The sequence below is a fragment of the Neovison vison genome, chromosome 3 (genome assembly GCF_020171115.1).
Source record: "Neovison vison isolate M4711 chromosome 3, ASM_NN_V1, whole genome shotgun sequence".
In the NCBI taxonomy this organism is placed as follows: domain Eukaryota; kingdom Metazoa; phylum Chordata; class Mammalia; order Carnivora; family Mustelidae; genus Neogale; species Neogale vison.
Genome location: NC_058093.1, coordinates 44460437 through 44584316, shown reverse-complemented (window position 1 = coordinate 44584316; position 123880 = coordinate 44460437). Strand labels below are relative to the sequence as shown.

Sequence of the window (123880 nt, the reverse complement as noted above, 5' to 3'; positions counted from 1 at the left end):
GACCTCGGAGGGGTCAGAGGCTTGGGGAGGCCTAGGGACCGGGGCAGCACAGGAGGGTGGGCCCGGCAGGTGATCCTGGACCACCGCTCCAGGGCAGTGGCTCGTTGGTGGAGCTGGGACCTCTGTTGGGGCGCTCAAAGGCTCGTGGGAATGGAGTTGCAGAGAAGGGTTTGCCGGGAGGAGTGAAGGCAAGGATGTGTCTAGGATGAGCATCTCTGACTTGGAGTCAGGCAGTTGCAGATGGATGGGGTCAGAGAAAGGCTCTGAGGTCAGGTGCCAGGGCCATTCAGATCTACTGGAAGCTGCCAGCCGGTGACCTTGGCCAGCCTTCTGAGTTTCATAGCACCTGCAAAACCACCGTGTTGATGTATGCATTTTCCTTCTTCACTTGCTGTCCTCTGTGACTTGTGACTTACCACTTCTGTGTCTCCAGCTGTGGAAAAAGGAATGAATTTACCTAAGCTTTACCTTTTACACTCTAAAAGTAGATTTTAAAATAAATTGGAGAATCAGATAAGGTTTATAAAGCCATTGCCTTCTTGGCCATGGTAATGATGCAAGTAACTGTTAGCTGTCAGCACTGAATTAGAAAAGAGGAAAGGAGACTGTCCAAAAGTTACTGGTCTGTTTCAGTGTTTGGGGTGTGGAGAGATCTCTAATGGGGTGGAGGAAGAACGGGAGGGAGGGGGCTATCCTGGAGTCACTTGTATCCCTCCTCCCCCTCCCCCCCGAACCCCACAGAAAGGTACAGTGAACGTTTTGGTGTATTTCTAAGGAGTGACTGTGATTAGGTTGGTTTGGGTTCTTAGGAAGTAACTTGGAAGCTGGGTGGAACAGGGAACAGAAAGGCGACCCTGCAGTTGCAGGGAAAGTTGATGAGGTTTTATGGATGGGGAGAGCCGGTGAGAGGAGGACACAGGAGGAAGGAGAGGGGAGCGGATTCAGGTGCTCAGCACACTTGAGCGGACTTCAGTGCAGTGGGTGGACTAGGCGGGTGTTAGGGCTGTGACCGTGTTCATCACCGTATTCCCAGAGCTTGCACACACCTGACGCATTGTAGGCACTGAGGAAACGTCTGTTGATTGAATCTCCTGTGCCATATTACACCACTTAGGACCCCATACCCCTTGGCTGACATAACCCCTGCTGGAGGAAACCATCTCTCGCCCTGCCTTGCTGGAGGTGGCTCACCACTCCCCTAGCCCATAATGCACTGTGGTGAATGTATCTTTGTTGAGGTTGGTTCTCTTTCCCATTATTTCACTCATTCATTTCCCCACACCTGTTACCTGGCAGGTGCTGTGCTGGAGGCTGGGGCTTTATTATAAAGGACACAGGTATGGCTGCTGCTGTCCCAGGTCTTACCTGAGATACCTAGAACTCCTCATCTCAGGCCCCATTAAAGCCTCCTACATCTCCTTTCTAGAGGAAGCCTTCCCAGCTCCCAAGGCTGCCCCTCCTTCCCTCAATGTTCTTCATCAGAACTTTTAGCTGCTCTTCATTCCAGCACCTAAATTCTTCTGTAGCAGTTTGTTCACACGAGAAGGGCAGGGACAGACTACGTCTCACTCATCCTTCTGTCCTCAGTGGGGATTGGATATGTTGCTGTTTCATCATAATGGGACCTGCAGCCGAACTTGGGGAACTGAGTTCACTTCCTGACCTTCATACTCATCGTCCCCATTGGCTTTCGTCCAGAGACAGAGTACTCCCTCCCTAGGACTGGCCAGAGGTGTTTCTAAACAGTCCTAGTCCCTAGGCAGTGTTCTTAGACAACAGGGTAAATTTCATCCTGCACATCTCCTCCTCATTCCCCCACCCCTGAGAAAGAGCCAACTCCCGGGAATTGTCAGAACAGATGTTGCTGATCCTCATGAGGTCCTATGACCTCATGACCTCCCAGACCATAGGGCAGGTGCTTTTTCCTCCTCTCTGGCCATGTGCTCTCAGACCGGCTGGTTGTCCCTTTAGGGTCCGTGTTTACCTTTAAGTGGAAATGCTAATGCCTGCTTTGTCGGGCAATAGGGGGTTGGGGGGCAATCCATGTAGAGAGGTATTTCAGGCAGTCAATGAATGGTCCCTCCAGATCTTGGCCCCAAAGACCTGGGTCTGGAATGAATGGTGGGTAGCAGCTCCTGCTGGGTGGGGTGGGGCAGGGAGGCAGAGACATTAGGCTGCTTTGTGGTCTCCCCTGTTCTCAGAGCACCTTGGATGGAGGTAGAAAACTATGAAATCTTGGGAGCACCTGGGTGGCTTAGTCAGTTAAGGGTCTGCCTTTGGCTCAAGTCATGATCCCAGAGTCCTGGACTCGAGCCCCACATTGGGCTCCCTGAGCAGCTAAAGCCCGCTTCTCCTCTCCTTCCTGCTTATGTTCTCTGTCTCTGTCTCTGTCATATCTGTCTCTCTCTCTCTCAAATAAATCGATACAATCTTTAAAAAAAAAAATAAAAGGAAAGCAAGCTATGAGATCTTTTCCAATCAGGTTGAGCCCCAGGTGCCTCAAGAAGCTGAAACTTTCTTAGCCTGGACGCTTGGTCTCTCCTGCATGGAGAGGAACCTACTTCTACCTAGAAGAATTCTCCATAGTTGGGCCACTATGGCCATGAAACCCCTCCCATGCAGCCCTTTTCCTGTGTTCCTACTTCAGGTGCTTATGCTACCCATGAGGGGTTATTTCAGAGCAGGAGAGAGAGAACAGGCATCACAGGCCCCATGTCCAGGCCGAGAGAATCAGTATGTTCGTCTCTAAGCCCCGTGCTGAGGTCTTTCACGAAGAAACAGATGCCACCTTCAGGACGGGTCTGTGACAAAGTGGTGGTAGCCAGGACAACCTTGGTGAGTGACACCCCACAGTGGAACCCACATGGAATTTCCATCCTGGGCACAGTGTTCCCTTTGTTTGGGACCTCATTAGGCAAGCCTGCGGGCTGGCTGGAGGGAGGAATTAATGAGCACTTCCGGGGGCGTCATCCCACCTGCAGGACCTCTGTGGGAGGTCACATGGACTGAGGGGTGACTCACTCAGGTCCATTGAGTAAGACTTGCTTGTGGTTCTGCCCCAAATTTCTTTGACTTGTCTTCTAGCCTTACTCTTCCAATGAACGTGGGATGGCCATGACTTCACTTGGAAGACAGCTAGGGAATGGCTGGGGAGAATCACAGCACCTCACAGAGATGACTTGAGAGACAGTGGACAACATGGAGCTGAAGTCATGCTCCAGACAGGCTGGCTGAGGTCAGAATCTGCGCATCCTCTGCTTGGCAGGTGACCGGCTTGTCTCCAGGGGCCAGCTGACCTTTGTCTGTTTCCTCACTTAGCAGCTCATACACAGCATAGCCGAGGTAGACCAGTAGTTCCATATTCCCTTCCAACCCAATTTTGCCATTTCCAGTTACTTTTTCATGTCTCTTGGGGTTGAAACTTTACAATCATCTTGGACTCCTACTTCTCCCCTAAGTTCAGATTTTTCTTTCTTTCATCTCTCCCCCTTCTCTCCCCTTTCAGCATCTCTGCGGATGCCTGATGGTCTGTACTTGGCTCACTCGTCACACCTGTGGATTCACCTTGCCATGAATCAGCTCCTGGACTTGGGGTCTCAGGGGTGGCGTGCACAAGACAATTCATTGAGGTACAGGAAGAGTAGTATACTAAAACTTTTATAAACATGTAGTTTATTTTTTTAAAAGATTTTATTTATTTGTTTGACAGAGAGATCACAAGTAGGCAGAGAGGCAGGCAGAGAGAGGGAGAAACAGGCTACCCGCCCAGCAGAGAACCCAATGTGGGGTTTGATCCCAGGACCCTGGGATCATGACCTGAGCCGAAGGCAGAGGCTTAACCCACTGAGCCACCCAGGCGCCCCTATAAACATGAATTTTAAAATCAAAATAAAAATGCTATATGACAAAGAGTAGTTTGATATTATGGCCCCATAATTTAACATGAGCCCCTACATATTAATATTGGATATGTTTACCTCACTTGAAGTGGCCTCCTGTCATGTCACAATGATACACAAGGTATTCCGTGCTGGTAGGGGCCTTCTCTCTCATGAGATCATTTTCAGAGTATTTTAATGTATTTGAATTAGCAAGGTTAAATGGATTTATGGATTACACAACCTAGTTTTAACTAACTTTCAAAGCGTAAACCAATAACTTCAAAGGATTTAAAAGATTCTTTAAAAAGTAATTCCCCACTGGGCGTGGTGAAAAAAATAATGAATAATGTTTTTTTGAAAATAAATAAATTGAAAAAAAAAAGTAATTCCCCCAAATCACAAATAGGAAAACAAGATACAGGTTTTTTAGGCCAAGTAGAAGATGTTCATTGACCTCAGTATAAGATTATTAGATATGATGAGAACAGTTAGTAACCATCAGAAACTGTGAAACTTGAATTTAGATTTCCTATCATTAATGATTAGCTTCATTTTAAGTGCCTATTGTTCCTTGATTTATTAACCAATGGTGATATATTATGAAGATAATAATTTTAAAAAATATTTTATTGATTCATATGAGAGATAGAGACACAGAGAGAGCACATAGAGGGAAAGGGAGAAGCAGTTCTCCCGCTGAGCTGGGAGCCCGATGTGGGGCTGGATCCTAGGACCCTGGGATCATGACCCGAGCCAAAGGTAGACACTTAACCAACTGAGCCACCCAGGTACCCAGAAGATAATTTATACATAAATAAATACATAAATATTTAGGGGGATATTTAAAAATATTTAGTGATTGAGTTCATGGTAGTAAAAAACAAACAAACAGTAAGTCTTAAATCTGGGAGGATTGTGAACTCCTTTGAGAATCTGATGAAAGCTGGATTCCTCTCCCCCTTCCCTACAAAAAGGCATGTGAACAGGAAATTTGTATTCAAATTCAAATTTAAAGGAGGATACTTTGAAGTTGTCCTGAGCCATTTGACTCCCATTCTATTGTCCCTGTTCAAGCCTTTCTACTGCTAGGCAGAATCATATTCTCAAATATCCTTTTGTTGTCTTGTACATTCTAGGTTCTGGAACAGCACCCTTGGGGCTGTGGTGGCAGGTCTGGAGGGTCCCAGTGGGTGTGACATGTGTCACTGGTAAAGTAGGACTAGCGATATTTGAAATGCTGGAGTTCGTGAAATTGTTTGCTCTAAATAATATTACCGTAGTAATATCCCTACTGAGTGCTCCCCAGCAGCAGGAATTTTGCACAAATGAGGCATTTTGGTAGGAGGACATCACACCTGGATAATTATGTGTCGTGTGTGTCTCTGGGGAGAAAGCTGAGGGTGGCTGTCCTTCTGCACACAGGGTCAGTGCCTTAGCCAGCTCCTTCAGGCAGCTCTGCCAGTTGAGAATTTCTGAGACTTGGGACCACGGTTGCCTTTTCATACCCCAGAGAGCCTTATTCAGGGTCATGGACCCACAGGTGCTCAGAAAATGTTTGTGGCTTGATGGTAGGTATAAAGAGCCATTTCATAAGATGCTGTTGGAAAGAGGATGTGAAGACCCAGTTCCCTTCAACTTGTGGAGGAGAAATGCTGCAAATACTTATTGACAAGCAATGGAATAAATTTTCTCCTAACATGGGATTTATTAACTATACTTTAGGCGGTTTTAAGAACAGCTGTCAGAGGACGTTTAGATTCTAGCAATGGAGACAAAGCTTATATCAAACTAACCTTCCTGCCAACAACAATTACAAACCTCAAACAAAATATTAAAAAAGAGCCATTCACAGGCACTGGAGAGTCATCAAAACAGCCAGAGACTAGAGAGGCTTATAGCCATAACCTGTAAAAGTGACAATACTCCCTCAGAGGACATTCTCAGGCTCAGCTGGGAATAGAACTGAAGACAATTGGACTGAGGAGCTAGGTGTTAGGGATTGAGGCTAAAGTACAGCTGGGAATTTAGGGAGAAAGTCCCAGAGAAGGGGGCTGGCTTGAGGACTGAGCCTCAGGATCTGTGTAGTAACTTATTCAAAATGCATAGCTGAGTCCTGAAGTAGGTGTGAGGTGAGACTCCAAGGCACCCAGAAGAAAGTGACAGCTGGTTTGAGCAGATATTCCAGAAGCTGCCTAGTACTGGGGAGATGAAATTGGAACTCAAGTCATACCAAGTTAGAGGGAAGCAGCAAACACCTTGAGCCTTTCCTTGAAACTCCAGAAGGACTATGCCTTAACGGTAAGACCACATTCAAGGACAAAGGGATAGGACAGGCAGGACTGACTCTTAGTAAATCTGGTGGCATGAAATCAAGGTAACTGCCTGACAGAAGCAAAGTCTGCACTCTTCAAAAGAAGATAACAGAATCCAGAGTTGCTGGCAGATCCTGCCCACTGTGCCCAGCAGAAATAAAGAATTCTTAGCAAGAAAATGTGACTCGGGAGGAAAACTAACTCACCAGGAGAGACTCAGAGGTGACCCAGATGATGAAATTAACAGATGAGTAATATAAAATAACAGAAAGATGGGTACAATGGATAAAGTAGAGGGAATTTCAAGATGTATTTGGGGACTGTAAAAATGAACCAAATAGAAATTATAGAACTGGGAAATATATTTGCAATGAAAAAGTCACTGAATAGTATGAATAGATTGGATAATGTTGAAGAAAGGATACTGAACTGGAGGAATGGTCAGTAAAATTACCAAAACTGAGGGACAAAAAGAAAAAACACTAAAAAAACTCCCTCCAACAACCAGGTGCCAGAGATTCAGACCACCGCAGTAGTCAACTGACTTTTGACAAAAACACCAAAATATTTTAATGGAGAGAGGAAAGTCTTTTTTAGTAAGTGGGTCTGGAACAACTGGCTATCCCTAGTCAAAATACAGCTTGACTCTCACTGCACAATGAACACAATAATGAATCATAGATTTTGGCCTTAACCCTAAAAGCTAAAACTATAAAATTTCTAGGAGAAAAATGGAGGAGAGGATCTTTGAGACCTTGGGGTTAGGCAGACATTTCTTAGATAAGGTACACTAATCATCAAGTACAAAACTGAAATTGGATTTCATCAAAATTAAACATTTGTGCTTATTTAAAGATTTGGTTATGAAAATGAAAAACAAGCCACAGTCTGGGAGAAAATATCCACAATGTATAGATGTAACAAAACACTTTTATCCAGAATATATAGAGACTTCCTACAAATTAATAAGAAAAATATAGATAAGTCCTTCAAATAATGGGCAAGAATTGTGGAAGGCAGCATGGATAGTTCTCAAAAAATTAAAAATAGAACCACCCTATGATCGAGGAGTCATTCTACTTGGTATTTACCCAAAAAATACAAAGACGCTAATTCAAAGGGATACATGCACCCCTATGTTTGTTGTAGCGTTATTACAAGAGCCAAACTCTGGAAGGAGCCCAAGTGTCCATTGATAAAAGAATGGATAAAGAAGATGTGGTGTATACATACAATGGAACATTATTCTGCTGTTAAAAAGAATGATATCTTGTCATTTGCAACAACATGGATGGATCTAGAGAGTATAAGGCTAAATGAAATAAGTGAGTCAGAGAAAAACAAATACTGTATGATCTCACTCAAAGTGGAATTCAAGAAACAAAACAAATGAGCAAAAGAAAAAAAAAGAAGAGAGACAAACCAAGAAATAGACTCTTACCTTTAGAGAACACACTGACGGTTACCAGAGGGGAGGTGGGTGGAGGGATGGATGAAAGAGGAGATGGGGATTAAAGAGTACACTTACCATGATGAAAAAAATGAAAATGAAATGATTAAGCAAATAAATAATAGGCAAGAGATCTGTAGGCTTTGCACAGACACCTCATATAAGGACAGACACAAACGCTCTAAGGCCAACTGGAGAGGTGCTCAGTATCCTTATCATCAAGGCTATGCAAACTAAGATGGAGTTGCACGCCACTTCACACCTGCTGGAATGTCTGTCGTGGAAAAGTCTGGTGAGAGCAAGTATGGCTGAGGACGTGGAGCCCATGGGACTTTCTGACATTGTGAGTGGGAGAGTTGGAATGCTGTTCTTAGAAGCATAACCCACCGTGTGATCCGGGCATACAACTCCTCGGTGTTTACCCAAGGGAAGTAAAAAACATGTCCACAAGAAGATGTGTATGAGAATATTTCCAGGACTCAAACACTGAAAACCAACCCAGCGCCTAACAACACGGGAATGGAGAAGCTCATTATGGGGGCAGAGGTGCTAGCCCACAGCAGCAGAAACTGACAAAGCTTATAGACAGCAACGTGCATGAATCTTTGGGTGGAAGAAACCAGACACAGAGCACTGAGTGATTTCATTTCTATGAAATTCTAACCCAGGCAGCACTACACTATGGTGATAAAAGGCAGAGTAGTGATTGCTTTCTGGGGGTGGGGAGTGTGGGGAGGGGTGTGAGATGACTCCAGCACGGCATGGGGGACCTTGGGGGTGATGGCGCTCTTTTGGACCTGCAGTGAGGTGACTGCTGCATAGGGTGATCAGGTTCACCTGGGAATAGGGCTTCCTGAGATGTCCGACAGGGACAGTTCCAGGAAAGCTGAAACCAGCTGGTGGCCCCACATGACCTGCATGTAGGCATTTGTCAGAAGAGTTTTGCATGTGGAATTGCACCTACACTTGACATTCATGCATTGTATTACATGTAAATTATACTTCATGCAAAAGAGTGTTTTAGGGGCGCCTGGGTGACTCCGTTGGTTAAGCCTCCCACTCTTGGTTCCAGCTCAGGTCAGGATCTTGGGATCCTGGGGTTGAACTCCCGAGAGCTTGGCATGTTCAGCTCGGAGTCTGCTTCTCTGTCTCTCTCTCCCTCTTCCTCTGCCCCTCCCTAACTCTCTCTCTAAAATAAAGATATGAATCTTAAAAAAAAAAAAAAGTGTTTTAAAAGGGCAAACAACAAAAATGCTGAAAACAGAAGCTGAAAGCAAAAGAAAGCATTTGCCTTTCAGGCATCAAATCAAAGTCAGTTTTACTCTAATGACTTTGAAGGGACCAAAGCTTAAGGGGGTGCCCAACAAGTTACCTGGACACCTCACTTCCTCCAGGACGTGGAGATGTTGGATAAACAAAGGGACAGGGGCGCCTGGGTGGCTCAGTGGGTTAAAGCCACTGCCTTCGGCTCGGGTCATGATCCCAGGGTTCTGGGATTGAGCCCCGCATCGGGCTCTCTGCTCAGCAGGGAGCCTGCCTCCTCCTCTCTCTCTGCCTGCCTCTCTGCCTACTTGTGATGTCTGCCTGTCAAATAAATAAAATCTTTAAAAAAAAAAAAAAACCAAAGGGACAATTGGTGTTTAGTGTGTTTGATATCCATCTTTTGGGAGACTTCAGCAGGTTGGGGTAGTTCCATCTACTTCCTTCCTCCCTACCATTTATTGTGGGGTCTCAGATACCCACGGCACAAAATTTTCCTGCAGAAGGACCCCTGGTAACATCAGGACCCCAAGATAAGCAGGTGATTTCCCCACCATGCAGGTTGTCTTGTTCTGCTTGCTGTGAATGGAATCTGGAAACCCACCCCTACCCCTGCCCCCGGGACAATTAATCCTTGGAAGCTTTTCCAGACTCAGGCAGAGCCGGGGTATTCTGCCCTGTGTTCGGATTCGCTGTCGTTTTCAGCTTGGTACTTGCCTGGGTGACATTAGGTGCAGGCTGGTCCCTGTGTGATCTGGTGGTTTGCACACATGCCCACAAATCTGGGGACGCATTCTGAGGGGGGAGTTACCATGACCTTCCCCTGCTTACATGTAGCAGTTAGCTGATGCAGCCTTTCCCGAAGCAAAACACCATCCTTATCAATTACTCTCCCCCAATCCTCCAAAGCGGAAATTGAGCACAGATGTGTTAGGTCTTTTTCATTATTATGGGAAGATGATTGCCATATTTTTGGCAGTGGCTTTTAAAAGCACTCCATGTCCTCAATTTGCCAATTTTGAAACCGTCAAACATTTCACCAAGTTTTTGTTATGCGGAATAATGCTCTGAGGACTGTCTCCGGAAAAAAAAAAATCAGTGGAAATTTCTGCACTTGAAGATAGCACTGACCAATTGAAAACATTCTGGAGGGGCCCACGCTCTGCCTGGTTTCCCTCTCAGCTGTAACAGTGCTCAGGGCTCGGGGCCAAGGTACAGCCTCCTTGCCAGCACCCAATCTATTTTAGGAACATAATAGAAAAATAGTTTGCCACTTACTCATTTGCATCCTGTGCTCAAGGTGAATTCTTTATATCCACCTCCCCAGACAAAGAACAGTTTACAACATTTTGTTACAAGTAGTTTAAAAAATTCAGCTTTGTTTCAAGCAGAACAAAGATTATATGGTTTTCTTCCCCAGAAACATTTTTCTTACTCATGGTAAAATGTAATCAAAATGTAAAATAGGATCCTTGGAATGATCAAGAGAATCCCCCCCACCCTCACCCTGCAGAGTGCCTGGTGGAGTCCTCCACCTGTACACAGGCATCAGAGCACATACCGAATGCAGGGAGCGCGCAGGAGAGAAGAAGGAGACAGAGACCCACTTCCTGTCTTCAGTGGGTCTCAAGGCTGCAAAAGGAGCCAAAGCATGAGTCAAGTACAGAAGCGCCCTTCTCCAATGGTGCTTCTCCCTGGCAAATCAGGAGGGAGCACCTGGTTCATGCATGGATATGATTTTTTTCCCACAGGACAAGACTGTAGTGGAGGAAAGCATGGGCAGGGAAGCTGGGCACAGCACCCTTGCTGTTCCATGGGCCTCGCGGCCATGATTTCACTGTCCTAAGTACAAAATGTTAGACCGCGAAAGGTAGCAGGTTATGTCACCCCAAAATGTACTTCTTTGATGTGAGGGTTATTCTGAGCTGATTATTTTAAGAAACAGTAGACAGAGGAGAAGTTCAGAGCACAGAGTAGCAGTCGCCCTTTTGCAAGAGAGATTTGCATGTACAGAGGCAGCTCTTGGGGGTGGGGGTGTCTCCCTCTCTACCAGGAAGAGAAGCTAACTTTAAACCACCAGAAACTCTGATCTGTGGAGAAGGTGCCATTCAAATTCGCACTTTATACTTGCCTACTGTGCTTTTCCTGCCGACCTCCCCATAACTGGAAGTCCACACTGTCTTCTGTCTTTGGCTGAAGACTGGCATTTCAGCTGGTGCCTTGGGCCACCTGGAGAGTTACTAATTGTGTGTGTGTGTGTGTGTGTGTATCTCCCATGTATGCATGGGGTGCACATATTAATAAACTTCTGTTTGTTTTTCTCTTTGTTACTCTGTATTATATTACAGGGCTCTCAGCCAAGAACTCAGAAGGGTAGATGGAAAATTATTTTTTCTCCCCCATAACCATCTCTGTGTCCTCTCTGGGAACATCAGTCCTGTCATTCTGAGAAAGGGACTCTGGATCCTTGATCAGCACCAGACATTAGCTATTGACCAAAGCCACCAGCTGCCCTAATAGGGCAGAGATGAGACACCGCTCCCAAAAGGAAGGAGGGCCTCTGGCCTTGGGGAGGAGAGTGGGGGTGGGAAGGGCAGGGACTGGGCAGAGTGACGGTCCAGGGCTGATTCCAGGAAGGAGGGCCACCCTCCAGAACAAGCCCAGAGAAGGGGACACTTCTAAGAGTTGCCTGAGAGAGGAGAGCAAAGAAGAAACAGTCCAGGCCACATATCTGCAGGTGAGCTTGTGTGCACCTCTCTTTGTGTCTGTGCAGACGTGTGTGCATGTGTGTGCAAGCAGAGTACATCATTAACTTTCTTTTTTTTTTTTTAAAGATTTTATTTATTTGTCAGAGAGAGGGAGAGCGAGCGAGCACAGGCAGACAGAGAGGCAGGCAGAGGCAGAGGGAGAAGCAGGCTCCCTGCCGAGCAAGGAGCCCGATGTGGGACTCGATCCCAGGACGCTGGGATTATGACCTGAGCCGAAGGCAGCTGCTTAACCAACTGAGCCACCCAGGCATCCCCATCATTAACTTTCTGCTTCCCAGTCTTTCTGCTTCTGCTTTTGTCCTTCTGGGTGGTTGAGAAAAGCATTGTGGAGGAAACCACCAATGTGCAAGGTACTTGAATTATTTCAGTTCCTAAAGGAAATATGTCATTCATTCCTTCACTCAGATGGCCATTGAACTCTGCTGGCTTTCTTTAGGGGGCAAGTCTAACTTCTTGTTTTTCTCATTTACCCACCACGCACTTGTTCACTCACCAATTCAGTAAATATTTACTGACAGTCCTCCAGGAACAAGGCAGGTGGGTAACCTCCTTTGGTGGAGTCCAACTGGACGCAAAGCCTTCTCCTGCATACTTGAAGACCCTCTTTCTCACTGTTATTTATTTATTTTTTTCCTTTCTGAGAGAGATAGAGAGACAGAGATCGAGAGCACAAATGCGTAAGGGAGGGGGGAAGGGTGGGGAAGAGGAAGAGAATCTTGAGCAGGTCTCATGACCCTAAGATCATGACCTGAGCCGGAATCAGGAGTCAGATGGTTCGCCAATGGTGCGGCCTAGGCACCCCACCTGCCTTCTCACTATTGATGGTAGCCCATCTGTGGTTACTGGGGCTTTTAGAGTTGCTGGTCCCGGTATAAAGAGCCTCTGCTGTGGAATCTTGGCCCAGTGTCTGCTTCCAGTTCTGCCCCCTGGGAAGCTGTTTTCTGGGGAGGATAATCATCTACCCAAGGCTCCTTCTACTTAGGACAAGAAACCTTCAGAGCAAACCTAGAGAGGAGGAAAGAGACACGGAAGCAGATCAGGTACCTGCCTTCCCTCACCTGCTTCCAAACTGGCATTTCTTCCAGGGCATCTCCTGCACTTCTAGGTGGGGATATGGGCACGGGCATGTTCAGTGATTTGGGTTGTCCTTATGCTCTCAGGCGCTCATTCTATACTGTTATGGCCGCATTTATTGTATTGCTGGTGTGAATAATTTAACTTACAGCACTCTTTAATTTTTTGAAGTTTTCTTTGGCCTTCTCAGGACACAATAGGCTTCCAGGGACATTTCTCTGTGGCACCACAGCCCTCTGGCACAGTTCTGGGGGCATGAGAAGGTTTTTGATAAATACTTCATGAGGGATAAGTTTTGAGATCTCTTATGCAAGAGGAATATGTTGGTCAGGCTGCTCTTGGGTGTTCGGTCTAGTTCTGGGAGTAACTTGAGGTGGAGCATTGACGAAGTGCCAGAAGGAACTTCCCTCTGAGGGAGGGGAATTTGGTGATCTGAAGAAGCTGAGCAGAGTGGACCATTGAGGCTGTGGAGGTGGAGTAACAGGCATGGGTGCAGGTCACTAATGCAACATGAGGTTGGACTTTCTCAGTGTTAGGTCCTAAGGGGCACACAGAGCCTCCGGGCAGAACGCACTGTCCAAGAGAGGCCGAACGAGGGGCCAGCATCAGGATGGTGGTATCCCCCCACCTATTTCCTTACCACTAGTTCCAGGCATGATAATAGGCAGTTCATGGAGAATGCAGTTAGGATGCAGTAACGTCGGAAATGCTGGTTTAAATCAGGTCGAACAGGCTGCACCTGTTCTTAGCATAGGCTCTTCTAAGTGCAGATGTGCATTGACTCTCTTGACTCTCCAAGAAGGGATTGCAAGGAATGGTCATTCTAAACAACTGGCCACAGGGCCCTTGTCTTCGAATCATATCTCACAGCTCTAGAATGCAGAGAGCCCACTTGTGGGGGTAACAGAGTCTGGGTCTTTTGGACCAGACGTGGATCAAGGGCTCTTCTGGTTGCCAGACTGCGGCAGAGTGATTCAGCCACCAAGCTGGGTGCCCTGCTTGGAGCTTTCTGGGGCTGTCTTCTTCGGGCTGCTCTCACAGAATGCCATGGACGGAGTGGCTTACAAAAAACAGACCTTTATTTCTCACTGTTCTGGAGGCTACCAAGTCCAAGATCAAGGCACTAGCAGATTTGGTGCCCAATGGAGGCCCAGTTCCCGGATCAGGGACTTGCTGTGTCCTCACGTGGTGGAAGGGAGGAGAGATCTCTCTGGGGTTCCTTTTATAAGGGCTCTAATCCTATTCATGATGACTCCGCCTTCATAGCCTACGCCCCTCTCAAAGGCCGCCCCTCCTAGTACCATAAGGTATTATACCATAAGGTGTGGTGAGGGGATAGATTTAGGTTTCAGCAGGTGGATTTTGTAAGGATACATCAATGGTTTCAGCACTGTCTTTCCTCTCTGGAATCAGAATGCATTTTGGGTACATTTGCCCTGATAAATTGAAATAATATAAAACCAGCCTGGTTGTCACGTTTTAGAGTTTGTAGGCTGCGCACAGCACGAGTAATCATTATGATCATTGTTAAAGTAATAGCCATTACTGTGAGGGTTGTCTGCCCTGCTCCAAGGAACCCCCTTTTTGCTCAGATGTTTATTCATGTTCATCGACTGCACAGTCGATGGGCCATGGGTATGTGAATCTGGGGTGGGGACAGAGTGACTGACAGCCAGGCAGGGCTGACTCCTCGTCTATCCCAGAGCTGAGGGCTGCTGTGAGCACGGAGAGGTAGAGAGGCGGGTTCCAGGCTCACTGTCCTGGGCTTCAAAGAGCAGCCGCAGGAGATGGCTAATAAAATCCCTTCTATTCCTGGTAGCTTGAGTTAATTTAGTAACTTGCCTCCGAAAGGATGTTTTCAAAATATACTGGAGATTGCCAGGGAGCATCGGTCCCCTGCCCCTCCCTGGCTTCCGGTGGTTTGCTGCAATCTTTGGCATTCTCTGGCTTGTAGAAACATCTCCTCCATCTTGGCCTAACTTCCCCTTCTTGTAAGGACACATGTCACCCTGGATTAGGTCCCACTGTGATGACCTCACTTCAACCTGATGACCACTGTTTGCCTCTATGTCCAAATGAAGCCTTGGGCCGAGGTACTGGACATTAGGACTTCAACATATGAATTCTGGGGAAACACATCCAACTCATAAGACCCTGGCTTCCATAAATATTCATGAGAAGGTCAGCCGATGTGCTTTCCGGTAGGTCTGTCTCTGTGAAAAGCGAGCTGGGCGTTTGCTTAGGCCCAGACCATTGGGGGTTCCTGAACCAAGAGAAGTCTTTGGACTCTAGGCACTTGTACTAGGTTGAAGAGGCTCCCCCCACATTCACATCCAAGGAACACTGGGAATGGCCGGCAACCACTGGAAGCTAGGAGATAGGTGTGAAACAGATTCTTTCTCAGAGCTTCCAGAAGGAACCAACCCTGTGGACACCTTGATTTCCAGGCCTCCAGGACTATGGGATGACGCATTCCTGTTGCTTGAAGTCTCCCAGTGTGTGGTCATGAATTACATCAGGCCCAGGAAACTAGTGCAGAACATAACCCAACCAGGGCCCTCGGTGAGGTGAACCTCCTGACGGAACATCAGACCAAGCCCAGGCCCTTCTGAGCTTGGCCCCATGAGTGGCTACAAGGACAGTGTGGCTCAGACGCTGTGAGATGCCCCCAGCCCTCCTGGGCCCCAGCCAACAGAAGCTGTGCATGAAGTTCACCCAACAGAGACAATGGTTGTAACATGAGCACACACTCACTATGTCACTTGTTAGTTCCAAGTGACTGACTAGGACGATCATATTCTCTTGTTAAGCACTTGCCGCAAGAACAGAGACCAAGAAGGAACAAAAGGACAGCAGTGGGACTCTAAGAGGTGGCAGATTAGCATTTGGTCCCTAAGAACCGCAGCACGTCCTGAATCCCTTCAGCGCAGGCCCCAGAAGATCTATTGCGTGGCCAGAATCTCACTGAAGTCCCTGTCACTCCTTACAGCTGAAGAGCCAACAATGCAGTGGTCTTGTCCCTTTTGGCTGGGCAGGGACTGGGGACCCTGCAGCCTGGGAAAGAGGGAACAGAGCTGATAATGTGGAGCTTTAGGGTGATGGCAGGAAGCAGTATGAGTCAGGAGCCCCCACTTGGAGACTAGCTTCCCAACCAACAGCTGGTGCAGGGCTCCTCCCCATGCTTTGCAATAGGATGGGTTTTGGGGGAGCACTGGAGGGAATGGGCTCTGACCTCTCACCCTGGCAGCTGGAGTCTCCACTCCCTGTAGAGACCAGCATAGGGCCCCCTAGCCTCTGCCTTATCCTCCCACATTGCAGAGAAGAAACTATGATGGGCTGGCTAGCGAGCACAGAGGGAAGTTCAAGGCGTGGCCTTGGGATCAGACAGACTTGGGTTTGGAGCCCACTCTCTGCTTTGCAGGTTGTGGGACCTGGGCCAGGTCTCTGACTTCTCTGAGCCTCAGTTCCTGAATAAAGGCAGGCCTAGGCCACAGGAGGTTGTGAGCAGTCAAGGATGGAGTAGGTAAAAGCCCCAGCACAGAGCCTGGAATGGCATGGGGCGGACCATGGCCCTGGAAGGAAGGGACCTACTCTGGTTGCAATCTGTGTTGATTCGACTTTCCTTTGAGGACTTCCCCGTTGTGCTCAGGGCAGGGGCCCTAGAACTGATAAGTCTGAAAATTCAGAGAATTCAGTTCAGGCTGCCAGACTGGCTAAAAAATAAGGTGCAGCATCTTAGTTTACTTTGAGAGTTGTTGTCATGAATGGGTGTTGGAGTTTGTAGATGCTGCTTCTGTATCTATGGACATGATCACGTGATTTTTCTTTTTCAGCCTTGTAATGGAGTGTATTACGTTAACTGATTTTTGAATGTTGAATTAGCGTTCTGTACCTGGGCTAAATCTCCCTTGGTCGTGGTTGAATGATTCTTTTTACACATTGTTGGATTTGATTTGTTAATATTTGTTGAGGATTTCTGCATCTGTTCATGAGAGATATTAATCTCTAGTGTTCTTATAATGTCTTTGCTTTTGGTATTAGGGTCATGCTGGTCTCGTAGAATGAGTTCAGAAGTATTCCCTCTACTTCTGTCCTTAGAATGAGATTGTAGAGAATTGGTATGATTTCTTCTTTAAATGTTTGGTAGAATTCACTGGTGAACCCATCTGGACCTGCTGCTTTCTGTTTTGAAAGATTGTTAATTATTGATTCAATTTCTTTGATAGGTATAGCCTATTCAGATGATTTCTTCTTGTGTGAGTTTCAGCAAATTGTCTTTCCAGGAATGGGTCCATCTCATTTAGATCATTACTTCTGTGGTTGTAGAGCTGTGCATAGTATTCCTTCCTTAGCCTTTTATTGTCCATGGGCCTATAGTGATGTCCCCTCCTTTGTTTCCAATATTAATAGTTTGTTTCCTCCCTCTTTTTTCTTAGCCTGGCTAGTGGCTTATGAGTTTCAATAAACTCATAGAAAATCTCAAAGAACCAGCTTTTTGTTTCTTTGATTTTCTCTATTGATTTCCTATTTTCCATTCCATTGATATCTCTTTCAGTTCTTAGTGTATCTTTTCTTCTGTTTACTTTGGATTTAATTTGTTCTTTTTTTTTATCTAGTTGCCTCAGATGGAAGCTTAGATTATTGATTTTAGATCTTTCTCCTTTTCAAATTGTGTGCATGTACAGCTATCTATTTCTCTTTAAGCACTATTTTCCTGCATCTGACAAATTTTGATTGAGTTGTATTTTCATTTTCACGTAGTTCAAGACATTTTTAATTTTCCCTCCAGATTTCTTCTTTGCCTCATGTGTTATTTGGAATTGTATTATTTAATATCCATGTATTTGGGGATTTTCCAGTTACTGTTACTGACTTCCAGGTTAATTTTGTTGCACTGAGAGCAGACACTGTATGATTTTTATTCTTTACATTGGTGAAGGTATGTTCTATGGCTCTGAATGTGGTCTATTTTGGTGGATGTTCCACATGAGCTTGAGAAGAACGTGTATCCTGCTATTTCTGGGTGGAGGGATAGAATCTTAAGGAGAAGAGAACCATAGAAGAGAGAGCCCCCCAGAAATTCACGTTCATTGTCCTCAAATCCTTAGCTGACCTCTCAACAGTGCACACACAGGTAAGACTTCGAGAAGCCCGTAGGGTGTGAAGAGATGTTAGAACCTCATCTTCTACCCACTGTAGGAAAGACAGAGTTTGGAGTTAAAGTTCTGCCAAGTAGAGGAACTTGGTAGATGCCTCAGATCTCAAAAGGGCCTCAGTTTAGGAGCAAAGACTATGTGCCAGTACTAAGACTGACCCTAGGATTAATGGCAAAACAAAATACGTCCCACCCTACGACGGTGTAAAACAAGTTTCCACAGGTTCATGATGATCCACCAGTAATTTAACCATCTGCTAGAAAGAGGTCAACACTCTCCAAAGGAAAGGAATCCAGAATCTCTGCAATCTGTTATTCACTATATTTAATATGTATCAGTAGTTCCCAGACAAGTGGAAAAACAGGAAAATGTGACCCAGGGTCAAGTAAAAACAAAACAAAACAAAAATCAATAGAAACAGACCCACAAACTAACCAGATGTTGGAATTAATAGACGGGGCACCTGGCTGGTTCTGTCGGCAGAGCTTGTGACTCTCAGGACCAGGGTTGTGAGTTCAAGCCCCAGGTTGGGCATGGGGCCTCCTTAAAAAAATAAAAATAAACAAATAAATAAAATACTCTGACAAGGGGGTGCCTGGGTGGCTTAGTGGGTTAAAGCCTCTGCCTTTGGCTCAGGTCATGATCTCGGGGTCCTGGGATCGATCCCCACATCGGGCTCTCTGCTCAGCGGGAAACCTGCTTCCCCCTCTCTCTCTGCCTGTCTCTCTGCCTACTTGTGGTCTCTGTCTGTCAAATAAATAAATAAAATCTTTAAAAAAATACTCTGACAAATATGGCCAAGAATCTGTATGGAAAGAAAGATCATAGAAGAGGCAAAGACACATGATTTCAGAAGAGATTTAGAAAAAAGGTACCCAGTAGAAACTGGAGAACTGGAAAATAAGATATAATATGCTTAAGAAACCACTAAAGGAGAGAGAAAGGACTACTACACACACTTGTGTAATACTTACACAAGTACAAACATTTGTACAAATACAAATACTACAAATACTTGATGACCTCCAAAGGAAGAACAAAAGACCAAAGAAGAGAGGGAACAAATAGGAAATGAACAGCAAGATGGTGGACTGAACAGAACCAAATCCTTAATTACATTAAAGGGGAATGGACCAGACCCTCTAAATCAGAAGGCAGTCAACCCTGTATGCTGTTGCAAAGACATGCATGGGAAGCATGAACACGCAGACAGGCCTTCTCACTTTGCACTTGTGTGTCTGTCCCCCCTTTACCTCCTCGCTCATCACCCGCACACCCAAGTCAGCAAACGAGGCCTGGAACCAGGTGGCTGGGAGAGAAAGTCCTGAGCAAAGCAGGGATTGGGGAGCAGGGAGAGAAGGCGAAGTCAGAACTCCTTTGGAAGGCATGTGTCGGGAAGGATGAGGGCTGTTTTCATCCTCATGAGTTTGTCCCACCGTGGGCTGCGCTCAGAACACTTATTTATAAGTGGTGAACTTGAAAGCTGAAACTCGTTATCCCACTGAGACGAGAAATGGGGTGTAGGTTCTTAAGTCAGACTCCAACAGCCTGGGCTTGACAGGTAGATTGTTCTATGTTTTGTCAAGCATGCTAATGCAATGGCAGGTGGTGATGCGTGAAACTGGGTTACAGGAAGTGTGAAGGTCATGACGCTCAGTCTCTGGGAGCTTCTTAAGTGTTTTCATGTATCCAGTCTTCCGGTGTCTCCCATCAACTAATGTTTGATAATTTAATCACTTTTTATCTGATTACTTTCTAAAAGTCTATCCTTAGTAATATTATAGCTGACGTCCTCTTGGATTTTCTAAGTATAAAATTATCCATAATTAATGACATTCATCCTTCTTTCTTATCTTAATTTCTTTCTTTCTCTCTTTTGTTCTTTGTGTATTTTGGGGTTTTTGTTGTTGTTGTTCTTTGGTTTTGCTGTCATAATGTGTATACAGGGATATACAATATCATGGAAAATAATAATAAAAGGAAAATTTAGACAGGAAATCGTTGTTTGGCCGCCGGTTTTTAATTAGAATATTCCTGCTGCCTTTCCATTAAGTGTAATGTTAGTTTTGACTTTAAAAATAGGTCTTCCTGTCTTCAGAAATCCTTCCTTCTAACTCAGGAATTCTTCATGCTGGGTTCGCGGATGATGACGCAGTCTGATCCCGCAGTATCCTGAAATCGTGCGCACAGAATTTTCTCTACACACTTACACGTGAATATTCGTTTGGCCCTTACTCTCCTGGTGACTATTATGTGCCAGGCTTTGTTCCTGGCCTGGAGGTTACAACAGCGATCAGGACAGTTACCAAATCCAGCCTTTAGGCATTTATAGCCTGGTGGAGGAGACAGCGATAGGCAATAAGGAAAATATAAAGTATGTGAGCTGTCGTGTCACGGACAAAAATACTGGGAGGCTGAAGGGTAGGGAGCTCCTGGGTCAGTGGGTCAGAGAAGGTTTCCTGCAGAGGGTGATGGGTGAGGGGGCCCTGTTATGGGCCAAACCGTGGACCCCTGAATGATGTGTCCATGTCTCAACCCAGCATACACGTGACCATGACGTCATTTGGTGGAAGATGTAATTGAGTTAAGTAATGATCTGAAGATGAGCTCATCCTGGACTAACCAACCAGGGGGCCTGAAATCCAAGGCAAGTGTCTTTGTGAGAAGAGGAGGCTCGCAGAGGAAGCCATGTGAGGACGAGGCAGAGGCTGGCCTGAGGCAGCCACAGCCAAGGGGACCCCCAATGCTGCCAGCAACCACCTCAAGCCAGGAGGAAGGCCAGGCACAGAGTATCCCTCAGAGGCTCCTCAGGGAAGACCCTCTGCCAACACCTTCATTGCAGATTTCTAGCTTCCAGAACTATTTCAAGCCACCCGCTGTCCCCAGTTTATGGTCATTTCTTACAATGGAAGAAAATACAGCCTTGAGGTGGTTAAGAGGGTGGGTGAGCCATGTGTGCATGTACAAGGAGACATTTACAGGGAATCAGGGTGGTTGTGGCCAGTGGAGAGTAGCAGAACGAGGTCAGGGGTCACAGATGAGGGACGCTGGCAGGGGACAGATGACCAAGGCCTTCCGGGCCACAGTAAGGACCAGAGCTGCTGGTCTGGGTGAGATGGGGAATTTTGAACTGAGCAAATGAAATGCAAGGATAGAGATGCCATTAACCAAGATGGGAAAGGCTGCAGATAGAGTAAGTTTGGGGAACAAACCAGGACGTGAAGTTTGGACTCAGTAAGCTGAGAAGCCCAGTGGGCATCTGAGGGACGATGCCGGGGAGGCAGTCTAGTGCAGGACTCTGGACTTGCCAGGGGTGGGCTAAGAGGGAGACCCCATCGGGGAACCATTGGCATACATGCAGCATTCTACATGCCCTGCAGATGGGGAGGGGTGCAGGAGATGGAGGGGGGACGGTGACCCCTAGGGTGTGCAGGTCCTGGACAGGAGGAGGAACCAGCCAAGGGGACCGAGGAGGATCCGTGGCCGCAAGGTGGGTCCAAAAAGCCACTAGAAGAAAGTGCTTGCAATGGGGGGCTGGCGTTGACAGGGGTGAGGGCAGAGGGCTGATGGCCTGGGCAGCCTGGAGGCCACAGGATCATCGAGAACTTTCCAGGGCCAGGAGGTGGCCACGCCCACTTGGAGCAGGGTCAGGAGAGATGGGGAAGAGGGAATGTGGACCCAGGCAGAGGCAGCTCTAAGGGGGACACAGTGCAGGGGAGAGTCTGTCTACGTGCTGATGGGATCACTCTACAGGAAGGAAGACTGGCTAAGGCAGGGATGAGGGTGAGGAATGGGGGAGGTAGGGGGGGGAGCAGACCCAGGCCTTTGTTAAGAAGGTTAGCTCTCTGTGCCCGGGGCCAGGGGATGGCGACTACCTCCCACCAAACCTCTGAGGCAGGGGAAGCGGGGTGGGGGGCTGGCTCATGGCCAGGTCTGCTTAGCTCCTCCTCTCTCTTTTCCACTGACTGTGGGACTTGTCCACTTGCTGTTCTTCTCTGGGCCAGCTCTCCCTTTCTGGGCTTATTTCCTCAATTGTGAAGTGGGATAAAACCATCAGGCCCGCCCCTAATATTTGCAGGGACTGGGGCAGGCATACAAAACGTAGTCCATATACCACCCATCTGAGTATTTAAAAGTTACAAATGAAGCCAAGCACACACGTTGCTGAATTAAATACATCCCACCCTCCTCCTTTGACCGGTATACCTTCAAAAGAATCCAGAAGTCGAGGTTTGCTCTTAGAACCCGAGGGCTCCCAGGAGCGCTTGCCAGGACATGATGGCCCAGCCCCACTGGCCTCCTTTGCTCCCGACCTGCGTCTGTCTCTCACAGAGAGGGGTTGATGTGCTCCCCCCCATACTCCCCACCACTGGTCTCTTGGGCACGAGGAGACTGCGTGCTCACCCTGGTGGCCGCCTGTGCTGGAGTAGAGTGGACCCAGCACAGAGGCCCATGTGGGCCCTGTAGGAGGGTGGGGGGGTTACTTGGGTGAGGAATTCTTCATCTCTGGATTTGGGACTGTGCCTTACAAGTAGGGGGCCCTATGACCTTCTTACCCCCAAGAATGGGCACGGTGAGGGAAGGGCCCGTGGAACGGCCTTCTGGGTGTGGCTCCCAGGGTGGGTTTGCCATGAGGGTGACCATGAGATCAGAACCCCAAGTCAAGGGTCAGCACAATGCCTGGCACATAGTAGGTGCTCAGTAAAAGGTGCTACTTTATTTTTGTTATGTTTCCAGTCGTTAGGAACTGGGCAAGTTGTCTGGAACGGAGCCCCTCCCTCCTCAGCCCTCTGGGTGCCCACCGCAGACTCTGGGCGCTCGGACAGCGTCCCCTGTGGCCTCACTCCTCTCACTGTGCTCAGCTGCTTCCCTTCAGAAAGCTCTCCTTCTGCGGGTCATTAGGGAAGTTTCTGGTCCGTCTTCAGTGTGTCAGATGTTTCCTCCCCAAAGGAATCTGCCTTGCCCCTTGCCCTCCCACCTGGTCAGGTGAGCTGATCTCCTCTGCCTGCTCCCACGGACTGTGAGGCCTGGTCCGAAGCTGAGGTGGTCGCCTCTCCCTGCACAGTCCCCTGTGCTGGCCTGTGGGTCCTGGACGCCTCGGGGCCGGACTTTGCTTCGTCTGCTCTGCCCAGCCTGTCAGGCAGCCAAGCGCCGGCCTGATTGCTGAGCTGAGGAATTTAACTGGTGTTCAGAAATCCCTGCTGGAATTTTCCGTTGAGATAAGCAGGGGTGAAGGTTTTGAGGCAAGGCAGGTGACCCTCTCTGCTTATCTCAAAGGCCCTAGGAGATAAGAACATTCTGGAAGATCTGTCCTGCAGCCATCCATCACACTGAGTCTGATCCTTAACTCCAGCTCTGTAAGGAAGCCCGAGGAGGACAGGGAAGCACCCCTTCCGCCACAGATCCCCAGACAGGGCATGTCTCCTGGGATGGGGCCGTATGACCCATCCTGGCCACACCGGTGGCCTCTGTGACAGGAGCTGGGGGGCCGTGGGGTCCAGACAGGTCACTGGCAGTGTCCACTACGTGCCTTGATGACTGTGTCGAAAATCTCAGAAATGTTTCTGTGGCAGTGGCTCAGGTGTTGGCCATGTGATGTCAGGGAGGCAAATGGGTGGAAAGTTACGGAAGGTGGGTGCGCATGGGAAGGAGCCACAGGCGGTGGGGGTAGGGAGGGGGCTCAGGGAGCAGAAGAGCCCCCGGCCCTGGAGATGTGGAGTAGAGACCGAATAACCTGTTGGCTGGGGTGCTGCTGAGATTCTTCTGACGCGTGTGGGGTGCTCAGACCAGAGAATCCCCAGAGGGCTTCTGGCTTCAAAACTGCAGGATTTAGGCTTTCTTTCCACAGGGGGAGTCTATGCCCGTGACTGTGCGTGCTCCTATACGTGGGCTGCTGAAGGGCCAGAGCCAAGTGGCATCTCTGTTGCTGCCAAGACAGGGAAGTGAGTAAAACGCCAAGAGTGAAAGCTAGAAAGTTGGTGCAGCTCTTTCAAGAGGATGTAAGTGGTGGTCACTTAAGTGACTTGCTCGTGTCCTATTTTTGCCTAGTTTCCACGACAAGCAGTGGCGATTAGGATTATGGGGCAGAATGCGCTCTAAGTGTCGAGCCTCCCTTCTGGGAGTTTCTTGGTGCTGGAGTCTGACTGTGTCCACGGGGGAATGCATCTTCAGACTGACTGATTGATTTAAAAATTTTGTTTATTTCTTTGAGAGCGAGAAAGAGCATGAGCAAGGGGGGAGGGGCAGAGGGAAAGGGAGAAGCAGGCTCCCCGTTGAGCAGGGACCCTGATGCCAGAACCCTCCCTCCTGATGGGGAGCCCAATCTCAGGTCCCAGGATCATGACCTGAGCTGAAGGCAGATGCTTCACCGGCTGTGCCACCCAGGCGCCCTGTGTCTTTAGATTTAAACGTGAGTGCATAGGTTTCTCTCTCTTGGTGGATGTCTCTTTGTGGTGAGGTTGTCTTACAGAGACGAACGAGCAGGTGTGGAGTGTAGTGACTGCGGAGCTCCCATGGGAGGGAAAGACCCAGTCAGGTGAAGCATGTGCAGGCTAACACTGAGACCAGAGAAGGGATGAGCCTCCAGACCTCATGAGGAACTGGGTCCTAGCCTCTCATGGTGCCCCTGGGCCTTGTAAGTTGGGAAAGGGTCAGGTTGTTTGGGGTTGGCCTGAAACCAAGGACCAGTGGGTGGGTCCCCACCACCCAACAGCAGTGTGCTGATGGGGAGCTTTCCCTCTGGGTCAGCAGGGCAGGGTGTGGGCTTTAGCTCACACTAGGGTAAGCAGGATTCTAGTGTGTCTCTCAAGATGGCTGGCCCATGGTGTCCACACCCACTGGGATCCCCTCTCCCTGAGGGTGCCCAAGGCTGTACATACAATGGACATCACTCCTGAGTTATGTTGTTGTAATATGGCAAAGGTGAAGTGGGGTTTGCAGATGTAATTAAGTCCCCTTAGTGGTTGACTTTGAGTTAATGAAAAGGGAGAGGTGCCTGGTGGGCCTCACATAATCAGGCAAGCCCTTTAAAAGAGGGTCTGAAAGTCAGACAGACCCTCTTGCTGGCTTTGAAGAGCAGGCTGGCCCGTGTGGGAGGGTCAGTGAGCGGCCATGTGACAAGGACCAGGAGGTGGGCTGTGAGAACTGCAAGTGACCCCGGGAGACAGCCATGGGACCTCACTCCTACAACAGCAGGGAGCTGAACTGTGCAAACGACCAGCTCAGAAAGGACCTTGGCCTTCCAAGGGCCTGGCCGCAGCCTGTGAGACCCTTGACAGAGGACCCAGGAAGCTGTGCCCCCGCTCCTGGCCCACGGAGCCAGGAGAAGAAACGGAGAGACAGCAAACATGCTCATGACCCTCTGTTCCACACCCAGATGAAGACTGGGCCTGTGCCTCCGGGTGGGACCCTCGGTAACACAATCTCGGTGCAGCTGGAGAGTCACATGGGAGCTGAACGGTCTCCAGAAATCTCTCCTCTGGACGAGGCCTGGCTCATCAGACAAATCCATTGTCTGACCGCAGGCGCAAATCTCCCGCTTTGGGTCAGATGCTGGTTATTAACTATCTCGTCTCTGCCTTTCTGCCGTGAAACTGGCATCTCCCCCTCCTTCTGGGCCCCCTTCCCCCAACCTGCAGGAAGGTGGCCACTTCACAGGAATTCAGAATTGGACTCTCCATCTATGGCTTATAGGCCGAGAAACACATCATCACCCAGACCTTTGGTTGCGGGTCTCAGATCGGGGGCTAAGGAGGGCATTCATGAGGGGGTAGCATTCCTGAGCATCCCAAGTGGCAGGGCCCAGCCAAGCTTGCTGATGGCCCTCAGGGAGGTGGCCACACCCTGGAGGGAATGTACGGAGGGGGAAGCCCCCCGCGCCGACCCCCCGAGGTGGTATGGGCACAGCAGAGAGGAGCTGGTCCTGAAGGGGTGATGGGAGGGCACCCCAGCAGGAAGCCAGCCCAGGGCCCCTCCCTGCACATGCCCCATGCAATGCCCCAGTGAGGGACAGGGAGGGAGGAAACCCTGGAGGTCAGTGGGACCAGAGCCACCCTCCGTCTGTCCTACGGCCCGATCTTCCCATCCCTGGGAGGAGTATTCAGGTTGAAGGGTGACAAACCTAGGAGGGGGCGTTAGAGAAGCACAGCGCCTCCCCCGCTGTGGCGTCTAGCCAGGATGCAGGTATCCGAGCCCAGGACCGGCTGCCCTGCTTGCCTCTGGCCTTGGGTGCCGGGACCCACAAGAGCCGTCTCCTAGCTCTGTGGGGGCAGGAATAACTTTATTTGACCAAAATACATCCTTTCCTTCCAGGCTTGGAGGGCAGCAAGGATCCCCACTGCTCCCAGGAAGGAGCCAAGGGGAGACCCTCAGCTTTGAAGTGAGAGACGGATATCAAAGCTGAGACACTTCCTGGAGGTGGGTGACCCCCCCCCCCACACCCCAGATTGGAGTCTGGCTTCTTGCAGGCTCCCAGGTGCTTTCGCAGGTCGGCTTCACCATCCAGCCTCCCACCCTGCCCTGTCCCAGGTGACGCATGACGGTGGTGGACTTTGTCCTGGGAGCCTCTGGGGACAAGAGGAGGAGACCTGACCTGGGGGCAGGGGCGGGGCTGCCTCTTACCTGTTTTCTGTTGGAGCAGAACCTCAGTCTGTCCCCACCCGGGCCACCATCCTTGCCTGCCTGCCTGTGGGCGGGGCAGGGGAAGCAAACCTTGCTGGGGGCCAGAGGAGGGAGAAAGGGGAGACAGGTGGGGGTCCTGCAGGACCCGGTGATGACAGGCTGCCAGGCTTCCTGGAGGTGATCAGGCCTCAGGAACACGTGAGTTGTTGTTTTAACTTCTGTCTGCTTGCACAGTGTGTGTGTGTGTGTGTGTGTGTGTGTGCATGTCTGTGTGTGTGTCTGTGTGTGAGTGTCTGTGTATGAGTGTCTGTGTGTATCTGTGGGGTCCGTGTGTATCTGTGTGTGTGTCTGTGTGCATGTGGGTGTGAGGGTGTCTGTACTTTTGCCCTTGTGGGCCTAAACAAAACGGCCAAGGGTGGGGTGAGGAATTTGTTTTCCGGAGGACCGGAAGTGCCCCTGTTTGGATCCCCTGTGGCTGGCTAGGTCGGGTTCCCGGAAGGAGACTCCTGTTTATACGGTGGCTTTGGGAAAAGTCCAGCTCCAGGCCCTGACTGTAAACCGCTGGTGGGGGCAAGGAGCCAGCCCTTCAAGGGACCTGTCTTGGAGGGATCAGGGCACCCAGTTAGTGCAGATCGGCCCGGGCATAACCAGCTTCTCAGTAATCTCCCTGTTCTTTACAGGAGGGAGGACACCAGTGACATCCTGGACGGAAGGCTCAGCAGAGCAGAGCCTCCCCGAAATGCCCTGAAATGCCCTCCCCTACCCCAAGAAAGGACCAGCTCAGATTTGCAATCCTTTCTTTTTCCCTTTGGTAGAAAAGAGATGAGCTGGTAAGAAATGTTAAAAAGGCCCTAATCAGGGTACTCCAGAGGGCGTTTCTTACTCCTAATCATGAATATTGCATTCCTGAAAACATCTTTGTATTTAGAAAGACTTCAAATAACCTCATCTCGATTAAATTCTAGAGGCTAGGTCAGAAGTCACATTTTCAATTTTCTTTCTGACCAGAGGGCCCCAGCCTGTGATTATCAGAAGCTTACAACATGTCATCACAGAAAAAGTTGTACTCAAAAGTGCTTTCTGCAGTCTTATTTATTACCAAGAAGATAATTATGACCAAGGAAAAAAATCCTGTAGTGGGGAAACGGGTTAGCAAAGTGGAAGAGCTGCAGGAATGTTTTGTGGTCAGTGAGCATATCATGCTGAATGCATGTGGAACGTACACAGCAATGTGGAAAGCTGCTTTTACGTATGTTATTTTTTTAAAGGGAGGATACATCATTTTATGTTAAAGCTCTGGGTTTTGGTTTGCTTGTTTTAAGATTCATAGCCTGAAAACTAAGAAGAAAATGGGCAAAAATGCTTTTCCTGGTTATATTAAGGGGGTGGGATCTGGGGTTATTTTTTCACATTGACAATGATGCATTTATATTTATTGTAAAATACTATTTTTAAACAAAGAGATGTTTCATTGCCAAAGGAATAAGATGCTGGAATGTGATATTGTAGGAATGGATCATTCGTTCATAGCCCACCTGTTTTGATTAACTCGCACATGTCTTATGCTAAAGATTTTCTAGACTTAAGAGCTATATTAATCCGAGTGTATAAATAGCAAGGAACCCTTGAAGGGGTATCTTTAACTTCTTGAGAATGTATCACTGTAGGTGTGTTAGAACTTTCTCTGTGCAAATTATGGTCTGAATCAACGGGATGCCTGCTTCCAAGCAGCAGCCATTAAGTACTTCTGGTTAGAAACAAGGGAATAGCTTGGGGTAACGCTGAAAAGTCAGGACATTCCATTCTTAAAAGGATTTTTTTTTCCAGCTTGGTTGAGCTGTTATTGACATCCAACATTGTGTAAGTTCAAGGTGTGCTCCATGTTGATTTGATCCATTTGTATACTGAAATGTGATGGTCGCCATGCTGTTAGTGACCCCCTCCGTCCTATCTCATAGTTACCACGTCTTTCTGGCCCTGAGAACATTTAAAACCTACTCTCTTAGGGACTTTCAAGGATACAATAGAGTATCATTAGCTATAATCTCCATGTTGTCCATTAGAAGCCCAGAACTTGTTAATCTTGTAACGAAGTTGGTACCCTTTGATTAGCATCTTTCCATTCCCCTTCCCCAGTCTTTGGTAACCAGCATTCAACTCTGTTCCTCTGAGTTTGGGGCGAGGGGAAAAGAAGCACTTTATAAATTAGGGTTTGCTACTGAGCTGACTTGCCCTCTCAGCTGTGAGCCCAGGCTGGCAGCTCCCCTGGGCGGGCTCATCGAACCACTGTTCTTGATGTGGGAAACGCAAAGCAGGTATTCTCAATGCCTGTTGGAGATGCTTCTTCTGCTCAGCCTTTTGGCAGATAGCCCAGTTCACTGCAAGGCCAGCTCCCTGGGGTTGGACCAGCCATGCAAACTGCAGGGGTGGAAACAGTATGTCTGTCCAGTTATGGCTTTTTTGCGGTGCCATTCCTGTGTGTGCATGGAATATTTATTGAGCACCTACTATAAGGTCCATGATTATGGTCCTTGCTCTCCTGGGAGGTTACAACCCAGAGCATGTGAGAGTATTAATAAAATAATGATATAAAGTGAATCTTATTAGAGGTTACAGTCCTGCAAGAGAGATAAGTCATTAAAAAATAATTTTATGAGTTAAGACAGAGTTCAAAACCAGGGTTATTTCAATCAGGAAGAGGTACAGGGACTGACTTCGGGGCATGTGATAGCAACTGCTGCTGCTGGGGACTGGATGTGATCGGGATGGCTGCTGTGGTGGGACAGGTTTGCATCTGTGGGACAGAGATCTGAACAAATCTAGCAGATTTCCTGGAAGCTGGCAGTTCCCCAAGTGACCCCAGGATCCGCTTCAAAAAAACAGAGATAGAAAACTTAAAATACTTTATCTTTCCAATTCTTCTCCGAAACATCACGCATTGACACTATAAGCATCATACTTAATGGTGAGACCTGTGAATCCCACATAAGATGGGCTTCCACATGCCTTCCCAAAACTCCCCTCCACTGTGTCGAGCACCCTGTCCTCAAGGAGCAGAAATGGCTCTGAATCCTTCTCTCAGACCCTGTCACTCCCCAGTCACTTGTGCTGGGGACAGTCTTGTCAGTAGTTAGGACTCAGGGCTGCTTTTCCCATCCCCATCCCTTCCCCACTCCCAAGCTCGCCTCTACCCCTCCTGTCCCTGCAGGCAGACCAGACAGGGACAGCTGCGGGGTGGGGGTGGGGGACATGGTGTGCTTCTTGCTGCTGTTGCTTTTGTCTCCGTTCCTCTTGGAAGTTCTTTCCCTTCCTCCATTCCTGTCACCCTAGGGGGCCTCCCTCCTGCCCACAGAGTGAGGAGGAGGAGAGGTTATTCCCAGGACTGCCCACCCCCTTATCCCCTTGTGGGTTTCAGTGTTTTTTAGGGGACGTTTTTCTTCCTAGAAGCGGCCCAGATCATAAAGGGAGACAAGGTGGGGACATTAGAACATCACTGGTCCTACTGAAATAGTGGATCTGGCAATGGTCTTCAAGGACCCCGAGCTTCACCCCCAGAGTGCTTGGCCATTATTGGCCCTCTGAAGAAATGCAAAGCATGCTCATGAAGCATTCTTGCCAAACAATGGCCTGGTTCTGATCAGATTGCTGTTCGATCTGCCAGGCTAGAACAAATACGGGGTTCACAGGACAAGAACAGAGGATCCAATCAGCCAGAGGAAGACTGTGAAGCTGATTTTTTGAACAAATTAATTACAAAGAAACAAAAGAATATGTGTGTGTATATATATATTGAGATTTGCAGATGGAACAACAGGGTGCCTGGGGTTTGCTTCACACCAGTCTTGGTGGGAGGGGGTCTGGGGATGGGCGGGAACCAAGGTTTTGGAAGTGGAGGAGAGTGAGTGAGGCCCACTAGGATGGTCTCCCTTCCACGGTGGAGGGTGCCTGAAATTTTCTGTAATGAATAGATATGCAGGGTTTAGTCAAATTTATTTTGATCTCAGAGCTGGTTTTCTCTATGGCGTATCCCTCACAGGTGCTGAGGCTTTGGATACAGCGGGAAAGACCAAAATGTTTTGAGGTCCTTGAAACACTGACCTTTTCTTTAGGTAGATCCTAGATCCTTTCAAAGCACCATCTCCAACCCATGAGCCTCAATGGAGAGAGCGCATTGCCTCTCGGGCGATTTTAGTACTTTTTGGAATAAGTAATCGATTTTTTTAAAAGTGAGAAGTAATGGGAACGAGGACGACAAGGCAGCGTGATGGCCGGCACGCAAGGACTGTTTTCCAGTGTATGTAGTGCTTGAACGCAGTGGGTCCTGTTGGACACCTTCAGACACTTCCCGAGCATTGCTCGCAACAAACCTGTCATGCAGGGTCTGCTCGCCCCGCTCTGCAGTGAGGGAACAGGGTGCTGAGTGGCGCAGGGTCACCAACCTAGGCTGCTGCCTCGGACCCTGAGCTCCCCGCTGCTCAAGGCTGTCTGCCGTCCCCCAGGGAAGTGGCACCGCAGGGGCGAACTCACTAAGATGTTTTGGCGGCAGACATGCAACCTCCTGCATCTGCTCTCTCTTGGCAGGACATGGCACAGGCGGGACGGGTCCCCTCTCCTGGGGCTGGCCTGGACCAGTCTTGCGTGTTCAAGCTGGTCCTCCTGGGAAGTGGCTCTGTGGGCAAGTCCAGCTTGGCTCTCCGGTACGTGAAGAATGACTTCAAGAGCATCCTGCCCACCGTGGGATGTAAGTGACATGGGACATCATGCCCTTGGTCAGTCTGCTAGAGGGGACGGCAGGGCCGTGGCCCAGGGGTGGGGCATTCCCACACTCTCCCGGGGCCTCGGGTGGCACCCAGCACAGCAGGGAGGGGATGAGGCCCCCCCTTGGTCAGACACATGTGCCATCCAGAGAGCAGTCTGGTGTCAGCTTAGTGTGAGGCTGCAGGGGGCAGGGGTTCAGGGTCAGGGCCTTGGGCCTTTAGGGCATGGTGTGAGGTGTTGTTCCTGGTGGACGGGGAGCCCAAGGGAAGGCCCCCTAGGCTCGGCCACTCAGCCGCCCAGATAGGCCGACCTCGCACCCTGCCCAGGGTCCCTCCTGCCAATGCTGTTTCCCTGGGTAGTGTCCTGAAGAGTAGCTCCCTTTCTGCCTGGTCTCAGTTTATCACCTGGTCTGGATTGGGGGATGGGGCGGCATGGAGGGAAGACCCACTCCCTACTTCTTAAAGAAGTAACAGGCCATAGCTCTTGGGGAAAAAAGGGCCTTTGGAGCATCTGCTGGGTCATTGACTTCTGTCACACGCTGTTCTGGGGCTGGAAATCCTGTTTTTCACCTAAAATAGAAACTCAACACGTACTTCATGCCAGCCCTCCTGGGAGGTGGCTAGCATGGCCAAGGAGAGATCCCCCACTCAGAACCAGAGCTTTGGCCTCAGACTTGGACTCTGCCATGGACAAGCCTTTTGCTTGGCACTTAGTCGAGTCCACTTACTCATTCATTCATTCATTCCCTCCCTCCCTCACTCACTCATGCAGTGAGTACCTGCTGGGCGTGGCCTCTGTCCCAGGCCTGCACTAGGTGTGGAGGGCTCTAAAAGATGCCAAACAGGGGCATTGGACAGGGACACACAATGCTAACTTTGACGTGTGCATTAGCTACTCATTAGTCTTCTCAGGACAGTGACTGCCAAGAGTGCCAGAGGGACATGGGGGCCGAGAGACCTGCCAGGTCCAGGCCCCCAGCACTCATGGTGAGCCGGGTAGAGAAGGGGTGAGGGGCTGGCTCCAGGAGGGGGGAATCTCCGGAAGAGCTCATAAAGATGGTTGTTTAGCCTGGCTGAGGGGCCCCGGGGCAACCTTCTCGATCAGCAGGAAAAGGGACACCAGTCAGCCACAATACTGGACTGAACTTAAAAGAACACAGCAAAGTGCTAAATCTGGCCTGGGGGGTGGGGAGCTTCTGTAGAGAGCAGAGACTGGAGAAGGAGGCCTGGCCCAGCAAGAATCCGGTCGTGCCCATCATTTGCGTATCCTGCGGGGATAATTATGATGGTAGCACCTTGAAGCCCAAAGTATTTACTGAAGGCCCTTTGCCAAAACAGTTTGGGCCTCTGCTCTACCAGTATGGGAGAGTGGACCAGTCCCCTAGGAGGCAGTGGGCTGCCACCGTGCTCCCGTGGGAGAGGAGAGGCAGGGACGGTGGTGTGGACGTTCGCTGTGAGCCAGAGACTTGGCTCCATGGGACTAGCACCTGCTGGGTTCAAGGGGGTGGGCTGCAGTGAGGACCCTCCCTGGGGGGCAGGAGGGGGCTCCTAAGCACAGAACCAGCTACGCCAAGGCCAGTGCAGTCACTCTGAATTAATGGGAAGTTTACTGACTTTCCCAAGCCTGGCACACAGTGCTTCCCAGCCCACAGCAGGTACAGGAACGGTGGGCGAGGGCCTGTCCCTGCCCACAGAAACTTGCATAGGTTCCTTCAGCAGGTCTGGGGACATGCTGGCATCCTCCTCGCACCCTTCAGAGGTTCTGTTGGGCTCAGGCGGGTGGGCAGAGCCTGGGCTCAGGTCAGAGTAGGGGTTTGCTTGGGGGGCAGGCCTAGGGGTGCTCTCTCCCCTTGTGGTCCTCTGCCTGGGCCCTGGACCAGCCTCATCCTCATGGGCAGCTTTGGCTGTCCTCCCTGCTTTCAGGCTCGGGACCCTGCCTCTGCCTTGGGGCGGGTGCTTTGGGTCTTTGTTTCCTTCCCACTGTCCCTGGAGTGTGTACGTGTGCACACCATCAGACACCAGAAACCACAGAACAGGCGCCCATGGAGCCGCGAGCCTCTAGCTGGGTCTGGCAATTGTTTATTCAAGCAGCTGCCGACCATGGGACTATAACTTCCTGACCCTTAAATCTCAGAGTTGACTTCACGTGCTTTATGACACCACAAGGTTGCTTGTGGTTGCTGTCACAGTGGCTACATTGTTATAAAAATAAATAAAGAAGGGCAGTTAATGATTTTATTTGTTATTATACTATGATGTTTATCTGTATATTATAGTCTACAGGATTTATTAGTTATTATGCCATTATAATTAGTACATCATTGTATGTTATCATAAAGGTTGATCTTCCCACTTCAAATGAGATGATGGAATACGATCCCTCCTTTCAGTTAAGTCTGTGTAGTCTGTGTTGTACAAAAGCCCTCCCAAGGCAGATGCTTCCATTGTCTGTCTGTCCCCCGGCTGGACGGGGTCTTCCGGGTCTTGCCCTGAGACAGCTGGAACGCTCGTGCCCCCAAAGCAGAAGGAGAGTAGGAATCTCAAGGGAGCACAGCCCCCTGGGGGTCAGCCTACAGAAGGGAGACCCGAAAAGCCCCACAGCACCCCCACCCCACCGTGTCCCACTGCGGGAGAGCGCCTAGCGGGGGAGGCGGGGCAGCTCCAAGGGGGGATGCTATGGGGGGGGGACTGGGGGCTTGAACCACAGGGAGCTCCCGAAGACCCCACTGGGCTCCCCACAGAGCCCTCTTCCTGGAGTCCCAACTGGTCACAGCCCCGGAATTCTCCCTGCTTCCTGGTGCTAGCCCTGCTGTCTTAGTGACATCTTTTGGAGCAATGGTGACATCTAGTGCTGGTATGCGTATTTACTGGTGGGTCGCAGTGGCCTGTGTGGGAGGGAAAGACAGCCCTCATTCAGCCTTGTCACCATCCTGGCTCTTGTCAGCTAAGCATTTCAGGTTCCCTTCAACCCCGACCCTGTTGATACTCTGTCCAAGGAAGGCAGATGTGGCCGAGAGGCTTCGATGAGCAGAATCAACTATTTGTTGACGTTAAAACCAGACAGAGCACCTCGTTCCTCAGGTCAACGTTTATGGAGATACTTTATAATCTGGGGCAATGCAGTAAAGTGGGGGAAGGGCAATCTGTCATTCTTACACCCTTCGCTGCGCAGATGGGCGGCGCTGCGCAGCTCACCTGCCTCTAGGAGCCGCACCCCTTCCCCCCATTCCCCCAGAGGATGGAAGTGGGGTTGTTGCTGGCGTGCCAGTGCTGAAGTCTGTGGTGGGACCAGAGGAGGCAGGAGACCCCGTCTGTGTTGTGATGGGACCACGATGTGTAAGTGCACCAGGCGGCCCTGCTCAGTCTGCCCGAGGCCCCGTGAAAATGTGCCCATGTGTCACCTCCAGCTACGTATTCTGGAAACAGAAAAATTCCTGGTTCTTGGCCTGATCCCACCCCACCCCCCACCTTGAGGCCAATATCATTTATTCTTCCTGGCTTTAGCTGTGATGATGTAGAATATGTGGTCAGTGGGATTCTGAACAAGAGAAATAATTAATGTGGGCTCTTTCCCTGATTGGAGCCAAGGGCTCCATGGGGCTGGGGAGGAAGTTTGCCCTGGAGAGGAGTCCAGGGCCCCTGGAGAGTCCTCAAGTCTCTCTCTGGGGAAGTTAAGGTTCTCCTCTCTGTAAACACCCCATCACTCATGCCTCATCTTCGCTGGGACTGAAAGCCCTCCCTGCAAGTTTGTTGGGGTGCACGTGGATTGGAGCTTGACCAGCAGCCATGATTTACAAAGCAGAGAAGGAGCATATGGGAAGCTAGGGTTGCTGAGTTGGGGAGGCTGACCCGAAGGTGTTTCCTGTGGGGAACATACCAGTGGCGGGTTTTAGGGAACAACCAAAATCAAGTTCAGGAATGTGATTGGACATGATAGAAGGATGTGGACAGAAGGCCACCGTCCCACCCTGTGAGTCAGGGAGAGCCCAGGGCAGGCAAAGGAAGGGGAGCTCCAGGCACAGACCGTGCTCTCCTCTCTTTTCTTGTGGTTTGACACCCACTGTGGGAAGGGGGCACCGTCGGCTCATGGTGAAGAAGAGGGCACTGAGATTTAGAAGGGTGGCAGAGTCAGAGAGGGAGAGAGAGAGGGAGGAGGGAGGGAGGAAGAGGGAGAGCGAGATCAAGGGTTCTGTGTCTCTTCCTATAAAGGCACTGATCCCACGGGGGGGGGGCAGCCTCCTGACCTCATCTAACTCTGATTACACCCCAGAGGCCTCACCTCCTAAGACCATCACTTTGGGGGATAGGATAGGACATGACCTCTAGGAGGTTTTATCTGACCTCAGGTTTGTGGGTGTGCAGCGAAAGGCAGATGAACAGGCGGACACCTGGGTGGGTGGGTTCTGTTAGGAGCACCCCCCGCCCCCCGAGCTGGAGTCTTATGCCAAAGAATCATGATCTCAGCCCAGACTCATCCCTTAGCTTCGGTTCCTAGCAGGGTGAATTGTCCCCCTACAGCTCTGTCTGCATCCTGCCTCAGTGGCCCAGCCCAGGCTCTAAAGACCGTGTCTTCTAACCCACCCCGGGCCTTCTGTTTCAGGTGCATTCTTCACAAAGGTGGTGGACTTGGGCACCAAGTCTCTCAAGTTTGAGATCTGGGACACAGCTGGCCAGGAGAAGTACCACAGCATCTGCCACCTGTACTTTCGGGGTGCCAACGCTGCGCTTCTGGTGTATGACATCACCAGGAAGGTGAGCCTTGCCTCGGACACGTTCCCAGCTTCCTTTGCAAGACGTCTGCCTTCTGTTCTCCCAGGCGCAGGGATACTCTCTTCTGAAGGCTTCCTGTGACCAGCCCATGCTTGTGCTTTATGGTAAAACCACCACAGCCAGTGGGCAGCACATCTGTGAAAGTCTGTCACTTCCTCCAGGAAGTTCTTGCTGATAACCCATGCTCCTGCTACTGCTTGTGCCCCTCCATGGTCCTCTCAGAACACCCTGCTAGAGCACCCCCATCTTCACTCCTGATGCCTTGGGGGTCTACAGCACTGGTGAGGGGTGTGTCGCAGAAAGAGCACACGGCTCCTGGCTGTACATCCGCAGGGTGTTGTCTGGGTCGATGCTGAGTACGAGTCAGCAGGTACTTAGAGCTGGAGGAGGGAAGGCAGGGATCTGTGGGAGCTGATGGGGTGGGCATCTGACTCAGCCTGGGGTAGGAGGTGCTTAGCATGTTGGGGTTGGGGTGGGGCGGGGCAGGGAGGTGGCTGAGGGCAGGTGAGCAGGAAGAGAGCAGAGTCTGTGGGTGGGGTGGGCTGGGGGCAAGCACGATGCCATGGGCTGCAGCATGGGAGGCTGCCCACCTGAGTAGCTCAGCGGTGGGGCGAGGGGCTATGTGTGGGGAGCTGTTGTATGGCCAATGGGATCATATGCCTTTTAACAGGACGGCCGCCCGCCTCTGCCTGCTTTTTGCTGGGATAGCTGGTGAAACCACCCACAGGGTTTGTTCTGATGTGTTTTCCCCTTTGTCAGGATTCCTTCTGCAAGGCTCAGCAGTGGCTGAAGGACCTAGAGAGGGAGTCCCCCCCAGGGGAGGTGGTGGTGATGCTGGTTGGGAACAAGACGGACCTCGGCGAGCAGCGGGAGGTGACACTCCAGGTAACCCTGACTGTGTCGTTTTGTTCCCCGAGGGGCGAAGAGAGTGACCCCAAAACACACCCGCACCTGTCACTCCGTCACCTGCCCACTCACACGCACACGCACACGCACACGCATACACGTCATACATGCTTGAATGCACATGCACAAACACATATGCTTCCCGCTTGACTTTCCCTTTGGGACAAAGATTTCTGGGCTCTCCTGGAGATGTTAGGTCTAGAAATGGCTCTTCCCCAGGTGTGGGGAGGCCAGCCAGGCGGCGAGCTGGTGGAAGGTCGGCCCTGCGTCCTGTCCCCGGGAGTGGGGACACTCCATGCTGCCAGCCTGCAGGGACCAGCTGGCTTAGCCAGGGTTGTGAGGAACCCACACCCTTCCTGCCCTGCCCTCCCGTGTTCACTTCGGTGGGTTTTCAGATCTTTTTCTTTGTGCTTGATAAATTGAGTAAGTCCAAATTTGCTTGCTAGCAACTGAGGGAGGAGAAAGCCAGAGCTTTGTAAAGCGATCCAAGGTGGAATAGAAGCCTCGGGGATGCCGGTAGAGCGCTGTGAGACGGCGGGCGGTGAGCGAGGGGTGTGTGCGCGGGTCCGTGCCTGCAGGGTGTGTGTGCAGACCATGCGTATGCGTGCATAGGAAGGTGTGTAGGTGTGTGTGTGAAGGAAGGGTCTGGGAGGGTACTTGCAGGCGGGATGAGTAGAGTATGGCTGGCAGAGGGAAGGGCAGGGTGCTGGCTGTAGGGGGTCGGCTGATGCCGCCAGGAGGGGAAGGCCATGATGAGAAGGCACGTGGGCTCAGAAGCAGAGATCCCAGCATGTGGCATTAGGGAGGCGGCAGTATTTGGGGGCAACAAGGAGTCCTCAGAGGATTTTGAGAAGCTAGGGGCCGGGGCATGATGGGTGATTTGGAAAGAGTATTTGGGGGTAAGGTCAGGTCGAGTTAGTTGGGGAGACCAGGACCTGGGTGTGGAGATTGCTGGGAGGCAGGCAGCCCAGCTCTGGGGGAGCGAGGGGCCTCAGGCAGCAGCACCCCTGTCCTGGGCTGAGCCTGTTCTGCCTGTGCAGGAAGTCCTCTTGGCTTAGAGCTCACACTAACAGATACCCTGAGGCCAGGGCTATAGACCTCACCCACCAGCCAGGACCCTGGACCACCCCCTGACCTTTTCTTTATTTTGAGCTCCCGCTAAGCACAGCTGGGCCTTGAGTCTACACCTGGAGGTCCAGGTGCCAGGGACACGGGCATCCAGCCATGGGGGTGACGTTGGGTGCTTTGGCCAAGGCAGGGACAAGGGGAGCATAGATTTCAGGTGAATTTTTTGGCTCTCATTTTCAAATAATTTCAGAATTACAGAAAGCATTGCAAAAGTACTACAAAAAGGTCCTGTCTGTCCCGACTCCCCCAAGCCCCCACTCCCAGTCTTCCCGAATGCTAAGGTTTCGCATAAGCATTGAATCCAATCAGAAAGTGGACATTCCTACAATAGTACGAAGTATTCATCTTTCTCGGATCTCAACAGTTGCGCACTAGCACACTTAGGCATCACTCCCTGCAGTGCTACCCTGGGGGGAAAGCCAGGAGGGACCCCCAGAATCAGGGCCCAGATGCACTCCACCCCCCCCCCCAGAGAGCTCTGCCTGCTTCCCTTCCATATTTCTTGCCTTCTCAATTGTTTTTTCCCCCATGTCAGAGCCCCCAGGTGCCAGAGTGGAGATGTGAGGGCAGGGAGCCACCAGGGGAATCTGGTGCTGGGGCTCTGCTGGGTGTGGGGCCCTCATGGCGGGGCGAGTACCTCCCCGCCTCCCCACCACCCTCCTCCTATCTCCCCAGCCCTGGGCCCCTCCAGGAACACCATGACCCAGAACGGAGGAACTGGTTCTTGGTTCTTTGAAGGCAGTCCAGTATTCCTAGGAAAGTGTGTTTTGTAAACACTGTGGGTATTTTGTTGCTTTTTCCGGCAGGAAGGGAAAGAGTTTGCGGAGAGCAAGAGTCTGCTGTTCATGGAGGCCTCAGCCAAACTAAACCACCAGGTGACCGAGGTCTTCAACGCTGTAGGTGAGTGGTGGAGCCCCCAGGAGAGCCAGGGTGGGGTTGGGGCTCAGCTCTGGCTTTGCTCCTTGATTCTCCTTTCTGGTATCCCAGGACCCAGCAGAGTGTCTCCAGGGGCCCGAACTTGGTGGCTCTGGGTAAATGTCAGGGAGGGTGGGACCTGGGACAGCCTGGTGGGCTTTCTCCCAGACCACTCTCCTCTGCCCTTCGCAGCCTGGGAGCTCCTGCAGAGAGAAGAGAAGAAGGAGGGACGGCAGCAGCGTGGAGATGCAGGGCTGGCTCTGAATGGGGCATCTGCCGGGCAGGCCAGATGCTGCCCCCACTAGCAACAGCCATGTTAGGGTGGGGGGCCTGGGGAGGATGCCCCCCCAGGCCAGGAGGCTCAGCAGGGGGAGCCACTGCCTCCACCAAGGATCTGAGTCGCCATCAAACAGGCTTGTTCCCTGAGTCCCAGAGGTTCTGGAAGCTGGCATCGGCCAGTGTTCCCACTTCCCAGAGCCGGTGGGAATCGTTCAGGAGAAGATCCGGGGCTAGGGGGCTTCTAGGGCCGATACAGAGAATGTTCACCTTTTAGCATTTGTGGACCCTGCTCCTGGGCTCCCAGGGAAGCTGTGCTTTAATACTTTCGAAGGTCAGAGTGACTCGGCAAAACCTTTCCAAAGCTTGGGCTGCATTTCTGCCCCGAGCACACACTGTGCATTGGCCTCACAGGAAAAAAAAAAAAAAAAAACCCATAAGGAACATTCCAAACATAAAGATAAGGGAAAGGAAACACCTCCCTGGTTCCTGGAAGATTAAAGTCCTATAACCTGGCACACACTAAAACCAAGATAAAAATCTGTAACTTTCTGGAATGTCCTTTGTCACGATGACATTGATACCCCCTGACATTGATACCCGATGCCCAGGCCAGGTGCGCTCACCCTGGCCCGGATGGCTGTCCCCTCCGCAGTCTCACTGTCCATCTGGGGCTGGGCCCGCTTGGTTCTGGGAGTTGGGGGAGGAGGGGACAGGCCCACATGGAGGTGACAGTGCTGAGAAGATCATGGGGCTGTGTCCACTTCCTACATCTCAGGGCGGTGGCCCCAGGAGGGATGGCATCTAATGGGACAGTTGGGGCAGGGTTGGGGGTGAGGGACCAGCCCCTCCACCCTCTCTTCTCCTGGCTCTGAGTTCAGCCAGTGATGCTTGTGCCCAGGGAACCTGAGGACACAGATTTCTAGCCCTGGTGTGAGCGGAACTGCCCATATGTCTGCAGACATCCAGCAGCTTTCTCTGAGCTGGTGTCACCGAGTTTGCGAGGCTGGGGTTTGTGATGGTGCGTGTTCTAGGAGGGCTTGTTCCGAGTGAATAAGGAGGTGGGCCCAGGCCCAGACTGTGGCTCAGGGCCACAGGACATTTCTCCAGGGCTGACACATCATGCGTTCACCCCATTACTGCCTGTCTCCAGGGGGAGGACCAGATGGTCTTTTGGGGAGGTTAGCCCTATTGTCAAGTTGAGGGTATTTCAGAGGGTGCGCTGTTTTGTGAGGTGGAGAGGCGGTGTTGGTTTTCATCCTTGCCCCAAAGTCTGAAATTGTAAACACGAAGACACTGCAGTCCACCTGAAAAGGCTGCTTTTGCTGTATCGCCGGGAGGATCAACAGCAGGGCAGAGGTAAAGCATCCTTTTACGCTTACTCTGAACTCTTGGCAACCATGAGGGGCATGCCAGTGTTTCTAGGGGCTCCTCTGCACTGGTTCTCTGCTTGCGTCCACCCTGCCACAGGCCTATCATCCCAGCCGAGGGCCTGGACCTTTGGTTGGGGCCCAGCGGGCAGGGAGCTCTGAACTGATCAGGACACACCCCGCATTGGCTAGAACCTGTCCAGCTGGGGTTGTCTTAGCATGGCTGTATCCCTCCAAAGGTCAGGGCTCCCGACAAGGCTCCCTCCTAGGTCCCTCCCTCAGCCTGCAGGCCTGGGACCCCCTGCATTCCAACCTCAAGATCATGGTATGTCTTCCCAGACAAATGCAGCTTTCCCAAGGCGTCTCCGGTCATGCTTGAGAAAAGCTAAAGGATAAATACAGAAATAAAAGCGTCTGAGAGGGCTTGTTACCCAGATTTCCACTCACGCTATTTTGTTCCTTAAATAATTTCATCGATGACAGTTTCTGACAGTAGTTAAGCTGCACTCTGTTTCATATTATTCCCATGTAGGTGCAGTACGTGGGGGTGAGTCCCCGGGGTGCCAGGCTTCTCTAGTGCTCCCCTCACCTCCTGGCTGCAGCAGGCCCAGGACCCCCGGTGCCCACCTGGTGGGTCCCACCTTGGAGGTGGCAGGAGGCTGAAGTCACTCCTGGTCACTAGGTGGCGCTCCAGCATCACTCAGTACAAACCCTGGGGCTCAAGGGCACAGGGTCCCCGCCTTTGCTCTGCTAAATGCCAGGCTTTCAGAGAAATTTCCTGTGGGTGATTGAGGCAATAGGAAGTGGGGGAAATAAGGATGATGTGTGTAGGATGCCACATATCTATGCCTCTTTCCCTCCCGTTTTGTCAAGTTCGTATCGCTGTGCTGGAATTTATTGTTAGAACATATCCTTGGACGGATTTCCACCAGGCATCCCTCTTTGTGCCCCGACACTGGATGGGGTGCCTTGTGCTTCTGGAGCTCAGGTTCCCCATCGCCTTGGATGTGATGGCTCCTCACCCTCTCCTCCACCCGCCCAGGCAGGTGGCTCAACCCTGCATTAGAATCACCTGGGAGCCTCCTTTGGCCATATCCCTGGCCCATCACCTGCCCTGGTTCCATGGGTCTCCAGGGAGCTTGCGCCCAGGGCGTTTCACCTCCCCAGTGAACCTAATATTCTGGCAAGATGGGCAATGGCCCTGAGGCCAAGGGCTCTGTTCTTCCTTCTGTGGGGTGCTCGGTGCCTGGCAACATCAGACACATGTCAGCGGTTCAACCAACATGTGTCCAGCAATAGGATAGAAACTATTCCTTCCCCCCCCGAGACCTAAAGGAAAGGCAGGCTCTCCAAAACCAGCCTCTATCACAATAGACAGGGGGTTCTGGAAGGGTCTCTGTGCCATGCTTTGCCCACCTCATGTCTGCTCCATCCTGGAACCTGTGATGGGGGGTAGGGTGGGCAGTGGGCGTGGAGCACGCAGAGAGATGCATTCCCCATGAAGACTCCTGGGAGAAGAGGTCTGCATTGGCCTCGAGTCCCCATGGGCGTCAGCCTGGGAGGCCCCTGTCCTGCCTGCAGTGGGAAAGCTGCTCCTGCCCCGCTCAGCCTGGGTGTCTACCTGGGTCCTCTTTGGAGCTGGGGGAGGTGTGTGTCCCTTGTAGATGGTGGGGGCAGGAGGCTCCGGGGGTTGAGACAGGGCCCCTCGGAGGAACCCTGCCGACCGGCCTGCAACCTTACCCCTTCTCTGTCTTCTGCTTCTGTGGGAGGTGTCTCCTCCAACCCCATTGGAAGGGTCCCCTTCACATGGTCAGAAAGAAAACCCCAGGCCCAAGGAGCCTCTGAAATTAAGGCATCAGTAAAGCCAGATTTCATTCTCAACCCAACTGCAGTTTGTGCCCTCTCTGGAATGTGACCTTTAGCCTGCTGCACTGGAATTTCCTGGAGGCGATCCTCTGAGAGACCCTTTCTCCCCTATTAGGGCGACCTCCCTCAACAAGGCTAATAAACTCTGTAAGACAAAAGGAGCCTTCTCTCTGCCTTTCAACACTTTTCCTTCTTTGCATCTTGACAGAACCTCTCACTACTGGCTAGACTGGCTGTGGCCCCATTCATGAGTCGCTTAATAAAGCCAATTAGATCTTCAAATATTTGCATTTTTTTTTTTTAACAGCCCAGAGGACCTGACTCGATCCATTCTTCTTCTTCCAAAATGTATTCCCAGGGTGCCTGGGGGCTCAGTCCGTTGAGCCACCGGTGTCCGACTCTTGATCTCAGCTCAGGTCTTGATCTCAGAGTTGTGAGTTCAGGGCCCATGTCGGGCTCCCTTTATTCTCTTCCTGGAGCTCCCACTGGCCAAACTGAGGACAATCTGAGCACCCAAAAATTATTTGTAAGTGTTGAACAGAGAGAGAGAGAGAGAGAGATACCTCCTTTAGAAGAATATGGTAATGAATATGGAAGGAATTGGAGAATCTTCCTGGTGCAACACGCTGGTGAGGACATGGGCTCCCAGTGGGGATGTTCAGTGGGTGCTTAGATCCTTGGCTGGGGGCTCTGGGTAAACCGGCTGCTGCCTCAAGCATGCAGTGAGGGACAGGAAGACCCCTTATAGCTGAGATCCTCCTCCATGGGAGGGTTGGCCCCAGCATCTGTCCGAGTGGGGCCTGGACTGTCCATCAGATGATGCGGGACAGAAGGGACATGGAGCCCTGAGTAGCCCATCAGACTGAGAGGGACCTCTCAGACCACAGGAAATGCAGGGACGGAACATGAACAAGGTAGCCACTCTCTGGGGACCAATCCACATATCACCTCCCATATCATTTCACAGGATAACGCGTGTGGGCTCTTGTAAAAGTCCATGTCATGACAAAATAAGGTAGGGGACTAAGGAGCAATGCCTAACAGCAACAGTGGATTTAGGTTGTAACCTGGTTTCAAAAAGAAAAGAAAAAGAAAGAAAGAAAGAAAGAAAGAAAGAAAGAAAGAAAGAAAGAAAAGAAAAAGAAAGAAAGAAAAAGAAAGAAAAGAAAGAAAGAAAGAAAACAAGATAGCCAAAATTTTCTGGCCGTGGGGATTTTTGAATATGGACTAGAAATTAGATGATATTACAGAATTATTAAAAAGTGAATAAGGGACAATAATTTTATGGTCATGCAGGAGACCATCCTTATTTTGAGGAGGAACATATGGAAACATCTAGGGGAAATGTCACGATGTCTACAACTTACTTCCAAATGGAAGGGGGAGAGAGAGCCAGAGAGAGAGAGAAATGCGGTAATAATGGTTGAAACTAAGTGGAGGGTGTGTGGATGCTCGTTAGGCTATGTTTTGAACTTCCTTGTATGTTTGAAAACTTTCATGACAAGTTGTAGGAAACATACAACCTCTTGCCCCTTCCTCCCTCTGGGACACAGAAGAGGTGCCGGAGTCTGAAGCTGCCCTTGTGTTGTCCTCTCTGAGCTTCACCCTGAACTGTGAACTCTTCTCTGAGAATGTGTGCAATTCAGTGGTATTAGCCCATTTAAACTGTTCTGCAACCACCACCTGAGTCTGGTTCCAACGCATTTTCATCCCATTAAGCAGTTACCCTGACAACTGGCGCACATTTTCATGTAGATCGGATCTTGCAGATGTGGGTTTTTGTGTCTGGCTTTTTCCACCTAGCATCACATTTTCAAGGACCCAAACTGGAGCATTCAGTCCAATTCCGTCCCTTTTTATGGTTGAATCATAATCCATGGTGTCTGGACCACGTTTTATTTATCTGTTCATCCCTGGCTGGGTATTTGGTGTTTCTACCTGTCTGCCTCTTGTGAATTGTGCCGCTGTGAACATTTCTGTATAAACATTTGTTTGAACACCTGTTCTCACTTCTTCTGGGGACGTACCTGGGAGCGCTGTGGGCCATATGGTGACTTGATGTGTAACTGTCTGAGGACGTGCCAGACTGTTCTCCTGGCTGCTCGCTCTTCCGGGGCTGGGCCAGCACCTGCCTGCCTTGGGCACAGTCCTTGCCCCTCCCATCCCTGTGCTCACTGCACCCTGGGGAGGTGCCCACGTAGCAGGGGCTCATCCCTGAGAGAGCTGACCTCTGCCTTTCCTGGGGTCTCCCTGTGGCTGGGGAGGTGGGGCAGCTCTGCCGCCTCTCCAAGGAGCCATGGACGCCCCTTCCTTGAATGGGAGCAGGGACAGCTGGGGTCTGGGGTCCTGCAGGCTCGCTCTGGGGCCTCCTGAGTGTGGCCCGACAGAAGTCCTGTGGTCAGGGTGGGTTCCTGAGACCCTGCAAACAGGGTGAAGGCAGAGGCCCATGTGCTTTGGGTGTGGAAGTAACTGGATAAGCCTGTCCCCACTGTTCTCCTTCCCTCACGCTGGGTTGGAGAGGGCCTTGGGGAAGGGGTCTACATTGAACGTACACAGGGTTGGCCAGCAAACATGTGCTATGCCTGCCTGAGCTGTCGAATGAGACGGGTGTTACTGCCCCAGGGTGTTTAGATGTGGAAACTGAGTCTCAGAGGGAAGGGCTGGCCTCCGTTGCCTGGTCAGAGGCAGGACATGGGGACATCTTGGTTGAGTTTGAAACAAGCAGCTCATGCTTCTCTTTCTCCTTGGAGTACTCAGAAAGGAGGTAAAAGGGACTGGGCTCAGAGAGGGACAGGTCAGGCTAAGGGGCTGTGCTGCCCTCTCCCCAGGGTCTCCTGCATGGGATGGTGCAGGTCACAGCCTGGGCAGCCTCTCAGAGTGGTGAAAGAGGAGGATGCACATGCAATAGGTTGCAGGTGACCCCAGAAGGCCCCAGCTCCCCTACTCAGTGTGGGGTGCCTTTGGGCAAGTCATGGCACCTCTGGGCTGCTGGGCTCTGAGTGTCCTTTCAAGCAAACATGCCATGAGGACAAACAGCTCCCACGTGGCCACCACAAAGACACATCTAAGCAAGGCCAGTTGCTTTTATTAGGACTGGAGGGGAAGTAGAATGTGGAACAGGGAATGCGGGGGGACAGCTCCACAATTATTCCTCTGTGGGCTGAGCTGTCACCCATCCCGGGCGGGCTCGGCACCTCCTTGCAGGGGGAAGCAGGCGGGCTGTCGCCAGAGGCTGGGCTTTGCCACGTCCCTCAGGGCTGCTCTCCTCCGGCCGAAGCGTCCCACGGGCCTGATTCTGCGGCCTGTGTACCAGGCGGGATCGATGTCCGGGGCTGGGAAGGAAAGGGTGAGGGCCGCACATGGGTGTGGGTGCTGTGTCCATGGCATGCGTACGCCGTGCACTCCCGTGGGTGGCAGGGCCCAGTGCACACACGCAGTGCTCCCCCAGGGTCGCCAGCTCACGGCTGTCCACCTGCCCGGGCCATGCTGGGGATCCTATGCAGCAGGGACACCCAGAGGGTATGACGGGGCCAGTGCTGGACAGCAGGAAGCTTCTGGAAATGGGAATTCAAACTCACCAGCAACCCCTATCCCCCCACCCAGGTACTTGGGCCAAGGGTAGAAAAGGCCACCTCTGGCCCAGGCCACCTTCAGGGGCAGGAAGCGACCCCCATCACTGTATGCTGTGCAAGGGCAGGGGTGCTGGAGAGCCAGTGACAGGGCCTCTCTGCGGAAAAGCCTGGTGAACAGCAGGCCACACCCCTTCCAGAGCTGAGGCACCTAGCGATGCCGGGACCCCTGGTTAGGAAGTGGCCAGGCCCCATCCATGGTCCCTAGTCCGGTGAGCAGTGGTATCAGGTGAGGGAGGCTAAATCTGGGTGTCCTGGGCACTCACTGCGGATCTCCATGGAATGCTGGTGGGCTTGGCCGGCAGCCCCTTTCAGAGCCAGGCACAGCAGCAGCAGGCACAGCAGCCAGGTCTGCAAAGCCTTCATCCCCACTGCTCCTCACTCAGGCCCTGCTGGAGGTGGGATCCCACACAGGAGGCGCAACCTGGGGCAGAAGGGCCAGAGTGATGTTACGCACACGTGCAGGTGTGTGCTCACCAAGGTGGCTGCCCTAGATAATGTGAGCACTGTGTGTGTGCACAAATGTATATACACACGTGAGTGCACTGCATTCAACTGTGTGTGAGTGTGCACATGTGAGTGCATGTGTGCACACACGAGGTGTTAGGAGTGCATTTGTGCTGGTGTGCATAGGAGTGTGTGCACGAGTGAGTGCATATGGACTGGTGTGCATGGGTGTGGGTGTGCATGTGTGCCAGTGTGCATGGGAGTATGTGCACATGTGAGTGCATGTGTGTAGGGCAAGACTGCATTGCACACTCCGATCTGTGCTAGGGTGGTCCTGGACACATACTTAGCAGACAAACCCAACTCTTTGTGAAATCTGTCACCCTCCCTGGGACCTCCTTGTCTCCTCTGTCCAGAGAGAGTTACCTGAGGCCATCATGTGTGTGTCAGCCTCTGACAGGCTTAGGTTTGCACCGACCCTCTGTTGTGGGAAGGATCCGGGAGGTGTATGAAAGTGGGTGCAGAGTGATGGGCTGTCCTGGACCTGCCTTGGGCTTTCTGTCCATCTGTGTTAGGGAACTGGAAGGATGGGAGGTCTCTGCACCGCTGTGCATGTCGTGCACCCAGGCAGGGAGGGCAGAGGTGAGTAGGCTGTGGGGGGCTGGTCCCAAGGAGCTCAGGGTCACTGCAGAGTTGTGGGGGCAACTTGCCTACCTTAGACATGGCCAGGGGTGCCGTGTGTCGTGCCTCTGCCTCTCGTGGCCTGGGACCCCAGTTCAGGCTTCTTTCCCTTGCTCAGCCCAGGACTTCCAGACACCCCCCAGAGAGCAGGCAGCAGCCAAGAGATGCAGGGGAGTCTGTCCTCTGTCCTTACCAAGTGCATTCACCCTCACCATGATTCCAGATGCCACCTGCTGTGTGTCCAGCAGGTGGGACCTGCTCTCATGCAGCAGGACCCCTACCAGGCATGGGGCATGGCAGCACCAGAGGGCTGTGGGCACCAGAGGCATTCAGAGAGTCCTTGTTCACCCTGCCCGAGTGGAGGCGTTGACCTACCTAAGGGACATCTGTCAGGCTGACTTGGTGCCCCGCCTGTAGGCACCTACATCCTTGGCACTTGGAAGACGCCTGGGAGTCCCCTTTGCTTCAGGGAGGACCCCCTCTGCTGACCTTGACTTTCCAGCCTGTCCGAGCCCCATGGAGAGTGCTCATGGTCTGAGCTATTTAAATGACCACCTCTCTCCATTTCAGAGGCCCATTGGGGTGTCACACACTGGGCAGTGTTGGGGTCCCCAGTCCGGAGGAACTAGTGGTTATCACCAGGAAGCAGAGGAACAAACCAGACTGGCTGGACTGTTTCTTGTTCCTTTGGGCAGGACCCACGCCAAGTAATTGGCATTGGAGAGGTTGGCAGCGCCCAGCTCCCGGTACCCAAGGACCTGCTTCTCTGCCGGCTAGAGATTTTTGCTGCCGATCCTTTGGGCTTCCCCGTCTGCATTCCCAGAGGACTTGCATGGGACAATTTGCCTTTTGTCTCCACTGCGGGCCACGCTTGAGTGTGGGGGCCTCTGGGCAATCTGGTGGCCCACAGACATACCACCCCCTGACTCAGGGAGCAACCCCCAGCCCACCAGGGAGGATAGTGAGTGGGAAGGAGCCCAGAGAAACAGCGCGAGAGCTACTCACCACAGGTCCCTACGAGGGTGGCGGCGAGCGTGCTGCGGCTCGGTGGTGACCCAGACAGAGCCAGCTCACCCCCTTTTATTACCCGAGGAGGAGGCAGCACACCCCCCAGGTACCCCCGCACCTCCCCCTCCCTCCCAGGGCGGCATCAGGACAGAGTCTGTGCTTTTCCTTTTCTGTCTTCTATTTTTTTTTAAAAAATCATCAGCTATGTGATTTGTCCCTTCCTGTTATATAATTGCATTTGGGTCGAGTGGTTTTAAAACACATTAGCCTTCCTTCTTCACGCTGGCCCCTGGGCTGATGGCAGAGTCCCCGGCGCCTGTAGGGCCCGCTGTGAATGCAGCATGGTGGCTTGAGCCCCCCAGCCTAGCCCGTCCCCACCCAGCATCTGCCCTCTGTCCCTGCCGGTGACACGCAGACCACCTTTGTCCTATTTCCGTAATGCCCCAAATGCTTTCTCCTAGGCCTTCCATAGTCTTCACACTTGAGGTGTGGAACTAGCAAGTTTGTTACTGTTCTAAAACAAGTACGTTAATTTTTATTGTACAATAATAAAAAAATTTGTTTTTTTATTATAAAAGCAATTTATATACATTTTTGAAAAATTTAGCATGTGTTGGAAATGAGGGGAAACAGCACCAGTCCCATGGAGGAAGTGAGTCCTTCAGCACAAGTGGTGTATCTCCTTCTAGGGGGGCGTCTCTCTGCCCATTGTCAGGGTATGTTCTCTGGATGATGTCTGCACGTTGAATCTCGCTGCTTCCCTTCAACAGGCCCTCGAGTTGTTAAGAGAATAGCTTTAAAATAGCTGCATGATACTCTACGATCTAACTGAGACTGAGGAGCTAACTTTGTGCTCGGAATGATTACAAAGGACGTGAAAGTCGTGCGCGCTGTGGCAGGAGTGGCCAGGAGCCCCTTCTGGGGAAGAGGCCTCCTGGTGGCTCCCCTTGGGTGAGCGTGGGGGGACAACCCCCCACTTCATGCCTCTGTCAGACTTCTAGCGAAAGCTTCAGGGTGCACATGACCCTCAGGGTGTCCGTCCCATGCACTTCCCCCTTGCCCTGCAGCTGCCATTCCCGGCAGTGAAGGTTCTGTGGCTCTCTGGCGATGGGGAGTATGGGGACACAGCAGGGGCAGGGAGTGGGGAGCGGGGTCTTCTGCTCGGGGCTGCAGAGTAAGGACACCAAGACTGGATTTTGCCAGAATCTCTGCGTCATCCGTGGTCAAAAGCTGCCGGTGCTCGTGGTGAAGAGTAGTGAAGGTGACACAGGACACTCTCTCCTGGGGTGTGGTCCTGTCTGGGGGGGGGTCGTCTGGCGATCCCCACAGATGTGTGCGCAGTCCCAGGGCCCCCAGTGCAAGAGAGGAGCCGTGGGAGCACGTTTGCCCGTGTGTACACATGCACGTGCACATGTATGTGTGTAGGTGTGTGTACGTGCACATGTAAGCATGTATGTACATATGTATTTGTCCATGTGTACACATGCATGGGTGTACGTGCTTGTACTTAAACACACATGGTCAAGCGTACATGTGTGCATGCACGTGCTTGTGAGTGTGTCGGGCAGTGAATCCTCCCCTTTCAGCTAAGTGACTTTGTCCCAGTGTGGCATTGGCCCCTTGCCACTGTGGGGGCCCTCCAGCAGGTGACGGCCAGCAGTGGGGCTGGGAGGCGGCATAGACATTGCGGCTCGCTCCCATCTGCCCTCCCGTCCTTGAACTGCCCTGCACACAGAGTTCAAAGCCATCCACAGTCCTGGCCCCACCTGGGCACTCTGTGTTCTGTCAGGGGTCGGCAGATCTTATCAGTTCTGTGGGCTGGCATCTCTGCTGCGGCCACAGGTAACCCGGCCATGACCGTGGGTGGCTGGGCTCCAGTAGGAACCCTAACAAAACTGGCTGTGGGCTGGACTGAGCCCCTGGGCAGCAGTCAGCTGCCCCCTGTATTTCCAGCAGGCAGATAACCCATTGCAGGTGTGGCTCCTGGTGAACTGTAGAGGGGGGCCCTCAGACCCTGGTGGAGAGACCACAGTCTGGTTTCCGTAGTCCAGATGCAGGACGCTGTGGCGACCCATGTGTGGGATCAATGTCCTGCTGCTGGTCGAGTGGAGGGCTTCTGCTCTCCATCCGGCAGCCCCACCCAAGCACCTGGGAGGCTTACAGCCCGGTGCATGCTGTCTCTTTGGGTCTGCAACTATGAACTATGACCACCGCAGGGGACAGTCAGGACTGGGACTGCAGAGGCCACTGGGGGTTCATAGTCACAAGGGACACCTCAGAGAGTCCACGAGGGCATGGTTGCCCTGGAGCCTTCCCTGGCCCTGGCCTCCCTGAGGCTGGGGCGTGGGTCCCCACTGTCCTGCAGGAAAGTGCCATGAGTCCCACACACTCTCTCTACTTGGGCCGGTTTGAGTGGGTTCTGCTCCTTGCAATGAAAGGAGCCCCACATTGAAGAGATCCTCCTGAGGGACTCACCCCTCCTTGTTCTTCATGTTGGCATCATCAAGGGGACCCCACTTTTTGGAGCGAACTGGCTGCTTTTGAGATCTTTGAACTTTCACCTCTAACAAGGTGGATGTCCGGGCACATGCAGCAGGAAACGTGATGATGGGTGGCTGTTTTGGGGCCTGGATTTGGGACCATAATGGTGCAATGGGTCAAATAATGTCCCTTCAAAATTCATGTCCACCACGGACCTCAGGATGCGACCTTATTTGGAAATAGGGTTTTTGCGGATGTAATTAAGTTAAGACGATGTCATGCTGGAATAAGGACCCCCCCGGGGTCCTTCTAAGACGAGGACAGATACATGGAGACACACTTGGGGAACGTGCCGTGAGGACAGAGTTAGGGGTGGGAGTGACGTGGTCACAAGCCCAGGTGGCAGCAGCCACCAGGAGCTGGGGCAGAGGAGGACATGGCCTCTCCCTTGGAGCTTCCGGAAGGAACCAGCACTGCGAGCACCTTGAGCTTGGACTTCCAGCCTCCCAAGCTAGGAGAGAGTCCATCTCAGCTGTCCTCAGGCACCTGGCTCGTACGCTGTGTGAAGCAGCTCCAGGAGGCAGAAGCAGTGCTCCATAAGTGTCAAGAGCGACTGACGAAATACTTCTTCCTGGTGCTTATTTCTAGAAGCAGCTAGTCCTGTGGCTTTGGCCTCTGTGTCTTAAACATGGGGCCCAGAGAGACATGTGTTGATAGGAAAGAGGTGGCCTTGGGGACAGGGAGTCACCAGAGTCCGAGCAGCAGGGTGGCCGTGGTGGTTGGTGGGGGGTGGGTTTTCTGTCGGCGACCAAGCTGCCTCTGATATAGAAGCCTTCTGAAAATCCAAACTCTTTTTTTTGAAAATTTTTAAATTTAAAATCAATTTAATTCACATGTAGTGTATTATTAGTTTCAGAGGTAGACGTCAGGGATTCATCAGGAGCGTATAACACCCAGTGCTCCTTCCATCACCTGTGCCCCTGCCTGCCCATCCCCCAGTGACCCCATCCCCCCCACCCGCCTCCTCTTCAGCAACCCTCAGTTTGTTCTCAAGAGCTAAGAGTTTCTTATGGTTTGTCTCCCTATCTTGTTTCATCTTATTTTATTTTTCCTTCTCTTCTCCTATGTTCCTATGTTTTGTTTCTTAAATTCCACATATGAATGAAACCATATGATAATTGTCTTTCTCTGACTGGCTTATTTCACTCAGCATAATCCCCTCTAGTTCCATCCACGTCATTGCAAATGGTAAGATTTCATTCTTTTTGATGGCTGAGTAATATTCCATTTTATCTCTCTCTCTCTCTCTCTCTTTCTCTCTCTCTCTATATATAGATATATATATCTATATATATATCTCCCATATCTTCTTTATCTATTCATCCATTGATGGACATCTAGGCTCTTTCCATAGTTTGGCTATTGTGGACATTGCTGCTATAAACATTTGGGTGCATGTGCCCCTTCAGATTACTATATTTGTATCTTTAGGGTAAATAACCAGTAGTGCAATTGCTAGTTTGTAGGGTAGCTCTATTTTCAACTTTTTGAGGAACCTCCATGCTGTTTTCCAAAGTGGCCCCACCACTTTGCATTCCCACTAATATTATAAGAGGGTTCCCCTTTCTCCGCATCCTTGCCACCATATATTTTTTCCTGACTTCTTAAATTTAGCCATTCTGACTGATATGAGGTGCTATCTCATTGTGATTTTGATTTGTATTTCTCGGACTCCAAGTGATGTCAAGCATTTTTTCCTGTGTCTGTCAGCCATGTGTATGTCTTCTTTGGAGAAATGTCTGTTCATATCTTCTGCCCACTGCAAATCCAAATTCTTGAGAACATTTTAAAGGACTCATCTTTAAGTCAGAAAGTTGTTTCTCAAGTATGTGTCATGTAGGAAGCAAAGTCCCCGAGAATGTGTCATGTGGGAAGCAAAGTCCCCGAGAGCTGAGATCAAGTTTTAGTGAGAGATGAGCAGTAGTGGGAGCATCTTCCTGACCCAAGGGGCAGTGGCTCTGGGAACCTGGCATCATATTGTGATCAACGGAAATGGTGTTCTCCAACGTTTATACATGACTCCCACCCAAAGGGTTTCTAAGTTTCCAGTGTGGAAACTATTAGACCAGCTCTTATGTGGGAACTGTGCATGAGTCAGTTTTCTCCAGAGAATTGGCACCAATTGTGTGTGTGTGTGTGTCTGTCTGTCTGTATAGAGATGTAAGAAACTGGTTCATGTGATTGTGGGGCTGGCAAGTCTGAAATCTACAAGGCAGGATGGCAGGCTGGGGACCCAGGGAAGAGATAAGGTTGTAGCTGGAGTTGAAAGGCAGTCCTCGGGCAGAATTCCCTCTTGGGAGAACTTTCTCCCTGAAGGCCTTCACCTGATTAGACGAGGCCCACCTACACTACAGAGGAGAATCTCCTTTACTGGAAGGCTGCTAATTGTAAATGTTAATCACACTTAAAAAACATTGTCACAGCAACATCTAGACTTGTGTTTGGTCAAACATTAGGGCATCATGACCTAGTCAAGCTGGTACATAAATTTGACCATCACAGACTGCTGTCTTTGCAGGGATGTAGTCAAATGCTCCGTTCTCCAGTACGACCCTTGCCTTGGGATTCTCTCTCTGGGTGGACTTCACTGGGGGCAACTGCAGGGGAATCTGGGCAGTAGGAGGGAGTAAAGTCTTCTTTCTGGAGCTGGCTCTTTCCTGAGAAGTCACAGCTGTGGAGTAACATCCGGGGCGGGCTTCACCTCCTTGCCAGGGAAGTCACCTGCAGTTTTAAATTGAACGTGAACATCCAAATGGATGTCTGGAGGGACGGACATGCTTGCTGGATGAGAGATGACGCTGACTGTTCTTGTTGCCTTAGCTGGTCTCCATTTTCTGTTTTCTTCCCAACAAAACACACAGACAGCTCATAGGTCATAATAATTCTGTGCAAAAACAGCTCTGATGTTATGGGCATTGGGGGCCTGCTTAAAGGTCCCACAGCTGGCCCGCGCGCTGGATGCCAAGAGCCTGGGGATCAGAAAGCAAGCACAAGAGTTTTAGCGTGGCTTTGGGGTGGGTTATCTGGCCCCTGTGAAGTGGGTGTTTCCACTCCGTGCTGCAGAGACCTACAGAATTGTGCCTTGCTCTGTCACTGTGGTGGAAGAGCACTGACCCCCGGGTGCGCTGTGGGTGCCTGGGCCTGGACCACAATGGATCAGACACGAGGTGACCTGGGCAGAGTGCCCCTGGCTGCCTGCTCCAAGCTCACTTGAGACTCCGAGAGATCTTCAGGAGGTCTGTGCCTCCAGCTCCTCATGACATTTTTCCTCTTTTTTTTTTTTTTTATTCCCAAGGAAGCCCTCCCCGAGCCAGGGACATAACCTCGGCATGTGAGCAGTCGTGTGAGCCCTGGAAAAGCTGGCACAGAGTGGGCGGTTTGGGGGCCCTTTGAAATTATGACCATCACAGCCCTACGGAGCCTTTCCTCTCTCTGCCTGGGGAACGCTGATCACGTGCATGCCTTGGGCTCTCCACAGGCCACTGCCTTGGGGAAGGTGGTCGCTCATGCCCAACAGCCCCCGAACACTGGCAGCACAGTGACTCTGTGTCCATTTCTGGGTGGAACCCCGACTGCTGAGGACCCCACAGGTGTGGGATTTTCCTATGCTCGGGCCCCCAAGTTACCGCTTGGCAAGGTCACATGAGCCCAGCCATTGTTCCTGAAGCTTTCTGCTATGTCAGCACAGGCTGGGCTCTGGGGTGTCTGGCCAGGGCCACTCCGTGCCTTGAGCCCCCATCTCTCTTCTCTAAACTGGTGGAACCGGAGGCTTACTTGCATAAAACGGGTGTTCAGGCCTTGATGGGTGCAGGGAGAGCTAAGTCTGCTACTGGGTGAGGAAGGACAGGCACCGGGGGGTGGGGTGTCCATGGGGCCAGGAGGGCAGGGGCAGTGTGGCTGTGCTGCAGGACAGGGCAGAGAGGGAGGCTGGCTGCCCGAGCTCGCTGCTACACTCAGAAGTGAAGTGTGTGCCGGGGCCCGGGGCTCCCTGGGAGGCGGGGGAGGAGGCTACTCCCCTGCGAGGGTGCAGGGCTCCTTCTGCCGGCTCTGTGCTCTCTTTGAGGGTCTGCATGGGGGGTTTCACTCCATCAGCTGCGGATTAGAATGGGTTTCCCCACTTAGCTGGAGCAGGCTGAACAGGGTCTCCCCAAACTCTCCTCCGAGCTCCTGGAACCTGAGAATGCCACCTTATTTGGGAAAAAGGTCCTTGTAATTAGGGGAAGGATCTCCAGATGAGAAGACCACGCTGGGTAACTGAGATGGGTCCTACCTGCAATGACAAGCATCCCCGTGAGAGAAGGGTGGAGTGAGACCGGGGACTGACACAGAGGGCCCTGTGAGGACGCGGCTGCTGGCTCGGGACAGCGGGAGCCCCCGAGGCTGGAAAGGGCAGAGAAGGGAGTCTGTCCTGGAGCTTCTGGAGGGAGCGGGGCCCTGTGGACACAGATTCAGGACTTCCGGCCTCCGGCACAGAGAGTCAACCTCTGGTCTGAAGCAGCCCAGACTGTGATGATAGGTTAGAGCAGCCCCAGGGCCCATGGAGATCTGGGCTGGCTGCCATCACCTACCCAAGCTGTAATGTCTTCAAGGGTTTGCCTAGACTGTGCGCTAGCGTGGGGTGACAGGCCTCTCTCCGAACACGCAAGGGGCAGGCAGTGCAGGGGTGGAAGGTGGCCGAGAACGCAGGTGGCTGGGCAGCGGTGGTGGGGGCAGACTCGAGAGAGGCTGGTGTGCTTCCCTTGCCCTCTGCCCTGCTGCAGAAGTCGGGGACAGAGGCCAGGAGTCGCCATTCCCCCAGAGGGGGTTAAACGGCAAGTACGCAGCTCCGGTGTTGTAGCACAAAAACAACACGGACAACAAGGAAGCTCATGGATATGGCCAGACCGGCGGATCCAGGCCTTCACACGGGGTGGGTGTCCTCAGGGGGAGCAGGAGCAGGGGGCTTTGGAGAAAAGAGGCGGGGCTGGCCTGCCTTGGATGACAGGCCTCTCAAGGTTCCCAGGGGCTTGTTGGGAAGGCCAGAGGATCTGGGCAGTGGGGCGGGTGGTGACCCTCCTGACGCCCTGGGCTGCCCCCACAGGACGGTAGCTGGAGCAGCCAGCGCTCCCTGGGGTTGTGAGTTCATAAGTCACAGCCAAGGTCACCAACATGTGAGCACGCAGGCAGTACTGAGCCACGTGACGGTCAGAGACTCAGCAGCTTTATCAAAAGGTGGGCCGACGTGTCTGTGAGCAGCAATATTCGGATGTCATGGGAAAGAACCTCGTGGAACATTCCACAGGCCCAGGTTCTCCTGACAGAGTGTGGGGTGAAGGAGAGGAATACGGGACGAGCCCCGGAAGGCTGGAGTGCACACAAGTGGGCACAGTGAGCGGCAGGGGGGGGCGGGGAGGGGGGGGGAGACCCTGTTCAGCTGGAGGGGCGACGTGGAGATGCCAGGGGAGGTGGTGGCTGGTCGCTGGTGCGGTACTGGCCACACTTCCAGCCCACAGGTGCCCGAAGGCAGGGAGCTCAGTGGGCATGGAGAGGCGCTGCCGCATCCAGGGGGCTCGAGGGACCCGTGCAGGGGGCGGGGAAAGAGACTTGGTCCCGGGCAACCTCGCGGAGGACGCGCCAGATCAGCACCAATCCCGGGGCCTCCCGCACTGTCGGGGTGCTCCGCGGGGCCCCCGAGGGCACAAATGCCTGCTCCGCCTGATGGGCACAGGGACAATTCACAGACCCGAGAAGGCCACTCTGGCAGAGGAGACTGGTACATTTGAGTTTGAAGTTGTCAGCACTCAAATTAGCAGTGGAGGAATGTGGCTCATGAGGGGCTGGGGTACAGGCAAGTAGGATAGGGGACCCACTGTCTTATTCCATCAACACTCAGGGGCACACCAGGGCCAGCGGGCTGTCTCTCTGACTCCTGTGAACTCACAGTGACTTTAGCTTACTTTGGGAATAAGGAGAGGTGTGCCAAAAAAGAAACTGATCCCCTTTCATTTGTAGGAACCTTTCCATCATTGAGCAATGAGTCAGGAGCTACGTATTTCAGCAGCTTCCATCCCGGGAAGGGGCATCAGATCCGTCTTTTCTACAGGTCCAGCACAATCTGTAGCCTGGTTGTTCGGATCGATCCAGAAGCTGAATCCTGAACCCCGGGGGCCAGCCCAGGGACGGCGTCTCCTCTGCGGCGGCTGTGTTTTGGGCTCAGTGAACGTGCCAAGCTTGCGGTCCAGGGTCTGTGTGGTGGTGGGGTGGGGCTCTGTCCAGCGTCAGGGCAGAAGACGGGCTCGCTAGCTAAGGCTCCGGGCACCACCCCTCCATCTGCTTCCGGCTCCCGTTTCATTTGAACACAAACACCAGGCAGTTTAAAAGAGAAACGTCAAAGCTGGCCCAAAGTCACTTTAGAAAGTAAGAGGATCACGTGGTGACTTTTTGCTGCAGGAGAGGAGCCTCACACTCAGGGCTGTGTCCTCCTCTACAAAATGGGCCTAAATTTAATCCAAGGATTAAACACATGAGTCCCTGTGAAGCATGTGCCGCTGCTCAGTTTTGGGGGGGGGTGTTTCCAATTACAGTTACTGCTCCAAGGCAGCCCCAAGGGTCGCGGCAGGCTCCTCTGAAAACTGAAGCCACATAGACACCCAGAAGTGACAGTGAATGCCAGACTGTCCCAGATGGAGGACTTTGAGCTGAGCACAGTGTGGATGGCAGGTGGCTGGAGGTGGCCGGCAGGCATCCCTGACTGCCCCTGGCCCTCTGTCCCGCTGGACGTCACCGTAGCAGTGGAAGCCCCAGGCCAGCCCCCAGCCTCTCGCCCACCTGCACAGCAGGGCTCCAGCATCTGCCTCTCCCACAGGTCCTCTGCATCTGCCCTGGACATAGGTTAAAGGCCCACCTGCTGCCCCATGCACGTGCTGCCCTTGACCACAGCAGAATTTCTCCCGGTCTGTGAACCACAGGGGACCCACAGAATAGCTGTGAGGGGCTCGGGGAGGCCAGCTGGCCATGAGCTCAGTCATTCATCTTGATACCCGATTTCCTTGAATGCGTGCACACACAGAGAAACACACAGAGTGCCTGTCTGTGCTCTGACACCCTGTGGGGAACACACAGGGTGCAGCACCGAGCCAGCAGGGAAAGGGCTAAAAGATCACACCAAGAACATTCTTCTGGGTGTCCTTCAAAAAGTTTAACACCGTCCTAAGGGAAAAACATGTCAGCTTAGATGTTTCTCACGGATCAGAGCAGGCCGGCAAGGTGGGGGCAGAAGTTGTCTGTGAACGTGAGTGAGGAGCTGAGGGTCTGGGAAAGCTGTCCCCTCACAGATGGAGGTCCCTTGTGGACGGTGTTGTGTCCTGTCTCTCCTGAACCATGTGCACCACGGAGCACGGGGAAGACGGAGGGACGGGATGGTGAGGCAGAGGGGAAGTGAGGGCAGGGCCCCTGTGTTGCTCCATCTTGTTCCAACAAACCTCCCCCTTCAGGGCTGGTGAGTCATCACAGGTTTCTGTGGAGCACAAATATACACGCACATAGTTGTGCACAGACGGGTGTGCACACAGACATATATGTGGGCATGCACACACAGATAAATGAGTGTGCACATGCACAGGCATGTACACATGCACAGAGACACACGTGGGCATACACACACAGACATGGGGCACACACACAGATGTACATGTGTGCACACATAGGAGTACACACAGCAACACGAACGTATGAGTGTATGCACATGCACAGACACATGGGCATGCACAAACAGATGTACACATGTTGCACACACAGGAGTGCACACAGCAACACAGACATGAGTGTGTGCACATGCACAGACACATGGGCACGCACACAGACATATGAGGGTGCACACACAGGAGTGCACACACACAGAGAGACATACGTGGACATGCACACACAGACAGGAGTGTGTCCACACATGCAGACACAAGTGGGCCCGTACACAGACATATGAGTGTGTTTACATACAAGGGTGCACACACGCAGACACAGGGGCACACAAACACAGACGTACACTTGTACACACACATACACATGAATGCACACAGCAACACAGACACATGTACACATTGGTCAGAAGGTGCTGGTCAGTCACCATAGGGCTTCTACACAGTGTCTCTGCCTCTGCTCCCCCAGCTGTGACGCTGGGTCAGCGGCACCTGCCCCTCATCAGAGGGGGCGTATAGATAGAAAGTATCTGAAAATTTAAGGCTCTGAAACCCAGGGAGGTATTTTCGAACTTGAAAGCATTTAGACTTTTAAGTCCCTGTTGGTCAGTTTCTTACTAATGGTCACCAGCCCTCTGTCAGGCCCGCAGGCACCTCTACCCTTTCCCAGCAACCCCTACGCCTGTCCTTGTCCCCTTGTTGGGGTGACCTAAAGATGGCGAGCCACCCCTCCCCGTCTGCCAGTACGAGCTCACACAGTTAGGAACAGCCTTTCCCCACCTTCGTGCGTCCCTAGTGTCAGATGCTTGGAAACCCTTTTAAAAATGGAGTTTGAGGAAAGAATACAGCGCCTGTGGGAGTGGACAGCCACTGGGGGGGAACGGGGCATTTGGGCCTTGACTGCAGCCACCGGCCCCAAGTCATCAAGGCCATCCACAGGACATGGGCATGACTTCGAGGTCCCCAGAGATGACCTCTTCTGAGCTGCCACAGAGCCACATGTGTGAGGTGCTGTTGGACAGGCGGTGTCCACGCAGGGCAGCAGGAGCCTTCCCGAGTTCTTGTGAGGGGCTGCCAGCCCAGGTGTTCTGCAGAGTGCTCTCTCCCATGGCCCCTGGGGACAGCCTTGACCCCAACATCTGCACACGTGGTTTGCTGAATGAGATTTACTGCACGGGTGAGCTGTTAGGGCTGAGGAGTGTGTCCTCACTGCCTCGGGTGCTGCCCCCTCCTCTGTGTCCTCCCTCTCATGGACGGTCCCCTCCCCTGAGTGTTCTCACTGTCTTGTGGGTGGTCCCCTTCCCTCAGTGTACTCTGTCACGGAGGGTCCCCTTCTCCAAGTCGAGACTCAGCCCAGGGTAAGCGGAGCCCATATCACTGGTATATTCTGATATCTTTAAGAAACGTTTTCAATTTTTCTTTAAATCTTTGGTTGATTTCACTCTGTTAGCTTCTCCCATTTTCTCTGCTCTGGAGTCCTAACGCCAGCACGGAAACTGGAGAAGGGGCCCCGGGGCTTTCAAGACGCCTCAGGAGGGAGGAGACGGGCTTACCGCAAAGCTGTGGTTGGCCACCCCCTTCCTGCTGTTGGGGTTTCTCTGTGTCAGGGACCCGCGGTACGCCAACTGCCGATGAAAGGAGGTCCCGTCTTTACCTTCAGGGAGCGCAGGAGAAAACACACAGTTTAGTGCTATTCTTTCTCCCTTGCCTTGGAGCGAGCGTTAAAACCCTATCTCATGGCGGTGGCAGAAATGCTCCTTCGAGTGAAACGCAGAACGCTACGGCATTTCCTTCAGTTCTGTGATGTGCCATGGGCCTGGGGGGGATGCTGTGCCCCTCAGAACAGAGGGTGCCCCCCCTCAGGGCTTCAGTCATGTAGAGGGGGATTTGTTTTCCCAACCTAGTCAGCTGTTTGTGAGCCACAGGTGAGCAAACCCTGGGGGCGGGCAGCCAGCGCAGATGTCGGGGGGCCGCCTGACATGTACCTGCTCCTCGGGGCAGGGGTGCAGGGGGTGCTGGGCTGCGTCTCCTCTGCCCAGCCCCATGTTCTGTGACATGGCAGCCTGACCTCAGCCGCCGCGGACAGGTTTACTCCATGGAAACTGGCAGAGGCTACAAAGGAGGGCTGATGGTCGCATTTATGCAGGGGGCTGGCAAACGAGCTCGGGGTTCCGTTTTGGGTGGAGAAAGTGTTGCCAGGATTTGCTACGTGTTCCTGCTCCCGGACCAAACTCTACGGAGGGAACTGCTCACCCAGAGATCCCAGCCATGCGGCAGTGAATCTTTCTGATGTGGGGATGGATGTCTGGCCCACAGCTGAGAGCCGCTCCGCCGAGACTGGCTGTGGTGGCAGGAGCAGCGTGTGGGGACCAGCAGCCACAGCCGGGCTGTTCAGCCCCTGGGAAGCCTGCCAGCTCCAGGGGAACTGGGACTAGGTGATCGGCCTCTGACGGACACCAGGCGCTCACCTGGGCTCCTCCCGCTCAACTGGGAGCCCTCACTTGGGTGGGAGCTGTGGCACTTGCTGGAAGCTCCCCCCCGCGCTGGTGCATGTGCTCCAGGAGCCTCCTCCCGGCCCTTGGCAGGTGGCCTCATGGCTCTGAGTGGGGGCTTCACCTCAGAGGGTCTCGGGACCTGCCCTGTCTCCGGCCTGACCTGACTGGCTACAGGGATATATTGGTGGAGGAAATGTAAATTGATGGAAATGCTGGAAAGGGAGCTCTGGGGTGCAGAGAGGCAGCTGCATGGAGGAGAGCAGGGCACAAACAGGGATGTGCAGAGACCTGCTCTGAGGAGGTGGTGGAGAAACTCCTGGGGTGGGGGAGACAATGCACTTGGCCTCGGAAGGCAGAGGTGAGTAGGAAAGGGAGTGAGGAGGGCTCTGGGCAGAAGGCTCAGCCCAGGCAAAGGTACGGAGGTGTGTGTGTGCACAGAGCGATCAATGCCCACATGTGCCTGTGAGCGTGTCTTGTTCACCCAGGGCTCCTGTGTGGGCTGGAAGGTGAGAGTCTGGAAGGCTGTGCTAAGAAATCCCACTCATTCTGCCGGCAGGTGGGAGCCAACGATTGTTCGGGAGCAGAAGAGGAACACAGAGGGAGCTGCGTGCTGGGGCCGTGGCTGTGGGCAGAGCTGTAACGACGGGGTTGTGAGGGCAGCTCAGATGTAGGGACAAGAGGAGATGCCATGGCGGCTCAGAGGCCTGGCAGAGCAGTGGGGGGACTAAACCCTGACGGAAAGGAGGCTGCTTCCCTCTGGTGACCCGTGGTCGGGCTGCAAGGGGAGCAACGCACCAGCACACGATATCCCGGCAGCCCAGCCGAGCACCACGGGAAAGGCAACCAGGCCTTCCCTCCCATTCACCCTGAGCGAAGCTGATGTCCTTGTTGCTACTGAGACATCAAGGGAAGCTAAGTCGTGTTCTGTGCTTTGCCTGAGGGGGTCGGGAGCTGCTCAAGCCGGAGAGCCATTTACAATGCAAAACATGGAGAACACCAGCGTCACCTCCTCTGTGTCCTCAGTGCAGAGAATTCCAGAACACCCAGCCACCGCAGCGCTTCCTGCTGGTGTGGTGGCTCAGGGAGGGCCCTTCAGGCTCCGGGGCAGGAGACGCTGTGTCGTGGGGATGACCCAGAAACGCAGAACCCCGACTGGCCACTCCCATACTCTCCAGCTCGTTTCCCAGCCTGCGGGGATGAGGGAAGCCGCTAACTCTTACCTTGGCTTTTCGGGGAATTACTGAACTTCCTTCTGAGAAGATAGGGCGCCACTGTCACCTAGAAGAAAGAAGACGTCTCTGGGTATCATGAATTGCTGTCATTCTTAGCAACACGGGGAGCGAACTTGGGACTTCGCACGATTCTTCCAGATTCTAGTGAATTCCGTCCGCTGCCTTCTGTTCTTTGGCAATATTGGAACTTTTATCAATATTAAAATGCACGGTATCGATAAATGAAACACCAAATATCAGAGCATAAAAGAGACGCTTACCTTTGTCAGCGGTGGGCGGGAGGGCAGGGGGAGCACACATTTCAGCCCCACGGACCTGGGTTCAAGTCCAGGCACCACCCACCCACCCCCATGATGTGGACGACTGTGTGTCCTCTCTGAACTCATCTGGAAAATGAGGCAGTAGCCCCTTCCTGGGGTTAGTGGGAGACTACCCGCTCCTCACATGTTCCCAAATCCCGTGGCTGCTGGTCCCCATGCCTTCCCGTCACCCTCACTCCTGCTGACTGCCTCTCCGCGATGGGATTGTCCTCTCCCTGTTCTGCCTTCCTGGCCATGAGCAGGTGGCTTCACTCCCCTGGAAATCTTCCCACGTCTGGCCTGGTATTCTGCCTGGCTGGTGTGGGGGATGCACCTGAAAGCCTGCTGGAGAGGCCTCCAGGGCTGGGCTTCCCTGAGCCCATCAGAAAGCTCCAGGGCCTCCAGAAGAGGGTGGGAGGTCAGGGCCCAGGGGCCCGGGCTGAGACCCCTTCAACATTTATCCTGTCATTTATACTTCTCTGGGCTTTGGTCTGCTCACTGGGACAACAGGGTTAACCGCAATGCTTCCTCACCAGGTTTGTAAGCCTCAGATGCAAGAAGCCTTCAGAAAAGCACAGTTTTTTAACTCTAAAGAGCTACCAGTGTCACTGTCACGACACACAGAAGTGCTGCGCGTTCACTGTGGCTCCGAGGGGACATCAGGCAGCAGGCAGGACTGGGAATAGACGCCACTCTTTCGGGGTACTGGGGAGGGTGCCTCCAACCGCACCCCCAACCACACGGCCTACACCTTGGAGATGCCCTGCACACTGTGAGCAGGGCCACCGTCTCCCACACCCCGGGCCCCGTAACACCGCATGCACTCCTGATGCTTCCACAGCTGGCCCCCACGTCCCCCTGGTAGGCCTGTCCCCAGGCCTCTGGAGCCCGCCAGCCCACATGGGGCCAGGGAGAAGAGCCCAGAACAGACCTCATCCATGACTGATGGCATTGGTGGGGGGGTCCATGAGGCCTCCTTGACCCACACAGGACAATGCCCGGGGCGTCACTGGGAGCCACAGATACCTTGCGTGGGGTCTGCCGAGGTGGGAGGCTTGCTGGCCTCCTCCTGTCTGTCCCACCTTCCCGCTCCTCATCTGGGTTTTCCTGGATTTCCCCAACCAATGCTCTGACACCATCTGTCCCCATGTGTGCCTCTGGGGAAGCCGCCCTGCGGGGCAGGCTGAGCTGCAAGGTGTGTCCGGGTCAGCCCCACTGACACGTGTCAGCTCCCTGCTCGCTGTGCTGCCAGAGAGTGGCCCCGATCTCTTCCTCTTGGAACGACACATACCTCCTCCATGGGGTCTGCGTTCGGATCCTTAGGATTCCGGTCCAGTCTCTCAGCAAGCCGGGGAAGAAATATCTGGGGGCAAAGAAAAGGCCTGTACCTGACGGTGGCTTGTTTGACACCCGCCCCAGGAGGACCGGCGGGACAGGGGCATGGCCTTTCTCCGTAAACACGGGGCCAGGTGCTCAGGGAAGGCCCGTCAGCCCCCAGCTCACCAGCCCAGTGGCCTGGGCTGCCAGGTTCAGCCCAGTAACACACAGGACAGCCCGTTAGCTTTGACATTCAGAAACGACGAATACGGTTTATAAGTCTGCTCCAAGTATCGCAGGGGATATAGTCCTACTCGAAAGTGACGCGTCATTTATCTGAAGTTCAAATGTCCTGTGTACCTCCTACAGCCAGACCTGGGGCTCCCCCGGGACCACCCTGCGTTTGCCTGCCAGGTTGCCCCACCGGTGTGACCGGCTCCGGGGACCCCAGCTGGACTCTGGGCGGATGAGTGTTGGTCCCAGACCTACTGTGGAGGGTGGGGGGCAGCCCCCTCCCTGCTGTCCCCAGGGAATCTGTTTCAGTCACACCCAGCCAGGCTGGCAGGGTGGGAAGGGAGGGGGCCAGTCAGCCTGTTGGTTTCAGGCCCCTGGGGGTGGCTCTGGCAGGGGCTCTGGGCCCAAAGCCAGGCGCCGGGCTTCCTGCACTCACCGGCAGGTTAGATTTCCTCCGGGGCTTTCCCGAAGGCTTCACAGTGAGCCCTGCAGCCTGCAAGGCGGCAATCTTGGACTTGATGTTGGAGACCTGGCAGGAAAAAGGACAGACACACGGACGTCACTCTGATGCACCAGTTTGACATCACAGTCCAGGAAGAGTAGCCTCCCCTTCACCAGCTTTCTTACAGTCCCCTTAAGATGGGGTCCCAACAGATGCGATTCCTGGGGGCCCATTTTCATGTATCTTCATGGTTGTCGAGGAGGGGTTGCTTCAAGGATCACCCCCATGCAGGAGGAGGGGGGCTCTGTACACTTTCAGGCACATCGGGAAATCTGGCTCCCCCCAGGGATGGCAGGAGGGGCAGGGACAGCGGACAGTGTCACCATAGCTCTAAGAGACAGGCCTACACCACGGGCAAAGGCTTGACTGGCGTCTGGCAGAGCCTGCCTTCCTGCATCATTTTAAATGGGCCCCCAACCCTGGCTCCCACAGTAGCCAAAGGTAATTTCTGGAAACAGAATCAAGGCCCCATCACCCCTATTCTGGTCCCTCCAACGGCTCTCTGGACTCTGCCCTCCTCTTGCAGCAGTCTCCTACCCTCTCCCCCTCACTCCGTCTGCCCTAGGCTCAGGGTTTCAATGCTCCTTCCTGAACATGCCAAGTTCAAGACCACCCCAGGACCTCCACACATGTGTGCTGCTGCCTTCTTGCAATATTCCTTGCTGAGCAGCCCACCTGGGGGCTCCTCCAAGCCACCCTCACTTCCTCTCTGCACAACTGGCTTCAAGAACCAATCCTTGGTCATTGGCTTGGCCTCTATCTCCTTCCACGAAAGCATAAACTCCATGAAGGCAAGGCTCCATCAAAGAGTGCAACAGCTGTGCCTTTGTGCCTTGCCATTTTCAGGAGTTTGAAAATCATTTTCTGAGCAAGAAGGAATAAACTAACACAAAGTCCTCGGGGTGGCTTGTCCCCAACAGGCACAGCTCTGGAGACACGCTCCTTACTCCTGGTGGGCACCTGCTGATGAGCAGAAGTGAGAAAGGGCCGTGGGTGCGGACTCCCCTTGCAGCCCAAGGGGCAGACCCTCTTTTCTCTGGGGGACACCGGGGGAGGGCAGAGCAGAGCTCAGTCATCTTGGCTGTCCCTGAGAGACCCTGCAGTGTCCTTCGACCTTTGTAGGCTCCTGATGTTTGAGTCCAGGACCCACACTTGGGCTCACAGGATGACCTTCGGGTCAGAGTCTGCTCCAGACCCCAGGCTTGTCCTAAAACTGGAGCCTGCTTCTGGAGAAGGTCCCTCCTCCTGGGACAGGGAGGGGTAAGCGTCAGCATCATTCCTGTAGGGCTGAACACCCTGCTTGCCTCTCCCCAAGGTAAATGGGATGAAAACAGGGGTGGTGGTGTGGGCAATCCCCACAGAAACCCCAAGCTCCTGTTCTGGAGCTTTGGTGCACTGTCCACAGCTGCCAGAATCCCACCATGATTCCGCCTGGAGACCCCCCGCCCCCGGGTCTGGTGTTACCTCACTCTCCACCTGATGAACCTCTGAGGCTGTGACAGCCACTCTGTCCTCCAGCTCCAGCAGCTCCTTGTCTGTGGTCCTGCTGGGCTGCACAAGGTCCTGAGGGTCCCCGGGGATGGTTTCTTGTCTGTACATCTGGCCCACAGCCCTGCTCACCTGGGAGAGGGAGGCATGGAGCGTGACGACCAGCAGGAGAGACAGCAGGGCGCTCCCCAAGATGGGCCCATCCTACGGCATTCTTTCCTCTGAACTTGGGGCTGGGTGACTAGCTGGCTGGCTGGGGGCTAAGCCTCCCATGCAGCTCTTGTTGGGGCCCAGGGTCCCCAAGAGCTTGGCTGGCTGTCTGGGGTGGGAAAGGAGCTAAGTCACAAGCTCTTGCCTCCTGGCCCGGGAGTCAAGAGCTCTTGCCTCTGCCCAGGTCCTGCCGAGCCCAGTCAGGCAGCCTCACCTCCAGGCCTGCCCCCGGGAGGTCCCTGATGGAGGGGCTCCTGTCCAGTTCGGTTTCTTCCTCCTTGCTCCCCTCCTCCTCGGACGAGGCTCCTTGGTCACTTATGTGGCTGGTCAGCTCCTCCAGCTTCCTCCTGAGGGTCTCCTCTTCTCTGTCGGCATCTGTGGGCTTGCAGCCTGTGAGACACTGAGACCACCAAACAGACTGGCATTCAGCTGGTCCTCTGTGTACACTGTGCTCAGAGACAGGGCTCTGGGGGAAGTCTCCATTACTTGCCCCCAGTGCCTGTGCTGGGGCCAGTCCTGGCCCTCGTGAACCAGGGTCTGTAGGGTGGGGCACTCCTGTGATCCTGTCGCCACCCAGGCCAAAGATCCACCATTCATGACCAAGACACTGAGCTTTCCTTTGGGGACACTTTTACTATGGGAGGACAGTTCTTCCCTCCGACCCTAAATGGGGTCCCCAAGATGAGGGAGTGGCCGGCAGACAGAGCCCACTCTCATCAGCAGGAATCTGGGGCCCATCACCGCAGAAGCACTAAATTCCCAAGAACTGGAAGGAAAGCTAAGGCCACCATCCATAACGGGACCTGGGAAGGGGAGTGCAAGGCCCGTTTTGACACTGAGAGTTCTAGAACACCAAGTAAAATCTGGGAGTGGCACCACAAGAGAGGGCAAGGGGTGAGCAAGAAGAATGACAAATTCAGCAAGCGAGGCAGCTGGATCTGAAAGGTATGATGTGTCACTACCATAAGGTAGCTGTGGTCACTGCCACTCCTGGTCGGCACAGGAAGGCGCTAATTCATTATGCCAGGCTGCTCGAACTAAAAGTCATTAGCTGGCAAGAGCCTCAGGTCGCTCTGGGCCAGGAGGCACCAGCTAACAGCCTCAAGTGACTAAAAGGACAACTTCCTCCTCTCCTGAGTCACCAGAGTCTATTAGCGCCCAGACCAGACCCGAGAAAATCAATCCTTCCTTTCCTCCAAGCCCGGCAGGTGCGTCCTTCCTGCCATTATCTCCTCCGAATCTCACCCTGTTTTCAAAGGGAAACGCTGAGCGACAGGATGCGTTTGCTTTGTTCGGTAGGTAATTGGTTTGATCTTCCCATCACCCAGGGCTTTGAGTGGGCAAAGCTGCCCAAAGAAGAATACAAAAGCTGAGAAACGTCACCGTCACCGCTGGGTGAGGACTTGGAGCGACTGCCAGTCACCGAGCCGCCGTCTGGCTGCCTGGGCTGGAGAGGTGGGATCGATACCCGGCTGAGAGTGCGCACAGACGGCTTCCGTCTTCCGGGGACACGTGACCGGCACGGAAGACCCCACCCCCTCACTGAGAAGAAGAGGGTGACCCACCGGTGCCTGACACAGCTGCTGTCAAATGTCACTTCCAGAGTGAAAAAAAGAAAATCACCCCGAGACAAGGAACTGGGGTTTTTGTTCTCATCTGGGGCTAGAGGAGAGACAAGAGCTGAGGGGTGACAGTGATGAGGGAGCACGGGGCTGGCTGAAGACATAGCAAAAGCTGGCGCCTTGCACCCCCTCTCCATCCGCTCCCCCTCAGTCCTCTGTGTAGCGTCCCTCAGGCAGCCCTGACTGCCACGAACAATAAGCAAATAATTAACTTGCAGAGCTCACAATCCTGCAAGACAGGGGTCTCCCTTGGCTTACAAATGTCCTAAATCTCACTAACAAAGACGATTGATAGCAGGATTGTGACATCCCACCAAAAAGTCTCCCAACTATCTTAATGTTAATGGCTGGTCTAAGGACAACATTGATCCAGCCGCAAGGGCAAGGCCACGGTAGGCCCGGGACATCCTGGCACCTTGTAGGCCCTCTTTAGCATATGAAAACTCCATTGAAACCTCCTTCCCCTCACCTTCCCCCAACCGCAAGGTATAGAACCTGCCATCCCTCACAACCCTGGGCAGCAGCTCTTCCTGCCCATGGGTCCTGTCCCCGTCCTTTAATAAACCACCATTTTGCACCAAAGATGTCTCAAGAATACTTTCTTGGTCATCAGCTCCGGACCTCAGCCTACCAAACCTCACCTAGGTTCTAGAACTTCATCAACAGGACCCACAGCCCCTTGCAGGGACCCCTGGAATGCTCGGCCCTGGGTTTTCCCCGGGGTACCTGGCCTGCTGCCCACTTGGCCTTTACACAAAGATGTGTGGGACACGTGCTCTGGGAGAGGCTGGGGGAGGTGGAGTTGGAGACGAGCTCCAAGCATGAAATAGGGAATCATTCAAGGAGGCAGGAAGGATGGCACATACCAGGAGGGCTGGCCAGATGTCAGGGAATGTGTTTTACTGAAAGTTACTACAGTCGTTAAATTAAAAACTTACTGAAAACAGACAGTTCCAGTCTTTATCACCTTGTCATCTGACTCAGGGTTCCTCTGTCCACTGTGCCTTTGCCACATAGGGAGGTCCCTGCCTTGGCCTCGCCGCCCCTCCACCACCATCCCCCAGTCCTGCTGGGGGCTGACCCCTGGTCTGATCAAAGGTTACTTTCCTGTGTAGTGTTTCCTCACTCTTCTGTAAAAGAGGGTCCAGGCCCCAAGAAGTGTGAGCCACTCTGGGTGGAGAATGCTGGCCGGCTTTCACTGCAGACCTTCTCAGGGTCTTTCACACCCTGCTGTGCTCAGGGCAGAGGGAGAGCACCCTTCTTCCAGAGGCAGAGGTGGGCACAGAGAACCTCTAGCCCATGGCTGTGGGAAGCTTCTGGGTAGTGCTCCAGGAAATAGAGTCAGCTGGGCCTCAGGGCATGGACTCTGGAGAGGGAGAGACTTCACATTCCTGTTCTGCTGACATTAGCCCAATTTTAAAACAAAAAACATACACCGATTCCTCAAAAGCCATGTGAAGAAGTGCTCCTTCTACAAGTCTGCTGCTTTTTTTCGGCAGATACCATTTCCGGAGGCTTGGACAGAGGATCAAGGTTGGAAGAGCCTCTCACCTTTCCTGCATCCGCTGAGACTTGGGAGGGCTGGCACCCCACCCGCCCAGTGGGGGTCCCGCCCCGTGCTGGCACCTCTGCTGCTGGGGACAGAGGCTTCAGCAAAGTCCGGGTCCCACTAGGTGGGTCCCACTGGGTAGTTCCATTAGTCACCAAGGGCCATGGATGGTGCTGCTAGAGTGACAGGCAGGAGTTCTAGGGCATGTGTGGGCTGGGGCTGTGTCAGATGAAGCTCCTCCTGGGTTGTCAGAGTGCGCACAAGGCTAAGGGGCGGGGGAAGGCCCTAGCTCCCTGCAGAGCGGCCCCTCCCACCTGCGTCTAGAAGGGGGCCAAGCACAGCCTCATGGGTCCCAGCTGCTTTCCGCCTTTTCTGAACACACTCAACATCAGTCATTCCTTCCACCTGACAGCCTGAGCTCCATCCCTGGGTCCCCTGAAGGGAGAATCCCCAGAGGCACCTCCCACCCCTCAAGTCTCCCTGAGGGTCCCAGGAGGAGCTCTGAGCCACGTACTGGAGCCTGGGTCAGTCCTCGCTCCTGAACACATGCCTGAGACCAGCCGTGGCTGAGCTGCCTCCGGGATTCCATCCAGAGCAGGGCTCTCCTCTTGATTTCCTGCCTCTGGCTGCTCACTAACAAAAGGCCCTAATCCCAAGATCTCCTCTGTAGGAGCTGGGCCTTGCCAGGGTCTCTATGAGTATGCATCAGCCTATGGTCGGGCTGTCCTCGTATAAAGTGTAGTGGCCTTTCCTCCCATAAAATGTATTTGCTTCCATCTGACTCTGCTGTCTATAAGTGGGACCATGGTTTAAATTCAGGGAAGGGAACCCGGGATACTCAGAGGAATCTTGTGATTTACATCATAAATCAGGGTCTACAACGTGAGTGAGTCTCCCTCATTTAACACGTGTTTTGCATGTCAAGTTAAATTTTCTTAAAACCTGCGGAACATCTACTAAAGGCATACCATGGTGGAGTATTTGCTCCTCTTGTAAATGACAGAATGCTTGATGGGGCGTAAGCTAAGTATCTGCCTCCAGAGGAACCAAGCACTGAACAGGCCACAGTACGGATCCTGAGACCGTGACTCTGCATGCAGAAAGCCAGGCACGCACATCATGTGGTGAACGCTCCTGTCTGGATGCGATGCCCATGGCGGAGACGGGAAGCAGGCCGGTGGCCGCCTCAGCTGGAGGGAGCGGATGGGAGCTCACGGGATCGGCTTCCCTCTGGGGCGGTGACGTTTTGGGACCGACAGAGGGGTCAGCTGCACAAGGCTGTGAACGCACTGAGTGCAGTGAACATGAGCTTCAGGACGGTGAATTCTACATTATGTGGATTTCATGCCAACAGGACAGCGGACATTTGGATGATACTGCTCGCGCGTCTCTGCTACACAGGCCTGGGCAAACGTGCGGCTTGAAAGCATCAAAAGCTTTGATTTCTCCAAAGCAGCTTGGCATGAAGGTTAAAAAATCTCCATCCAAAGCATCAGCAGGAAGGAAAGTTTCGCAGGTGCCTTACCTGACTCTGGGACGGGGTGTGGCCTCCTCCTCTGCAAGGGTGGGAGGCAGCGTGGGGAGCCCTGGGGCTCTCGCCATCGTCCTCCGAGGTGTCCATGTCGGCCAGATACTGGGAGGGGAGCTGCTCACTCCCGGTGATGCTCCTCCCTTTGAAGTGAGAGTGGGATCACATTATCCAGAGCTAAAAGTTGGAAGCCAGTGCACACGCTTTTCCCAGTAAAGAAAAACAAGAGATGACAGAAACCGAAGACGTGATTTCAGTCCCCCGAGGCGAGGGAGCAGAGAATCTTAGATCAAGGTCAGAGCGGAGCAGATCCCAAGCCCTCACACGGGACCTTCAGAAAGCAGGATCCTGCCCGGAACTCTCAGTGGGGCCAGAGGAGCAGAGACCACGTCAGCCAGGTGACCACAGTACAGGAAATTCCACCACGCAAAACTGTGTGCCCATAGCGTGGCTGATGTGGGGCCCAGGCAGCGTCCATGAGTGGTGTGGGCTCTGGAAAGTCTGTCCATGCTGGTCCCTGAGGGCTATTTCTCACATCTCTGTGTGGGCATGGATCACCTCCAGCATGCCCAAAAATGCTCATCCTGTGCTCCAGATTGGGGGGACCTACTGTCCCCATGGCCTCACTGGAAGGTCCCTCCCCAGGGCTCCAGACCCCTCCCTGGGAGGTGGAGTCAGAGGGAGAGGTGGCCAGGACTGGCCGCATGGGAGTCACTGTGCATGGCCGCTACTGTCCTCCACAGGCACCAGGCCCCATTGGCTCGGTGAGTCCTGCCAACAGGTGAACGAGCTTGGGAGAGGGCCCTGAGCTCCAGGGAGACTGCAACCCCGTGCCCCACTGGCTTCAGCTTGGGAGACCGCATGCTGGGTACACAGTCTGGCAGTGCCCGGACTCCCTCCCATACGGACAGGATGGAGATCCGCTGTTTTAAGTCGCTACATTTGTGACACTACAATCTTGCTTAGTGGCTACAGCGGTGTCGCACGCCAGGCATGAGCCCTCTTCACAGGGAGGAGAAACCGAGTCACAATGGCTAAGCTGGTGGAACAAGCGGCTTGCCACGTTCCACCCAGCCTCAGACGATGCCCCTGCGTGTCGGGAGCATGTCCCCTGAGATGCTCCCCGTTCCAGGGATGAAGTGAAACTGCTGGTTGGTCAGAAACGTGGTCTCCCTCGGCCTCTCCCTCCCTGCCTGCCACCCCATCGGTGTCCTCACCGTGGGACGGGATCATGGTGGGGGTCAGGGAGTCTGTGACGTCCCTGTCCACCCCCATCCTATGACCTGTTCAATGCAGATTCATTTATTCACTGTTCAGCGGGAAGTAAAGCCCCCATGTTCCTCCCCAAATGCCTCCAGCACCCTAATCAGCCTGTGGACCATGAGATTATGTTCCCTATAATATAATGAAAAGGAAAAATGGAAAGGGGACCGATTTCCTGGCAGGAGGTGTCTTAACCACATTTCCCGGCAGCTGGCCCCACGCGGTGGCCACGTGGGAGGGGGAGGGCCGGGCTGCCTCTGTGATCTCATCTGTTCCTGCATTAGGGTGTCTGAACTCCTGAACCCACACTCCCACAGGGCACAGGAAAAGACAGCAATTCAGGATTTCATTATGAAGCGCGCTGTCTGACAACAAAATTAAACTAAGCAAGTCTAGTTCTCAGCACTTGCAGACCTCACGATTCGTAGCTGGGAGCTGGCGGTGGACCAGGGGGAAGCAGTGCCCAAACGGGACCTGCATTGTCCGTCCCCAAGAGTACCGTCCATTCCCAAGTGCACTGTCCATCCCCAAGAGTACCGTCCTCCTCCAAGTGTACTATCCATTCCCAAATGCACCGTCTGTCCCCAAGGGCGCCATCTGTCCCCCCAAGGGCGCCATCTGTCCCCAAATGTACCATCCATCCCCAAGTACACCATCTGTCCTCAAGTGCACCATCCATTCCAAATGCGCCATCCGTCCCCAGGAGTACAGTACATCCCCAGGTGCAGTGTCAGTCCCCAGGCTTGGACCTGACCTGTCCTTTGGTCAGGATGGATGGTCCAGGTGACCAGTGATCCTAATCATTGCAGGGACACCTGCCTGTCTCTACCCCAAGCTAGCTCACTACCCTCCCTACAGCTGATAACAAGCTATGTGACCAGCTGAGCTATTGATGCTGGGACTTCTGAGTGTCAGGACGGCAGCACCCAGCCTGGGGGTGGGGGGCAGTGGGTGGGGAGTGGTGTCTACCAGGACCAGACATGCCAGACAAGGCGGTGAAGGAAGGGGTTGCTATCAATCGGCCGGCGTGTCTGCACAAATCAGGGCAGTGGGTGGGTTTTCTGCTGACCCCTTCCCCAATGCAGAGCCCATCAAGGGACCTACCAGCTGCAGCAGCAGTCCCCAGGGCTGTCCTGCGGGACTCTCCAGGGACGCAGAGCTCAGTGAGGGTGTCCTGTCCCACAGGGGAGAGGCTGTCCATCTGCTCTTCTGGAGGGGGCTGGCATCCAGGGGCAACCATGGCCTCTGGGGAGGCGTCCTTGGCACGGGGTTCATCCATGAAGGTTTGAGCACACGGGACCTGAAGGGTGCGTGAGGTTTTACTAGGAAGGGCAGCTCCCTGGCACATGGGTCTTTCCATCCTAGTCTGAGGGTTTCCAGACCTCACGGGAGCAAACGCTAGGCACTCCCTGCTCTGGCCCCTTGCAACTCAGGTCCCTTTATTTGCAGAAATCCTGCAGAGAACCATTTACTGCCCACTCTGTATCATGTGTCCGTGGAAGGCTGGGAGGCTCTCGAGACCCTGGGCCACTCACTGTACAAGGGAACACATCTGACAGCTCAGGGCTCTGACCCACCTAGAGCCTGAGGCCCCGAGGAGGCGGGTGGGGGAGCTATTTTCTGGGCTGGGCGGGGGGGATGTGTTGTTCTAACTGCATATACCTTAATACTCCCAGAAAGGTGAGCGGGAGCATGGCAGGACCCCTGGGGGCCCCTCGGCTGCAGCCCCAGCCCCTCCTCCTCTACCCTTCCTCTGGCTGGCAGAAGCTTCTCTCTGTTGTGCCCTTGCCCCCAAGGATACAAGGTACTGAGGGTGTCTGGAAGTCACATGCCCCAGCTCCTTTCCAGCTTGAGGGGGCAGGGAGGAAGCGGTCCTCAGGGCCCGGAGACCACAGGAAGCAGAGGCCACAGGGGCTGGTCTTGCAGCTGGAGCGGGACTTGTTGTCCAAAGACCTCTGGGGTGCCGGCTTGCTGCCCTGCTGTCCTCTCCCCTGAAGCAGTCTGCGGATCAGCCCAGGCAGACGCAGCCCCGCCCAGCTTGGGCCTGGAACTGCTGGACGGATGCCCAGGCACCTATCAGGCCCTGAGTCCAGGACAGACAGCATTCCTCTGGCCCGCTCCCCTGACAAGCAGCCCATCCGAATTCCCGGGGCCCCTCATTTGTCCAGCCTTGGTTCCCCTCCTGCACTCCACTTTTCCAAGGGGCCAGCCCCATCTCTGCAAAGATGGGGGGTGTGAAGCTTCTGGATCCTGTGGGATCCCAGATCCTCAGCACCCCAACTCCCTCCCCCCTCCCCCCAGCCCATCAGGCCCATTAGGCCTGCTATGGCCGTCAAACTCCTTCCCAGAATGCCGTCCCCAAACTGGGGCCCGAGCACCTGTCGCTCAGGTTATCCTGGGAAGGACGGGGGCAGAAACGAGAGCCCACTGACCTGCAGGCTGTCCGTGGCTGCTGGGACTGGGGACGAATCTGGGGGGTGACAGCCAGACCAAGTTGAGTCGTCAGAGTCAGCCTCAAAGTCCAAGTCGTGAATGGAGAGACGCTTTTTCTTAGGTGCAGATGTGGGCAAGAGGAGCAGAGTCAGGGTCAGCTGGATGGCAAGGACCTGGGACCCTCTGCCCTGGGCAGGGCGAGCGCCCTCAGGGGCACCCTCACCTCCCATCCTAGACACAAACCTGAAGGAGCTCAAGGCAGCACTAAGGGGCCCAGAGGGCTCCCCCCTCGGAATCCCCTGCAAGGTCTGCCTCTTTAGCCTCTCTTAGAGGAGCGGAAGGAAACACCTGCTGGACCCAAGGGGCCCAAGGCTGCTCCGATGTGCCGAGGACACAGCAGCCTCGGGATGGGGGGCGGGGAGCACAGGCAGGCTCCTCTGGGGCTCACAGATACTTCTTTCCCTTGAGAGGTGGGGGACGGATGGTTCAGGCAGGTGAGGGGCACCCCCTGCAAGGTCCCAGAGGTGGGGGAGAACTCCAAGTTGTCCAGATAAACAGCACCCACCTACTGAAATCCTCCCTCACGCTAATCTTGATGCTTTAACGGCATGATATGGGGAATATTCCAGACACTGGCTAGTATTTAAGCTCTCTGAGTGGCTCTTCTACAATTTTCCCCCTGTAGACTGGCCAGACCTGGCCAGAACTGAATGTCATGGATCCTGGTCTCCTCCCGGTGTCTCCAACTAAACTCCTTGTCTCCCCCGCCCCAAACAGCTCCCCTTCTGTCATTCCCCCCTCCAATCTCCAGAAACCCCGGGGGGTACTCCATTTGTCTGTCACCAAAAACATGTTACGAAATAAGTGAAGATGGAAATGAACCTAAAAGCAAGGCTCGTAGCTGGCTATAAAAAAAGTAAAATGTTCAGAGGGGAGTCAAAGAGGTTCTCTTCCCTGAAGGATACCAAAGCCACCTGGCAAGACAGCAGGGTGCCCTCTGCGACCCCTGCCTGCCCTCACAACCTCAGAGCGTGCTCCTGGGACCCAGACCGGACAGGTCGGGTGGGCTTCCCGAGGGCTCTGTCCACCCCATAGTTTGCTCTGGGATTTGTTATGGTGATACCATGTGCTGAAGGCATGATCCCGTTTGGTGCTCGGTGTCTCAGACACTCTCCGGGCACGGCCAGGGAGGTAGGGTCTCTGTGCTCATGCTACGGTAACCGGTAAAGTCAAGGAGAACACTGAGGTTTTTAGGACATCAGAACCCCAGGCTCCAGCTGGGGAAGCGGTGGGGGTGACCGGGGAAGACTTACTTTGCTGCCAATGGGCTGGGCCTGGGCTGCTGTGTCCAGTTCCCCGTCCTCATCTGTCTGCTCACTATCTCCACTTCCCTCGCCAGTGCTTGCCTCAGGCCCACCTGCAACAGACGCACGCATGACTCAACCCAGGGAGAGAGATTGGGGGCCACCATTCATTCCCCGCCCACCTATCCACCTACCCATTCATCCACCCAACCCCCCACCCCCCACTCATCTACCCACTCCCATCCACCCACCTACCAGTCCGTCCAACCAACCCGACCATCTACAACCCATCCACTCACCCACCTATCTGCCCACCCACCTGCTTACCTACAACTCATCCAGCCACCCATTCATCCATCTCCACCCACCCACCCACCACCCATTCATCCATCTCCATCCACCCACCCACCCACCTACCCATTCATCCACTTTCCATCCAACTATCCATCCATCCACTCATTCATGCATTCTGCAAAAACGTGTCCACCTATCCACCCACCATGACACATCCAGGCAAAACCATCTGCTGGCCTTCCAAAGACCTATCCAAGCATCAGTTAGACTTGGTCTGAACCCCAGAAGAAAACGACTACTCTGCATCAGTTTTGTCAGGGATCATGCCAACGGGCATTTGTCCTCCATTCAGGGACTCCTTCTCGGGTAATCCACATCCCTGGCCTTATGGTGGGTGAAGGAGGCTGAGAGCAAAATCACGTTTTCTCAGTCATTTCATGAGTTTATCTGCAGTCTGCAGACATAGCTTGGAAGGAGGTGAGCCTCAGCCCCAGGGCGCCCACCCCTCCTCCACCCTCCAGGCCCCCTGCCTCACCTGAGCACCCGGGCAGCCCCATCACAGCCTCTTCCCTCTGCTTCCCCACTCACACTAACCTGGCCCCTGTTCTCCTTTAGATCTCCAGACCTCCAGGAAATGAGCTCTGGGATTTTAGAGCATGGATCATCGACTTTCCCTCAAGGACCATGAGGATATCCCTGCACTGTGGGCACGTGGGCTGTGGGGCTGAGCCCACACGTGCTGCCCCTGCACACCCCCCAGCCCTCACTCCCTGTGACTTTGGGTCAGGGGAGGTCTCGAGTGTGAACGAGCCGGGCATTTACTGTACTTGAGAGTGCCCCATGCAGCAGGCCCCCACACTAGGACCCATGCACCGGGCAGACAGGCTGATTATTTTCATTCTCTAGACTGAATCTTGAGGAGACTTACCCCAAACCACCAGAGAGAAGACACTGAGCTGAGCTCTGCCTGCGTGGAGGGAATGTGGGCATGGGACCCAGAGGCCTGGGGTACACGTGTGTGTCTGTGTGTGTGCATGTGTGTGTGGGTGTGCGCGTGGCCCGTCAGCATGGAGCTGCCCCCAGGACTGAACAGGAACAGGAGCTCTGCGCCCCTTTTGGTCGCCGACTCCTTACATCTCTCTCTCCACTTGGGATGAGGGTTTGAGCAAACCCGAAGGACCGTCCCTGATCCTGACATGGAAGATAGTTCTCAGCCGCTCTCACAGGGAGGAGGGAAAAATCACGAGCCCTACGAGCTCCGAGGACTTACTGTGGATGTCAGGCGAGCCTCGCGCTCTGTCAGGTAAACCTGGAACCAAAGGAAAGGCGCTGGGAAGAAAGACATCCCCCGAGACCGTGTGTTTGATCTCCGGTTTCCCCTCATTTCCTTCCCGGCCCTGGGACGGCCGTCTCCGGCAGCATCCGCCCGTCCTGCTGCGGGGGCCTTGGGAAATGCCCTGGTTGCTCTGCAGGTTTACCGGGAGAATCCCCTGCACCCCCATCCCCCACCCTAGGGGACCAGTCTGTGTTCGACCCTGGCCAGCCAGGCCTCAGAACAGTAACTTCAATCATTTCTATTTTTTCAGTTTGACTACTTGAAAGCACACACACGACTCTTCTTTCCCGCACCTTCTGTGACTCAGTGAACTGTGCTCCCAGGTGCCCCTTGGGGGAGAATCCAGCCTGGGCATCATCCCAAGGACTCTGGGGCCAGGTGGGAGCAGCGGGGAGTCAGGGTTCCTATTGTCCCACAGCGCCACCTTGTGGTGACAACTCTGACAACTCTGAAATTGGCAGGTGCGGGTTGGTTTTGGCTCCAGGAGCTCTGGACCTCGGCTGGGCTTCGCAATCCCCACAATCTTTCGTAAGACACAGATTCCTGAGCTGGCCCAGTCCCTGGAATCGTCACCTCCCAGAGCAATACTAGGTCTTCAGGGGTTCCAACGTGGCCTCTGTGAACAGGGCCGCCTTTGGGGTCGAGTTTCTCAAACGCTTTGCAGTGTGGCTTTCTGCCCTGCTCCCTGGGGTTCTCACCCTTGAGCCCTGTGGCGGGGTCCAGACCTCCAGCTGCAGGAAGACCCCTCGGCCCATCAGATGCACAGGGAATGTTTGTGGAAATGAGAAGATCCAGGCCCCAAATCAGACGCCCAGGGAGGAAGGGCCTGGAGAACATGTTCTATTAACCAGAGCCTGGTTACTTGACTAGTCACTGAGTTCGAGACCTTAGCTATGAGTTCTCAACCTGTTAGGAAGCCTTGAAAGGTAGGATTTCAAGCAGTTTGGGTGTCGACAGCATGCAGGACTTCCCAGGGGGCCACAGAAAGCAGCGAACCTCGTACAAAACACCCGAGAGGGCCTGACAGGGGCACACACCCATTCCAAAGGATCTACTTGGTCCTGAAACCTGAAACACACATGGGAACAAAGAGCGAGGCCGGGGAGGGGTGCGCTCCTCACCTGCCCCCTGCAGCCGTCCGCACAGGGAACGGATCACTTTGGCACTCCCGAAGCGCTTGAAGCGGGCTCTCAGGTGCTGGTGGTACCACTCCAGAGAGCCAATCTTCACAACCCTGCAGAGACAGAGGGCTCAGGCCGAGGCACGGCGCTGGGAGTGTCCATGCCCACCCTTCTTCAGCCAGCACCCCCCCCCCAGGAGACCCATCGGGCCCTGGTACCCACAGGGTCCCTCGGATGCCAGGCCATGACCCACCTGGCCAGGTGGCAGGGGTCGCAGAGCCAGCCCTGCTCCTCCGGGTGAGCATGGCCGCAGTTCTGGCAGGTGAAGAGGCGACAGTCCAGGCACTGCCTTCTGGGGGTCGCAAGGAGCCGGTAGGGCTGCAGGCAGCGGGCACAGTGGGTCTCATTCAGGTGCGCTGTGTCAGCAAGCAGCTCTCTCTGGGAGCTCTCCTTCTTAATCCGGCCCTTCAACCCCCTTGGGAAAATACCAGAAACAAGAAATCTCTGAGACACCTGACTTGTTTTTGCAATAGGTTTTAAGTGCTTACACGCATGGATGTGCAAGAACACACACACACACACACACAGAGCTTTCTCATATACAGAAGACAGGTAAGTCACCCCCAGGCAGCTCTCACTGTCTGCAGGGCCAGCTCCATGCTCCTGCTCTCTCCCGGGGGGTGGGGGCTTGGGGGGGAAGCCCAGCAAGTTGGGGTCAAACATGTGCAGTTAGGGTATTGGAATTGAAACAACTCTATTTTTATAGAAATGAAGTTGCCTTTAAACATTTCTGTGCCTCTTCACAATCTGACATTCTTCCAGGCTGCATGTCCGTGACTTTCAGTGCTAAAGGGCCACGACCTATCAGGGCTCAGAATTACAGGCTGGGACAGTTGCCACCGCTTGTCCTCACCACCTCACGTAACCCATAACGGAGAGAGGAGGGACAGAGTTCCGGAACCGCAGCTTGGAGACGGAGCCCGGAGCTTTGCTGATGCACAGCCCAGAGCTCAGAGACTGTGTTCCAGCACCCCGTTTCACCAGATGAGGGTGGGCCTAGCAGTCCCTAGCACCGGGGGGTCCAATGTTCCTCAGAGCGGAGTGAAGTTGGTGGCTCTGGGGAGCCCAGCAGGGCCACGGCCAGGTGGGATCCTGGGGGTGCACCCGGTCTGGCCACAGGATTATTTCCAACTCCAATCTGTTGCCCAGGCCAGCTGTTGGAGAGGAGGTTAGAGAAGAGAGAAAAGTCCAGGCGGTTCATGGGCTGGTCAGCGCTGCCACAGAGATGGCAGAGATAAAGCTCATAACAAGGGCAAGGCAGTGCTCCTCTCTCTGGGGCCCTGCTCTGCCTTGTGGCCTGAGCTAATGGTTCTGTGTGGAGGGAGGACACCAGGACACAGAGTCCTGGGGACAAAGATGGGAGGTATCTCCTTGCAAACAGTTCGGGGTCCCTTCCAATAGGTGAGCAAGCTGAGCTGCCCACCTCCTCCCCCCAGTTTGTTCCCACACAGCAAGCCTGTAGTGGCCTCCTCTGGGAGGTGTCTGGTGCAGGAAACATCCAGCACTGGGCTGTCCTGGGAAAACCACAGCACCCCCCGCCAGACCCTTCTGGTGGGCTCACCAAATCGAACCGACTGGGAAATGTCCCCTCCACGTCATGGACACATTCCCTCTGTTTTGGATTTTAGAGAATGTCTGCCAAATGCAGTATTTTTAGTTTTCAAAGGGATCTACTTAATCCATTCTTAGTGACAAAATCAGACGGACCCGGGAGCCACTGTCTTGTGGGAACTCGGGGCCTGTGGTTTCCGACGGGGATAGCCCAGAGCTCTTCTAGGAAGCTCTGGGACGGGACTCCCGGTTTTAAGTGGCATTGTCTGCACTTCTCTGATTTCCCGCTCTCCACTTGTTGCTCAAACACTATGGGAGGTCCCACAAACGAAACTCTAGCCTCAGCTTTGAAAACCAAGCAAACATAGCCTCATGATGGCCGCAGTCTAGGGGCAGGGCTGTCATCCATGGAGAAAGCTGCACTGACATCTTTGCTTCAAGCCTGGGAGCACAGGGACCTGGACCCCGGTGGGGAGGGTCTCTTGACCTCTTCCATTTCCACTTTGACAGTATCTGGATCAGCTAGAAAATCTAGAGACCATCCTTCTCCTCTCTCCCAGCAGAGTGGCCCTTATTCTGCATCCAGGCAGAACCACACCCCCAGCCCAGCAGGAAGAAGGATGGGGGCCTGTAGGATACACCACATCCCGGGACCGGAAGTCCTCTGAGATAAGAGCCATGCGGGTGGCAGCTGGACACTGACATATTCCAGGGTCAATCACTCCGATCTGGAGTTGCATGGCGAGGAGGTGCGGGGGACAGAATAATGCACACGCTCTGCTTGTTGCAAAATGGGATCGACCAGATGTCTCTCTACAATGGCTGCATCAGCAGGCAAAAGACCAACACGCAGCTCAAGTCAGTTCAAGTCAGCCCCAGGGAGAAAACACCCTGTGTGTGAGCGACCGCCAGAGCTGGAGGAAGACTTGAAACAAGCGTGCTTGTGAGTTACCTGCGATTCAGAGAGAGGAGGAAATAAAGATGGAACCAGGCTGAGATGGGAAGACCACAGGCTATGCTCACTGAGGTGGAGGAGAGATGGCCCAAACAAAGATGGGAAGGGATGAAAACTCACAATGGAAGGAAGACGGGCGGAATGACCCCCGCACATACTGTGTACCACAATTTAGAACAGGGGTTCTCAAGGTGTGGTCCAGAGACCTCTGGAGAGTCTCAAGATCTTTTAAGGGGTCCACAAGGTCAAAACTATTTTAACAACGATGCTGAGATGTTACTTCTCTTGTTTGGCCTTTGACTCCTGCACCAGTAGCAGGGAAGCAATGGCGGCCGAACAGCTAGGACTTCAATGTGGGTGAAGGCAGAGGCACAAACCGAACCAGCAACCTGCGGTATTTGTCACAAGGGTAAAGAAGAGCATGTCTTTGATGAAGTATGTCCTGATTAGAGGCAGGTCCTTGATGCCACAATAAGCTACTCATCTTACTAACCTTGACCCTTGAGCCATGTCTTTGTAATACCCCATGTGAAGAAACGAGCAGCTCACATTGGAAGCATTTCTGTTCCATCCTGAAGCACGACCGGGGTCTTGACGTAAGGAGGCAGCCAGTTGCTGGAGTTCTAACATGAACTAGAATTTTTTTTCACGAAGCATCATTTTTACTTAAAAGCACAACAGGAAGCTAAACTCTTCTGTCTTGTGTGTTGGCCAGACGTTCTCTTAGAAATGAACACAGTGAGCTCGTCACTGCGAGGAAAACAAGTGGTGATATTTGTGGCCTATGACAAAACTCAAGCTTTCGAGCATGAAGAAGAACCTTGGGAAATTTATGTCTGCCACCACGAGCCTGACAGTGTCTGTCACCTAGAGGCTGCTGACGAGATCAGTGGTGACGGTCATCAATGTGATTTTTTCGGCATATGATGAGATGTGTCACCATTTGGAAACTGTTTATGGTGTGACAGAACCTCACATGGATACAAGATGGGATCTGAGTGTAGGACAGATCAATGGAGTTTGGTTCACTGACACGCGTTCAGATCCCACTGTCTAACTACTTTAAGAAACCCCCAGTTGCTGGGTTCCCCGGTAATATGAAAGCACAGCATCTGTAATCATCTGGCAAGACCCCCCAAACCCACCCCTTTTTCCCAACTACACATCAACACGAGGCTAGATTTTCTTCAAATACTTCAGCCAAAACAACATATTCCAATGCATTCAAAACAGAAGCCCAAACGAGAATTCAACCATCTCCTATTACACCAGACATGGAAGGGATTTCCAAAAACACAGAACATGCCTGTCTTCTCATTTGTTTTGGAAAAAGTTATGCTTCATAAAAACATTTACATTTAGCATATAAGGGGTTTACTGTTGTTATTTTTCAATGGATCAATGAATATTTAAAAAATGCCTGGTTTTAATTTCTGATAGGGTAAATATTGACTTATATAATCCATTCAAACATAAGCCCCTTGGGGTTCTCAATGATTTAAGAATGTAAAGGGACTCTGAGGCCAACATGTTTGAGAACAGCTGATTCCGGAGCACGTTTGAGGCCGCCGATGCAGAGCAGAGGGCTGAAGGGATGGGCACGGGCGGTGGCATCAGGGACAGATGGAGCAGAAGCTCCATAGAGGAGTGACCCTGGGATCAGAAACCCACAGCACCGTGCTCCGCCCGCGGACTTCTAGCTTGCCCTGGGGTGCCAATATCCAGAGCCCAGAGTAGAGGGGAGATGTCAGCTGTCCTCAAGACAGGCTTAGTGGCCTTGCAGGACATTATGGGTCTGGTGCAAGGAATGCCCTTTCAAGATGGGACAGGGGAAGCGAGGTCCCCTCTTGGCCACAACTGGGTATGGAAGGGGCTACGGACAAATGAAGAGGGCAGACCCACGTGTCCTTGCTCTCCCTTTCTTAGGTTGGGAGTCCGGAGGGGGAGTACGGTGGAAATGTGTGAGTACTGGGGACAGCCTAGGACCCAGGGTGCGTGGCGCACCCTCTAGGATCAGAGAGGGAGGAGCACACAGTGGCCACGCACCTGTGTCCCCCAGCAGCCACTGAAAGAGGAATGAGCTTGGACCGCAGCTTCTGCTTCTGGCTCTTGGATTAGGTGATCTTTAGACCCTGTCCCTGGAGGACAGCATGAGGTGCTGGGAAGCCCAGGGACTGGCAGTCTTGGGCTTGGGAGAAGCCACAGCACATGAGACTGACACCGGGGACCAGAAATCTCAGTGGGGGGAGCCAGCCCCTCCCAATGCCCAGCCAGGATGATTCACAAACCGAGGTCCTCATTCTGGAAGCAGACCTGACCCTCCACTCTGTCTCAGGGACCAGAAAGGAGCCCATGGGCAGTGCCTACAGCCAAGATCCCAGCAGCTCTGTCCCCCTGAGGACCCAAAGCAGGGGGTGTGGGGACGATAAAAAGAAAGATAAGACTAAGCCATAAAGAGTCAGAGGAAGAGAGCAGAGTGTCAGACACCAGAGAGGAAGCTGAAGTCTCCTTCTGCTCAGGCCGTGAGGACCCACGAACAATCTCAGATGGGAAACTCATGAACGGCTCTTCTCCACACAGCTCGGTGGCTGTGAGCTTTGACTGTGCCATGGAAGTGGCAGTCAGTGGTATACAGGAAAACTCTCCAAGCAGGGGAAGAAAAAAAGCTGGGTCCTCAGACCAGGAGTTGGCAGACCGCAGAGCGGTTGGATGACCCGCACGGCTCAGTTAGGACGCGGCCAGCTCTCGCTGGGAGGCCACAAGTCGGCAGGCAGGTGCTTCTCTTCGAGGCGGAGAGGCCACAGGGCAGTTTCCTGTTGCTGCTCGGGCAAATGCCCACACACTTCATGACTTAAAATAACACGGTCTTTTTACCCACCGGCTCTGGAGGTCAGACATCTGATGTCGCTATTGTGGGGCCACGATTAAGGTGTTGGCAGAACTGCACTCCTTCCGGGAGGTTCTGAGGGGGTGGGGTAGCCTCTGTTCTCTCACTTTTTCCAGCATCCCGAGGGCATTATTACTGGCCTGAGGCCCCTTCCTCTACCCTTCAGAGCCAGCCCAGGCGGTGGGGTGCCCCTCCCAGCCCTGTCCTGCCTCCCCACTTTCTTTGATCACCCTAGTCTCCCCATGTCCAGGCTGGCTGATTAGCAGCCTTTGTTGCACCTGCCGGCGCATCCACATAACCTGCCCCAGTCACAGATTCCGGGGGTCGGGAGGTGGGCGTCTCTGGGGGTGTGTTATTCTGCCAGAGTTCTGAAGGGAGAGTGGGCGAGCGGAGACCTTACTCCCAGCAGAGATTCCCAAACGTCAACTCCACAGGCCGTGCCCTTCCTGAGAAAATAACCGGCAGATGTGCTCCGGACGCAGCGACAATTCCCAGGTGTGAGCCCAGGAACGCGGTGCTGGGGCCGAGGAGTCCCAGAATCAGGATGCCAACTTATTGAAAGCACAGAGGCCAAACTCAGCAGGACGGTTAGTCGCGATGGAAGAGGACAGTCGAGGAGCGAGTGGGTGGATCTACAGTCCCAAGTGTGTGAATAATTACCAGGAAGGATAATGACGGGAAACAGAAACTCACTAATGCTCTGTGAAGTCCTTGGGACTGACCACAGGATGTGTGCCAACAGGACAGGTCTGACCAGTCTGCTGCTGCGACAGCCAGAGGCCCCTGGTCTCGCGGGAGTCCGGGCAGCGCTCTCAGGCTAAGCCCGCCCCTCAGGCCCAGGGCGGTCCCCCACGTAGGGGGACCTCACCACCCTTGGGGGCAGCATTTCTAAGGCCAGCCTCATCTGTCCACGTCTCACACCAGGAGAGCTTCCGGAGAGCGTCTCAGGAGCCCGGATCTGTTTGCAGATTGCGAACCCACAGTTCCACCTGTTTGCCTTTCTGGGGAAGGCTCGCACGGCTAATATTTGATTTTTGGGCTGTGCCCTTGAAAACAGGGTGTGCTATTTCAGTAAGCTCTGTCCTCGCCCAGGGGCATGAGTCACTGCCTGGGCTGAGCGCTCCCACTCCCCCTGCGCTTTGCAATGACCCAGTCCTTTCCACACGGAGGCCGCTGAGAGGCCACCTCCACAGACAGGGGTGCAGCCCAGCAGACTGCAAACTCGGCGTCTCACTGGATCCCGGGGGCAGCCCGCGCACTGGCTGTTGAGTACAGGCTCTGAAATGCCATGCGGAAGCTCCCCTTTCTCTCTGCTGCGCACGTCTGTCGGGTGAGGCTGCAGGTGTCCTGGCCCCCGGCTCTTCCCCAGATGGAGGGAGTCAAAGAGCTGGGCCCTTCCGTGCATGTTCCCTGCAAGGAGGTTTCCTGAAGTGCTAGTCTGTACTTACGTGACGATAAAAAATCACGTGTATCTTTTCTGTAGCTAAGACCTCTTAATACCCGAGTCATGAGGATGAACGTCAAACACTCAGAAAACCCTCCCCTACACAGTCTCACAGTTAACCAGTTCTGGACACTCTTCACAGGTGGGCCCACCCTCGGTGTCTGGTCCTGGAGTAGCAGCTAATAAGAACCGCAGAGCAGCAAGCCTGTCTAGGGAGTAAATGATGTAACACAGTAAAAGACCCAAGTGCACATTCATCATCTGTGCACATTTGAAGACAGCCGTGAGTCCTTCTGTGGTCAGGCAATGGGCTGGGTGCTAAGGACCAAACTGAGCCCTCACTGGGCTTAGATATGGGTGGGGAGACATATTCAGACCTAAGAGCTGTGGAGGGAGATCCAGTGGGCTAAGCAGAAAGAAATGGTATTGGGAGAACAGTGGCTATTTCAGAAAGCAATCTGGGGAGGTTTGTCTGAGGCGGTGATGTCTTAGAAGGGATAGGAGTGATGTGAAGGAGGGTGGAATGGGGAGACCTGGAGGAAAGGTGACTCCTGGGGGCCATGGGGAGAAAGACAGCAGGGCAGGGAGGGGGGTAGATGTCCAGCAGAAAGATGGACTGGAATGAACCGGGGTAGCTCTGTGTGGCCAGCGAGCCACATCTGGCTCAATAAGTCTTATCAAGGCATGAAATGTGGGATGAGAAGGAAGGAGTGGAAATGACCGTGATGCCTGGGCACTTGACCTCAGCAACGAGGCTGATTCCAAGATGGGGAAGTGGAGACCTTGGAGGAATCAAGACCTGTCTTAGACACGCTGTGTTAGAGATGCTGGTTAGACCCCAGCCGAGGGGCTCAGCAGCCATTTGTCTACATGCCTCGAAGGTTCAGAAGACAGTTCTTGGCTGAGGTCATATATTTGGGATTTGCTGTCTAGACCCACGCCATCCAATATGGTAGCCACAAAGCACACGGGGTTATTTCAGCCAGTTACAAGGAGAAAAACAAAGACAAAGTTAGTTCCCCAGTTGCATCAGGCACATCTGAAGGGCTTAACAGGTGCAGGTGGCTACTGGTCCCCACTCTGGAGAGAGACGTAGCTCAGTTCCTCGGTCCAAGGAGCAGTGCGGGTCCAGGGGGCATCAGAACCATGGTGCTGGTGTGCACCCTCAGGGAATGGGTGTGCACAGAGCAGGACTCAGGTGGGGTCCCCGACCCTCTGAACGTGACTACTGGGTGGTCTAGGAAGATCAGCAAAGAAACAGAAGGCAGAAGACCCCCAGATGTGAGTGTGGAGGAATACAGTAAGAAAAAGGTCAATGAGCTCAGAGCCTCTGGTCTTATTAGACTTCTCTATGCATTTTTTTAAAAAGTAAAATGCCATAAACCCATACATTTTCACCACCTGCTTTTTCCACTTGGTACCTTGTGAACTGGTCATGAAGATTTATTGCTACAGCTTTATTTCTAATGGGCTCCAGGTGATCCACTGTTGAATTCATGGTTAAAGCTGGTTACCTGGCGAAAACTTGTAATTTTGGACACTGGAGTCTTTCTAGTTCTTCACTCTTAATGATCCTTGCTGTGAGGGGATATCCTCTCTTGCTTCTCTCCTTTGCATGACTTTTAGCCAAGAGCTTGCTGGCTCAAAGGGCTTGGCCCCATTGTAGGGCTTTGGCTATGCTATGCCAGACTGACCTCCACAAAGGTCTAACGTATCCCTGCATTCACCCACACTCTTCAGCCAGGTTAACTACTGGGATTCTCATTCATCTTTGGAAATACGTGAAAATGATATATTTTGATTAGTTTGTATTTCTTTTGTTATTCTTGCAGATATTTCTTCATCTTTTTTCTTGACTATGTGCATTTCTTCTTTGGTGAATTTCCTGTTCATATCCTTTTCCCATTTCATTGGGTTTGGGGTGGTTTTCTAATTTGGAAAACTTACTTATCTTTTTGATTTTAAGAAGCCCCTTATATATCAAGGATAGGAATCCTCGCTATTTCTGTTATATTGTTTCTTCTTTTTTAAAATTATTTTTTTTTCAAAATTTTGCACGTACGCATTTATTTAGTCAATACCTATCAATTGTTTTTGTTCTAATTTCTCCCTGCGTTGCCGTATGTTGGTTCTTTCACTGCAAGATTCTATACGTATTTATCCATATTCTCTCCCAGGAATATTCCTAGTTACATGGCTCATGTTTTTAACATTTCAATTAAAAATCCGAGATTAACTCTCACTCCTGCTGGTGGTCAACTGTCCCCAGACTAACCTTTCCTACTGGTATGAAACGTTACCTTTGTTGTAGCAGAAGTTGTTATACACACTGCTGTATTTCAGACTTTTCCATATTGTTTAATTGGTGACATCTGTGAAGGACCACTTTAATTACTGTAGCACTGAAATAATTTATCTCCTGGAACAAAGCCCTTCTTACTAATTTTATTTAAACTGTTCTGTCTTACATCTTTGTTCTTCCATACCATTTTCTCACATTCCCCAAAGTACCTTGGGAATTTGACCGGGGTTACGGTTTACTGATTCCCCCGCAGTCAGACGCTCGTGTTCTCTAGAGCACGTGGTGTCGCCTGCTATTTATTTCACCTTTTTGAATGTTGCTCCATAATGTTTTGTGTTATTCTTCATACTGCTTTTGCACATGGCTGATATGTATGTTTCTGGGTACCTCATCTTTTTATTGTAAATAGAATCTTTTTCTATGTATCTTCTAACCGATTATTTTTGATGTCTAAGAAGGGGACCCTCATTTTTTTTAAAATATTCTTTTGTAATTAGCCTTTTTTTCCTGGTTTTACAAAGAACGACCTTGGGTTTTCACATCTGCAGGTTGTAGCTATGGCTCTCCATGACCACAGGCTTTATTTTGTTACCTTCTCTGACCGCATCGGTCAGCACTAAATTAGCGGTGATGAGTGCCGATGATAGAAGTCCTTTGCTTGTTTCTAACATTAATATATCCTGATGACTCTTGTTTGAAGGACTCTTTCATCATGTTAAGAAAGTATTTTTATTTCTATTTTATTAATTTAACAAAATTATCAGAAATAGCATGCTACCAAGCACTCTTCTGTGGCACTGAGATAATCCTATGTTTTTTTTTTAAAGATTGTATTTATTTATTTAAGAGAGAACAAGAGCGTGAGAGCAGAGGGGGAGGGGCAGAGGGAGAGATGCAGGCAGATGCCAGGACACACTGGGATCCTGATCTGAGCCAAAGGCAGATGCTCAACCCACTGAGCCACCCAGATATCCCAAAATAATCCTACATTCTGTCTCCCTAGCACCTGGGGTGGCTCAAAGCCCAGGCCCTGCACCAGGTAGCAGACTCGGCATAAAGAGGATGGGGCTCTCACACAAGGGTCTGTCCGATTTAAGGCTCAATGTTCATCCACAGCAAGACACACGTCCTCATGATACAGTCCACCAGTCAGGACTCGATGGTAGGAAACAGGTAGTAAGTTAAATCTACCCTAAACTGCCTTACGGATGCCAATGTTGTTAACATCCTAATTTTGTCTATCTCTGAATTTTGGATTCTTTGGAGGGCAGCATCAGGTCCTGATGGGAGGCCAGGAATGATAGGACACTTTGTACAGTGAACACCCCACTCCCAAGTGCCTGGTCCCACACACCAACCGCAGGGAGAGATTTCTATGTGCCAAAGACGGCATGGCTTCCTCCCTTCTTGTCCACTTCCCGAAAGAGCCCGCAAGGAAAGCCACCCATTCGGGTGTGTCTGCTACTCTGTATGTCTGCTTCCTAGAGGAGCTAGACCCTAGAAAAACTCCTTCCAGTTGATTCGGAGGAGCAGCATCTGTGTTGTCACTGTGCCCAAGTATCAGCGACCCGGGCCAGCTCATCTGTCACGTGCTTTGACAGAGGAGACCCACCGGTGTGTTGCTCCTACAGTTTGATCCAGCAGGTGCTGGATCCTTTACAGTGGACTTCTGCTTCCATGTCTGGGGAGAAATACATCTAATACACATTTCTGTTAACTTGTAAATATTAAAAGAAATACTGTTGTTGTCTGTTTTCCAGTTGGTCTATGCAGTGGTCGTTTAGCAAATGGCTCTGCGCCAGATTTGCTCCCGGCGAGTCAGGCCCGTACGCTGTGTCCTCCTGATGTGTATTCGGGATAGGAAAGTTCTTCTTATTTAGTGAACACGTTTCTTGGTGTCACAGTTGTTTCCCCATTCACTTGGTTCTATCAGTGGCTGTGGCTGGTTCCTTGAGCCGAGCCTTCCATCTGGCATCCCTTCTGGAGGACGGCAAAGACTTCAGAAACCCAACCGCGCGATTCCCGAGGTGCTCGGTTGGTCACGGCCACCAGCTCGTGGTCACCGGACCATGATTTCTCTGTTGAGCTGGTTCAAAGGTCAGAGAAATAGAGTGATGACGTGACAGCCAACCGCTCTGTCGAACCAATTCTGGTGTCAGGAACCCAGAGTCTTTATTTTTAGGCTGGTTGAGCCGTGCCCCTTCCCAGCAGAGCTGCCTGTCTGGGTTGAAATTCAATCCACGTGTCCTGACCTCATGATGCTCATGGTGTCCACCCCCGTGCCTCGGGACCACACGCCTGGGTCCTGCGGCGGCCTAGGGTCAGCGGGATGCTGCAGCAAATGTTCCTCATGGTCAGAGATGGCTTTAGTTTGTGTTGCATATTTAACTAAGAGCACAGTGGACGAGAGACGAAACCATCAAAAATGGTAAGAGCTATAAAAGTCCTTCCCTTCCTCCTCCTTCCCAGAATGACTTTTTTCTTCTCAAACGTATCACCTGCTATTTCCCTGTTTGTGCCGCAGGAACCGGTCACGGTAATGGCCCTGGGCTTCACCACCCTTGGCTCAACATTACTGTGACACAGCCCTTCCCTGAGACAGCCTCTCAGCAGATCACATTTCCAGAGGTGGGACAACATTCCATGGCATTGATGTCCCCCAGGCAGCCTCCTCTGGTCTGGGAGGGGGCATTTGACAAGCCTACCCCAAGCACAGGGCAGGCCCAGTCAACACAGCAGAGCGGGCCCATCCCCCCACACCCCTGCCTCCCACTTCCAGAACTATCTTTTTCTGAGCAGATGGCATCAGACACTCCTGAGTGAGGGGGCACCCTGACCATATCTGTCCTGGGGGTCTGGCCTGGGCCACAGGCTGTACCCAGGACAGGGGGAATCACGGTTCACACTGCTGTAGGAGCCTTCTGTTTGCAACAGCATCGATAGGCCAGCTGGGCCTGGCTCCTCTTGGCACTGTGAACGGCCCCAAGGACTCTGACAGTGAGCAATGTTGGATGCCAGAAGGGACTCATTTTCATGCAATAAGCACAGGGGTTTCTGCGAGACCCACTTCAGCTGTCTACACCAAGGAGGAGCAGCCCAGCTCATGGGTCTCTGGGACAGAGGCTGCCTCTTGCGACCTGGCCCAGGGGCTCCTCCCTCTGCTCCCTGAGAGCTGGGTTCCCCTCCTTCACATTTATCCGTGGTTCCATTTACACTTAAAATACACGTGGACAACAGCTGGGTTACCTGCAGGCAGGGTGTGGCCCATCCCTGGGGACGGGGGCGCTGTCAAGAGGGAGGGGCAGGCTGGTTTTGCTGGCACGAACATTGTGGCCCCCGTCGGGGCCCAGAGGTCATGACCAGGACAGGGGAGCTGTTCTGGTAAGGGTGAGAGGATGCTGCAGTGTTCACAGGAAGAAGGGAAAGAGAGGGAGGGGACTTCAGCATGTGGCAAAGCGGGGTCATCGGAAGCAGAGGGAGATGGGACAGAGCACAGGGCAGGCAGCTCTGGCCCCTGCATGGGACTTGGAGGTCGGGTCAGGTCCAGACCTGCCAAGGGCTCCAGTGTGAGGTCTAGTGTGGGTGCGTTAGGACCCCTCCCCGCTGTCACCATGCTTGTTTCCCTTAGTGTCTGGTCCTTTGTCAGGGACTTTGTTCTGTGTGGGGACCCAGAGATCCCCTCAAAGATCATCCTTCTCTGTCTCCTTGGGGGCTCTGGACTCTCTCCTGCAGGGGGGTTTCCTTCTGCCTGGTGACAACACCCTGGGGTCAGTTGAGTAATGCTCCTCCCATGTGAAAACTGTGTACAATTTTAGTTCCTGGGACCATGCATATGGGGATTGCGCAGACGGGATGAAGTCAAGTGTCTTGAGGTGGCAGGCTCCTCTGGATTTTCTGGGTGGGCCCAGTATCATCACAGGTCCTTACAAGGCGCAGAGGGATAAGGAGGGGGAAAGTGGAGTCAGGGCTGGGTGCCAGGCTGACTGCCCGGAGGACAGAGGCTGGGGCAGGGGCCAGGGAGTGCGGGTACCCTGGATGCTGGGGAAGGCAAAGACAAAGATTCCTCCCTGGAGCTTCTAGAGGGAACACAGGCCTGCTGACACCTTGATGCTCAGACTTCTGACCTCCAGAACCAGGAGAAATGTATGCGTGGTAAGCCACTAAATTTACAGTGATGACAACAGCCCCAGGAAGCTGACACAAATACCAGCTATTGGTGAGAAGTCCACAATCCGTTCTGAGCTCCCAGTCGGCACATGTGGCATCCACTTGTCCATCTGATGTCCCACAGACAACCTAACGGCAATGTGTCTGAACCCTTTCCTGGTTCCCTCAAACCTGCTCCTCGTTGCCGTCCCCCGGGGAGGTGGTGACCACCCAGCCTCCCAGCTACTCAGGCCAGGACCCTGGAGTCACCCTTGGCACCCATGCATGTGGGTGTGGGCAGACTTGCTGACTCTGCCCTCAAAGTCCACCTGACCGCTCCTCGGGAGCCCATGGCTAGCGGAGCAGAAGCCGGGTCTCATCCCCTGCTTGACGGCGGCTGGGACTCAGAAGGCCCGGGTCCCACAGAGGCCGGCCAGGCCCCACACGCTGGCACCCCATTCCCCTAGAGTGCCCTTTCAGGCATCTGCTTTGCTGCCCCACCTCCTCCCTGAATCATTGCTTCAGTGTCCCCTTGATAGGACTACCAGCCCCCAGGGACACCGAGAAAGGATGATAAAGGCGCACAGGGCACAGCTAAATGTTATGGGGGTGGGGTGGGGTGGGGTGGGGGGTAAATACCGGCGGAGGGTGTTGGTTCCACCCGTGGCTGCCCATTCGAGGATGGGTGCCACCCAGCACTCTGGAAAGACAGACAAAGCCAGTCTTGGTCCTAAAACCGCTCCATTCCGGCCTTCTGGGTATTTCCCTATTCTATCACCTCTAGCTTGCTATGTCACGGCAGAAGCATCACCAGGCTCAGGAGACAAGGTGGCCCTGAAGCTGGGTCAACAGGAAATAAGATTATTCAGGGAACACCTAAACGCAGGCTAGAAAGTCAGATCCCCTCGTTTCAATTAGGTGGAAGCCAAGCCCAGAAAGGGGGACAGTTCCCAGCGGCCGGCTTCCCATCCCGTGTCTTGCATTGATGCTTCCTGCTGTCTGCCCGCCGCAAGTCCCCCCCCCCCCCACTGCAGAGAACACCGGAGAGAGGGGCTCGGCCCCACACACTTACTCCAGTCTTTCCTCTTCTTTCCTTCTCAGATCAAAGTCCCTCTGAACCACTTCCCAGACGTGCTTGGCCTCTTCATCCGTGAGCTTGGAAAGATCCAGTTTTCTCCCCATCCTGCTTGTCGGGGTCACACCTGGAAAAGACAGCATCACTGGTGGTCACCCCGGAAGCCTGTGGATAAGCAGCTAAGCCACGAAGTAAGAGGCAAAACAGAATGCACAGAGTTCTGGGCAGTTTGTCTGGACCTGGGTGTAATGCTTTTCTAAAACAGGCCAATTTGTGTAGTTTAAAGGTGTCATATTTATGTGTGAAATCCCTGCATCCTTGGGACTCACACACTTAGTCACGGGGCCCTCTGTCCTTCTGCTGCGACATAATGTCAGTGATGTCAGTATCTAGGGGCACCCCGCTTCCTCCCATCCCCAGGCCATGCTCTGCCATGGGAACCTCAGAAATGCTGGAGATGCGCTTCATCCCTGGGGCTTCTGCCTTAGAACTCCTGGGGGAGCAACACCATGGAAGAGAGGAAATGTCTCCCCAGATTCTTGGTCAAGGTGCGGAGTCGGCCAGTGCACGCCCTGGCCTGCTGAGAGGTGACCCTGGTGTGACGCCTGTGAGGTTACAGTGTCTGTGGGGTGGGGGAGGGGGATGTGCGTTCTTCCCATGGTGAGGTCGAAGTGCAGGCCAATGATGGAGTACCAAGCCCGTGGGCAGCAAGGTCAGCAGGAGCTCGGTCTATCGGAGCTGCAAACCTGGGCGCATGCTGGCTTCACTGGCAGCTCGGGCTGCCCTGACGTCCTTGCCTCACCCTCCAAGATCCTGACTTCATTCAACTGCTTAACAGAATTAAGGGCCCTTAACATTGTGTGACGCCCTGATTCTAGGTCACCTGCTGGCCAGGAAGGAAACTTCAGGTCATTTTATGCCCTATCTGTAGACGATAAGCCAGATCCAAGTCAATGCTAAAAGGGCAAGGAAGGAAAACCCAAACGCCCAAAGCCAAGATAAGTAGAAACTTAGAACCTTGCATGCTGTTCAAAGAGCTTCATATGGGGTGCCTGGGTGGCTCAGTCAGTTAAGTGTCTGCCTTCGTCATGATCCCAGGGTCCTGGGATGGAGCCCGGTGTCTGGATCCCTGCTCAGCAGGCACCCTGCTTCTTCTTCTCCCTCTGCCACTCCTCCTACTTGGGCTCTCACACTCTCTCTCAAATAAATAAATAAAATCTAAAAAAAACCCCAAAACAACAACAGTGTGCCTCATGGACAGATTTTCAGGCCTTGCCCCAGACCTTCTGATTCAGAATTTGTGTTTTAATGAGATTCCCAGGGTTGGGGGTCATGTTCAAACAGGAGTGGGCCGATGCTGCTGGTCCTGGGACCCCTCTGAGCTGGAAAGCTCTAGGGAAGCAGGACAGGGACGCTGAGGGATTGGCTGAGCAGAGAACTGGGACGCATGGGCCCTCCTGCTGGCTCTTCCTACAGAGAAATCACAAGAGCCTCACAAATGCCAATGCTGCCATCACACGAGGCACGACACTGAGGCATTACCACACCAGGGAGGACTTCGTCCAGGGATTTGAGCAAGCAGGGGTGGGGGAGCTTCCCAGAGGTCCCAGAGGGGACCACCCTGCTCACCCCATCATGCCCATCCTTTGAACATTTCTTCGCACCTTCTGCTGTGACTGCCGCTGTCCCGTCCGTCCCTGTCAAGCTCCAGGAGGGACAGACTTTGTCCTTTGCCTGGCATGCAGCAGGCACTGTTCTGGGCTCCCAGTGCTCTGACCCCCTGCACGCTGCCCCTCGGCCCAAGGACGAGGCTGCCACACTCACGTCAGCTCTTCTCTAGGCACCAAGGCTCAGGGGAAGATGTGGGTCGGGTGACAGTTGTGCCGGGGGGAACAGAGTTTGAGAATCTCCGTGTGACTTCAACAAGTCTTCACTGGGGACTGAAACCTGTTTCTCGGGATCCCGTCTGGCTGCTCTCCCTGGGAATTCTTTAAACCGAATGAAAACTTGATTTTGCTTCTGAATTCTGGGGAGCAGCTCTCTTCCAGTGCTGCTGACCATGTGAACATTCATCATGGAGACATCGATGAACTTGCTCTGGGCCAGGGATGGACTTGGATTTGTTTCACAAGGGGTCAGTTTTGTCAAGTGACCTTTTCAGGGCAGCATCCAGATACCATCTAAAACGAAAATCTCCCCAGAGCTCCCATGGCCCTCAACTAAAATATTCCCTGACTTGTGCCTTAAATCGGTGAGAAATAATTTCTTCAGTTTTTTGCACCAAATCCTCAGTATTTCCCCCTTTGAGCATGATGCTGACTGTGAATGATGTGTTCCAAAGTCGCCTCAATGTGCCAGACTCATTCAAACTATTTTCATCAACAGCTGAATTTAGATTTTTGGACAAGAAAGCGTTAAAACAAAATTCCCTGTTGCCATTCTAGAATACACGATTTCTGGTTTTTGAAAAACTGGAAGAAAAAGTTCTTTCTTGGTGGATGACTGGGGTTGATTCATTTTTCTCAAACCAGTTTTGAAAAAAAAATTGTATCCTAAGAAGCACATTCATGGTGAGAGAGCCGTGACCGTCAGCTGACTAATTACCACTGTCTCTTCTCTGAAGAGACACAATTCCAGGCTTCCTTTAAGAAACTTAGATAGAACCATGAGAGACTATGGACTCTGAAAAACAGTCTGAGGGGTTTGAAGTGGCGGGGGGGTGGGAGGTTGGGGTACCAGGTGGTGGGTATTATAGAGGGCACGGCTTGCATGGAGCACTGGGTGTACTGAAAAAATAATGAATACTGTTTTTCTGAAAATAAATAATTGGAAAAAAAAAAAAGAAACTTAGATAGTGAGGGGCGGGGGAGGGAGGCAAAACAAAAGGAAACTAGAATACTCTTCTCGCCATGCAAGCCTAGTTAGCCAAAAGCATGCTCAGTGGCTGGTAAGTGGACGGATGGGAAGGCCGCCAGAACAGTCCCTTGACGCTGAGGACATGGCCCCCCTCCCCTCCCACATCCTTCCTCTCCCCTTCCTGGGGGGCCCCCTCCCCAGACTGTTTTTTCTCTTGGGAGCTTCTTGCTCAAAAGGAGGGCTTCTTGGTTTCCCAGCCTGGGCAGCAAAGACCACCAAGGCCTCGGGGACCAGATGCATGCTGGACCTGGAGGGTCTGGGCACCTCTGGTAGAGGGGTGCCCGCCAAGACCAGGTGAGCCCCTCAGAAGCAGGGTGACATATGCACAGGGGGGACCAGAAGGCCAAGAGCAACAAGCGGCCCACCTGCTTCTACAGAAATGGTGGCACCATGGCTTAGCTCCCTCTTGGAAGTTCTGATCGTGACACTGAGTTAACATGGGAAATGACCTATGTTCACTATACTGTTTAAAAAGCCAGAATGGACGTGATTTAGATTGTGGAAAACATGGATCTGACCCAGCCAAACCAAGCACCATGCGGTTGACGTCACCTGAAAAATTGAGCTTAGTGCTTGTGTTGAGCTCTGACCCAGCTTCCAGGAGAGCCAGAGGTTCGGGGAGAAGAGGGAAGGAAGAGGGATTCCAAAGCTTGGATCTGCCTGTAAGAGGCTGTGCCATGCTCTGGGGTGAACGGAGGAAGAGGCTCCCGGCGCAGCCGGGGGCTGAGAGCCAAGGGCCTGTGACCCGAGTCTGCATCTACCATGCCTGAGTCTTCCCACTTAGTGAATTAAGGACATGCGGAGGCTTTTAGAGCTTTTTGAACACTATCTTTAGAAAGTAACCCTAAACTGCATGGAGAATACTTTCTCGACTTGAGCATTTACAATGCACAGACCAAAAGTCACTGGCACCTCGGGGAGACATTGTTGGCATCCCCCTGTGGCTTGCCTCGGGCTGATAACACTGCTGTGGACAACCCCCTGCGAGGCACAGCAACACCGTGGAACCAAATGGGCTCAAGGAGGGGACAGCCCTTTAGTTAATTATCTGTCTCCCATCACGACACACTGTGCTTGCTCCCTGAGACCCCGATCTGCCCCTGGAACCCCTCTACCTACAAGAGTCCTGGGGGAGCATGAGGGCAGAGAGCTTGTGGACCCACCCACCACCCAGGGGAGGAGCTGCTTTTGTCCCTGCTCCCTCCCAGGGAAACCTCCCAGGGCATGTGTGGCGGGGAGGGCTGACTCTGCCGGGCTCTAAGTCATGAGGTTCCTGCGTGAAATGCTTTCAATTTCGCCCGTTCCACTGCTCAGATTTAATCACCTTTTTAATCTCTGAGACGGTTAGCCCTCCCTAATGGTTTTTTAGTTGTAATGGAGAAAAGCAAGGGTGTCGTGGTGATAAAAGAGTTGCAAAGACCATGGAATGGGTTTTACACCACGGGTATATCCCAGTTGCGGATCACTGAATTTCAATGGTGCGTCATGTTTCTTTCTCTGTTCAAGAATTGCATTAGTAGTCTGGCCAAGTTCAAGGGAAGTGTGGGTGGGGGCTCCTCCTACAGGACATTTGACTTGACCAGCCTCCTGGGTCAGCTGCCCTTTGAGCCTTGGAACAATGGCGCTTATGAGCGGTCACCTGCCCTGAGCAAATAAAGCTGTAAAACAAGTCCAAGTTTGTCAAGAAATTCCCAACTCCCAAAGGAGGCAGGAAGGCTCTCTGACTCAGAGTTGAGGCCATGGCAGTGTCCTTGCTGATAAAGGTGCAGACACATTCCCAAAGGAAGGCAAATGTGCCAGCTGTGGGGCCCTCGGTGTTGACCCTGCTGGCTGTTTCCCAAATGCCACCCTCTGCGCTGGCGGGTGTGGCTATTTCTGCGGCCAAGCCTTGCCCTAGCCCTTGTCAGCTGCAAAATGAGCACATTTCCACCCAGAAGCTTCCCCCGACCCCCACTCAAGGTGCTGCTGCTCCAGCAGCAACCGCACTGGGGGAGGTCTCTATAGCTTGCCCCCCCCCCCGCACCTGTCCCTTCTCTCTGCTTTCTCAGGTCTCTGGGCGGTTGCTGGTGACACTTGTCATCTATACACAGATGCAGCTTCTGCATGTGCAGCTAAAGCTTCAGCCCCAGTGTCTGCAGGAAGAATGGGTGAGGGGTGAGGCTGCAGAGAGAGGACAGGGCCGAGGGCCAGGAGCTGGGGTCCCATCCCGGTGCAGGCACCAGCTGGCCCTGTGACCTAGGTCAACTTCCCGCCTCTCTGGATCTCAGCTTTCCCTTCTGGGTCATGGGCAGGTTCGGGCTCCAGGAGCTCTCTAGCCCTCTCCAGCCCTGCAAGCTGCCTGAATATTAGAGAAAGGGGAGGCTATAGGATGGGGGGAGGGGCAGACCTTTTCCTCAGGGGTTGCTTCTCAAGCAAGATAGTCAGCCTCAGAAGGCTGACCCAACCATGTGGGCTCACACACACACAAGCAAGCACCATGTTGTCATTCAAGGGCACTGAAGTCACCTGTCCCGTGAGCCTTCAGGGCTCTGAAACCTCCTTACCACCCCAAGCCCCCCAGCAGACCCACTCAACTGATTTTCATGTCTCAGTCTCTAATGTCTTAATCAGTAAGACCCACTGACTTCTCTCCTGTGATCCTGGAACTGTCCTCAGTCAATCCTCCAGAGCATCTACCACCGTGCCCAATTTTTGGATGTGGGGGAGGCCCTGGGGATTTGGAAGGGGATGAGGCTCTTGCCCAGGAAAGCTGTGGCTTGGCTAGGGTCCTCTGAGTGGTCCAACAATGACGTGGAGGCATGGACGTCCAGGAAAGAGGTGAACGAGCTGGATCCAACGCTCCCCACAAGAGGCAAGCCATTGCCCTTTCTGCGGGACTCCCAGCCACAGCCAGTGCCTGCCTTGGCATATAGTGGGCTCCTGTGGGCCACACCTCCCCCATTACCATCCAGACCTCTCAGAAAAAAATATGTATATATGATTTAAAAAAAAAACCACACCACATTAAAAGAAAAAGTAGATGCCCAGCTGAAAATAGAGTTTTCAATACTGGGGTAAGGTTAGTGGGAAACAGGTGTCTAAGCCTGGGAAACTATAGGGGATTTATAAGGGAGGGTTAGCTCAGGCCAGGAGCTGGGTCCTGTGTCCACTACACCACGCCCATCGTCCACAGGGTGGGGGGGCATATCTCTGGAACTAGGCGAATGGGTGGACTGAAGCGGGGAGTGCTCTCTGTAAACAAAGATGACTATAATAAAGCTGGGGCTTTTGGAAAGCAAGAGGAAGGTCAGGACCCCCTCCCATGGCAAAACATCATCAGGGCTCTTTCCCCCCAAATCAGCCCCGCAGTGGAGGTGGAAGACTTTCATCAGAAGGCCTTGGGCCCCTGGGAATCCAGCCTTGGGTCCCCTGTGTTGACCGAAACCTCAGCCCTGACCGCGCTCGGACTACAGTAGGCTCTGATTGAAAGCACTGTTTTGTCCAAGATGGGCTCCATGAAAACCCAGCAGTCTGATCAGGGTATCCTTGAGACCTGGGTTTGGTGGAAAGGGAGCGCCCTCCTCAACAGCCTGGACCAGGGTCTGGGAGCCCCATCCCCCGCACGGGGGTATTTTCACCACTCAGAGCTGCACACAGCACCACGGACCCTCCCTACGCCTGGGCCCCCAGTCCTGGGCACCACCCGGACTGGCCTCGTCGTTCCCCCTTCTGTCTGCACTCACCAGCTGCTTTCTAGGGACGGGCAGGCCCTGGCCCTGTCCCCGGGGTTGCTCTCCCTGGTCCGGCGAAGGAAGGAAGGCGACCAGGTAGGGCGTCGGGTCCGGGCGCTCTGGGGCAAAGCAGGATGGTCCGGGCCAGGGAGGGCGCGGGGAGTACGGGGCCAGGTAGGGCGCAGGGGGGCGAGGCAGGGCGCGGGGAGCAGAGCACCTGATCTGCGCGGCCCGCGGGGTGCGGGCTAGGTCCGGGTGCAGCCGGCCGGGTCACGTGGGCCGAACCCCGCCCCCCTCCCCCGGTCCCGCCCAGCTCCGGGAGAGCCTCCGGGTGGCGCGCAAAGGCCCGAGCGCGAGTGCTGCGAGCGGCGCGGGTGGCGAGGGAGCCGGGGAGCACGCCAGACTCCGCGCCCCAAGCCAACCTCTGGGAGAAAGGTGGCGGCGGGGAGGGCAGGGTTGAGCCCACACCTGGGAGTTGCGGCGACTTCGCCGGGTGCTGCTGCTGACTTGGCCCTGCCCTCAGCGCCAGGGGACCCGTCGCCTGAACGCGCCCTCGGAGCGCGCGGCCCTTCTTTAAATTCCTAACCAGTTCTGCAGGGGAACGCGGTTTACTCTGGCCTTACCAATGGGGAAACTGAGACTCCGGAAAGAGCTTTACCCAAAGCCACCGACTAATAAGCAGGAATGCCAACTGGTGAGTGGGACTTGGGGTCCCGGGCTTCGTCGCGCAGGTCCCGTACCTCTGGCCGCCCTGCATCCTGCCCGGCGTCGGGAAGCTCCTGGGCCGGGAAGCCCACAGCGCCAGGATCCCCCGCGCGGGCTCGGCACCGAGGCCTTGCCTAACCGAGGACCGTCCTGCACCGAGGACCGGGTTGCACTGTCGCGGCTCTCGGCAGAGTCAGCAGATGGGGCGCGCAGACCAGATGGGGTGCCATCGGAGGACACGGTCGGGGCAAACATCCCCCGACCTCCCCGCACCCTCCTTGCCCGGACTAGGAGCTCAGGACCGCTTCAAACCCAGCTGTCCCTAGCGCCGCCACCAGCCCCAGCCACCTGTGCTTCGGAATTTCCAGGGACAGTTTGGGGACCACCGTCTTCCCTCCCTCCCCTCTCTCTTCCGGAGCTGGTGCTCCCCTCCTCCTTCTCCCTTGTCATTAAAAAACACTGAAATGAAAAGTACACCGCCTCCTCCCCGCCGCAGGAACTACCCTTTAAACTCAGTTTCCATAGCTACAAAATGGTGATAGGATGATTAACAATACATAATAGATGGTATTAGGTGAAGACACACCACCATCTTCGTTTTGCAGACAAGGAAACTAGACCTCATGGGATCATTGCCATGTCACATTGGATAATTTGTACCGAGTTTTCAAAAGCCACAAAAAGCTGTTGGAGTTAGTGCTTGCCTGGCGAAGCACCACAAGTGAAATTGGGTTTCAGGCCCTTGGGCTGCTTCAGGATAGGAGCTCTCACCAAACATCTTCAACTGGGGAGTGTGTGTGTGTGTGTGTGTGTGTGTGTGTGTGTGTGCGCGCGCATGCATGTGAGTGCACAAGCTGTGGAAATAGTGCAACTTAAAGCCCAGCTTTCCTAGCCCATGGGAGCCCATTCCTGTTTTTTCATTTCCTTACCATATATTTACCATTGCTTGTAAAACTAATGAATGTCTTAGAAGTTGGCCTCAGGACTGTAAGTTCCTTAAGGGCAGAAGTGGGTTAAAAAAATTTTTTTTATACTTTAGTGTTTATTTACTTAAATGAGTGGGTTATAAAGAATGTACAGCCGTGATACTTGATGATACATGATAAAGATGTATGGCAAAGAATATAAACAGTATAAAATGAAAAGTCAAATTCCCTCTTGTTCCTGCTCCCAGTCCCACTCCCCAAAGGCAGTCATTGTTAATTGAGTCTTGTGCATTGTTCCAGAATTATTGTGGGTGGTTAAGTACATGGACTCTGGATCCAGCTGTGAGAGCTGGACTCCCGGCTGGGTGTGTTACCATCCAGCTGTGTTACCCAGGGCATGTTACTTAACCTCCCCAGGACTCGCGTCTCCCTCTACATCCTGGATTGTTCTGCATCCATATACATAAAGCTCTTGGATGAGACCTGCTATGCAGTGAGGATTTCGTAAAAATTTACAACTATTAGTAGACCCAATTTATTCTTTTTAATGGTTGCAGAGTATCCATTGCCTACGTTTATCATAATTATTTTACAGTCTTCTATTGAAGGACAGTTAACTGTGGTCTAACCGTCAAAATCATGATAAGTTGCTGTCTCTAATCATGAGAACCCTTTCAAATTTTGCCAGTCATCTCTATAATATCCTTTATTGCAAAGGATCCAATTTAGAATGTCTTGATTTCCTATATTAGCTATTTAGGGGAAATGGGGAGGGGACAGGGAAGAGAGGAGAGAGAGGTTAGCTGGGGCACTTGGTGGCTCATGGCCAGGATCTTGGGTGTCCTTGCTTCTCCTCTCCCTGACATTCCTGCCTTGCCTGGTCCTCACCTTTGGAATTCTGCTCACCTCCATCTGCTTCCCAGCTTCTCGGGGCTCTCCTTGGTGGTAACCTGTGGCTCCCTGACAGTTTGCCTCTGCCCCTGGGACTATCCTGCCTTGTTCACTTGCTTAGGGGCTGGTGTTGTTCTTTCTCAACACTATGTGGCTAATCCTGTCTGTTGATTGATTGAGTGATTGAAGAGCAGTTAACATATAATGTTATATCCATTTCAGCGATGTAGCGGTAGTGATTGGACAATTCTGTACATTATGCTCCACTCATCAGGGTAAGTGCAGTTACCATTTAACAGTTACAATGTAACAACATTGTTACAATACTGTATGTGTGTACATCTATGCTGTACTCTTCATCCCTATGACTTAGTAGTTTTATAACGGGAAGTTTGTACCTCTTTATCCCCTTCACCTGTTTGCTCATCTCCCTGTCCCCTCCCCTCTGGCATCAATCAGTTTGTTCTTTGTATTTATGAGTTTCTTTCTGTTTTGTTTGCTCACTGTTTTTTTTTTTTTTTTTTTAAGAGTCCACATCTAGGTGAAATCACATGGTGTTTGTCTTTATCTGACTTATTTCACTTAGCATAATACGCTCTAGGTACATCCTTGTTGTCACAAATGTCAAGCTCTTATTCTTTTTTATGGATGAGTAGTAGTTCATTGTGTGTATATATCTGTATACCACATCTTTTTTATTCATTCATCTATTGATGGACACTATTACTTCCATATCTTGGCTATTGTTAGTAATGCTGCAGTAAACTTAGGGGTGCATATATCTTTTGAATTAGTGTTTTCTGTCTCTTACTGATTAGGAAACTGATGCCCAGAGAAGAGGCCTATACACCCAGGGTCCTTTTCCCTCTCTAGCAGAGAGCTTCTCACTAAGCCACCATGACTCTTGGGAAATCTGGTTGATGGTTGGACACCAGAGGGCAGTAGAGGGCTCCTCGCCACTGTCTTGTCTTCATGGCCCCTGTCTGGAGACCCTGTGTTTTGCAGAGATCTAGGGGCAGAGAGGACAAGTAGAGAAGGATCATTGTCTTGGCCATTCCAGCAGGAGGCTCAGCATGGAAGATGGCCATCAGAGGAGAAGCCTTGAATGTCACTGTTTGGGAAGCCCCCATCTCCAGGGCTAGTGTTCGGGCAAGTATCACGGAGTGCTGGGCTTGGACTTAGTCTGAACTCCGCTCACAGCCAGGGACCAGGGGAAAGGAGACTCCTGGCCCACCAGGGAGTGTCCTACAATCTCTACAAGATGACTGAGTCCAGGATTTGTGCTGAAAGGCCTGCTGTCCCTGACCCATATGTCCCTCCTGAGTTCTCTAGCTCCCCACTCCTCATTCTCCCCTCTTCTGATGCCTTTGGGCCAGTTTGGCATCAGGCTAACAGGGGCATGTGGATTTTTTCGAGGTGAACATATGGAAAATTGAACATATGCAGAATACTTCCCCAAACCCCAGCCATGTCCAGCAAACTACCTGTGAGTTACAAGATAGTGTGTTTTCAACAGATATCGAATGACTTTTTTTTCTTTTATGAATCTGGAAAATTGGGAAAAATCCCATTTTTGGAGTATTCTTCTGGCTTGTGGGGCTGGGCAGGGAATCACAGGGCCTTTGGGGAGGTGTTGCCTGACGCTGTTTCAGCCAGGTCTTCAGGGCAGGAGGCTTTGGAACCGTCCCCCACACTTTGGGGGACACACACTGACCTGTGTTTCTTGTGGGGTCAGGACCACTGGGAAGCACTTGTCTGCTGACTCCCATCCATCCCCTGCTTGGATGGTGCCCCTCCCCTCCCCTGCTCTCATCCTCCTCCCTTCTTGGTTCTTAGTTCCACAGTATTCCCTTAGAAAAACATTTCTGAGCCTCTAGCCCTCCCCACCATTGGACTCTGTTATTCCCTGCACGTTCCTGCAGAAACACTCCCATAATTTACCTGCCATGTACGTGGTGACCTGATTCACATCTTTGCTCCCCAACTCTAAATTCTGGGAACCCAAGGACCACGATGTTCATGAACTCTGGTGTGCCTGCCTCCTTCCATGGTGCTTGGCACAGAGTAGGCCTTTGATAATGACTTGTTGAATAAACATTGTTTGGTAATCATGATTATGTGTTTTGATGTTGCCCTTGATTTTTTATTTATTTTTAAAATTTTTACTTTTAAAAGATTTTATTTATTTATTGAGAGAGAGAGTGAGAGAGAGCAAGAGAGAGAGAAAGCATGAGCAGGTGGTGGTGGGGAGGGGCAGATGAAGAGGAGAAGCAGGCTCCCCACTAAGCAGAGAGCCCAAATCGGGTGAAGGCAGACACTTCACCGACTGAGCCACCCAGGCACCCCTGCCCTTGACTTTTAAAAAAAAGTTTTAATTTAAATTCCAGTTAGTTAACCTGTAGTATAAAACTAGTTAGTTTAGGTGTACAATGTGTGATTCAACACTTTTGTACAACGCCCCGTGCCCCTCACAGCAGGTGCCCCCTTCATCCCCATCACCTGTTTCCCCCATCCCCCACCCCCTCCACTCTAGTCCCTATCAGTGTGTTCTCTAGAGTTAAGACTCTGTTTCTTCGTTTGTCTCTCCCTCTTTTTTCTCCCTGTGCTCGTTTGTTTTGTTTCTTAAATTCCACATATGAGTGAAATCATATGGTATTTGTCTTTCTTTCATTGACTTATTTTCTCTTTCTCTCTCTTTTTTGATTTAATTATTTCACTTAGCATTATATTCTCTAGCTCCATCCATGTCGTTGCAAATGATGTTGCCCTTGATTTTAACTTTGACTGATGGGCATTTTCCAAACAGAGCTCTGCCCCTACTGCCCTGTGCTCCTGGCACCCTCCTGGGGAACGGGGTCTGCTGGGAAGAGGCTGACACCAGGCTCACCACCCTCACTGAAGCCCGAAGCATCTGGATCCTTCTCCTCTTGCTCCTGCCACTCACCAGCCCTTACTGTGTTGTGAGAGTCCAGCCCCCAACGCAGAGACTCCGCCTCTCTCTTGAGTTGGTCCGAGGTCATCTTGGCTTTCCCTCCCCAGGAAGATTGTGTTTGAGGGCAAGAGAGAGTTTCCTTCTTTTCAAAGCCTGACAGAATTTCATTTGCCTGAAATGAGGTTCAAGTTCTCAGAAACATAGAATCTGCAAATTCATTTTGGCAACATGCTTTTCCTCACCTGAACACACAAAGAATTAGGTTTTGATATTGCTGAGAAGAGGCTCTAATTAGCCAGAGAAGTCAAGCCAGAAGAGAGTGAAGTCTCCTGAGGAATGAAACCCGTGACTCTAAGACCATCAGAACACTCAGTCTTTTAGGGTTCTGGAAGCTTCAGATCACATGAAGCTCGGGCCAATGAGCACTTGCTTTCCCTTGCTTAGTGTAATTAGGGACTTTTACTCCTGAGGATTAGGGAACTGAGCAGAAATGGTTTGAGCTGAAGGGAATAATTCAGGCCATAAGGTTTTATTTTCTACTCTCAGAAGACCCCCTTCTGAAGGGAAGAGAGTGGGACCTCACTGAAGACCTACTGTGTGCCAAGTGGGCACTGTGGGTGCCTGCTGTGTCAATAGCTTTTGTATTAGGCGCATGACCCACCCAGTGTCCCTGGGGTTGTGCAGGCGAGGAAGCTGAGACACCTGCCCAAAGACCACAGGGTTAGAGTGGTGCGGTCAGGGTCAAGCCCAGGTATGGGTGTCCCTGAGCCTGGTCCCTGCAGTGCCCACCACAGCAGGAAGAGGACTTCTCCATCAGGCAGCACAGCCAGAGGCAGGAGCCTGTGAGGGGCAGACCCAGGCGCTCAAGCCAGAGGCCCCCCACGATGTCATCAGCCACACACAGCTTGGGAGTGGCTGGCCCCAGAGTGTGGACCTCGCTGGGTGTGGCGGTCGTCACCCATGCTCCCATGTCTCCATGGTCACATCAGGCACTGCGGTAATGACCCTTCCCACCCCTTCCTCATGTCCATGCCTCATAGAATGACTTCATTTTAGTTTCAATGGCGTAAGCTGTGCTTTCATATTTCACATTACACTCCTGTTTGAATGTTCTTGAACATTTGCAGTGTTGCTAAGGAAACCTGTCACGTGCTCGCTCCCTTGGGCTGCTGCCACCTGGACCCTCGCAGGATGTCCAGAGGCTGGCAAGGGCTTGAGGTCAGTGACAACTGGGAACCAACCCAAAGCCAGAGTAAGATTCCAGCAGCGCCTCGCCCTGTCCTCCCTCCACCCTGCGCCCTCTGACCCTCGCCCCGCCCTTCCCCTACCCCCATACTCTTCCCAGTCTTCTCGTTAACTAGCCACCTGCACCCCAAACCCAGTTCAAATGCCCAGCCCCCTCTCCCACAGCTCCTGGACCCCAAGCCCAGGTGGGCATGATTGTTTTGGGGAGCACAGATAGGCCTTTGGTTCAGGGTGGAAACTTGATATCCGCCGGCTTCTGTGCCTTCCCTCCTGTCCTCCGTCCCTCCCAAGTTAACCTTCCAAACTGGCCAGATCCGACTTGCCCAGGAGCCTGGAATAGCTCCCCAGTTTTGAAGTTAGTTTTATAAATGTATTTCAGGGTTCTGGAGACACTTGATTAGAATCTTCAGGTATTTAAAGCCACTTAAAAACTGTAATAAAAACCAAATGCATACCTGGGGACAGAATGGCAGGGGCTGGTGTCTCCCAGGGTGTGCTGTGGGAGCTGCGAGCCCTCCTAGTGATGTTGCAAGACATCCCTATGTCTTGACACCTTAGGGAAGAAAGTGTTGATCAGACCCAGCACCAACATTTAATTGTAAGGATGCCAGTGTAGGCTTTCCAGAGAAGGTAGGAGTTGGCTCCTTAAATGCTCATTGTAGGTTAACTGTGAACAGTTGTTTTTTTTTAAGTGTAAGTATGTTCTAAGTATTTCGTGAGACATACATATATTTTTACTAAAATATTCATTTTTTTTGAAATTCAAGTTTTACTGTCATCTTGTATTGACATCTGGCAAATGTGTGTCAGAGCGACAAAGGGAACACCCTGGATAGGTTTTCTATGCTATAGCCAGGGCCTTGATAGGGGAGTGCTATCCCATGACCCAGCATGGGGACATTTGGGTGGATGAGTCTGAGCTTGAACACCCAGATTCTCCAGAATACTTGTGGGCATAAAGAAGCAGCTCTCCCCTCCCCCACAGTGCTGGCACCCGGAAATTGTTCGGACATGTTCCTAGTGTTAGATGTCTGCGATGGGATGCTTGTTCTCAAGACTTGTCCCCACCTGTCCTTCTTTCCTCTAGACCAGTGACCAGCCCAAATGGGAAAAGAAAATTCCTGCTCTGGGCATAAACAACATCTTCATGGATGTGGGCACTGGTCCTGGCTTGAATGTGTCGACCAGCAGCAGGGAAACGTGTGAGTGCGGACGCTGAAGATAACGAATTGAGTTTACTGATTTGGGAGAGCTTGGCTATGCCCTAGGATCGGACCTCTCAGCAAGGATGCTTGGGAATTACCTAAACACACGACCGAAGTGGGTCTGCAAACTTGGGCATGTGTAAGTGAGGTGTGCGTGCTGTGGTTCTTTTGCTAGCGTTGAGAGAGAATGGAGACAGTTTGGGGAAGTAGGGATGTGTGAGTGGATTTATCACGTGAGGCTGAAGGCTCTACCACTTGAACACTTGACCGTGTTCCCTGGGAGGGCCCAGAAGACACTTCCCTCACCAAGGCAGCAAGAGACACACCTATGAGGGGTGTCTCTGCATCTCAATGCCATTAGTGTAGATAGTAGCTAACGCCACAAGACTTCACCTCCTAGTGTCAAAGGGGAGGCTGAGATCTTCAAATAGAGTTTAGGTGGAGGTGCTCAGTTAACAGAGGCAAGGTAGGTTAAGTTACCATAATGGCAGAATATCCAGAAATGTGACCATGAGCCACTGGTCCATTGGTATCAGTGGGGCTGGCTAAGGAACCATGGCATTCCTTGGGACTCAAAAGACGAGCATCCAACCAGAACATTGCTTGATGAGTATATGCAGAAGGATTCAGGAACTGGTGAACAGAGGACTAATATCACATGCTGCAGTGAAAAGTCCAGTGAACAGTCCCCATCCTTCCCCTAGTGTCCAGATCTCAACTAGTTTTCAGACTCAGAGCCCACTGACTAAAGGAGAAGCCAGGCCCCTGGAGAACAGACCTTACAGTGTCACTATGATACATACCATAAATAGTTCACATTCCTTCCCCCCAGGGGGCCTATCGCTGCTTACCTGAGTAACTGTGTACTGGGTGAAGGTGAACACTCCAACTTTGGAGGGCTATGGGATACAGAGCCTGAGCTGATGCTCATCAGGAAAGAGGAAGGAAGCAGCATACCCCCGCTTTGCTGTCTCAGGGCTATCCTAACTCTTTGATCTGTGCCTTAATATAATCCTCTGTAACCTTGAACGTGCCTGTCCAACATACTGATATTTTTCTGATTAGATCTGGCACGTTAGAAGTGGCAAGATGCTGCTGCCCATCTAAGACAGTATTAGAAGCTGGAAGCAAATACATAAGACTCAGGTGTATGCAACTTTGGGGGAAGTTTTCAGGGGTCCAATGATCTAGAGTAGGCTGGTATATGCCTTCTAAGGTAAAGGCAAGTTATTTACTTTGTAGCCCCTATGGCAGACAGCCACCAGCACCTGACGAACCTCTGGGCTTTGAAGGCAGCGTATGCCTCACTTGGGAATAGGGCTCCAATCCTGTTGGCAAGCGAGTTGGAAGGCTGACAGGTTTGAATCGGGCTCAGAACATGGGGGGACTCTCTTCTGTAGTAGAAGCTTCTGTACAAGCTTCTCTTGTTGGCGAGGGGACCAGAGGGAACCAGAGGAAAAAAGATAGGAAGATTGGAGACAAGAGGCATGAGGCTCTCCCAAGATCCAAGATGGCGGCAGTCGCCATGTGTGAATCAGTATCTCAGGTCAATGCCCACCAGAGGCCATCTACTGCAGAAGAGCCCCTGAGCCGGAAGAGGTACTGGACATCCTGTGGATGACTGCCTCTGTCTTGGTTCACCTGGGTGTCAGCAATGTGGTCCAGCAGCATGAGCTTCATCTCACCAAGGCTGATCTATTTTTTTGCTGCCTATCTGACTGATGATGAGCCCTTTATATGGAGCCATCCCCTGAGGAGACCAACCAGCCTGGTGGAACTGGTGTGTATTTTGGGGCGCTTAGTGGGAGCTGGTGAGAGATGGGTTGGAATGTGTAATTATAAAGGACTTGGGATTTTGATTCCAGAAAAAGATATTGAACGCCCTTTCCCCTGCTCCTCTGTTCTAAAAATAATCTAACACCTTGGAAAATACTCAACTGACAATGATCAAAGGACTCTGAGCATTGGGTGGAAGAAGGTAGAAGGACTGAGGATCTCAGGGCCAGAAGATTGAAGCTGGGTTTTCTTTTTATCTGGGTCCCAGAAGACCTGCAGTCAGAACCTTCCACAGGCAAAGCTTAAAAGAAAACTTCAAAAAGCCCAGTTTCTCTGGCTAAGACACTGAGAAAGGGGAACCCAACGGAGACTCAGTGAACAGTCCAGTCTTGCTCAACAACCCAGCACCAGCAAGCAGTATGATCTGTGAGCAGCAACTGTCTCAGTCCCCCACGACAGGATCCCCAGTAGCCCACCTGCCCACAGATGCTGCCTGCAGCAGTGGGGCCCGAGAAGCCATGTACCTCCCTGCCCTTGGCCCAGTGGCATTAGGATTCCTGGGCCCCGTGGCTTCTGCCCCTTCCTGCAGACGTTCACTCAGTGACACAGGTGGCTCAGGGCAGTGCCTTCTACTCCCACAGATGATATCAGGAGGGACAGGGCAGCAGCTCCAGCAACATTGGAAAAAAGAAGAACACTTGCAAGATGTGCCTTGAGCCCAGAAAACTAGGCTGTCCTTGCCTCAACAGAAGTAGGTAATTATCTGCTAAAAATAGATTTCGTTGGGATCAATAACCCAAATATCCAGGATACAGGACAAAATCCCTGTCATACCAAAATCTAGGAAAACCACTGGCATGGGGTAGACACAGGGCATGAATGCTAGTGCTTAGATGAACCTGATGTTGGAATTATCTGATAATCGAGAGCAGTTGTCATGACTAGGCTGCAGACATCAGTGTCACGAAAGTGCTTCAATGGTCACTTTCAAATCACTGGCTTATAAACTGCAGATAGTCAGAATCAGGAGGCCCTGCAGGATGTCACCATTGGCTGTGTGATCTCGGAAGGCTTTCCAGGAGCCGATTGTCTACTATTATTCTAGGATGTTGGTGACCATTCCCTCAGCCACGGTGCTGTCCTACAGGACTGACAGGCACAGTCACAGGCCCTCCCCACACCACACACAAGGAGAGTGCCCGAGCTGTCCCTGTCTCCCAGAGGACTGAATGGCAGGGAGAACGCTTGTCTGAGATGCACAATAAAAACGAGGTAGAACAGGGACACACACACCCTACCTTCCCGGCATCTGGCCCAATAAACATAAGTGGCAAATATTTTCTTTGTCTGTATTATGGCTATTTTCTAGGATTTTAAGGCTTTGTGTAAAAACCCCCGGGGCAGTGCTCATCACATTGAGACATCCTCCCTCCCTTCCTCTACTTTCTGCCCTTCTCCCTGTATTCTGACCATGTGCCCACCTTTGCTGGAGACACAGCAATGAATGGAACTGTCAGGGTTGATCTCTGACAGTGCCAGGACCCGTGGCTGCTCCCACCAGGTTCCTGCCCTGGATGGCAGAGGTGAGAAGGGACTCAGGGAGCCCTGTGAGGCAAGACCTTAGGGACAGCAGAGGCACAGTCCCAAGCGTGCCACTGGGCCATTGCCCCCTGATTCCTCTGCACTGAGAGGGAGTGACAGAGGCCTATGGCCAGTGAACTCCAGGGCACTCAGTGGCTGACATCTTGCCCTAAAGAGGCAGTCAGGGCCAGGGCAGTCATCCTGCTAAGGCCAGCTGGCTCCAGAGCCCACAGTCCTGCGCCTTAGAACCTCAGCTTCCCCACCTTTAACACTGGGACACTATCCCATGCTCTGGTGTCTGAGCTCAGAGGACAGGGGCTAGCCTTCAGCAAAGTGCTGTGGAGTGTGAAATAGGGTCCCGTGCAGCTCGGATGAGGTCCGGGCTGAGCGAGTGAGATTTCAGTGCAGCATGGGCAAGGGGGCATCTCATCCTTTCACTAGCAGGACTCCCTCCCCATGCCCTCCTCCTCCTAAGCCTCCCCTCCCCCAATCCAGGCCTGGCTGGGGCCTTGAAGACTTTCCATTGCTGCCAACAAGCTTGCATCCAGTTTTACTCAAATGCATAATTAAAGGCAGAGATGTGGTTTCTGCTGGGGGTGAGCCCCTCACAAGCATGCAGGAGTCCCACCCTTGCACATCTGCCCCTTTGGTGGGGCTGACTGTGGCCCAGTGGCCCCCACCCCTGGCAGATGTCTGCAGCAGCTGAGAAACTAGAAAATGCTCGCCCTCTGTTCTCCAGTTTTTCCCTATGGACCCCCAGGGATTTCTGATGCCTTGGAAGGCAGAACCCCCAGCCTCATGCCCTTTTACTAGGAGACCCTCATCACAAACCATACTGTATGGTGGATCAGTGGCAACGGGGACCTCATGGGGACCAGACGGCATTCCATAAATCCAGAACAGTGAATGTGTTAGGTGACCCTGCTCTTACCCTCCCAGCCGTGTAAGTCAACACAAGACTAGACCAAGGTGTAGATAAGTTATGGACTTTTATTTAAAGATTTTATTTATTTATTTGAGAGAGAGAAAGAGAGTGAGAACATGAGAGTTAGGGGGAAACAGACACCGCTGAGCTGAGCAGGGAGCCCAGTGTGGGGCTGGATCCCAGGACCTGAGCTGAAACCTGAAACCCTGAGTCTGAAGCTTAACCGGCTGAGCCACCCAGGAGCCCTTAAGTTATAGAAATTTAGCACCCCGTGTTTTTATCCATGGTAGTTACTTGATTGCATTTTTTTGTTTGCTTTTAATATCAGATTATAAAGAATCTCCTCTCCTGCATCTCCTGGTGTCCCTGTCTGGTTTGTTGGTAGTCCAAACCCTCCTGTGCTGGGCCCCTTGGGGAGTCACCCCCTCAGCGGGCTGTCATGGGACCAGCAGCCTTATTGCATCACCAAGCTTTCTGATCCCAGGAGTGCAGCTTAGGGAATCCTTGGGCCTTTAGAGCGCAGGGGCGGGGCGGGGCGGGGGTGGGGGAATGGGAGTTCTGGGATTTCCCTCCAACCCGACTTACAGGGTCAAGATCCCTGGCTCAGTGCCTTCACACCCCTGGCGCCTGCAGAGGCCTCCAGGGACCCACCCACAGCTGCCTGGGGCTGTCCATTCCGGGCTGCCCCCTCCTTCCCAACCCCAGTTAGCAGCTTCTGCTAGGAACACAGAACCTCCAGCGACTCCCTTTCTGGCCTGAACCACCCTCAGAGACCTGGTCCCTGCCTCCTTCCATAGGGCAGAGCCTTGGGGGAGTCCATCTGGCCAGAGTTGAAGGACGGAGGGCCGTGGGTGGGTGGCCCTGGGGGGCTGGGTGGGAGAAGGGGCCAGACATAACTTCTGATTCTCAGGACGTGAAGGCGTGGGTCCTGGGCTTGCCATTTCCCAGGCAACAATGGGAAACTGGCTGTCCCTGTTGGCCACTTCGTCATGTCATGGGTTGTGTGGTTTCTGGCTTGGGGCCGGGCCTCTGTGGCTGTGGGAACATGTGTCCTGGGCTCCAGGCAGCTGAGTGAGGGATTTATCTGTAGAAGGGCTGGGGAGGGCTCTTTTTTGCTGCCCATTTACACCTAGCACCTACCCCCTGAGGGGGCTTCCCTGGTGTGGGGGGGATGCCCTCTCATAGTTGTCATTCACCCTAACTCTCCATGGTAAGTCTGGGCCCCCCAACCCTGTGCCCTGAGTTTTGTTCCCCCTGCTCTCCACCAGCAGGACTTGGTAGCCTCAGGGCTCCCTGCTTAAGGACTGAGCTCACACTCTCTCATCCTGGCCTCAGGGCGGCTCTGGGCTGTGCACCACATGGACCTCCTGAACACCTTCTCTCTGCCAGCCAGAGTCTGGGCAGGAAACAGCCAGCAGAGTTGTTGCCGGGGGAACCCCTGGCAGAGATGTGGGCAGAGTGAAGGGAGCCAGTGAAGGAGGCTGACTTGCTCCTGGAGCTGGTCCCAGGGGAAGCCATTGCCCCCTCAGGCCTTAAGGGGCAGAGCAGGGAGTGGTTTCCTGAAGTGGCTGGAAGAGAGACTGAACCACTGCCCGGTGGGGGTATACAGAGCGGGGCCCCAAGGCAGGGAGGGAGGAGGATAAGGACTGTGGCCTCTCTCACCGCTCTCCAGCTCCTGGCTGGTGCCCCTCCTTGGCTGAGCCCGCAGGGAAGCTAGAAGGCTGGGCCTCTGTAGATGTGGGATGTAGAGGTTAGAGTCTAGGACACAGAGCAAGATGGAGAGGGGTGGGAGGGCCTCTGAGGGGCAAAGAGAGCTCCTGCACAGGATGGCCCCACCTGTCCTGGGGCTTCTGAGTTCCCAGCAACCCCTTCTGTCCCCCAGATCCTCGGGGACCCTCAGAAGCAGCAGCCGGTGACGTGAGAGGCCACTGCCCCAATCCCACCCCTCTGACCATGCTGGTCCCAGAAGCAGCCTCCAGAGAGACAAAGGCTTCCCCTTCCTGTGTGTCTCATAGCCCAGCTGTGTGCCACATGTCCAGGATGGTGTTGGCAGATGGTTGGCACTGAGTCCAAGTTTGTGGGGTGAACAGGTAAGTAGTGTCCTGGGCCTCGCCACCGCACCTAAGAGGAAGGCCATGTCTTCAGGAGTTGGGGAATGGGACCTCAGGCTGGGAGGGGGCAAGGTGCAACCCACAGGGAGTCAGGGGCTGCCCTGGCCCTTGGGTGGAGCCCAGCCTCCAAGGGCAGGGCCCAGCGGACAGTCACCCTCTCCTGCTGCCCATCAAGTGACAGCTATGAGATGTTCAGCGGCTCCCAGCTCCCGAGCTTCTAAACCGTGCATAGCCCAGGGCTGAGTGTCACCAGTGTGATCTCATTCAGTCCCCATAGCCAACCTGAGTGGTAAGCACTGCTGTCAACATCCCCATTTCATGGATCACGAAACAGGCTCAGAGGGGGGTGAGTGTCAGGTAAGTGACTTCCCCAAGGCCACTGGTCAGTGCAGGCAGGCCCGAGATGGCCACTCGGGTCTGTCTCAGCACTGTGCAGGGCCTCCCTGCTTCCCTGATGTGAGGCCTCTCCTGAAAGGCCACCGGACCCCTGTGGTTCTTAGAAGCCAATGGCTGAGGGCCAACTCCACTAGCCCCAGTTTGGTGGTGACTGGGCCAGGCCCTCAGGTGGGAGTCACCCGGGGCTGTGTCAGCTGGTAGGACTTAATGTCTGCCTCTCTAGTACCCTGCCTTTGGAGACCCTCCTTCCATCCCCCCACTGCAGACTGACCCAGGCCCCAGCGCCCCGGCCTGGAGTGGACAGCCTAGAGATTCCCGGTGCTGCCTTTCTCACCCCTGCAACTCAATGCCTCCCTTCTCTGCTAGCAAGCCTCTGACGGGCATTTCTCCTCCCCATTAGCCCTTCCCCGTTCCCTGAGCCTGGCTTTGCCCCGCCCCCATCCTTGCTGCATGTTCAGACTCTGGCCCCACAATGCTGAACCTTCAGTGTGGGTCTCCCCCGCATCAGGCTGGCAGCTCCTTTGGCCTTGGCACGTAACAAGGGTTCGAGCTGGAGAGCAACACAGGTCTGACCCCGGGATCTGTGCCGAGGGAGGGAGGAAAGAACCACGTGTCCCAAAAGGCACGTGGTGTCGGAGCCTCATGACGGCCTGCCTCTGTCCACCGGCTTCCCTGGGCTCCTGGGGCAGCTTCCTTCTGAGCCTGGACACACTCAGTCCGTTAAAGACAGGCTCCGGGGCCAACTGGCCCCTGAGCACAACCCTCTGGATCCTGCTGTCCTCTGATGCCCTCCACTGGCCAGAGTCAGTTACTGAGGCCTATTCTCTAGGCCTGAAGGGCCCTGGGGATGGTGATGGGGATGGAAAGGGTGGGGCAGTACTCAGGATCATCAAACTCAAGAGGACCAGCCACACACCCCAGGCCTTAATACCAGCCCCACAGCATCCCCCGATCTCCATGTGCCCATCTGCCCTGACCTGGAACATGCAGAGTCTACGCAGCCCTCCCAGCCCTGGCTGTAGGCTGCCCAGCTGGTCTCCATCAGTGTCTGAGACACTGACAAGCACAGATTGCTCCTGAGCAGACCTAAGTGGCATGCTTTAGTACTTTAGTGTTTATATTCTTTTGCTAACTGGCTTGCCACGTCTTTAGGTATCTGGTTTCAACTTGATGGTCTTTGGAATCTTTGTAACGTCTATGCTTGATTTCACAGGCCGAATGATTTCAGACGTCTGGAGGCTAGAGTCAGCAGTGGTTCTGCCAGAACGTCCCCTGTGTAAAATCTGGACTGATGCTTGCCATCCTGGGAAGCCCTCCTCCTGGGACAGTTGCCCAAGTCAGGTGGCCATAGCCTAGCAGGTGCGTCCATGTATCTGTGCGAAAACTGCATGTAGAGCTTGGAGGTCGCAGCTGAGCCAGCTCTGCTCTCACCGCTGCTCAGGTCTGGGCACACCAGCCCACTCCCACTGTCCCATCAGGGTGACTGGAAGCTGAACAGAAACTTATTTGAGGAAAGGAGTTTATTCTACAAGACCTAGAAAAGATGGCAGAATTCCACAGTCATGTCTCTTCTTCTAGATTAAGGAAATCATTGCTAGGTTTCTAAAGTGTTGTTTAATTTGGTCCTTTTCCTTCGGTCCTGTGAGTGTTGGTCAAAGCCAACTCCCTGCTCTGGCTTTTCTAAAGACTTCCACCACTGTCTCAGTTGTTTTGAGTTAAGGAGATTCTTCCCCAGTATGAGCTCACTTCTTCTCCTCCCTCCCTGCTTCCTCCTCCTCTCTCCTCACTCCCCCCTCCTTCCCCACCTACTCCCTCTCTTCCTCCCTTTCCTGTTAGTTCCCCTTCCCTCCCCTCCCTGCCTATTTACTACCTGCATTAGTCTGCTTGGGCTGTTACAACAAAACACCATAGGTTGGGTGGCTCGAACAACAAAAATTTACTTTCTCATATTTTTAGAGGTCAGAAGTCCAAGGCCAAGGTCTCCATCAGTTTGGTTCCTGGAGTGCACTTCCTTCCTGGCTTGTAGATGTTTGTCTTCTTGCTGTGTCCTCACATGGCCTTACTTCTCTCTCTCTCTCTCTCTCTCTCTCTCTCTCGTATGTGTGTGTATGTGTGTATGTGTGTGTGTGTGTCTTAGAGATCTGTGGTCTCTTTTTTCCTTCTTATAGACGTCACCAAACCTATTTAGATCAGAGCCCCATCTTCATGACCTCATTAAAATTTATAGACCTTCCTTTAAGTCCAATATCCAGACACAGTCATGCTGGTGGAGAGGAGGTTAAGGTTCAGCATATGAATTTTGCAGGGACATATTCAATCCACAACACTACTCATTTTTGTTTAAATTTTTTATTTTTTATAAACATATAATGCATTATTATCCCCAGGGGTACAGGTCTGTGAATCACCAGGTTTACACACTTCACAGCACTCACCATAGCACATACCCTCCCCAATGTCCATAACCCCATCCCCCTTCTCCCAAGCCCCCTCCCCCCAGCAACCCTCTGTTTTGTGAGATTAAGTTTATGGTTTGTCTCCCTCCCAATCCCATCTTGTTTCATTTATTCTTCTCCTACCCCCTTATCTCCCTGATATGAGGAAGTGGCGATGCAACACTACTCATTTTTATAAGATAAGAACAAAACACAGAATTTCTCAACTTTCCAGTTTAAAATGCCTAAGCCGCAGTCCCTGTCAGCTGGCACAGTTGGTTTCATCACACAAGAATCAGAATTTTAAGGGTACAAACAGCTGGTTTGTAAGAATCCAGAAACATGGTGAAAGGAACATGGCACCAATGCAGAATGTAGGTTGAGGGCGACCAGCTCAAAGTCAACCCTGGGCCCCTTGTCTTGGTTTGTGTTGCCTAGAAGCAGACCCTGAGCATGTTTGATGCAAATAATATTTTTGGAGGCCACCCCAAGGAAGCACCTGCAGGGGAGTGGGAAACCTAAGACAAAGAATTGAGGTCAAAGAGTGTGTGATTTAGATGGTTACCACCACGAGCAACTGGAGACTGTACCTGCTGGGGGATGGGGAGGCAAGAGAGGACAGGCCTCAGAGTTATTCCAGCCTGGGCTGAGGAAGCTGAGATTTTATCCAACAATTCCCTGTCCATTGTTGATTAAGGCTTCTCTTTTTAGAACAGATGTCTCAGGCATAGAATCTTGGGGTTGCTGGTAAGTAGCCTCCAGTAATGGCTCCATGTATATACCAATGTGGCACTGAATATCACTCTATTGTAATTCTTTCATGCGTCTTGAGGCTGGTCTAGCCAACTGGCAGGGCCTCTATCCAAATTTCCTGCCCTGAGACTAAAGCCTTATTCCACCATCCTGTGGGAAGTGGGAGCCCTGCTGAGCCTTTCTCATCTTCTCTATCCAAGAATTGGATTCCTAGCAGTGGCTGGGCTCAGGACCATCTGTGCTAATTTCTTGACTCTCACCTGTGTCCCATCTCTGGCAGGATCTTCAAAGCATCCAAGAGAAGCTAAACAGATATTTTTTTCAAATTATCATTTTTTTAAAGGAATGGATTATGATGTTAGCAAAATTATATAGTGACAGTAATTGAGACTATATAGAATAGGCAGAGAGATAGACATATAGATCAATACAACAAGATGGGGAACCCAGAAATATATCCACACAAATATGCCCAACTGATATTTGCCAAAGGTGTGAGAGCAGCCTAATGAGGGAAGGATAGCCTTTTCAACAAATGGTGTGAAAACAAGTGGACATCCATGGGCAAAGAGATGAACCTCAACCTAAATCTCATATGTTACATAAAACTCAACTGAAAATGGATCACAGACTTAAATATAAAATATAAAACCCTACATTTTTATGAAAAAAAAAAGAAAGAAAGAAAATATTTTAAACCAGAGCTAGGTGAAGAGTTAGTTGAGTTGACACCAAAAGAAAAAAGAAAAAATGGATAAATGGGATAAATGGGACTGTATCAAAATTTAAAAACTCTTGCCCTGTAAAACAGTCTATTGATAGGAGGAAAAGAAAAGCAACCCACTGGGGGAACATATTTGCAACAAAGTATCTAGAGTATATAAAGTATATAAAGAACGCATAAAACTCAACAGTGAAATAAAATAAAACAAAATAAAACCCAAACGATCCAATTAGAAAAAAAATGGGCAGAAGATATAAACAGACACTTTTCCAAAGAAGACATAAAAATGGCTATCAGACACATGAAAAAATGTTTATCATCACTAGCCATCAGGGAGATTCAAATTAAAACCACATTGAGGGCGCCTGGGTGGCTCAGTGGGTTAAGCCGCTGCCTTCGGCTCAGGTCATGATCTCAGGGTCCTGGGATCGAGTCCCACATGGGGCTCTCTGCTCAGCAGGGAGCCTGCTTCCTCCTCTCTCTCTCTCTCTGCTTGCCTCTCTGCCTACTTGTGATCTCTCTCTGTCAAATAAATAAATAAATCTTAAAAAAAAAAAATAAAACCACATTGAGATACCACCTTACACCAGTTAGAATGGCCAAAATTAGCAAGACAGGAAACAACATGTGTTGGAGAGGATGTGGAGAAAGGGGAACCCTCTTACACCCTTGGTGGGAATGCAAGTTGGTGCAGCCACTTTGGAGAACAGTGTGGAGATTCCTCAAGAAATTAAAAATGAGCTTCCCTATGACCCTGCAATCTGTATCTTGGGTATTTACCCCAAAGATACAGATGTAGTGAAAAGAAGGGCCATCTGTACCCCAATGTTTATAGCAGCAATGGCCACGGTTGCCAAACTATGGAAAGAACCAAGATGCCCTTCAACGGACGAATGGATAAGGAAGATGTGGTCCATATACACTATGGAGTATTATGCCTCCATCAGAAAGGATGAATACCCAACTTTTGTAGCAACATGGACGGGACTGGAAGAGATTATGCTGATTGAAATAAGTCAAGCAGAGAGAGTCAATTATCATATGGCTTCACTTATTTGTGGAGCATAACAAATAACATGGAGGACATGGGGAGATGAGAGGAGAAGAGAGTTGGGGGAAATTGGAAGGGGAGGTGAAGCATGAGAGACTATGGACTCTGAAAAACAACCTGAGGGTCTTGAAGGGGCGGGGTGGGAGGTTGGGGGAACAAGGTGGTGGGTATTGGGGAGGGGATGTATTGCATGGAGCACTGGGTGTGGTGCAAGAACAATGAATGCTGTTATGCTGAAAAGAAATAAAAAAATAAAAGAAAGAAAGAAAATGGGCTAAAGACATGAACAGACATTTCACCAAAGAGAGTACACAGATAGTAAATGAGCATATGAAAAGGTGCTTAGCATCTTAGTCATGAGGCAAATGCAACAGAAAAACCACAATTAGGTATCATTGTCTGTGAGAATTGCTAAAATAGGGGTGCCTGGGTGGCTCAGTCATTACATTAAGCGTCTGCCTTCATCTCAAGTCATGATCCCAGGGTCCTGGGATCGAGCCCCACATTGGGCTCCCTGCTCAGCGGGAAGCCTGCTTCTCTCTCTCCCTCTCCCCCTGCTTGTGTTCCCTCTCTTGCTGTGTCTCTCTCTGTCAAAAAAATCGATATAGATCTTGGATATTAGCCCTTTATTTGTGGTGTCATTTGTGAATATGTTTTCCCATTCTGTGGGTTGCCTCTTTGTTTTGTTGACTGTTTCCTTTGCTGTGCAAAAGCTTTTGATCTTGATGAAGTCCCAAAAGTTCATTTTCACTTTTGTTTCCTTTGCCTTGGAGACATATCTTAAAAAAAGTTGCTGTGGCCTATGTCGAAGAGGTTACTCCCTCTGTTCTCCTCTAGGATTTTGATAGATTCCTACCTCACACTGAGGTCTTTTATCCATTTTGAGTTTATCTTTGTATATGGTGTAAGAGGATGGTCCAGTTTCATTCTTCTACATGTAGCTGTCTAATTTTCCCAGCACTATTTATTGAAGAGACTGTCTTTTTTCCAATGTATATTTTTTCCTGCTTTTTCGAAGATTATTTGACCATAGAGTTGAGGGTCCATATCTGGGCTCTCTACTCTGTTCTGCTGATCTATGTGTCTGTTTTTGTGCCAGTACCATGCTGTCTTGGTGATCACAATTTTGTAGTAAAGCTTGAAATCAGACAACGTGATGCCCCCAGTTTTAATCATGTCAAAAAATGGGCAGAAGACATGAACAGACACTTCTCCAAAGAAGACATACAAATGGCTATCAGACACATGAAAAAATGTTCATCATCATTAGCCATTAGAGATTCAAATCAAAACCACATTGAGATACCACCTTACACCAGTTAGAATGGCCAAAATTAACAAGACAGGAAACAACATGTGTTGGAGAGGATGTGGAGAAAGGGAACCCTCTTACACTTTTTGTGGGAATAAAAGTTGGTGCAGTCAATTTGGAAATCAGTGTGGAGATTCCTTAAGAAATTAAAAATGGAGCTACCCTATGATCCTGCAATTGCACTACTGGGTATTTACCCGAAAGATACTGATGCAGTGAAAAGAAGAGCCATCTGTATGTACCCCAATGTTCATAGCAGCAATGGCCACAGTCACCAAACTGTGGAACCAAGATGCCCTACAACAGATGAATGGATAAAGAAGATATGGTCCATATATGCTATGGAGTGTTATGCCTTAATCAGAAAGGATGAAAGGATGAATTGATACAACTTTTGTATCAATATGGTCAGGACTGGAAGAGATTATGCTGAGTGAAATAGTCAAACAGAGAAAGTCAATTATCATAGTTTCACTTACTTGTGGAGTATAAAGAATAACACAGAGGACATCGGGAGATGGAGAGGAGAAGTGAGTTGGGGGAAATTGAAGGTGGAGACAAACCATGAGAGACTGTGGACTCTGAGAAACAAACTGAGGGTTTTGGAGGGGTGTGGGGTGGGGGGTTGGGTGAGACTGGTGGTAGGTATTAAGGAGGACACATATTGCATGGAGCATTGGGTGTGGTGCATAAACAATGAATGCCAAAACACTAAAAAGAAAGAAAATAAAATAAAATGAAAAAAAATCAATGAAACGCTTTAAAAAAACAATTGCTACAACAAAAAATTGTGATAACACCAAATGCTGGCAAAGATGAGGAGGAACTAGGTCACTTAAATTACTGGTAGAAATGTACCAGTACCAGGGCCATCTGGAAAAGTACAGCCCCTCTGGAAAAGAGCATGGCAATTTCCTGGAAGACTCAACATGCCTTTCCCATATGGTCCAGCAATTGGATCACTGGACATTTCTTCCAGAAATTTGAAAACTTTTAGTTTAGGTAAGTACTTGTCTGGTGCCAAGGGTAGGGGTTGACTAAGAAGAGGCACAGGGGACTATTTTGGGGGCAATGGAAGTGTTTTATATCTTCATTGAGGTTGTGACTACATGGTTGTATACATTTGTTGTAATTCATCAAGATGTGTACTTCATATACATAAGTGTATACATTCATCAAAAATTGTTTAAATGTACATTGAAATCAGTGTATTTTATTAAATATAAATTACATCTGGTTAAAAAGATTTTCCTAAATGTAAGCAGGAGGTTTTTGACTCAGTGGCTAGAGCTGGTTAGTGAGGTCAATTTTATTTCTTTTTTTTTTTACCTTATCTTATTTTATTTTATTTCTTAGAGGAGTGGAGGGGCAGAGGGAGAGAAAGAGAAAGAATCTTAAGCAGTCTCCACACCCAGCACAGAGCCCAATACAGGGCTCAGTCTCACAACCCTGAGATAATGACCTGAGCCAAAATCAGGAATCAAACATTTAACTGACTGAGACACCCAGGCACTCTTAGATATCAGTTTTAGAGTATAGTTCCTCGTGTTACAATTGACAACTGGATGAGATTTATTTCTTAAAAACATTTCTCTGCATTTAACTCATTCCAGATGGGCCCTAACCATCTCATCCACTGTGACCCTGTGATTAATCACCTATTTATTTGTCCATTGAGGGGATGCCTGGCTACCTCAGTCGGTAGAACATGCAACTCTTGATCTCAGGGACTTGAGTTTGAGCACCATGTTGGGTATAGAAATTACTTAAAAATAAAATCTTGAAAAAAAATACAAGTGTCCATGGAGGAGTAACTCTGGCAGGGGATGTATATACATTGGTTTCTTGAGGCTGTATCCCATTCTTGTTCACTTCTCAGTTCAAGCAGGGTTCCCTCAAGATGACGTTAAGATATAATTTAGACAATTTTTACAAAGAAGTAGTTTACTGTTGTGGATATGAAAGTGTACCTCTTGGCTCTCCCTTTAAGGAAGAATTTGCTGGAAATCTGGTGGAGTGAGTTTGTGGGAAGGCTCTGGCTTCAGCATCTTTAGGACCCATTCTGGTGTGTTGGCTGAGGCTGCTCCTGTTGGTAGCTCCTGACAGTTTCTGGGCACAGTGGGGGATTAAAGCCTGGCCCTTTCTAGCCCATTCAGGACCCTCTGGAGCTGTTACCCACGCTCCCACTATGGCTGCCATCTTCCCTCATGCTGGTGGCTTCCATCAGGGTGGGTCTGAGTTGGTCTTCTCCTCTATAGCTCCCTCCCCTCCTTCTTTTACAGGTGTCATCCACAACAAGCATCTCGCATCATGACCTATGCGTTCCAGAAGACTGGAGGTCACAAACTGCTGGCCTCTTGTTTCATCCAGGATCCAGTCAAGACAACAGAATCCATACCCATCATTTCAGATAGAGGACACAACGCAAGGAAGTGTTTCCATGGTGGTGGAAAGAGGTAAGGAACACAGAATGATAAGGTAGTCAAGACGAGCGAGAAAGTCACTCTCCTCTCTAGGCTATAGGGACAAACAGAAGAGGAGGAGGTGTTGCTGGATCCCAGGATCTCAGGCTACATGGTTGATGTTGGAGTCATTTCAAACATGTCAGGTAGGAGCTGAAACCCCAGAAGGATGACTGGCAGGTTCCTTGTAGTCAAGTTGGGGCAACCTCAAACACACATACACAGAGAAATAGAACTATCCGAATTTCTCTACTACTTGTGTGATTCCACCAGTGTCGGTCCATACCTGCAAGCTAGAAGACTTCTGGGAGTTCTACCTCCCTTCAGTATAGAGGAAGGAAACGTGGGAGTATGGATTTGAAGGGAACCAGGGCACCTTCCAAAACCTCGTCCCTGCTAATTTACCAGGAACCTCATTATGAGGCTGCATAGATGGTGGCCGGGGGGATGGGTGGAGGGGTCAGGACATGATGAAGCAAATACAGTGAATGGTTAATGTCAGAGTGTGGACACTAGAGATAAGGACATTCTCTGTAATATTCTTCCACCTTTGCTCTCTGTCTGAACATTTTCATAATGATGTATTGTTGAAAAAGAAATACCCTCTTTAAGCACCATTTTCATCTTTCAGAGGGAAGAGGCAGGTAGCTTTCTGGGTTCACCATTTCCCCCCAAGCATGGTTACATAGC

The 123880-nt window shown here is 52.2% G+C and overlaps 3 protein-coding genes across 4 annotated transcripts; 1 reads left to right on the top strand and 2 right to left on the bottom strand.

Annotated features, from left to right (window-relative positions):
• Positions 1 to 26535: 26535 nt before the first annotated feature.
• RAB17 (RAB17, member RAS oncogene family) lies at positions 26536 to 39824 on the top strand. Its single transcript, XM_044241918.1, has 6 exons — positions 26536 to 26718; positions 31102 to 31261; positions 35878 to 36029; positions 36807 to 36932; positions 38888 to 38981; positions 39189 to 39824. The coding sequence occupies exons 2-6, from the start codon at positions 31105 to 31107 to the stop codon at positions 39299 to 39301; spliced, it is 642 nt and encodes a 213-aa protein (XP_044097853.1). The 5' UTR covers positions 26536 to 26718; positions 31102 to 31104; the 3' UTR covers positions 39302 to 39824.
• Positions 39825 to 45676: 5852 nt separating this feature from the next.
• Positions 45677 to 46503, bottom strand: PRLH (prolactin releasing hormone). The gene is made up of 2 exons (XM_044240892.1): positions 46404 to 46503; positions 45677 to 45840 (listed from the first exon to the last, which is right to left on the bottom strand). Exons 1-2 carry the CDS (start codon positions 46501 to 46503, stop codon positions 45677 to 45679), a joined length of 264 nt encoding a protein of 87 aa, XP_044096827.1.
• A 9344-nt stretch (positions 46504 to 55847) lies between these two features.
• MLPH (melanophilin) lies at positions 55848 to 99966 on the bottom strand. 2 transcript variants are annotated; one of them, XM_044241916.1, is made up of 16 exons: positions 99773 to 99966; positions 93132 to 93261; positions 78968 to 79189; positions 78715 to 78827; positions 77528 to 77566; positions 75973 to 76076; positions 74659 to 74775; positions 73331 to 73526; positions 70961 to 71106; positions 66479 to 66664; positions 66031 to 66186; positions 64501 to 64593; positions 63805 to 63876; positions 62203 to 62260; positions 60041 to 60141; positions 55848 to 58309 (listed from the first exon to the last, which is right to left on the bottom strand). In XM_044241916.1, the coding sequence occupies exons 2-16, from the start codon at positions 93239 to 93241 to the stop codon at positions 58283 to 58285; spliced, it is 1740 nt and encodes a 579-aa protein (XP_044097851.1). In that variant the 5' UTR covers positions 93242 to 93261; positions 99773 to 99966; the 3' UTR covers positions 55848 to 58282. The 2 variants fall into 2 exon arrangements, with proteins under 2 accessions (XP_044097851.1, XP_044097852.1); XM_044241917.1 differs by lacking the exon at positions 77528 to 77566.
• Between the last annotated feature and the right edge of the window lie 23914 nt (positions 99967 to 123880).

Excerpts from the sequence above, each read along its gene's own strand:
- RAB17 (XM_044241918.1), top strand. The coding sequence starts at position 31,105 with ATGGCACAGGCGGGACGGGTCCCCTCTCCTGGGGCTGGCCTGGACCAG. Across the intron at positions 31,262-35,877 it reads CATCCTGCCCACCGTGGGAT|GTGCATTCTTCACAAAGGTG; the intron begins GTAAGTGACATG and ends CTTCTGTTTCAG. Across the intron at positions 38,982-39,188 it reads CGAGGTCTTCAACGCTGTAG|CCTGGGAGCTCCTGCAGAGA; the intron begins GTGAGTGGTGGA and ends TGCCCTTCGCAG.
- PRLH (XM_044240892.1), bottom strand. The coding sequence starts at position 46,503 with ATGAAGGCTTTGCAGACCTGGCTGCTGTGCCTGCTGCTGCTGTGCCTG. Across the intron at positions 45,841-46,403 it reads GCATTCCATGGAGATCCGCA|CCCCGGACATCGATCCCGCC; the intron begins GTGAGTGCCCAG and ends TTTCCTTCCCAG.
- MLPH (XM_044241916.1), bottom strand. The coding sequence starts at position 93,241 with ATGGGGAGAAAACTGGATCTTTCCAAGCTCACGGATGAAGAGGCCAAG. Across the intron at positions 71,107-73,330 it reads GGGGACTGCTGCTGCAGCTG|GGAGGAGCATCACCGGGAGT; the intron begins GTAGGTCCCTTG and ends CTCACTTCAAAG. Across the intron at positions 62,261-63,804 it reads ACGCAGACCCCATGGAGGAG|GTGACAGTGGCGCCCTATCT; the intron begins GTATGTGTCGTT and ends TCTTTCTTCTAG.